General features: G+C 39.3%; 1 protein-coding gene across 1 annotated transcript; it reads right to left on the bottom strand.

The window, feature by feature from the left end:
- Positions 1 to 3,098: 3,098 nt before the first annotated feature.
- Positions 3,099 to 93,713, bottom strand: dock3 (dedicator of cytokinesis 3). The gene is made up of 54 exons (XM_007890579.2): positions 93,633 to 93,713; positions 82,099 to 82,182; positions 79,535 to 79,575; positions 76,143 to 76,198; positions 71,012 to 71,108; positions 63,224 to 63,372; positions 59,337 to 59,421; positions 57,820 to 57,861; positions 57,018 to 57,172; positions 52,902 to 52,983; positions 52,164 to 52,224; positions 51,058 to 51,205; positions 49,403 to 49,491; positions 48,803 to 48,928; positions 40,401 to 40,525; positions 38,696 to 38,858; positions 38,189 to 38,295; positions 37,379 to 37,550; positions 36,562 to 36,659; positions 35,725 to 35,808; positions 34,824 to 34,924; positions 33,364 to 33,445; positions 32,855 to 33,025; positions 31,442 to 31,634; positions 30,963 to 31,090; positions 29,853 to 29,999; positions 27,791 to 27,889; positions 27,231 to 27,325; positions 26,151 to 26,226; positions 25,513 to 25,613; positions 25,345 to 25,403; positions 24,094 to 24,242; positions 23,024 to 23,109; positions 22,383 to 22,409; positions 22,180 to 22,275; positions 20,725 to 20,785; positions 20,098 to 20,191; positions 19,294 to 19,442; positions 15,655 to 15,741; positions 15,341 to 15,445; positions 14,210 to 14,351; positions 13,918 to 14,084; positions 13,174 to 13,260; positions 12,058 to 12,237; positions 11,257 to 11,340; positions 10,625 to 10,741; positions 9,989 to 10,110; positions 9,321 to 9,456; positions 8,113 to 8,194; positions 7,479 to 7,594; positions 7,095 to 7,182; positions 6,247 to 6,369; positions 5,791 to 5,873; positions 3,099 to 5,679 (listed from the first exon to the last, which is right to left on the bottom strand). The coding sequence occupies exons 1-54, from the start codon at positions 93,667 to 93,669 to the stop codon at positions 5,182 to 5,184; spliced, it is 6,132 nt and encodes a 2,043-aa protein (XP_007888770.2). The 5' UTR covers positions 93,670 to 93,713; the 3' UTR covers positions 3,099 to 5,181.
- Between the last annotated feature and the right edge of the window lie 26,167 nt (positions 93,714 to 119,880).

The following is a 119,880-nucleotide window of genomic DNA, read 5'->3' as shown; positions in this document are numbered from 1 at the left end:
CACCCCACCCGCCCCCCACAGGACTTGAGCAATAGTCAGTGACCTTTCAGCCCAAGCCAAATGTAGTTTGGGTATAATTAAGCCATCAAATGCCATTGAATGGGAGTTCGATTAAAAACCCTTTACAAAATATCCTCGGCAGATAAGACGTCTCATCAGCAGTTTCTCTTTTTGCCCATTGTTAAAAATTCATAAATACATAGCATTCAAAAGGAAGATTTATACAAAAGCAACATGAATGGGCACTGACAAGGTCAACGAGAGACAGACACAATTCAAAAGGGGACAGCTTTACGTCACTGTGCAGATAATACGTTGTACTCACCATTCATCAGAAACAGGGCTCAAATCAGGAGTAACCCATGATCACAAAAGTGCGGCTTATACTGTGTCATTTCAAACACTTGCTGCTGTACAGTAAACTGGACTGTAAATTACAATGTTCACAAAAATACATCTCACATGCTTTTGTTACAGCACACACTCCAGTGCAGTGTACTGTGAAGAAAGCACTGTAATAGCTTAGATATTAAATAAGAACAATGCCTATTAAGAGATACGTTACCGTTATACATTTAAATTGCAGGTTTTTTTTATACAGTTTTTTTTAAAACCCCAAATTCTTCACATTTCATTTTCTTTCACTTAAATCCAGGCAAAACTCTTGACGTTTCGCTGGCTGGTAATAGAACATCAGGTTGAAAAAGCAGCATTTCTTTTTTTTTAAAAAAATGTTTTAAACAAATAAAATTATTTTTTCCCGTCTTATCGAACAAGTGTTCCGATAGAAACATCCAGTAAAAAGATGAGAATGGGAGTGTATGCACAGACTATAGTATATGTAATGCACTTAAGACCAGTAGATCACTATGTACCACCTTAGCAGCATCAGGAATCAAAATGAAAAGGAACAACAACTGGTTTTCTACCCCAATAGCCCTTTCACATTTTTCCTGGGAATATTTCAACAGCAGCTGTCTTAAACTCAAATTCTGATGATAGATAACCGAGTGATTGATTGTATGTTGTAGTTGAAGGCTTCACTCATTCCCTCCCCCTCCTTCCCCCAGGAAAAAAAATAGCATAGTGCTCTACTCTGCTATACTTCATTATCAGGACACAAAATACGGTTTCTATACAAGAGTGCTTCATTAAAGTAATTTATCCCAGAGATATTTCCTACAAAATATACTTTTCGCCAAACGGGTTTATTCAGTACTTCTCGGGCTACAGTAGCATTCAACCCCATAACAATATCCCCATAATTATCACTTTGAGAGGAAGTTGGATCATACAATATTTATAAGATATTATAAGGAAGAATCACAATCGCTTTTAAATGAGCTCTACTTTTAATTCCAAATGTTAGTTCTTCGGAATTATAATTTTGTTGCTTTATACACATCCTCTGTCCTCTTTATTACAATTCTGATATTTTTACAATTCTAGCTACCACTGAATCCTGTAGATCAGTATGTATCATACTCACACCACAGTGTAACACGTTTCATTTCCATATCCCTACTTTCACATGCACAAAGTAGAGAAATCCTGCAAAACGTGACCTTTACAACTTTGTCCTTGGATTCTCTGAAGTACCACATAATACTGTATTGTTTATTGTTCCTTCAGTTATAGAGATGCTATAAAATACTTCCTTTAGCACACAGCCACCTTTATGAATACACTTTCCGTATATCTTGCCAATGTAGTCATGAAAAGAATGAAACTTTTACTCCAATACAGCATCTTGTATTTGCTTTGACACTATTCCTCACACACACAGTAAAAACTGATGTGATTCACCTAGATTGGGAAGTGTGTCTCGAGGCGTAAAAGGACAGGACAACACAAAACCATGTCAGTGAGGTGTGGTGATAAACTGAGGAGAGGAATCGATCGTAAAAGGTTTCAAAGTAGCGAAAAACTTTTTAATTACAAAAGTGATTCTTTCGAAGCTTCAGTAATTAATTGTACAAAAAGTCACTAAAATACCCCCAAACTGTAGTGTTAATTTAACGTTTGCCTACCCCTATCCCATGTACATGAAAGTATGACGATAGTTGAATGAGGTCATGAAGTAAGGAAGGAACTTTGACTTTTCTAAGTCAAAACCTCTTTATCTGTAATCGTTACCAATGTCTGACATTTTTTAATTAATTTACACTTAAGTCCTAAGAATTTAAATCCAGTTTCTCAAACTAACCTCAAATGTTGTGGGAACAGAAGGAACAACCAGCCAAACTGCATGTCTGATAGTCAATGGAAAGTTCTTTTGAATGGAATCCTGATCTAAGAAAGACTAGATGTTATACTACTTATTTTAAGACTTAATAAATCTGATTTTTTTTAATCTTCTTCAGACTGTCCCTAAATTATTTCCATTTGGCCTTTCTCTCCACTGTCTTAGCTCCCCAAAATCTTCAAAGTACAGCATTGTGCTCAGCTAGCACAGTACAAGATGAACTAGTTGGTTGAATCAATGTCCATATTCTACCTTCATGGTATCTCTCTTACTTAACTGTCTGACTCAGGACTGAAAAAACCTTATCAATATCTTGCGAGACCACTGATACTTGAGTTTAACTTTGAGATTTGCGAGTTATAAACTGCACATACAGTCATGTTGAATTGCTGGTTCATTGTGTTGTGGAAATGACTAATAATAATCCACTAACCATCCACGAACATTTAATAATAACAATATATTGTGCATAAATTCATTGAAACCGTCACGTATGACTTGGTAAAGAAGATGACCTCAGGTACCTGTGCTGCAAACACATTCCTGAAGTCAGGATTGATAGTGACCATGTATAACAGCTGTGAACATGAATAAAGTGGGCAGGAAATATCTTAACGGTCATTTCTATAATAATAATAATAATAATCCTTGTATTGGGTATAGCGCCTTATCAAGTCTTTGAGACGTCTCAAAGCGCTTCACAGAATATACTATAAAGTGAATTGACTGTATATTTTGTGGGTGAAACTCAGCAGCCAATTACGCACAGCAGTGTCCCACAAACAGTCATGGGCTGACACAACATATAATAAACACAGACAAGGAGTTGACAATTGCTATTCATTCAACAGTAAATTTTCTTTTCTAATGTTTGTTTAAGTGGGTTTAAAAATATATTTTTTTCCTTGGTAGGATTCTATAGTAATTATTAAGAGCACTTCATTTACTAATTTCACACATCGATGATGCTACATGGGTAGTTTTGCATGGAAGCATAAAATAAATATAGCTAAACAAACTGAACCGCTACATCTTCAGATCAGTTGCTCATTAGCACAGACTACTTACTGCTTCCAACCATCATCACACTCTGCCCCTCTTTACACGATAATACTGATGTTACTTTAACGGATTGCAATAAGCAAAATTTTAGGACACCCTGTGTTGAAGAGGTGTGCGTATATCTGACAAATCAAGAATCATTCTAAACCATCTTTGAGAAAAATACTTTAAAGGCATTATTCAATTTAAAATGATGTCACATATTCTGGGGCATTATGTTAAGACTTATATGTGCTTATGATTCATGAAAAGCTTCCATTCTGCCTGGTGATGCATCTGTCTGTGTACTTGTGATTGGATCAAATGCACACCAGCTAGGCAGAGGATAAGTGCAATGAGTATTTTTCCCTAATACCTGTCCTACAGACATATATGCTTCTCACTGATGATTTCTCACACTAAGTCACGTATTAACCTAACACAATTTAACTGTGACGTGATTCATTATGTTAAAATAAGATTGTAAATTTTTTTTAATAGATTAATCTACACAGGCAGAGCAAGCCTCGCAAATGTACATTATCCAAGTAGATGGGAGCAAATACTCTCACATTTTGGAGGGGTTTTGCCAGGTTATTTGGCATATATACCAGACAAGGTAGCGTGTGATAGTGTGCGCCACTTGTTGTTTAAAACATTTGATAAATGTCAGCTTTCTTCTACAGCACAATGGAAAGTTGCTAAACACGACAACAAAATGAATGAGTGGGTTATACCGCACCATACTTGCCCTTTACTTTCCCAACTACACAAACTGCTGACCATACTAACACTTATGTTTTCTCCTGCCCACCACCCCCCCTCCCCTCAACATTTTGATCTGAGATATTCTATTATAAGAAGCTGGTACTGGAAGTCAAAGCTGACTCCAAATAAATCTAGACTTGAAAAGAGCAATCTTCATCGAACACTATTTACATGATAATCTCAGATTTAAATACTGGATATTGTAAATATCATTACAACTAAGATATCTGCTATCCCCTTTGATTATCCAGAATTGTTCGGTAGATTCCAATTGGAAAAATTCCTTTAATAATAGTGGCTTCCAAAATTCTTCACGTAATGGTGTTGAGATGTTGATTCCAAAGGTGATTCTAAACCGATGAATTTAAAAGTTAATCTTCTAACAATGAGACCTACTCTATCTGAACCCACAATAGCCTATAATACCACGTTGCTTTGCACAGTATTTAACTTTTGGGGTTAACTAAATCAAAGTAGATTTCAGGATATTACTTTTGCACTCCTCTGCAGGGTTCCAATGATCTTTCTTTCTTGCTTTCCAGAAAAGAGTATTGATAGTTTTGTCATGGTTTAAATAAAGGTGTTCTGTGACATCTTAACCTATATTATTAGCAAGACTGCACTGCCCTAGGCAACAGAGTAGACTGACGTGAGTTGATGTCAAATTCCTAGATCTAAGATCCAGAAAAACATTCAGGGAAAGAAAATTGAGAGAGGATTTGGTAAAATGGAATGAAATGACTATGTAATGAAATCACTACCACTTGGTGAACATTTAATGTTCCCTTTCGTGTTCCCAATCCTTGTAAATCATAATTAGACTCCCAAACTTTATTTTTCAAACAATTTAAATGAAGTGCATGATTACGTCAGGAATTTTCCCCAAATGTAACTGGAAGGGTTGAGGATTCTTCAAAACACTCTCCTATTCCTACAGGTACCTTCCAACTGTGAATGTATTCAAAGAACAGCCAGACCACAAACTGAGAGGCCTTACTTCCCAGAGAAATAAAATATTAGTCTACAGCAAGTCCCTTCTCAAAGACACAGTCTGTTTGCAAGAAATGAAGATGGTTAGGTAGCCGAGAGAGAACCAGAGAGGACTTTGTTTTTCAGAGCCAACTTGCCTATTCTTGACTAATACCATGTTCCCACGGTACCTTGGCCTGCTCCTCTTTACCACCAAGGACAGCCTGAGAGAGTTTGCGTGGAAAAGGCTTTGGCCTACTTTCTTCATTAAGGGTCTCTTCAGTGTCTGTGTACGCAAGCCTGGAATTGTAGGGTTTTGGAGGCAAGGCTGGGGGTTCTTTTGTCTCCAGAGGAATAACCCCACTGGGAGCAGAGTGGCTGCGACATGGCTGAGACTTCACCGATTCAATCACGTCTGGTTCAGACAGGCTGTACCGCACTGGCATATAAGGAGTTTCTCCATTTTCATCCGGAATCCAGGTCTGACTGGGAACAGAGTCAATGGTGTCGATGCGTGGCGGCTCTGTTGAGTGGGCAAAATTGCTTTCACTCAACGAGGACACGCCGCTGCTAGCACTGCCAGACAGGGTTGAATTACTCCCGTCAAGCCCAGACTGGGGGCTGGTCGGTGATGCAGGGATAGGATGCAGTGAAGACTGTAAATAACAATGGGAAAAACAATTATCAACTTTTAAATTAATCAAAGACTATTTGTCCATGTGCCCCGTTACCCAACCAAAACTGCTATCCTATCGAAGGACATTTACCTTGCGCAGGGTTCGTGCAGGCAGTGCGGGCGGTATGTCACTCATCTGATGATGGAATGCATCAAAATTCATAGAAAAGTGACCTGAGCAATATAGAGAAATAAGATCACAATCCAGTAATCACTGATTGTAGTAACGGTTGATTATTATTATTATAAATTAACACCACATCATTTGTCTGATTTAAATCCAAAGTTTTCATGCAGAGAGGGAAACAGCATGTGAGCAGTGGCAATGGCCAGATAAGCAATGGCCAGGTAAGCCAAAAAGTCTTTTTTTGACCCTGCCAAAATTCCCACAAAAATGGTGCAAGACCTAATTAATATTTGTCCAGTGGTAGATTACCCAGAATGTACAGGAGAAAGACGATATAATTATGTCTCTGTTCTCCTTCCACACACCTCTCCCCCCAATTTTCAGGCTAATGCATGAACTTTACTTCAATGGTTCACTTACCAGGTGGCAGTGACCGAGGTGGTACAGGTGGTGCTATGATAGTGCCCACATGTGCTGAAAGAAACGGCATAGTATCTCTGGTTCCACTGTCTAGGCTCCAACTACTGGGAGTGGCTGGGACCGCTGAAATGCAATGAAGCAAGTTAGCCAAAAGGTATCAGAGACTAACTGTGGGTTCCAGCCCCATATTAGGATGAGTTGGTAACTTAGGTTGAAACTTCATATGTAGTGATGAGGTGATGACCTTAAAAGGAGACGTTAAAGTGAGACCCCATTTGCCTGTTCTGCTGGTCAAGTGAATGTTGAGGATCCTGTGACACTTTAAGAACACCGATGACATGAAAACATAGCAACACAATTTGAGATCACGTTCTCCTTAGGCTTCCCGTTTTTCTCCTATTTGCAGATCCTTTTCAGATTACAACAAAGGTGTGGTGATGGGAAGGTTGAGTGTTTGTGTAGCCTGTTTGCACATGACCATTAGTTTCTCCCTTTAGTTATCCCCCTGAAAGGGACACAGCACTAATCCAGTGAGAAAATCAGGTCTGATTTCCCCATCCTTTGCACGGAGGCACTTGAGCTCTGTATGAGTTTAAGGTGTAGTGTAGGACCCAAACGAAGGAATTGAATAGAGTAGGAGATTCAAGTGGTCTTTCATTCCATGCTAATGTGCCAATGCTTAATGCCACTCCACTTAAGTATAATAGCTCCACTATATTCCTAGCTATCAAATTCAAATGAAACCACACCGACTCTGTTGTTAACACGTGATGAGATTCAAGTACCAGTGTAGCTTGATGCAAGAAATATCCAACAGGCTGAAACTTAAAAATCAAATGTGCTCTTACCCTTTTCAGCAACAGAGAGATTAGGATCGCTGCAAGGTTTGCACGGTCCAACCACCTGCTGGATCAGGGCTCGCTGGAAACTAGGAGGCTGAAACACAAACCAATGGTTGACATGCCCGGCACAACATGGTTTAATGAAAGATGTACAATATGCAGAAATATTACTTGGGGTGTGTACAATAACAAGAGATTATATTACTCTAAAACCACTCACAGTAACTGGTATAAATTATAAAAGATAATACTGAGTGCGTTATTTATCGCTATGTTCTTGTAGGCTACAATTAGATCTATTACATACCAAGTAACAAATAGCAACGGTATGACTATGTCATATAGTGTGTGCATATAGTCAGTCTGAAACGTACTGTATCAGCAGCTCACCTGTCCATTTTCCATCATGGTCGGGTACATGGCACTACTTGGCCTGTCCCTGTGAGGAGGCAGCAACATGACAATCTCCCGTGAGTGGCGATACTTATCAGATAGTGACGGGGAACCTAAATACAGCAAGGAGGAACAGTCAATTAGCATTGCACCTCTATAATAATTCTTGACATAGCAGCTCATCATGTCACTGAGACATCTCAAAGCGTTTCACAGAATATTCTGTAAAGTGGAGTGACTGTGTATTTTGTGGCCGTACCGCGGTAGCCAACTGGATTGAGTGACCACATTATTATTTTTTTTGGTGGGATTATTACTCCCGGAGAAATGATCGATCCGTCAATCGACTAACAACCGGATTCCTACTTACTGCTAGGAAATATAGGTGCAAATAGAGGAAAAAAAACGAAGTAATTAGAATGTCTAGAAATCAAAATAAATGCTTTCCATTCTTTTAGGTAGATATTATTTGACAATTCAGACTGAATCCTCTGCTGTAAAAAAAACCTGATGTTCATCTAGGTCTCTTTATGACACCTGAAATCTCTTTATGACAGAAACACACAGGAATGAAGTAGCTCAATTTGGAGTCCTTTCAAGGCTCGTTAAAAATAATCATTAAAGATCTTACCGCGTGCACTGGACGGGGCAGAGTTGATCAGCTGTGAAGGTGCGGAATGTGTGGAGCTCAGGCTGGAGGTGGAGGGACTCGCCTGGCACGACGACAAAACAGATACGTTGGTCATGGAACCCTGGAACTTGTTGTTAGAATAAGCAAGCTGTAGAAAGCAGAGAAGAAAAGTGCTGGAAACCCGATGAGGAAATGAATAGTGACAGATGAATGGATGGGAAACCAAAGACAATGGATACCTCTGAAAATTCGTCAAAGATAGATGTTTACCAACCACATGACACAATGCCCCCAGCTTGTCATTTCCATGTGAGATCATCATTCTAAAGATAATGATGTACGTCTCTTCTCCCTTGTCCTTTGACTCAGTCATTTAATGAATGGTTAAAATAGAAATTAATTTCTATTAGAATAGAGATAACATGGTCACTGTTCATTGCCACTTTTATGAATCAAACAATACCAGCTTCTGTGATGGGTTAGTGCATATACATTGTCTTTATGCACAATTACAGTTGAGTTTTATTACTGAAACAGGCAGTTGGAAGTGTTCCCAGCTCCTTGTGAATCAAATTTGCCTTTCATACATTAGTCTCATTTATCAGTCATAAAATCCTTCTACACTGAAACTCAGCCGGTGTTACTGTCCAAACAAATAACAATTTAGGACCCTTTACACAGGTTAGTTAGTGGCTTGGGAGTGCTGGTAATAAATCCCTTGTTAATATTACACATTAAACTCTGTTAACAGGAACACAGGCAATTTATTTTCATAGTTGCCCAATTTACATCAGAGTCAATGTAAAGATGATCACTTTCGAACTACCTGCCAGCTTTGCTGGTTGTGCAAAAGGCCTCCATTATTCCAACTGATCCGAACTCCCAGTTCGGGTCCGAATTCCCTGACTGTCCAGTGCCTTGGGACATCTTCCTGACATGAAAGGCGCCTGTGTAAATGCCATTTGTTTGTTTTGTTTATGGTTGGACAGGCACAGAGAGGCATCAACTGCAGAGAGGAGATTCCCCAAAGGAAGGGAATTCATAGGTGAATCTATATACTCTCTAGTTGGCTAGGTTCAGAGCAGCATAATTAGTGAGAAGTGGACATTCAGCAGGACGGACACTGGCTCAAAAAGCCTAGGAATTGTGTATGACAGACAGACGGGGAGGGGAAACCTACGAGTGGGAATTGAAACAGAAATATTTACCTGCATGCGGTAAATATCATCAGGAGTTTCTCCACCGAGACCATCGGTGAGGATGATGAGGTTCCCCACTTCACTCGAGGTTTGTGAAGACAGGGAGGATGAAGAGTGCCTATTGGAGCCAATCAGGTTCAGTGGGCTGGAGACAGAGAAATGTTTCATAGTCATTTAAAAATGTTAAAATACTCGTACAACCAGTTTACTGCAAATCCGAAAAGAGATTATAAAGTTTGTGAATGCTTTTAATCAAGTGAAACTAACACCAGATTTTCTTTCTAGCCATACTCAGATTTCTCCCTTGACAGCAGGCAACCATCTATAGATGACCCTTCCCTTGCTCCCTACCCACCCAACACTAAGAGCATAGGGTTTTGGACACTCAGGAGCACTTTGGGGACCAGATATGCCACCTTTTAATGACTTAACACTTTCAAGCAAGGTTGTGTGGCAATCCAGCAGTATTGGAGAACATTGCAATGCTGCAGCTGCCGGTACATGTCTTCAGACGGACATTAATGATCCTTTAATACTACTTGAAAATAGAATGTTACTTCTCCCAATGTCCCGGCAATCCCCCAGACACAATTGGTCATTCACATCATGGCTGTTTGCGGGACACTGCTGCATATACAAATTGGCTGCTGCGTGTATCAGATCCTCATCTTGCTTACCTGTGCCTGTGGACGAGCTTGATGCTTTCTGGACTCATAGAATTGTGAGTGGACAGGATGCTGCCTCGTGGTGTGCTGGCACCAGAGCAGGCTGGGCTGATCCTCTCTACACCAGGGAGATCCTGTAGAGGCAAAGCAAAGAACATTATAGGGTTTGTAGTTCTAAATTAGAACTGTTTTTAAATAATTGTTTTCTGATTAGAAACAAATGAAACGCATTCCTGTTGCCACATCATGTCATTTATCTATTTGTATGTCGGGTAATGACAGGTCAATTAATTTGAATTCTTCTTCGACCGTGCCGGCAGTCACCTCCCCCTCTCTCCGGCTCAACATCATGCTCCATCACTGTCAAGCAATCTGGGATGCTACCCTGTGTGAGGGGCGCTGTGTAAATGCAAGTTGTTATTGTTTGTTGTTGTTGATCAGTTATTGATAGTACTACTGTTTTAAGCGCAAATATGCGATTTTCTGCATTTGTTGTACTTGTGATTAAATGATTAAATGAATATATTCCTGTGGTTCAATCAATTACTTGTTTAACCACTAGAACAGATGACATGCTTATAATGTATATAAATCTCGATGCTTGTATTAACCACTAATTAATTCATCCATTGCTCGGAAGATACTCACATGACAAAGGCTGGATCTCATCACTTGGAATTGATCGATTAGCTTTTTGTGCAGGGGACGCATTTCTGGGTGCACTAACTTCTCATGCATTGCCAATCCCACTCCAAGGATATGAACCTAAGAACAAGAGTAACACAGATGTAATTTCTGACACGTTTGTTTTATTTGAATCTACCCTGACTCAGGCAAAGCTTTTTGTGCAGGGGACGCATTTCTGGATGCACTACCCGCTGGCCTCGTAGCTGGTCAGCAAGGTTCCGCTGTTTTGATCGTGTTTCGGCCACAAAATATACAGTTAATTCATTTTACACTATATTCTGTGAAGCGCTTTGAGACATCTCAAAGACGTGATAAGGCACCATATCAAATGCAAGTATTATTATTATCAGCAAGGATGAGATCGCAGAACCTATTCCAACCGCCAGGGACTTTGCTATCACAGGTGTCGCGAGAAACCATCCGGGGGGAATGATTTGAATGGGATAAATTGTAGATTCTGAAGATTGGTTATGCCTGAAACATTAATTTTGAATGACCTGTTGTGGATTTATCGCATTTCTGTAGTTCAATTAGGTCTGTATCAGATGATCGAAAGGAAAACCCAAAGCTGGAATTTTTTATGACTTCAGTACCTGTTCTTGCATCAACTCCTTAAGCTGGGTTATCTTCTCAGTATCCTCGGGATGGCTCATGATATACTCCTTTTGGAAGAATGCCTACGAACAGGAGAGAAAATCCATCACACAAAAAAACCTAACACACAAAGAGGTATAATTCAATGATTCCAGCATTAAATGGATAGAAAAACCTAACATGTTTTCACTACTTTAAATATCTGACAGCCCACAAATAAAAGAAATAGTAATGAAATTCCTAAAAATACAACCAAGTCTATTTTCCCTCTCAGACATTCTTTGGATTCAAGCAATGGCTGCTCACCCTCTTCTGGGTCATTTGCTTGTCACTGTCGTCACTTACAGCTAGAAATGCTTGTGTGAGCAGTCACTACTGTAAGTGTCTGGCTGGCTTCCAGTGTGCTGCACACATACAAGCTATACACATACATACAGCTCGTAGCAAAGTCACAGTGACTCAATGACTCACAAGAATGTCCAGCAGCCCTTGTTTAAGGGCCCATGTTTATTTATGGGTCAGTCAGTACTTACTTGGGAGTTTTGTAGCATTACAAAGGGTAAGAGCCATTTAATAGGGAGTTCCACAAAGGTTACAGCTAAACCACACCAAGTTTATTTATAATAGTGGTAAGATGATGTAAACAAAACATATAAAATCAATTGTTATATTGAACATGAAAGTAATTAATAAAATGTAATACCCAAATCTTGCTCTAATAAGAAGAATCCGTTCTGCAATGTGTTCCTCGTGAGCTTTAAGCTCTAGAGTCAGACTCACTGCCCAGAGCAGATCATTACCTCTTGGTACCTGGCTATTCCTCCGTTGACCGCTGCATCAATCACCCCGTTCAGACACATGCTGAGAAGGTTGATGTTGGCATGCAGTTGCTTGTGCTGATATTGGCTGATGAGAGTACGTAACTCCTGATTTTTATTCTCCACGACTTGGATGGCATTCTCCAGTGGGCTGACCTCCACCTGTCACACACCAACACAAACACGCATGTTCATATTGAGTTGAGGTGGCATAATCCGGCAAAAGACATTGTTTTAGCCAGAGTTGGAATGCACTGCCTGAAAAGCTGGTGGAAGCAGATTTGATAGTAGCATTCACAAGGGAATTGGATGTTTACTTGAAAAGGAAAAATGTGCAGGGCTATGGGGTAAGAGTGTGCGATTGGATCTAGTTGGCAGCTCTTTCAAAGAGCCGGCACAGGCACGATCGGCTGAATGGCCTCCTTCAGTGCTGTAAGATTCTATGAAATTGTGAGCTGCTATTCCATTATAAAATAAATATAATAATAATCCTTGCATTTGATATAGCAATTTTCACATTTTCTGGACATCTCAAAGCATTCACAGAATACACTGTAAAGTGAATTGACTATGTTTTGTGGGCAGCCAATTGCGCACAGCAGCGTCCCCACAAACTGTCGTGGTTTGATTGACCAAATTATTATTGGTTTTTTTTCTTGAGGTATTATTATTTGGTGTGTGGAGTAATGAAACTTGCCCAAGGTTTCGCCCTATCAGGAATCGAATCCAGGTCTCTCGCTTGCGAGGCAAGTGCTCTAACCACTGCAATGGAATATCAAGAGCTTTCCCTAAATATTATTAGAGAAAAAAAATTGAGTGAGTCAGTCCTCCTAACAGCTGGCTAAAGAATGGCACTGGCACTTGGAGAGGGTTGGGAGCAGGGTGTGTGATTAACACAGTGCTTGGCAGGAGGTACTACAAATCATGGTAGTGCAGTGGCTTACAGCAAACATACCAACTTCCTTTATTCAGGGAGGACCTTTGAAAATGACGCTGATTGAAGAGGAGGAATGAATCCAGAATCCATTATGTCACAAAGCAAGCTCACTGAATGAATAACAACAAAGTTGAGAAGGGTAAAAATGGTGTCTCACTTACCACTTCCCTCCTCTCCACTTCAAACCAACGAGAAATTCCAGGCAAACTATGTGTTAGAATCAGTGTGGTTCGCTCAATCCAGAGGCTCTGAAAAAGGTCACAGAGCTTCAGTAATTAGCATTCCTAGACAATCTCAGATCCCAGCACCCAGTTCAATTGCTAATTTATATTCTTAAAGCTGCTGTGCTATATAGAAATCATGTTTTCTACATATCGATTATGAATGATTCAATTTATTTTGACGTTGATATACTATTGTCAACAAAACTAACCAAAGCATGTATTAATATTAACCAAAGCATATATTCTATGCACAAAACACAGGAAAGTCAGTTTTATGGTAAAATGCAAGAAAATTGTGGATAGAGACATCATTCCCACTCCTCCCTACCCACATTTTATCTTTATTGGTCCCTGCTTCAAAACACAACATTTATAATAATAATCCTTGCATTTCATATAGTACTTTCTTACTTTTTTTTAAAAGGGATTATTACGTCCAGGAAAAGCGATCCGCCAATCGACTAACAACAGGGATCGTACTTACTGCTAGTAAACTGCTAGGCATGAGGAGTAAGGTAACTTGCCCCAAATTTCGACCTGCCTGGGAATCGAACCCAGGACCTGGCACTTGTGAGGCGAGTGCTCTAACCACTAAACTACAGGAATCCTGGTCAAATTTGTGGTCAAATTTCTGAGGGGAATGTTTCCACCACACAATACTTATCACGTCCCGAAACTCACCTTGAACTCATTTTCTTTGTCCTTTAAGCCTTTGTGAAAGGGCCTGTCATATCTAAACCGGCTGACATTATTTACGCGATAGAAGCTCTTGATGCGATCAGGGACCCTGTCCATCTGCAGCACCTCCACATTCTCAGGAATTGGTGACACGGCATAAATCTGAAGGTCTATGACCAGAGTTAAAGAAAATGATGGAGCAAAAGGCACAATGGCGACCCAACAAGCCGAAAGCTTTGGGAATATGAATCTAATGGGGTGTCTCTAGGACTCAGTCCTGTGAGTGAAAGGATACACTGTGCATCTGACTGCAGGATAGATTCATCGGGCTGGTTGAGATGCTGCATAGCAATGGCTTGTGGGAATTCAGTCAGCATTCTCTGTTGAAAGGCTTCGAGCCTCTCGTAATCGTGCCCTCGACACACAAACTCTTTGTTCTGGCAGGAGAGAGAGGAGGTAAAAGTCAGAGCACACGTATGTATGCATGTCAGAGCTGTGGAACTGCAGGTATAACTGACACTTACATCTGTACAGTACATAAAACAGGATGGTGAGTAATGATACAAAGATCGACTACAGACCCGCTGAATACAAATTGAAGGTAGCCTGATAGAAAATAAAATCTGCTGAATTTTTGAAATACTGTACATCAGCTGGATGTTCTCTCTGAATTTAAATAAGTTCCACTGTATCTGTAAATGTCACTCTAATTAAACAGACGACACACAAGTGTAAAACACAAGTCAGAATATAAATTGGTACAAATCTTGCACCCATGTGTGTAAGATCTACGTCTTAGAAACAAATAAAATCATGAACAGGGTGAGGCAGTAGATGTTACTTATGGCTAAGACAGACACATACACAGAGCACTGTCCAGCGCCTTGGGATGTCCTCCCAAAGTGAAAGCGCTGTATAAATGTAATTTGTTGTTGTTGTAACTCAGTTGCAGTTGTAACTCTGTTGCACACCACGAGAGGGCGTCCCAACTACACACATGCACAAGAAAACATTTCACAAATAAACAGAAATTGCAGATGATGGAAATCAGTAACAAGAACAGAAATGCTGGAAATTCACAACAGGCCATTCAGCATCCAAGCAAGCAAAGAAATCACCCAATTCTGCTTGACATTTCAGGCAGGTTGATATTTCAGATGCAGCAATCCTATTGTAACCCCTTCAGTTAAAGAAATCTCCACTGCAAAGGATGTTATATTCTCTCTGATAATGGCCCAAAGGGGATCAATGATTATTCCCCTATGTAGCCCAGGGTCACTGAAGGCAAATGTAGTGGCTTCCAATGCTGCCCCCATGTGAGATGAAGTAACTAAAAGAGCACGGACTGTACAGTACATCACATGTATTTATTGTGTACCCTGAGCTTTCCCCAAGGTTTCTCAAATATATATAGTTATCTACTTACTCGAAGATAGAATGGAAATTTCCTGCCATAAAACCCAACTCTGAAGAATTCTGGTTCCAGTCGCTGCTGTTCCATAATGTTGTCATAATACGCTGCTTCCATTTTCTGTTGCATTGGAAAAGGGAACAGTTAACAGCTGTAGATTATTGACAGATGGTAAATCTTCACACACTGTCAACACGATAAGAGATATATGTTAGAATCATAACCCTTGTATTGACAGTGGGACTTCTTTTTCAGCAGACATCTTAGCTCTCTCTTTGTTGTAAAAATAGCCCACAACCCGAAGTGCATGGTTTGTGTTACATACATACCCGAATCCAGCTGAGACTCTGGTAGTCATAGAACACTTCATACTGATTCGCCAGTTCTCGACAAAGAGGGATTCCATATTCCCAGCACTGAGAAAAAAATGAAGATTCAGTTAAGATAATAATATTTCTTGTATTTGATATAGCACCTTATCATGTCTTCGAGACGTCTCAAAGCGCTTCGTCGAATATACTGTAAAGTGATTTCTGTAAAGTATATTCCGAGTCACTGCGCACAGCAGTTTTTAAATAATGTTGAAGGGATTGTTATCCCCGGAAAAGCAATCTGTCAATTGACTAACAACCAGATTCCTACTTACTGCTAGGTAAACAGAGGTGTGTGGAGTAAGGAAACTTGCCCAATGTTTTGCTCTAACCACTTAGCTGCAGGACTCCACAATTACATACAGAACTGTTTCAGAGCTGTGTGGTATAGTTTTAGAGTTGTGTGCTTTAGCAACACTGACATTTAGCTTTTTATTTAAAATGTGAAATTCCTCTATTCCAGTAAAAAGTGACTTGTATACACACAGGAAAGGAAATCCAGTAAAACAGAGGTAAAAGAGAGATGTGTGCGTATCCTACTGGTTACAATGATTTTAAAACTTGGACTTTGCAAGATATATGAAACAGAAGTGGTAAAGATCTGCGCATTTCTCTGGGAAATGCAATCAGGCATGACTAAACCAGCAATTTTCAATGCATATGGTGATTGTAGAGTACCACTTTGAAGTTAATGAAGCGTGACAGTCTGAACCAGGTGTAAATGTTGTGCATATTTACTACTCAGCAAAATATTAGTGGAATTTTCTGGCGTCTATATTCAGTGCCTTTTCACTCTTGTGGCCGCAAAGAAAAACGTGTGCAAAATGCTATGTATAGAGAAATTTTGTTGTTATCTGGGTAAAGCAGCTGGAACAGTCGTCCCCTTTGGCACTAGGGTTTAGCTGTCATATGTGCAATTGACACCAGTGTCGGGCCCTATCATAAAGATTCAGATTTAATGCTCATTTTGTCTGCAATTCTTCCAAATGTTTTATCTATAATCATCCACATAACCTGAAGTAACAAATTACACTTGCAACACATATGCTTTCTTAGTACAGCATTTTCAAAAGTTTTTCTTTTCCTTCTTTGCATAACATAATTTCAGCTTCAAAAATAGGCCAATGGGGGGGGGAGGGGGAAGAAGTGGCAAAGAAGGTTGCTTTATGCAATGTAATTTTGTTGGGTTTTTTTAATGTTTAAAATCAACCATTTTATAATCATTTGATTCTAGTTTATTAATATCTCTTTGGAAATTAAATACAAACAATAGAACACCTGGAAAGGGCAAAAGGAGTCACTACACAAAAGGCATAAATCTGATAATAATCCCTCAAAAAAAATAATAAATGGTCATTTCAAACCACAACTGTGTGTGGGACCCTGCTGTGCGCAATTGGCTGCCGCATTTTGCCCACAAAAACATAGTCAATTCACTTTACAGTCTATTCTGTAGAATAGTTTTTGGAGTCCCGTAGCTCAGTTGTTAGAGAACTCGCTTTGCAAGCGAGACACCTGGGTTCAATTCCAGGCAGAGGGTGAAACCTTGGGCAAGTTTCCTTTCTCCACACAGAGCCTAATAATAATCCCTCAAAACAAAACATAATAAACTGGTCATCTTCAATCCACGGCTGTTTGTGGGGACGCTGCTGTGCCGTGTTTCGTCCACAAATATACGGTCAATTCACTTTAGTCTATTCTGTGAAGCGCTTTCAGACATCTAGAAGACGTGAAAAGCGCTATATCAAATGCAAGGATTATTATGAATCAATTTATTCATCTCATCATATTAGTAATATTCCATAAATTAGCTCTCGATATTTTTGGTATTGGAATAAACACAAAACTAAAGGCTCAATGAAACATGAATTAATAATAATAAATTGGTCATTTTCAATCTACGACTGTTTGTGGGACATTGCTGTGCGCAATTGGCTGCCGCGTTCGCCCACAAATATACAGTCAATTCACTTTACAGTGTGTTCTGTGAAGCGCTTTGGGACGTCCTCCCGACGTGAAAAGCGCTATATCAAATGCAAGGATTATTATTATTAATTACACAAGGGTATTAATACTGCTGCCACATCAGAGCCACTGCAGTCTGAATAATACTGGGATTGGTGGGAGAGTGTGTATTAATCAAACACTAATTGAGTGAATGGAGGTCTTATTAAGATGCAGCAGCCAATTGTGCGCAGCAATGTCCCACACAGTCGTGGATTGAGTAACCAAATTATTATCAGTAATTTTTTTTAAAATTCATCCCTTTCTCCACTACTTTTTGCACTCCAAAAATGTGTGCAATATCTGCATCAACCAGAATATCTGCCCTCTCTCAATCCACTGCAATGACAAGGACACAAGCTGTTGATCATAGTTGTAGAATGGAAAAAGTCCCAATCAATAGCATTATCTCTTGTATGGTCATTCTTTGTGATCAGTCTCTTGTTATGTGCACAAATCACATTGATCGTAATACAAAATATATTCAGCTGCCTGATATAACTGGCTACCTAGAAATTGTAGGCTTTGCCCAATGAAAACGGACAGCTCACTGAGCAACAGCAATATCAGGAATCTTTGTGTATATTGACTTTGTGCTCCCACCCAGAAAAGCTCTCACCATTAACTCAAGCTAAACCACTCACACACAATGCTTGCCATTTCCAATAGCACTGCATCCATAAACACGGAAAGCTTGTGATTTCTAGAAGCTGCCCTTTTCTGACAGGCCAACCTACTCAATATGACGGTAATTGCAGTCTTTGCTCTACACAGCCAGGGTCTGTAGGTCACAGAACTTCAGCTAGTCCCATTTTCTTAATCAGCTATGATCAAGAAGCAAGTGAAGACCTACAACAGCAAATACTCCTGACTCATGTCACTTCATCTAGTACATTTCCCCCAGTGCTTCCCCAGGGCACTCAATGAAGGTGGATCATAGTCCATCCATGTGTATCTGAATCAATATATAGTAACAATACAGTGATTTATATGCACATATTATGAAACACAAGGGAAAAGAGAATGCATGTTTGAGGGAGGAGGGAATAGAGAGGTATGGAAGTGGGTTAAGGCAAAGGAATTAGGCTGGGTGGCGGCCCATGTGGAGTATAAACACCTGAGGCGGAAGAATTAATGTCCCTCTAATAGGAAACTCCTGTAGAGATCAGCAGAGAAGGAAAAAGTGCAGATGCATGAAGGTAGGTCCGCAAAGGAGGCAAGCTTGAAGAAATGATTCCAGTAATTTATTTATGAAATGTGTCATAAGCCTTGCATTATAAGAATTAAATAAATACTTAATCTTCAGTGTGTGCGTTATGCAATGCTACATTTCTGAATCTCCGCCAACTTCTTCACCTGGCCTCTTCAAACACAAAACCATCAGCAACAGCAGCAGTGTAGCGGAGGTGGAGGATGTCTCCAGTGCCCTTCACCAGGTAGAGGACAGTGAGGAGGAGATAAGAGGAACATCATTATGAAAGGGGGAAGCCCTTGATAAAGGCGTGTAACATTATCCTCCTCGGGAGTCCCGTAGCTTAGGCCCTCGATTGTCTAAAACTGTTAACAGCAACATGCTGAGGGTCGGGCGCTCACCTTCCCCTTGTTAAAGTAGTGGATAACCTTGCGGCAAAGGCCTTCCTTACGATGCCACTCTGTCTGTGCTGGGTAGTGCAGGAACTCCCGCAAAGGTCTGTCTTCCCACTGAAGCAGCTCCCAGTACAGTAATAACGTAAACGCTGCCTCTGGAGAGAAAACAAATAATTTCACACTGGGAAACTTTGCAAGAATTTAGCATTCATCTTTTAACTAGCTTCTATTCTGACACGTTAATTGGGCCCCATCAATGCTTTATAACAATAATAATAATCCTTGTATTTGATATAGCTCCTTATCATGTCTTCAAAACGTCTCAAAGCGTTATACAGAATGTGCTGTAAAGTGAATTGACTATTTTGTGAGCGAAACGCGGCAGTCAATTGCGCGCAGTGTCCCACAAACAGCCGTGGATTGAGTGAGCAAGTTATTTTTCTTTGTGCTTCTGGAAGAGTTTAATCATTTAACGGCAAATACAGTGAATGTAAAGTAAATTAACAACAAGGTTTTTCCAATTTATTGTTCACTACCCCCACCAAAACCTCACTCTATCAGTTCTACTAGGCAAGAGGATAAGAGAGAGAAGCTGCAGAAATGTCTTGCCATTGCATACAGCAGGCATTCATTTCCCCTATCTGTATGCATATACATCAGTTATGCCATCAACACTAACAGCTTGCTGAATGGATGAATGAAAACAGCACTTAAGGCTGGGACTCGTGTCAGAGGTTAGTGGCAATTTGCAGGAGTTAATTTATGCACGTTCAGAATTCTGCCTATTTACCAGCTTTTTGCAGTGCTTACCCGTGTAATTCTCAGCTTGGAGATGCATGTCACACAGTTTGTGGATGTAACGGATATACATCTCCTCTTTGTTTATCTCCGATTTGTAAAAGTTCTGAGATAAAGAAAACATCTGTGAACAATTCAGGCAATTCTGAGGAGCCGCAGTTGGAATGAAACACAAGCATCTAAATGCAGATACTTAAACTACTGTTGTAATGGTTATTTAGTGCCTACTGCCCTTCGGTCTCCCATTCCGTGACCTAACAACAGTACAGGGTGTACAGGTCCCAACATCATTTTCCATTCAATCACTAATAAAGCTGGCAAAATAACAGTGGATTTTACTTCCATGTTAGAAGACCTTTTTGTGTATCAATCATTAAAAAAAATCAACAGGGTGAAAATCAAACAGGTCAAAATTAATAATAATAATCCTTGCATTTGATATAGTGGCTTATCACTACAAGTGTTTCACAGGATATACTGTAAAGTGAATTGACTGTAGATTTTGTGGGTGAAAATTAATTGTAAATCTGCAGATGTGCAGTTCTGTATATTTAATATTAACATTGGATGCTAAAATTGCAGTAACATTTCACCCCAGCATGAAGACCCTCACTTCGATGAACATAAAAGCTTACCTACCAACAAATTTACAGTACAACCAATCTTCTTATTTTCTGTTTCATCCCCTTTCATGCATTCTCTGGAAAACAAAATGGGAACTTCAGGCAAATGACACATCCTTCCCCATAAATTTACCACATCACGGTAAATTATTAATAATGAGATTAGATTTATGCAAAGTGTAATTTCAGTTGCTTGCCGTGAGGAGTTTCTGTCCAGTGTAAATAAAGTATTTCTTTAAAAATAAATCCATGACTTCCAGCAGGATATCTGAGAATGTTCATAGTTTTCATAATTTACTCAGAATTTGGTCTCCGTGCAAACTGAGAATCTGAGGGAAAATCCCTCATTTCCTTGACATTCGCTCTTATCTGCTGTGAAAATTTAGGCCAGTGAGCTACGAACCCCTAGTGAGGACACCAAATTTGATACAAAATTCTAATTCTCAAAACATACATCCTGAAATTTGCTGCAGCTTGGCATTGGTAGCAAGTCTATGGTCAAAGCTATCACACACTACTGTGATTGAAATTTGGTGAGCTGTACATATTGGGAAACAGAGAAGGGAATAATAGAAGAGAACAGCAATAAAAAGAACCTTGCCTCAAACAATACAAAAAGGATAGGATTGCAGATGAGCAATTAGACCCTTCTATTTTCCTACAATGACTAAAGGAGGTAGGGACGGAGAGAAATTCCTTGCTTTGAAAGTACTGCATCCATTTTTTGGACAGATAGGTAAAAATCAGATGATTCTCCATGTCATGTCAAATCCATACTGCTGTCATTCCGATGACTTTCAAACTCACACTGGGTAGAACGAGGAAGGCTCCACTTCAAAACATTCATTAGACATGACAAAAAGGAACTGTAAGGTATCCAGAAGGTTCTGACAGCTTCATCAGATCAAATCTCTAGGAGCTGAAGAAGCCTTTGGGGCAATGGCAAACATTATGACCCATGTCCGTACTAATAACAAGTTTAGGTCTGTAATTCCTTACGCATCATCTGACAAAATACAACTAACTCCAGAGGCCAATGTCAAATAAAATCTTTTTATTGATAAATACACTCAATTCACCTTTTATCTGTCAACTTTTAAATATTTGCCAATGTAAAGTTCACACAATCTGATTACAAAGTTGCAACAACTACCTTTGCAGATGAGAAGAAGTCTCCATAAAACACACAGACTCATCACTAAATCACCAGTTTTAGCCCTTTGAGTATCCTAGTCCTAATAGGCTATTTCCAATTTATACTGAGACAGTCTAAGCATGGTGATAGGGTTCCGCATGTGTCAAGGCACCCGGCTGACCTCCCCCCAAAAAATTATTCACAAGTTGTTTAGTCTCCAAATGCTGAAATTCCTCGCCATCATATTCTTAGGACCATTGTCTTCACTGCAACTTCCAAATTAAGATTCAATTTAAGAATTTTCCAAAATAATAACAATGATCTTGAAGTATTTACCTGTAATCAAGCAGCCGCTCCATTAAACGGGTCACTGACAAGACAAAGGAAACACCAGTCTCTCTCCAAGTTTCTTGCTCAATCTTCTCCAATAAGCTGCGACCACAATGAAAGACAACACAGTGAGCAACAAAGCTCACAAGTAAACTATCAACAAGTGCACCATTATTATAGTAACATATTCTGTAAATGCATTGCCTTACCTAGGATATGGCCCAAAGAGCTGGGTGCTATTTCCAAGCAGCAGTAATTAAGCAAACACAATTAGCATAAAAACGCTAATATTAACAACAACAAACAATATTACATTTGTATAGCGCCTTTCACATCGGGAAGACATTATTATTACATTATTATTACATTATTATTACATTCATCAAGAAATATCTGCAGTCACTTATAGGACTACCAATCCCTAAAATGATTAGTGTTCATAGACCGGAGAGGTCACTTATCACCACCACCATTTTACACAAAGCAAAGCGGCTGCACCAGAAATTAAACTATGCTCCTGAGTTTTGTTAATTGCTCTTTTTCTTAAATGAGTCCATTGCTCTATCCTCCAGCACTGTTTATGGAAACTCATTATTTATCATTTTTCAAAGAACCATGGAGTATTTCTCCAGCTCTGCTGCTTTCTATACTTAGAGAAAGGTTGCCGGTGACATAACCAGATATATAAAGCACACAGACAGTTATTTATTGAAACTCGGCATGAGAAAAGGAGGGAAAACTGAAGGACTCTTAAACTCTTAAAATAAACAGTTGCCGCTGATTCTCTATAATTAAACATTATGCCATGGCTCTTTGATAATTACATTCATCTGATCTTAGTATTGCTTACAGGAGACTGAAGAGCTCTCGGTAGTTTTCATCTCCCTTTCCTTCTGACACCAGACTGTCAAGTTTATCGATCAGCTCAGCTTCCACCTGCAAATGAAAAACAGTCACCAGTAAACCCAGTGAATGGGTTTAAAAATATCAGTTAAGTTACCAGGCTGTCTCTGTCTGACAATCTTTGCAGCCTTGAAATTTACGGTAGAAATAGGACCCTTATGTCTATCAATAGTTTTGCTTGCCTTTGAACTGCCAAACTGAAATAGAAAGCTTGAGTGGCTTCAACTAGTGAAGAATTATTTGCCAAATGGAGAAGCTCATCAGTAAGCAGTCATTAAGAGGCTGACTAGAATAGCTCTTCCTGCAGCTTGATTTGCCTTCAGTCAATTTGCCAACAGAATGCAGATGCACTACATCAGATTCTTTCAGCAAACTCCAGCCAGTAAATTGGACAGCAGCAGAATTAAGAAAATTTAAATGCCCTAAATATTCATTGCTACTGTAATATACGACAGAGGTCAAGTGAGTGTGATTCATTTTACCAGCACTCTGAAACAAAAATATGGTTATTAATACAGAATATCTTAAATCAAGTGCTAAAGTCAAGCATTCAGAATGTTTCAGCGTAGTAATATCAAAATAAGTTAAATCAATCAACTGCCCATAGGCTGCTTTTATGTTGACACACACACATCCTGCTGTGGACATACTAAGTACTGAACCAATATGAAATTAAAAAATAACTGTGGTTATTAAATCAGTTTTTTAAATGTTTGTATTTTTGTACTTTGGCACTTGTATCCTCTTAAAGAGCAACCGGAAAAACTAGCAAATAAGATGGAAGATCAGCAGTGGGAAATAGCTGTTTTTTTCCCAATTCAACTGAGAAGGTGAGGTCTCTATGAATAAGGAAACTAAGCTGAAAAAGAATGAGCAACAAAGGCATATGGCAGGTAACAACAACAACAAATTGAAAAGTGAAAGGACAGTTTTTGTTAAGAATATTATTAATAATATTATTATTGTTGTTAAGGGGTCAAATGACAGGCCATCTGCTTCCCCAATATCCATCCTCACCTGTTTGAAGTTGCCATTCTTTCTCTGCTCCCAGTCCATCATGTCATGGAAGATTGGGATCATTACGTTTCTCACCTCGATCTGTGGCACTAGAGTGACTCCCAGGAATGGCCCAATCATCCCAGGAATAAAATGTATTTTATTTTCACCTGAAAACAAGCAAAAATGTCAGGAATCCGCAGAAAGACAAAATAGACGTTTGTTATTTATGTAATTCACATGCTGTACCTGATCTGAAAAGGATTTTGGTGTAGAGAAGAGAGCTCAATTTCATGTGGGGGTATTAAAACAATCAAGCTAATTTGATTAGCCACTGCTTCACACCCCAGGCCACTGAGACCCTCATACACGCATGCATAACACCCAAGCTCGACTATGCAAACTTCCTGCTTGTCGACCTCCCCAACTACTCCCCCCATAGGCTGCAGATCATCCAGAACTCTGCAGCCCGTGATCTCTCCAACACCAGGCTCCAAGACCCCATCACCCCCATCCTCACCTTCAAAGCCCTCCATGGCTTTGCTCCCCCCTACCTCAGCAATCTCCCTAACCCCCTATCAACCTCACTGCTCCCTCTGCTAAGTGGGCTCCGGCCTGCTTCACGTCCCCTGCCCCACCATTGGTGGACGGGCCTTCTGCCACTCTGCTATCACCTTATGGAACTCCATCCCGCAGTCCCTCCGCCTCACCCCTCCCTTACCTCCTTCAAATCCCATCTCAAGACCATCCTTTTCGACCATGCCTTTGGTCATCCTCCTTCCCTTCTTGCCCTCCACTCTCCCCGATAAATGAACACTGTGGGTGATTCTCCAATATCCACATATTTACTGGCCATGGTAAAAGAATGTGTTTAATTCCCTACTGGGGTGTGAATTTACCGAACTGTGAGTAAGACCGGTTTGTCCGCCAAAGTACAAATGGCAATAGCATCTGAATATCCCATACTGGACACTCTGTGCCATGTTTCACATCTATCCACTTAATAATAATCCTTGCCTTTGATAGTGTCTTATCACGTCTTTGAGACGTCTCAAATCACTTCACAGAATATACTGTAAAGTGAACTGACTATAACCTTCATTCTGGGTAGCCCAAATATTAAATGAGTAATATTTACTGAAATTCCAGGAATTAATTATCTGAGAAATGATGATCTGATATGTGAAGACTGCGAAATTCAACAACTTGATTCATTAAAATCTTCAGTTTATGTTTGTAACATCCAATTGTTTCTCTCCTTAAGCAACTTACCCAGATTTTGCCACATAGTGAACAGCTCATAGGCCATCATCACCCTCATGTCACCATATCTAGGAGAAACACAAAATGGAAGAAATATGTATCACAACGATGCAGAGAGTTTCCACTTACTACCAACAACACTCAATGTGTACATCTTCACAAGGTGGAAGTACGCACTTGTCTAGAATCTTCTTTCTTTTGGTTGGTGTTACAGACTCCAGTTGAAGGCTTGGCTGGTTTATAAACAGTACAGTCAGGCTAAAGTATGAGTTCCATACCTAAAGATGAATACAAATAAGAAATATATACTAAGTACTTTAAATGGAAGATTTGTAATGCAGGGCTACATATTCCAACTGTAAACAAGGTACCAATGGTAACCACAAATCAATCTCCTTCTGTTGTTAAGAACTCTTGATATAGATTCTCACTCCACCTCTTATTTATAAATGTATCCCTGTAATACAGTGTCATTAGCTCATTTAACTGTATATCCACTGTGTGCATTCAAGGCAGCAGTTAAGTTGCTGATAAACTGTTATAAAGTGATGCCAGAAATATTTAATAATTGAACGTAAGAGTGTTATATTTACATAATTATGATTATTCAATGGTTAAAACAATAGATACTGTAAAATTGGTGGCATTATGTGCCCAATCAAGAGTTAATTTAAATATTGGTGAGTACATAGTTTAAAATAAATTAGAATTGTATTTAACATGTGCTGAATATTTGTGTAAACTGCTGGTGGTAAAAAAAAGGTCATGTGTGCAATTTGTGCACCTTTTGTTTCTGTTAAGAAACACAAACCCACCTTGAAATCAAAATCTGCTTCTGTGAAATTCTTATGCAATGCAGGAGACAGGTACTGGACTGTTGTGACAATAATGCTGCAAAACAAAAATAAAATAAATGAATTGCCAATCATATCACATCACCACATGTATCGGCCATAGTACACAAATTATTTTAACGCAATCTTCAGAAACAATCTTTGGAAAGGAAGTGTGTTTAATGTCAACAAACTCTTTAGATTAAGTTAATAACTGTATAACAAAAAATAACTCCTAATTTCACTCCTAAATGGCCTGACTCTAATTTTAAGATGATGCCACCTTGTTCTGGATTCCCCACCAAAGGAAATAGTTTCTCTGTGTCTACCCTATCATTATACGGCCTTCATTTGCTGCTATTTCAGCCACTAGGTCCATCGCACTGTGTAGTTAGTTCAGTCACTGGCTGCTTCAAATCAATATTGAGAAGATTGCATCACATTTGCATCATTTTGCTGAAATAGTTTTATGTCACTGTTCTATAAGAATTAGCACATCTGCCTCCCTGTCTGCAGTAACTGATCTACTAATCATGTCTGCTGCAAGGCATTCACCTTCTTTTGTATCTTGACTTAGTTACTGCTTATCAACATCCATGTGACATCTTTGTTCACTGTCATACTGTAGAGCATGAGAAAATCATTATTGTTCCAAATACCTATACCTTGGGGCGAAATGTAAAGAGCCCTTGAACTGTCTAAACATTGGAAATACATGTACATGACAAGATGCTTTGAGGAAGAGTGTATCCTTTATTTTCTTATTTATTGGAACACAGAAAATGTTCCAACTCTTACGATGTCAATGGAGTTATGTGGTGGCTCTGGCAAAAGAATTAAGGCAAAGGCAAACTTGACAGCCACTGGTGTCTCAGTAATAATTGTGGATTATGCCTTACAGATCTTTGTGGACAGATTATTGAACCCTACTTTTTAGGAATCAATAAATTTACAAACTCAGCTGATATATTCTAATTCAGTCTAAAGGGATGCATTTGGGCCAAAAGCTTGTACCTTGATGTAAAATAGTCATCCTATATATAGCAGTGTGGTCACACTTACTTGCTTGTCAGTAGTCTCATCACCATCCAATCCCGTGGATAGACGCTGAGCTTCATTAAATTACGGAATACACAGAATATTTTTAACAGGAACTCCTGAAAGAAAAAGGAAGTCATCTTGAAGTTAGCAATGAAAGGCTATATTAAATTTTTGCTCTTAAAGTTTTTCTTTGTATGACCCTTTAAGTATTCAAATGAACAATGTACTAGAACGTTCTTTATATTTGAATCATGTAAACTTCGGGCTAACAATGGAACTCACTCAACCTTGGTTCAGATTGCAAAAGTGCATTTTGCAGCACCCACAAAATATACAATCAATTCACTTTACAATATATTCTGTGAAGCGCTTTGAGACGTCTCGAAAATATGATAAAGCGCGATATCAAGTACATGGACTATGAATATTATTGGATTATTATGGTTAAAAGTGGAGATATTCATCCAATCAATCAGTTTGTTTGATTCAAACCCAGGTCCCAAACATTAAAAAAAAGTGTGCTCAGTAAGTATGTTCCTTTTCCAATACTTTACAAAAACCATCAAAGTCAAGTCATTTACCTTTAGCTCTTCCTTGCTCTGGAAGTTATCCAATAACTGTTGGTAGTGGTTATCTGACATTTGCCGAAGCAGAGAAAGTAAGCAAGTGACATATTCCCCCTACAGAATGAGACCGAAACAAAACTATCAGTAAATCTATGTACAATGAACACCATATGTAATCACAGGTTAAAATACCAGAAGTAGGATCTTTCAGAGTTTTACACATGAACATACAGTAGATATCGATTTATTAAATACCCATACATAAAACATAATTAAAACTGTGACTTAACAATGTTGTTTAATAAATGGGTCTAAGGGACCATATTATAATGTGATAGGATGCAATTCTATTCAAATAATAGCAAAGGTGGTTCAGTGAAGGTTAGCAGATATGAAGCATTTCCTTCTTAAAGACAAAAGGAAAAAACAGGAGAAAGGGAGTATGCAGCAAGAAATCGGAAATGTTAGCAATTTCCCAGACAGCAATCAATCTCGATAGGAGTCTATTAAAGGGGAACTAAACCCAGTGGTTAATCTATTTAACTTCTGTGAATGTTTCTAAGCCACTTCTTGTTCTTAAGGGCATTGCACTTGCTTCTCAATAAATACACCGACATTGGGAAAGGACATTATTCTCCACTTCTATGGTAAATTCACCAAACCTTGACAGGACGCACTTAGAATGGGATTTACATAACAAGTCCATGTTACTAAAGATAAGTAATCTATCAAGTGGAGAATAACCGATGTGGTCACTTATTTGCCAGTTACTGATACAAATTTAACTTAATCCCTCAAAAAAAATACTATCTCCTCTAATTATCAATGTTCTAGCAATAAAAAAAAATGGATTTACATGGTGCCTCATCACATTGAAATGTCTCAATAAGCTTCCCAAGTAATTACTTTGAAGTGCTCTGACTGCGTGTGAAAGCAAACTCAGCAGCTATTTCTGCCAGCAAAGGTGGCACAAAGCCATGAAATGATGAAAAAATAATTTGGTCACTCAATCCATGACTGTTTGTGGGACACTGTTGTGCACAATTGGCTGCCACGTTTCACCCACAAAATATAGTCACTACACTTTACGGTATATTCTGTGAAGGGCTTTGAGACGTGTCGAGGACATGATGAGGCAACTGTATCGAATGCAAGACTTATTATTTATTATTATGAGGTGAATGTCCAATTAATTGCCAAGATCCCAGGAAAAATTCGCTTCTTTTTGAATAGTATCGTGGGATCTTTAACTTTCACCTGAAGAAACATTCACAGAACTTAAATGAGTCAAGTAGAATGTAATATTACAAAATAAATGACCACTGGGGTACAGTTTACCTTTAAACGGGTTCCTGCTACTACGTTCTACAATCCTACATTTGTGTTTAAACATCGGGCTTGGGAAGAACTGAAAAACAATTTTCAATTAACTGTTAAATTGAATTTTAAACTCTTAAGTAAAGTGAATTAATAGACTATTTGTTAGGGAAGCTGCAGATAACTGTCATTTCCTGAATGATGAAATTAAAGGAGTGTTTTTCTCAAGTAAAAGTCAAATCACCGTATGAGATATTAGGCAACGTTCACTAATTATTCGATTACAAGATAAATACAAGGGCCAGGTTGTTAAATGATATATTCCTGCTAAAATTACTTACTAAAATATCAATTTAAAATAGTTTCTATATTAACAAACTACTGCTTGCCATATCTTCACTTCAAGTTACTGGTTACTGATTAGATAGATTGGGATATGACATGTCAAGCGACTGCCAGGATGGTGGAAGACGAACTAGATGGACCTTGGTCTTCTGACACCTAGAAAATTCTTATGTTCTTACTACCCTGCTAGGTTCTCTTTTACCCATTAATATCTTCTCAGACAACAATACTCCTTTGAAGGTACAAAAAGCTACAAACACAATCTACCTAAACATAGTAGTGAGTTCACCTTAAGCAGTGATATGGGATTTTGAACTCACACATGATGTTGCACCATGAAGCAGGTGGAAAGACTAGGGAAGGGTGAATCCATGCAATGGGTGAGGGTTGTTAAAAAGGATTGTTAGTTACTAACAGTGATTTCTGCCGTGCACTGTGGGCAGCGCTGTCCTCTTACCGCCTCCGCCATCTGGGACTTATTCATAATAGATAGCAAGGTCTGGAGCAGAACATCGAGAAGGCTCTCAACCATCATCTCCACTTCTTCTGATACTGAGCACTCCTAAACCACAGGACAACACTAGTACATCAATAATGTAGACAAGTACAGAAGATAAGTAACTCGCAAATTGGCTATTATGTCAACCTTTTTGTCTTCTGTGGCGGTACGTTGTCTAGAAATGGAATACAGTATTTTTGTTCTGTAAGCAAAGAGCTTTACCAAGTAGCAGAATGTAACTCTGATAAGAACAAATTCTCATTCAATTTGAGATTGCAGATTTATTTCTTCTCTCTCAGGTTCCATCATATGATGAACAATTCTACACAAAAGGCTGGACAGACAAACCTGTTTCACAGCCTTTGTCAATAATTCTTCAAACACACTGGGAGATGTGCAAGGACAAGCTAGTTCATCTTGCCATTGTTTCTCTTTGGCTATGCCTGGCAATTCCCCAGATAGGTTGACTGAAGGACCACAAACAATCAAATTACTGATCTGGCGTATCAGTGGGCTGATATCTCTTACACTGGCCCAACAGTTCGAGTTTATTAAATTATCGCTGAAAATCATTTTAAGACTAAGGTTTTCATTGGCAAAATGAAACTGTCTTTAACAGGAGTCACACAGCAGCAGTCACTTACCACCATACTAGTGTGTTAACAAGTATCTAATTGAACTGATCAACCCTCCACCCCCCCAGCATCCGACCCCATCTTTGTAAGGCACTCCAAAACGTTAACGTATATGGAGGCACTACACAAATACAAGTTGTTGTTGATCTAATGCTATATTGCAGTTAATTCCAGCCCACTGTAATGTAGTATGGAGAACTTGGACAAATTTGTAATTCCATCATTACCCACGAAATTAAATTCTAATCGCAGGCATGTTTTTAAAGAGAAAGGGAGTAGACATCATGAGAGAACATGGGATGTCAGCCGGAGCTCTGTTAGAAAGCCTTTCAGAGGGACAGAGAATAAAGTAAATCCCACCAGCATTTTAACAGGTAGAGGAACAGCGTACCAGGGAGCTTGTCTTCATGATGGAAAAGATGCTGCTGAGAATCCCTGAGCAGATGAGCAGCTCCTTCTGTTGTCGCAGGTGCAAGTGGATGTGATGGAGAACTACAGGCAGCAGGATCCGCCGGGAGTCTAGAGAGAAATATGGCACCGAGCTACATTTCCACAGTGCAGTACTTTAACATTAGCACGTACAGCTATCAAAAGGGTATTATACCAGAAACAGATAGCGTTCATTACTTTTGTGTAAAACCGTGTGATAAGGATGTTACAGGGATGAATTAATGTCTGAATAACTGAAACTATCTTGAATTTTATCTACCACTGGCTAGCTTACGTCCTCTAGTTCTGGGCTCACCAGCAAGTGGAAACAGACTATGAAAATCCATCCTAACAAATTCTTTCACATTCAGTCTGGACTGTGAGGGGAAGGAGGGGTTTATTGCTTTAGCTGGGTAACATAGAGAGGATGGCTTCGCTTACCTGTGTAGGAAAAGAGTCGGCTGTCTACAGTCCGTGCGATGGACTGCAGCTTGACGACGTCCATCGACTGGCCAATATGCACTGTGCTGGGCATGCTGCCCAGTGTCCCTCTCACAAACTCTGCCACCTCTTGAACTGTAAACATTTGCAGCAGCTCATCAAAGATCGCTGGGAAAGAGTTGAGTAGAGCTGCCTGCGTCAACAATGGGAATATTAAAAGGTAGTTTGCTGTAAATACTGTACATAATGCATGTACAACAGTTCCATAGTCACTATAATGCCAGATTCACATTTATCCATACAACACGCAAATGTCCCAAAGTTCATAACATGATCACATGCATTACAAATCACACAGAAATAGACTTTGGACTCTCCATAATTAAATTTAAGTGAGCACTTTGACATAAAGGAATAGTCTCAACCTGAATTTATCTTAAAAGGCTTACGTCAGGCTGTGGAATTATTCTAAAATGAAAGTATCTTAAAAGCATGTACACAAGTGCTTTGTTTGACATATTGAACACTCGAGGAGACGTGCCACAGTGGGACGATTCAGGTTTACGGACATAATTCCATACATATTGAATTGCTTACCTCAACTATATTCTGGTGAGGCACTAATTGGCATTTAGTGTTGTGTAATACATTCACATAGAGGTTAACCAACAAGATGTATATATAGTACACGTACAGCCATATAGTACAGCCATTCCTCATCTACAGATGTATAGGCTGTTCTCGTTCAAGCTGTACAGTACCAGCAGGGTGCCCCAAGCAGTTATGAGGAACCTTGTTGTCAAATATACAGAACAGGTGGTACTTAATGATACAGTGGGAGCTCTGTTATAACACCATGGATTTGATCCATAAAATTCCAACTCACCCACCTGACAAGGCTGCAATAACTTGTTTCACTATACATACGGCTCGGTTTCTGTACTCAAGACAAAGGCCAACCTCTGAGTCATTAGGTTGTCACTGTCACTCGCTATGCACTGTACAGAATATTCCACTAAAGAATATAATATAGCTTTATTTTCATCAAAACGAAGACAGGAGCCGTGTTTTAGTGTGCTCATAATGGTGTAGAAAGGCGGGCATCAAAAAACATTCACAACCTGCTGTTCATTGGCCTGCATCAACAATACAAGACAATAATTGACAACAGCTGCAGGATTTCAAACATCTCTGTTTAGTACTGTCGAGCTAACTGTTTTGACTGATCTGTTGTCACCTTACTGCAACCAGAAAGAGCTCAGAACATTACCAGTCAGTCATGTCGCTGCAGAGCTATTGTTATGGTTTAATTCAATGGCATAACTATTTCATTATATACTGCTTTGTACAATGCTGTGATGTGACTTTATCAGGCTGGTCACATAGGCATGCGATGGGAGATATGTGATTGACCTGTGTGAAGATGAGAGTTTCAGAACTTCTGCTGTCCAGGCTCAGCACAAAGCGGATGGACTGAAAGAGCTCCTGAATACTGGCACGAAAATGCTCCTCTTCTACCCCACCTGTCGCTCTTGAATACAAAATCCGCGACTGTACGATAAACTTGAACAAATATTCCAAGGCCTGCGGAGGAAAAGAAAATGACGGTTTAAAGACTTCGCTAAACATGGGTGCAGTCATCATTTAACCAGCACTGGGATAGTTCCTCCAAGAGGATCTATATCCTGTGCATTCGCCTGATTAAGACTAGATCCTGTAATAGTGGACCTTTGTAATGGGGGTGAAGAGTCAGGCAGAAAAACATTGAAGTGGGAATTGCATTATATTTTAGTGTGAAAGCCATATAGGAGAAGGCATTTTCATATTTGCCCAGTAGGAGCATTTTAAAGTGCAAACGCCAGTATTTGCGTATGTTTAATCCCTAACTTTGCTAATGTTAATGTAGAATGGAAGCTTCATACCCTCATTGCATCTTGAATGTGATCCTGTCTCACCACTTCAGCAGATCGGTCCATATACCACTTTAGACATCTGATTAACTCCCTTTAAAAGATCACAGGATTTAAAACAACATGGCACATAATATCAGATGGAGGAACTTAACACACGTATACTGGGATAGATAGACACGTAAGAACATAAAATAATAATAATAATAATCCTTGCATTTGATATAGCGCTTTTCACGTCGGGAGGACGTCCCAAAGCGCTTCGCAGAACACACTGTAAAGTGAATTGACTGTATATATTTGTGGGCGAACGCGGCAGCCAATTGCGCACAGCAATGTCCCACAAACAGTCGTAGATTGAAAATGACCAATTTATTATTGTTTTAGGTTTTGGAGGGATTATTATTAGGCTCTGTGTGGAGTAAGGAAACTTGCCCAAGGTTTCGCCCTCTGCCTGGGAATGAACTCAGGTCTCTCGCTTGCAAAGCGAGTGCTCTAACCACTGAGCTACAGGACTCCACATATATATATATATATAAAATGTATTATATATATAAAATGTATTATACATGATAACAGATGTTACCCTAGATTAGCACACATATATCAAACTGGCACAGACGTACATAAATGAAGTGGCACACGCATAAACATACAAAAACAAGCACAGACAGACGTACAACTGCTGAAATTTCACGAGTTTGCAAGTCAGTATAATTACAACAAAAGCTGTCTTTAGAAAGGCTAGACTACATTAGAGTATTTTATTCTGACTTCTCATTATCTTTGTAAGGGCTATGTGGATTTGAGCGATTATGTGTTGTGCATCTGTATGTTGTTTCTCATAAACGAAAGTAAAGCAAACATGACAGTTCACCAATGGAAAGATTAATAGAACAGTCAGGGAAGCTAAGCTGGTCCTGCCAGCTTGAGGGAATAATCCGACACTGTCAGATACTTCCTGACATTGGGCTCCCCTGAAGTTACTGCTGGTAAGGCTCATTATAACTGCATGATTTAAGAACATAAAAATAGAACTTACACAGTGTATTACAAAATATGTTACAATTGTATTGACACGTCTGATAAAACAGATTCAACTCAACCTCTACTTGGCCTCAGTTTATTCCCTGACATAAACTCAATGGGTCCCTGAAAGAGTATAATTACTAAACTGCAGCAGTCTGAATGGCACAGCTGTAGAACAAGGGAAGGGGGTACACAATCATGAATAGTTGGTAGATAATGGAGCTTCCCTGATTCATCATTTTACTCTGTAAATTGAATGATTTATAAAGATAAACTAATCCCAGTAGATCTCTTCCGGACTGTAACATTGGCAATGTTGTGTGCAATAGTACAGCTTTGTAGACTTGACCTCCAGTGGCAAACAGTGTTAAAAGCATCTCTGGATGATTCTGTAAGTAATTGTTAGAATAATCCACACAGAACCATGAGGTAAATGAACTCACTTGTATGCCAGCGCCCCAGAGAAGTGCTTCTGAATGTAGGTATCCATCACAGGGCGGAAATGAAAATACTTGCTGTCTCTCAGCAAATTTATTATGAATACCTGGGAAGCAGAGTGAGAGCCATTATAAGAACTAAATAAAGTGTGTTATGGCAGGCCGAGCAACAGGGATTACATTAAACCAAAAAACATCTGGCCTTTCCTGTTTATACTCAGGAAATTGATAGTGGAAAGGGAATTACAGAGGTTTCCAGGACAGTGTGGTCAGTGTTTCTATGTGTACAACAAACTCTATAATCGCTGCTTTAGGAAAAGACTCGTCTCTACTTTCCCTCCTCCCACCCTCCATGTCACATTGTCCACTTGTGTGATGTTCACTTCAGTGTCCTGACTCACACAGTTCCTTCAATTAAATTCAGCTCAGCCAATGGAGAAACATGTCAGAGTGAACTCATAACCAGTAGAATACTGTTTTGCATTCAGGCTATGCAAGATGCTGTCGGAGATATCAAATAGGGGTAAAGTATAAGTAGTTTGACAGAATTCATGAATAAAAGAACATTTTAGCCAGCTCATTTTAAAAATGGCACCTGCTGGAAATTACAACCAGACTGCTCTGTGTTTTGTTATAAACAGAAACTAAAATAAACTCTTAATTTGGCAAATTCTCAGCCTATTCAATGAAGTGAAACAGGCAGCTTGATAGGTGACTGAATAAGCTTCCATTGGAACTGAAATATGATTTTATTTTTGCTAAGGACCAGAATGTGATGAGTGTTCTCTCATGTAGTTGTGTGTCTCAAACAATCTTGCCGGAAACCACTAGTTTTTTAGTGATTTATAAATGAATAATGTTTTGTGGAATGAGCTGGATATAAAATGATTTGGTTTGTTGCACTTACCAAAGATTGAAATACCAGAAGTCCATATTTCTCTGTATTGTCATCTAAAATTGAAAACAGTGTGTCTAAAATATCCTGCAAAAACTGTAAAGGAAAAGGGAGATTAGCTGAAGAAAGCCATCACTGGGGTCACAGTTCCATGCAAACAATAAGTAACCAGAGAGCCCTCACACACAACTAAAAATCAGATCGCTTTAACACAAAATACACACTTCATTAATTTAACAAATGAATACGTCATTAATTTGCTTATTAAAATCATATTCTTATCTAAATCTAATCAGCCTAAATAATCACTAGCCAGTCACCTGTCCATATTAGCACTTCACATACTAGATAAAGTTCCATGCTTGGTTTCGAGATAGCTAAGATTGCAGCGGAAACACTAAAAATGGCTTCTGTACCTTCAAATAAGGGAAGCAAAAAAAGTGCTGGTTTCAGTCATCACCTGGTGATTCCTGCTTAGAAATGTGTTCGTGAGAATGTTAAATGAGAACAGGATTGGGCCACAAACAACAAGATGAAAATTTGGACCAATTTATCCACAGTATGGTCTTTACTGATCACTAATGATCATTTCATTTCAGACATCTCATCTTTTTTTCTTATTCTCGCTCTAATCATTTACCTATTTTGAAATGATCTACAATCATTTGAATTAAAGCAGGCTGGCAAAAGACGTGAATAGTTCTCAATCTGATTGTTATTTCAGCGCTCCGGGATGTTACCCCGTGTGAAAGGCGCTATATAAATGCAAGTTGTAGTTGTCTAACGTCAATTTGTTCCTGAAGACATGTGTCCTACACATTGACACCATGAATCTGAAAGTCAACTTACTTTAACTATTTCTTCTCCGCTGACATGGCGCAACCTCCCCAGTATGTCCATCACCCTGTCTGGATGCACCTTCCACTTCAAAAGGGCTAGGAGATCAACTGCAGACAATCAAAACACAAGTATTAAGTACCCTGGGTGGTGTTTAAGAAAAGATTATATGTATTAATTCATGGGCAAGGAACAGAGGGTAAATGACATTAAATGTGCATCACCAAAATATCTTCAGAGCAACATTCCAACTACATAACCATTTGAGGAATGAGGAAATAATGCGTGGAGGCCAAATAGAGGGAGAAAAGTAAGATACCAAAATATTTGTTATAAAAAGGCGGTTAAATGGCAAACAGTTATGCAGCAATAGGAAACTGCAACTACCGTAGTGATCTGTCTGAAGGAAATTATTTGATATTTTTCTCAGTTTTCCCACCAGAAACGTGGATGATACATTGTGTGGCTAAATAAACATTCAATTGAAATACTTTCTTCAGGATGTCTGACACATTACAACTGCTTTCTTACAATACAATCTCATGCAATTTCTCATCCTGTGCCAAAGTGCTGCGCATTCATAAACAAGATACTTTCTACAATCAGCATCTATGGAGAGAAGAAAGTGAGTTAACGTTGCAGGTCGATGACCTTTCGTCACAACCGGACAAGTGTTCCCAGTGACTTCTGTGTTTATTTCAGATTTCCAGCATCTGCAATGCTTTGCCTTCTATACCAGAAATGCTGTTCACAGATAAAGTAATGCAGAGAGTGCATTTTATTTTTAAAAGACAACCGTTAAGTTCCTTTAAGTAAAATAAAACATTACCATTCTGGGTGAGTTTGGTAGAGGAGAGCAGAGTTGAAATCCAAAAGAACTCCTTTGTACTTCGCTGAAATATGAGACTGGATGGGATGTTAGGACAGCCATTGAAGTCCTCTTTACAGCAGGGAAGGCCCAGGTACAGTGCATGGTTACTGAAAGTGCTATTCTCATCGCACTGTGAAACAGAATCGTCAAATTATTTAATTCTCCTTCATTTCCTGCCTTTCTTAGCTTTGCTAAAATAGTTGCATCATTGCCTCCGAGTCAGAAGATTGTGGGTTCAAACCCCACGTTAGGACTTTCAGCCCATCTTTTAGGTTGACACACAGTTCAGTGCTGGGGGAACGTTGCATTGTTGGAAGTACCATAGCATCCTCCAGACGTGAAAGGCGCTATACAAATGTGATTTGTTGTTTTTAATCAAGTTTTAAAACTGCATAGTTTGCCATGACAAGCACTGTAGGCAGGTGTTCCACTGCTCTCCAGCTAGGACCAATCCAATGATGATTTGGCTTGAAAGGTTAACAGGAGCCGAATGGAAAAATCCCCATCCCCAGTAACTGACCTGTACCTCCAAATGCTGCCAACTAGCCAGGATGGCTGGCCTGGCGTATGCAGTGTCTTGGAGTACTGTTGACCTGCCTGGCTTAGGAACCAGATCACGAATGCCATACAGGCAAATGAATTAATTCTGACATCCTTTAATAAGCACATCACTTAGGAGCCAGTTTAGTGCCAAGGAGACCCCACCTTTCTACCTCCAAGGAGGTTAAACTCTCTTATAACCTTGTAAAGACAAAACACTCTTATTACCTTGTATACATATAGTTCGTGGACATCATCTGAAAGAGTTGTGCCATCATCTCGCATCAGTGGGGTAAATGCAAAGCCAAAAAGCTTCCTCTCTGCTTTGTCTTTTGCTAAATGAAAATTATACATTGGAATCAGAGATATAGAAAGTAAGTAGGTCAACAGCACTTGGCATCATCTGTATAGAGATAGATAATCAGAGACTGGCTTCAGGTTATGCTTTATATTCTCAGGTAGATAAGATTGCTCATGTTAGAACAGATACTTACACCCTAACCACCTAGGTGCAGTTTCCTGCTGAGCAGGTGACAAATCTGCTCCAATTCCTAATCTTCCCTTCAGAGGGGAATTTAAAATATTTATTATAATGTGCATTGAGCAAAAGTATGACCACCTAGACTGACATTTGGTTGCAATTTTAAACAGCAACCGATAAATACTGTATAATGTTACCGCTGTAAAGTACCACACACAGCACTTACTGGGATTCAGTATTGGTAAAGCACTTACTGGAACAGTGTCGGAACTCAAATCGAAGGTGTGAGCCTCTAAACTTGTCAACAGGGATGGGCAGTTTGACAATCTCTCCCCACCGTGGACTGTTGTTGTGGTACAGCACGAATGAACAATGGTCAGTCATGGGGGGTTCTCCAGACCCAAGACTGATACATTCCTGCCAATCACAAAACAATAATGTGAACAAACCACCCGAGTATTTCCTGATTTACTTTCTACAAAAAGATCACGATTAAAGATCAGAATCACAAAGTGAGCTTAGGCCAATGGCAAACATTGGCAGTTTGGTTCCATGTTTTTCATGTACAACAACAGTCATAGTACTCAATGTTCTCCTTTGTACCTCAGGCGATACCGACATCAAATGTATTGTCCTTCAACTATGCAAGCTGAATTTGGCTCACTCATCACAGACCAGAATTAGAAACTCAGATATTCCTTCTGTCTCATTCACGACCATAACACTTGGAACGTTGACTCACTCAGCCTCCAAGCCAATTATAAAGTAACTGCATCAGAAAAGGACTGATATTTCTGCTTTTCTCAATAGAAGTTAACATTTCATTAAGAAAGTTATCTTGTGCCCTGCATCTCCCTACCCAGCTCCAGCCTCATCTCCCTCCTCTTGGAAGGTTTTCCTATGGAATATTTTGGAGGTAGAGAGCAAACAGAAACCTGAGGTTTTGGGTTTTACACGCATACTTTGATATTTTATTACTGATATCAGTGGAGCAGCACATCACATTGGAGGCACTTTAGTACCCAGAATATGATGGGAAAAACAATGTTCAAAAGTTTTAACAGTCTTATTAGCAGAGCTCCTGTTTAGTAAAAATTTTATTAACATAATATTGTTTATTGTAGTTTGTAGTTGAACATGTTGCTTATACACTCAATATTATATAATCAGGCAACTGGATGAGCAGTCCCTGGATCTGACAGCAGAAGGAATACAAGTCATTAACCCGGGGGTGTTTCAACTCCACTCGCGTATGTTAATTTGCTCTCACACTGCCAAGCTCAAATCTCTAATAATCTCCATAACACTCATTGAATAAACAAAATTATTGCAATGAAATCAATAGAAATAGACTCAAGAAAAATAAAAGCAAATTAAAATTAACAAGGATTTTTGTAACTGTTTGATTTTTAGAAGGCTCTTGATGAACATATTCATCCAGCCAAACTGATAGCTCTCTTGCTCTAGTTGTACATATCAGTTGAGGAATCTTAGACCCAGTTCCAAGCCAGCCATTGTCTAAGACTCAAAACTAACATGAAGAGAGTCAACAGAGGTCAAGATTGGCTGATATGGGAAATGTACATGTTTATAGTCATACCATATGTTATTTCAGATGTTTCTCCTCTTTTAGCTTAAAATATTGTGCTCAAAATACCAATGGAAGATTTGGCTAAAGATTGACTTCAATCAATGTCGTTTAGATACTCAACCAGAGTCAACTGGTTTTAATCCTTAATTTAAAAAAAAATGATGAAAGCTTTGGCCACTACCGTTAGTTCGTAAGAACAAAAGGACCATTTGTGCTTTATTTTAAAACATTTCAAATGTGTTCCCACATGAAGCATTGTAACTTAAAATATTACAATGCTATCTGCCATATTACTGCCAGCTTATAATGCTATTGCGCTTCCAGTAAGCATGCTGATTTAACTTTAGATTGATAAAGAAAAGCCTTACCTTTAGAATTTCTCCATCTGCATAGAGAACATATACAGTTATTTCAATGTTCTTCTGCACGCTCTTTCCTCCCCGCTCAAAATCCCCTCGCTCCAAGGTGAGATAAAGATCGTTCCTGATGTCACCTAGATTATATTTATACAACATGCCCAAACAATTCCTATTAATAAAATCAAACCTGAATAACAGATACATGAAAATGACATTGAACATGCAGCCATCTTCATTCATTCAGCAAGTTATTTTTGAGATGTTAGTAACGGTGTATACTCGATTGCAGAGGTGAGGTCAATCAAAAAGTGCAGTGAAGATTCAGGGTTAAAGTGAACACAAATACATTCTTAGTGATACACAGCTCATTCTTAGGGCTGCAATGAACATTCTTCTCAATAATTTACATTATCACTATGAGGTGCCACAATTGTACTCCGAAGAGCATGTGACAATATGATTTGTAATGCACTAACATTAACTCATTACCTAATAGCATTAATAAGAATTTACATTCTGTAAATTTAATAAGTTTGAGAAAGACAAAAATGCTTAAGTGCTGCCACAGCACATGCAATATCTGTTATAGCATAAAGCTGCGCTGCTAAAAACTATTCCATATATCAACACCACCTCTAAGTAGATATCATTTTCAGTATATATGCCATTTCAGAATCCCAAATCAGTGCTTAAAAAATTGGTACGCAAATGGTTCCTGCTATGTGACTGACAAGTGGTTCTCAGAAGCAAAGCTCTTGTTAGGTGATTAGCAGGTGCTTGTCATATAGTTTTATACAAATGTGTGGGAAAGTGCTAAGCCTCTGCTCTGCAGCTTTACACCAGGATTGTGTGATTGGCAATTCACCAGATAAGGAATCATGATCTTCATGATTCTTCATGTTGAATTATGTTAAATACTTTAGAGTTATCTCAAATCTTCGAATTGTAATTGGTATTCATCACTTTGCATTTGCATTTTTTTTACCGAGGAGAGTTTCCAAAGTTTCCAAAGACAGCTTTAATACATGTTTATTTTGAGACTGATAGTGATCTCACCATTATCTATGTAGGGATATGCAGAAGTGTATCACAATCTGAAAGAGTAAGGTTGTAAGGGTAAGGTTGTAGCACAGCAATTTGGAGGAATGCTTATGCAATGAAATATCATTCACAACTTAAAAAGAACTCATACTGCGGTGCCCATTTGCATTAGTGTCCTGAAATAACACACCAAAATAAAGCTTTAAAATAGCACTCAGGGCTACAACAAACCAGTTGATATAACACATTATTACAAAATAATGGATCAACAGGTAATTGCTGTCAAGTGTAGTAACTGTATATTTGTAGGCAAACATAGCTGTCAATTTGAGAATAGCAAGGTTTCACAGGCATGAAGTTAATGACCAATCTATCTGTTGGAATAATCAGCACTGGGAGAAACACTCTTCTCTTTTCAAACAGCAACCAGCTGAATAGGCAGATGGAACCTTGATTTCAGTGGTCAACACAGAAAGTCAGCAGCTCTGAGAACTGAGTCCTGCACTGAGTGTCAGTTAGTGTTCATCCATAAATATTACATAAGTCAAGTGTTATGCTATTACTCATAAACACTGTGAAGCAAACATGAAAAATAGCCTGGAATTTACACACTTGAATTTCCTTTTTTGTATATAATGTTAAAGTGATCAATTGCTGGTGTGGATGTTTGCATGGGGGGGAGGGAGAGAGAGAGGTGGCAGTGCACTGCTGCATGTGACAATATATGTGTATACATGTGGGCATGCTATGCGCGGTATTGTTTCTAGCTATATTTAAGCGTATACTGCTATTTCTAAGCCTAGGTGCTACCGTTTCTTCTTGTGAAGGTGGTTACATGCTCTTGTTTTTAGTGGTTCCAAATAGGAAAGGATGAACAAAGCCTTTTTCTTTTATTCATAAGATTGGTTCAGATAGTTTATTGCTGCCTTACACTAATTGGACATGGCGAGTGATGATGAGTCATCTAACATAAGATCTCATCAGCTTCCCCCTTGGCAAAATCTATCTCATCCATGGAGTACATGCATATCCTATTCTTTCTTGCTGCCACGTTTTACCCACAAAAGACAGTCAATTCACTTTAAGTATATTTTGTGAAGCACTTTGAGACGTCTCGAAGACGTGATAAGGTGATATATCAAATTTAAGGATTATTATTACTTTATATAAGTAATGCCTTGCTGTTGAACCAGAGAATGTCAGGAAAGATTCTCGAAGCCAGGACACTGGACCCAGAACACACCCCCAAGGCACCCCACTTTAATACCTCTCCTATTTTCACCGCTCTCCCCAAACAATGACCCTCTGGATCCTTCCTTCCCTTCAGCCAATTTTGTATCCATCCATTATGCAAAACACAGCCAGTGGCATCTGCTTAGCTCAAAGAATTTATTTGCTGTACACATCCCTTGACAATGCTGGGAATGGGATACTTTTTATTAACATACTTGTCAAGGTGACGGATACCATTTTAACAAAGTAGAATATTCTTTCCACTTTGCAATCAGTGCAGTGACTGATCCGATTTGTTCAACTCAATTATGCAACAATGGACATGTATTTTTAATGACTTATTTTCTTTCCCCTGCAGTGCATTTTAATAAGGTTACATCACTGGTTCAGCTTGCATTCTGTAAGTGATACAATTTTGACTCAAAACAAATTCGTAATTTGGTCTTTTAAATTACCCCAAAATATAAAAAGTTGTAGCGCATGATTATAGAGCACCATTATCATAGTTTACAACTTTTAGAGCTGGCTTTGGTAATGCCATCTTACTCAAAATGCACTGGGGAAAGCAGCAATTCCATCCATTGGTAGTTTGAAATATGGTACAGAACATTCTTTATACAAACTTCTACTTGGTTGTGGAAATCTTCCATTCCCTGACATTTTACAAATAGAGATATTGTACTTAGGACTATAAATGTTCATGCTGGCTATAAGGCTCTTTTACATAGGAGGTATATTAACACTTAGAGAGAATATGAATAAGAACAAGTGTTTCTAGACAGAATAAGAATTTCCTTAATGTTTATTGGAATTGAGGCATCACATAACCCTGTCCACTGAAGCATAAAGTACATTTTTTTTAAACAGCTCACAACATTGTCAAAGTCATTTAAATAAGATACTGCTTCACTTAGTGACTACATGCTGAAAAATGGTTTTAGAGTCATAGTAAATTAAGTACAACATATATTCTCCCAGTTTGAGTATTCTGAAACAGCAAACGGCTATTTTAACCCAATTTCCCAGTGAATCTACCATCGGTGGTCGGGCCTTCAGCCTCTCAGCCCCGAGGCTCTGGAACTCTATCCCCCAGTGCCATCGCCACTTCCTCCCTTTCCTCCTTCAAGGCCGGTCTCAAGACCTTTCTCTTTGACCTTCAGCCTTCAGCTCCCCTCTCGACTCTCTACCCCCTCCTCGCCCCCTCCCTCCCCTCCCCTCACCCTGACCATTCCCCCACTGCTCGGGTCCTGACCCAACTGTACAGCACCTTGGGACATCCTCCTGACATGAAAGGCGCTCTATAAATGGAATCTTGTTGTTGTTGTTGTTGAATGAATATCTTATACACATTCTCTAATTGGTGTAATAATAATAATCCTGGCATTTGATACAACGCCTCATCATGTCTTCGAGATGTCTCAAAGCGCTTCACGGGATATACTTTGAAGTGAATTGACTATTTTGTGGATGAAATGCGGCAGCCAATTGCGCACAGCAGTGTCCCACAAACAGTCGTGGATTGAGTAACAATTTTTTTTAAAAAAGGAATTATTACCCCAGGAAAAGCGATCCGCCAATCGACTAACAACTGGGTTCCTACTTACTGCTAGATAAACAGACGCGTGTGTGTGGAGTAAGAAAACTTGCCCAACGTTTCGCCCTGCCCGGGAATCGAACCCAAGTCTCTCACTTGTGAGGCAAGTGCTCTAACCACTGAGCTATAGGACTCTGGCTTCAAGACATCTCAAAGCACTTCAGAAAGCGTTCCATTTCCAAGCTTTGACATTCTTCACCTTGATTAAAGAAATCAAATAATCTTCCGAAAATGTAAATCATTTTCACCAACCAAATATCCCTGCTGACTCCCAACACTGGGAAATCAGATTGTAGTTTTCGATACACTAATTATTATGTATATCCTTGGCTGATTTTAACCTCCATATTATCAATCAGGGATCTTATCAATCAGAATTCCTGTCCTCATGTCTCTTCACCCTCTCCTGATATGAGTGAGTGTGTATGTGTGTGCGCGCGCGTGTGTGTGAGAGAGAGCTGGGTGAGGAGTTAGGCTCAGCTGTGACATGCTCTATAGTCGTGAGGCCTGCTGACACTTATTGCCATGGTTCACTTCACACTAGAACAATGATCGCTTGGGTGGGAGACCATAAGGCAGCCAGTGCCATCTAACTGAACCTCAGCAAGAGGAGGCTGGGGACCAAGAACAGAGGTAAATGCGAATTGGGGCAAAATTAGAATACTGTAATTAGACACTTTTTTTTCTTCATTCTGATCCCAGTGTTGGCATCTGCAGTACTTGAATGGTGAAAATTACATGCATTTGTTTAAAAAGACTTAAGTGAATCTTGTGCCGATTAAGGTGAGGAAAGTCAGTGCTGCTAAAATGGAACACTTTCCTACTTTTGCTGCTCATTTATCAGCATTGAGCCTGGGCCAGATACAGAATTAATTTGTGCACCTCTGCTTCATCGAGGTTTCTTAAATCTCTTGATACAGCAACCTGACATTGCTTTTCCCTCACTAGCCAACATAGTGGTCTCTCCTAACTGAGTTTGACATCTTGAGTGTGAATTGGTGGCACAATGGGCCGAATGGCCTTCTTCTGTGCTGTACATTTCTGTGTGCCTAATTTCTATCTGGGCAGTTTTGCTATCAACTGCTGCCACAAGAAACTGGGTTGAGATGGTTCCAAACTCTCTTCATTCACGATTTTTACAATCAACAAAAGAAAAGTTAAATTAATTCTATGCTATCTTTGAACCCACGTCCCAGAGACGAAGGATAAATGTACCACACAAGCTCCACTTAATAATCCACAAAAGACTTTATAACTGTGGGCAAAGGAGCATTTAGCAAAATTACAGAATGAGCTGCTTCTTCATAATACTCCCACTTTTGTTTTGTTGCTTTAGCTGTGAAGACCAGCAGACACTAACGCAGTAAAATGATGTGTGACCCGTCTTAGCTGTAATTCTGTAATTCGAGCTGTCTTAACTCGAATTCAAGATCCTCATCTACAAGGCCATTCACAGCCTCGCTCCCTCCTACCTCTCTGATCTACTATCCCCCTACTTACCTGCCCGTACCCTCCGTTCCTCTGGCTCCGGTCTGCTCCACATCCCCCGCCCCAACCGCCCTACCATCGGTGGCCGGGCCTTCAGCCTCTCAGCCCCGAGGCTCTGGAACTCTATCCCCCAGTGCCTTCGCCGCTTCCTCCCTTTCCTCCTTCAAGGCGGTCTCAAGACCTTTCTCTTTGACCTTCAGCCTTCAGCTCCCCTCTCGACTCTCTACCCCCTCCTCGCTCCTTCCCTTCCCTCACCCTGACCATTTCCCCCCAATGCTCGGGTCCTGACCCAACTGTACAGCGCCTTGGGACATCCTCCCGCCGTGAAAGGCGCTCTATAAATGGAATTTTGTTGTTGTTGTTGTTGTTGTAAGGAATAGCGCAGACCAATAGCAAGGCAAATGTGTTCTGGAGTGAATAGCATACAGTAAGTCTTATTGTTCCAAGCAGTGAAGAAGTATTAATTATTCTGACCCCACCATGTTTGGCCAACTCACTTAACTTTTACGTACAAATCAGCAGATTCAACTTGAAAGTGGCAGGATTGACAATTAAACTGGATACTTCCTATTTGCTTAATGGAAAGACTTTTTTTTTTTTTGCAAGGGGTCAATTGACCAAATGCTCGAGTCTTGAGGAACGGTGACTGCTGCAATGTCTATGCTAGGTACACACAGTCATTGGCAAAGTTGCCCTCAACATATAGATTTTCTCAATGTTGGTGCATAAAAATAAACAAACAATTTAATGCATTTTGGTTCAACAAAGCTTTGGTGCAAGAGTGTCTCAGGTGAAACTATTCACCCGGGACACTCTTTTTCGTCTTAAAAATAAACTTTTTTTTAAAAAAACCTATATAATAGAGCCAGTGTAGTTCAGCCTCAAGTACTGAGATGGTTTGTTGAGGAAAGCAGAGCAGCCCAATTAAAGTATTGATTTACTGCATGTGTGTGCCTCTGGTGCTTCTCTGCTGCAGCGCAATGGACGTTCATGAAAAAAGCAAGCAGCAGACACTGCAAAGGCAGGCATTGGGACTTACAGCCCATTATATTCATCTCTGCAGCAGAGAGAGAAAGAAAGAGGGACCAGGACATTAGTTAACAAAATAACATTTACATGTCAGCATTGGGGCATGCAATGTTAGAAAATAACAGGAATCAGGAAAGTTCATTGAACACCAGTGTATCAAAAAAGGTAAACAGACAAATAAAGGAAAAAAGAATAACAATTGTGTTAGCTTCCTATGATCAGAAAATATCAAGTTCTTCTGATTATTGTTACTTGATGTTTTTGTGGAACAATATTCCTTGCATTTGATACTCAATCCACAATTGTTTGTGGGACATCGCTGTGCGCAATTGGCTGTTGCGTTTCACCCACAACACACATTCACTTCACAGTATATTCTGTGAAGCGCTTTGAGACGGCTCAACAGTGTGATAAGTTGCTATATCAAATGCAAGGATTATTATAAATCAATGATGGGGCCAATTAATGTGTCAGAATATAAACTAGTTAAAAGATGAATGCTAAATTCTTGCAAAGCTTGACGCTTATGTTCACACAGTGAAAAAAAATCTATTTATAATAATAATCCTTGCATTTGATATAGCACCTTATCACGTCTTCTAGACGTCTCAAAGCCCTCACAGAACAGACTGTAAAGTGAATTGCCTATATTTTGTGGGCTAAACGTATCAGGGAGAAATACTGGAATACAGGAGTGCAACTATATGTTACACATATACACACATACATACACAATTTATATGCACACACTCACAAACACACGTCAAAAACTTGCATTTATATAGCGCCCTCCACGCCGGGCGGCGTCTCAGAGCGCTTAACAATGGCGGAGCCCGAGGCCGAGCCAGGGGGATGGGGAAGGTGATCGTAGGTGCAGTCAAAAAGTAAAGTCCTCAGGCGTGACCTGAAGAGGCGGAAGGAGGGGGCGAGGTGAAGAGGTTGAGGGAGGGTGTTGTGGCTGAAGGCACAGTCGCCGATGGTGGAGAGGAGGATTCGGGGGACACGGAGGAGGTCAGATGCAGTAGAGGCAGCAGGTGCTGCTGTGGGGAGAGAGGAGGTAGAGAGATGGAGGGGTGCCAAGGAATGGAAGAATTTAAACACTAGAGTGAGGATCTTGAAGTCGATCCGCTCTGTGACAGGAGCCAGTGGAGATTGGCAAGGACTGGAGTAATCGGGGTACGGGGTTTGGTGCAGGTGAGAATGCAGGGGGCAGAGTTTTGAATGAGCTGAATCTTGTGAATAGTGGAGGAAGGGAAACCAGCGAGGAAGGCATTAGAGTGGTCCAGCCGAGAGGTGACAAGGGCACGGACAAGGGTTTCGGCAGCTTTTAGGGTGAGGTATTGTCGGAGACGGCAATGTGGTGGAGGTGGAAGAAAGCAGTGCTGGTCAGGGACCGATGTGGGGGAGGAAGGATAACTGGGGATCGAACTTGACGCCTAAGTTGCACACAGGTTCAGAGAGTTTTAAGGACAGGTCAGGTAGGTTGAGGAGGTCGGAATCATGGGACAGAAGACATCGACGGGGGCCAAAGTGTATGGCTTCCATCTTGTTGATGTTTTTAACTGCAGGAAATTTGCACTCATCCAGCTCTTGATGTCCGACAGACAACCTGACAGAACATCAGGGTCGCAGCTGGAGGTGGAAAAGTAGAGTTGAGTGTCATCCGCATACATGTGGACGTTAACCCCGTGTCTGCGGATGACATCACCAAGAGGGAGCATATAGATGAAGAGAAGGGGGCCAAAGTTGAATCCCTGGGGTACCCCGCAGGTGACCGGGTGGTATACGTATCATATATATATATGGACAAGAAACTGCACTCAAGAATGAAAAAGACTATCTAAGACTATGTAGCTGAAAAGTCTATCCAGGTTATCTTACAATGTACGCTTCAGATCAATGTTTAATCTTGCAGTCCTTATTTGACTTCTTTGTAAAGATTCAGAACCACATACAGTATTTGAATAACTAACAACAACAAACAATAAACAAACTAAACCACTCAATGGCCCTGGTCAAAGCCTACCTGGCATGATAACATCAGGGAATCCCAGTTTCCGAGTAACTGCCACTCCCCTATTGAAGATCATGGGATTCTCTCTACGGATATGATCCATGTCACCTCTCAGCAGTTGCAGGGAGATGATCATACCTGAAGCAAGATTAAGTTCAAACTTCAGTTAAACTGAGGGTCTTTTTCCAGGTATTTCAATACTAATTTTTATTTATTTTAATGAGACTTATGGTTTGAATATTTTTTCCGTGACACTGGAACAACAAATATAATTTTTTTCTAAATATTTAAATGTTAAGAGGTTTTCATGCACTTAAGATCTATCCCCTTTGGTCCAAATGACCATTTCTTGTATGAAAATATCGTCATTTAATGCAATTTTACTGAAAGGTCTCTCCCACCAAAGGGAAATTAAGCTGGTCATCAAAAGGTATAATATAATAGTTATTATTATAATAGTAATAATCCTTATTTTTGGGATCAATTTCAGCCGAAAATACATTTAGTACTTTTATCATTTAGATCCAGGACTTGATATAACGTACGTTACAAAGGGATGAGATAGCTTCCGCAGATGTGTTAATAGTATAACTGAACTTGTAGAAGAGTTACCATAATTTGTGCTGGCTGGAGTATACTTGGTGCTGGATTTCCGGATGATACTTTCATGGATTTGATACCATTCGTTTTCATTGTTGCACCTAATCAAAAAATAAAATTGATTTTTTTTCTCTACAGAAAAAGTGAAAGACATGTATAAGACAGTGATACACCTATACCAAACCATGGGGGAAGGGTATTCATACCAGTCTCATATCACTTTTCCAAGAGCATATAAATAGTTTCAATGGCTACTGAAGCCAAAGCTAAGGTCACTATTGCATACTCAAATGTCATTTTACAACCTTAAAAAAGAATGGTAGTATGAGCTGTGAAAAAAAAACTGATAGTTCAACATATGTATGGAAATGTTCATTCATCTGGTATGGAGCACATTCTCTTTCCATGAATGGATGCATTTTGCTTATCTAATAACAGTGAATTAAGTACAGGTTGGCAAGAGCCAAAGCTTTGGGATCATTGAGTGTGCATTGGGGGTAATGCTAGGGTTTAAACAACTCAATCTGCTTATGAACATTGGCAAACCTCACTAATTGTCCAGCTCAATCCACCCTACCTGTTAGGGCTTTAGCTTGCAAGGTTAACACATGCCAAGCCCCCAGCAACTGATCTGACTAGAAGAATTTACTTCCTTGAGAGCAAAGCACTTTCTAATGGCCGAAGAGTATATCTTGGAGAAAAGATTGATAGGCTATAGCACACCAGCAGTCTTCAGAGAACCCAGTGTTGTTTAATCATGGACTGGAACTTACAGATGTTGCAAATAGCTTCCCCAACCCTGACATAGACCATTATCTGCCAAACGAACGGTGAAAGGGGCCATTAAGAGGAAGCAGCCAGGACTTATAAAGCAGGAGAAAAACAGTAACGTCACAGAGCTCAAACTCTATTCTGTCTTGAGTTTTTCTGAGTGAGTCTGGAACAAATAATAGATTGACATAGGAGAGAGCCCCTGCCTACAACGATCAACCATGTCCCAGATTAGGCAGCGACACTGACAGCATCTGCTGCTGTATCTGCAGCTGCTGATTAAACAGCTGTTGTCTGGGTAAATCTACCTTTCTTTCCAAAGAAGGGGACAGAGTGAATATAGAGATTGAAGTGAAAATGAGATAAAAATAAATGGAAAGTTAATTAGAAATCATTTGCGCTTCACAATGAATGCTTTTGTACTACTATAGGAAATGTCCAATTGCAGGTAGTTTCTATCTTAAGGTTGCAATTTGTCACTGAACTGTCTCCACATTTTAACTAAACCCGCCTGGCAGCTTGAATGACAGATTACATTGCTCATCCTCCTCAATACACCATTGTGTCAAAGACAGATTCATAAGCAGCTTTTACAAAGGCGTTTAGACACAGGAGATCTGATAATGCATGAGTAAAAATTATAACAGAAATCTTGATTTGAACTATTGTTGCTTTGGGAATTGAAGCCATTTTCAGCACTTTTCTTAATGCAACTAATGAACAACAGTTTTTGGTAGCTTTTTTAAGCAAGCATAAATCACCATTAAACATAAATACCAATTGGCTACAGCATTAACGGTCACTACACTTCAAAATAACTTGACTATGTTGTTTGAGTGGAGCTCAAGTATAGTAGTAATATTAACTGTCCCACTCATTGAACACATTTGACTTACGTATAAACTTTCAGAACAAAATCCTTCTCTTCCTTGAGTTCAGAAATAGATGGCAGAACATCCACCATACTCAACACTGCACAGCCATATGGGCGCCGATACTGCACATGAGGAGGGCCTTTTTTAGAATCATTTGTTAACATTCGACCTTGAAAGAACACAGAGATAAGATTTTAGCATCTCTTCCACTGTAATTTAGTGGCTGCTTGTGAACAAATTATGGAATAAGTAAAATAGATTATTAAAACAATCTTTCTGCACTTTATAACCTTTCCCAACTAAGTGACCTGCGCTTCCTGCCTCTGCCAAAGTCACTAAAACATATTGCGAGTATACAAGAGTAGTTCAAGTGAATTTATTTTTCATGTTTAGAAAAGCCCGTCCTCAAAGAATTCTATTTAGTGTTTCCCCACAGTAGCACATCTGATCTGATCAAAGCATGTAGAGGATTACATGCAAGAATTTCCACTGTAGCACACCGTGGTACGGTACTGTAAACTCCCATGTTACATTCAGATTTTCAAAATGAATGGTGACCAGACTATATATTATTTCACTCCTTCCTGTTGTTCTTCCCTTTCATTCAGTCATGAACAATGTTAAGGCCTCAACAGGCTCACTCTGACATTTGTAATGCCCAGTTTTTGTTTTAAGAGAAGAACAAGCAAGGTTAATCAGGAAACTATTGTAAAACAATCTGAATAACTCTAAATTATACTCACATTAAAACATTTAAAAAAGGGGGTAATTGCTCCTTTCATATTTAAATCTATTATAAACGAGTACAAGGAAAGAAAAAGGAATTGTGATTAGAAATGTTAGAGAGCTGAATGATGTCCTTCTTTGCTGTAATTTCTAACAATCATAAAATAAGTTTGCTAGTTTCAGAGTATAAAATGAGAAGATAATTTGTCCTGTAGATTAAGTGATCATTCATTTCAAGGCTCCTAGGTTAAAAAAGTATCTTCACAGGACTATAGTATATCATAAAATATGATCATCAATGTTCAGAATACAGTATTGTCATATTACCTTGACATTATCTTTCAAATGATGTTCATTTAATCTTTAAAACAAATCTAAACATAAATAACGAAAACACACACCTATTCGTATGACATGAGCGACTATGTAGAGATCCCTTTTCAGATCTTTGTTACTGAGATCCTGAAAATGTAAACATATAAAATGCAAAGTTACATTAATTCAACTGTAATGAAAATTCACATATATGATACATCCTGCTACAAGTCTAGGATAATGAGTGTATATAAGATTAGGTACAAAAACTAAACCTGAAAGAATACTTTCAGACACATCAAGCCAGAAAAACAACAAGAACATATTACATTTACACAGCCACTTTGACATTGGGAGGACGTCCCAAGGATTTGGACCCGAGCAGGGGGCTGGGATCAGGATAGGTGGAGGACAGGGAGGTGGGGGTTGCCAAAGGCACGATCGAAGAGAAGGGTCTTGAGACATGCCTTGAAGCAGGCAAGGGAGGGAGTAAGGCTAAAGGATCAAACAGACCAAAGGGGTTTCTGTCATTATCAGTACTATATATTGGCCATCACAGCCCAGTGCTATCCACCCCTAAACCTCTACACTCCAGAAACATTAACACCAATTAATTATTACTGCCCTGACTACTTCCATTAACTCAACATGGAACCAGGGATCCAATCCAGAGCCCTCCAGGCGTGTATGATTCATTTGATATTTGAGCAGAAATAAATGTCTACCATCTTAAAGGACCCCGAAGGTACATAATATTATTTCCAATTAAAAATATTGAATTGTCTTTTTAAAGTAAACAGACAAACAAACAGTCTCAGAGTTACCGTAAATAATGCACACATGCGGTCGTTTTTTTCCGGGTTCCTTGGCATACCATTCTTGTTCAGTCTCACCATAAACCTCTCACTGTAGAAAGAAATAACTTTTAATAACTCTTAAAGGGACCTATGGTAGTGGTCCTTAATGTATACTGGTTCATGTGTAACAACTGTACAGCTTTTGAGCCTCCTGTAGGTAAACATTGCACACACAGCATCCAAAATCAACAGAATGTGAGGAGTCCAGGCCTTCTGTATTCAATAAGTACCACTAATCAGGTACAATTAAGAATTTGAGCCTTGGCATCATAGAAGTAGTTTTCTGCTACAAATAAGCACATCCAATTTATTGAGCAAATTTGTAGTGTTTGCAAATTTACTTAAGCAAAATGCACTGCCAGTCTCAAATGTCCTTCCACACCAGAGCTTCATCATGAGTTGCTATTTCAAAAGCATCCAACCAGGATACTGCTGAAATATGCATAGCATAATTTGAGCAAATTGATTCTCATTTATTCACTGACCTTAAAACAATATTAATGCTTTGTTTTACACTGACTTGCCTCATTATAATTGGCCCAAGTTTAAGTAATATTAAAGCATATTGTTCCTGTGAGATTCCAGTCCAAAGATAATCAATCTGGACTGAAATCTCACAGGCACAATGTGCAATCACTCACAGAAGACACATCTCTGTGCAATAACATTTTTGTCCTCTATTTATATTCTAATTTAAACAAAACAGTTAAATCCCAAAACGTGATGCTAACATAACAGAAAACATAACATAAAACAGGATACATCAGTGATCAATGCACTCAAGAGTTGAGTATTCCAAATTCCACCAAAATTCTGATCTTGGTATAAACTTTGTTGGAAAACAGAGGTAAACATTAAACAGTCTTAAGACAATTGTGTCAATGTTGGGATACATAAAGTAGTTGAGAAAACCTGAAGGGGAAAAAGAAATCTCAACAGAAGCATCTTAATGTCATAACAGCTAATATTATGCCTTGTAGAAAACTACAGTAAAATCCTCTTAAAATTCAATTTTAATTCGTAAGTGGTTCTTTTTAAGAACTGCAAAATCAAATATCTTCCAAAAGTAAGACTGAGTGAAAAAATATCACATTTCTGCTGCATCTTAAATTCTAGGACAAAACAGTGGTTCAGGCTAAGACTTAGTAGATTTTCAGATCTTCTGCATATGTATGAATGTAAAATTTCATATATGCGTGTACACACACTATCACTATTGCACGTGACTGCCTAGATCTTTAGCAAAGTGCCACTGCAATTTTTTAATATTCAATGGTTGTCTGCCATCTCCTTTACAGATTTCATAACTGTTAATGACTGATAAAGATCATAATCACAACAATATTAGTCAACTGATAGTGGCCATAGAATGATGTTATTTTCTTTCCACTCCAAACCAGCTTTTCTAAACCTCTAGTGGCCCTGAATGGCGTACACAGTTAGAATAACAATCATTATTGGCTTACTCTCTCAATCCCATCTTTGTTCCACGACACCAGCTGCTATGTTGGAATGTCTGTTTATGATACACATTATGTTTCTGGTATTTGAACTAATATTCATGCAAAATAAAAGTCCTACGTAAAATATTTATTCCACAGTACACATCGGTGAGTAATCTTATCACACTTCATACACTGACTTGTTTTTATATTGATTTCTCTGGTGCTGCATAGCTAGCTATTTGTATTTTTATATTTCTTGATTTCAATGGTTATAAATTCATTCAAATCAGTTCATTTATCAAAACCAGTCTCTATTTAAGTACGTTTACTGGAAAAAAGGACAGTGAAACATTGCAGTTTGGTTTAATTTTTAAAAAAAGACAAGCATGTTGAGAATTGAGCCTAGACAGTTACGCTGTTGCTATTAATCTAAAATTAAATCATTGGTTATTGTACAAACCAAGCTACAGCTACGACATTAAGCTCTTCACTAAGCTTTACCACCAATATAATGCCTCTGCTGCTGTGCACAACACGAGTACAATAGAAAATCCAGTGTTTGAATCAGTTGCACCAGGCAGCAGTTGCATAGAAAAAGTAACCATTTGTGGGAACATACTTTTGCTTTTTGTTCCAGCCTTTTAAGAATTCAGTTTCTGGATGCCAAATTGAGGCAAAGTATGACAGCAAAAATTAAGTCTACAAAAAGCAATTCATCAGAATCGCAGTTACACATACAACTATTTCCCTATTATTTTACAGCATTTACCCATCCTTTTGACAATAATTGACATCACCATTTCAGAGTTACTTTGTCAAAGTCAGAACAAATATTATCGTCATGGGATCACATCGATGGCAGAGATAAGATTTGATGATGTGATGGAACAAGTTTAAAGTTACTCCTATCTCAGGAATATAAAATAGTATCGCTAACTCAAATTTAATTCAACTAAACAGCAATACACTGATTCATAGAATCAGAGATAGATTCCGATTATTTTATAGTTTTATTTTTTGCTCTTCTCTATATTGGAGGTAACTGGCAAAGGGTAGGGCTAAATATAGTACAGCCATGTTATAACTCACTTCTTGAATGCTCAAGTTTACACATACTGTTACACATCATTTATCATCCTTCCTTTCACTAAGATCTTCCACCCATATCTGGAAAACAACCTTTCTCATTGTTATCAATACATTCTATGGTTATCAGCCTGAACTCTGTACCTCAGCTTCGGGTCTCACCTAGCACACAAACTCAAATGTGCCATTCAGCAAATTAAACAGGCAGGGACACACTAGACTAAAACCCTTTAGTTATTATACAAAGGAGCCGAATTCCCAGCAGCATGGCTGGGTGACAAGCAAAGTGTAAGCTCCATCCAGTCAGAGGATTGTGATATGCTGAGCGTCTCATAAGCTGATTCATCACAAACAAAACACACAGGCTGCATACAGATTCCCACAAACGTCCAGCTTTATTCTCAATTCAAGAGTTCAATTTAATTTTCAACTTGTTCTCAATACTTAAACAGTTCTCAGTAAATTGAGTAGACTGATGAGTACATTTCAAATACCCTCCAGAAAAATGTTCTTCTCCGAGGCAATTAGATAAAACTTTTAAAACAGGGACATTTTAATTATGTCACTTATTGGACACTAAAATCTTACTTCCATTAACCTAATATAACACAGTTAAATCACTAGGCCATTCCCTCACATCTTGAGAAAAATAGACAACAAAGATAAAAATGTATAATTTCAGTTAAAAATATGCCATGAAATAAATAGAACAAGTGATGTTCAGCAGTAAGATATGAGAAGTGTGCAATTAAAAAGTGGAAAATAAGATTGCCGAAAAAGACTTGAATTTCTCTGCACTTGCCAGGAGTCTGGGGGTGAAGGGAGGAAAATAAATCAAACCGAAGTGAATAAGGACTTTTTTATCTGGGGATTGCTGGCCAAGACATCCTTCTCTATTTGAATTATGCAATGGGTTAACGCTCATCTGAACATGTGGATGGTCTTCAGTATAACATCTCATTCGAAGGCAGCACCTCTAACAAGGTGGGGCTTGAACGCACAACTTTCCTAACCCACTGAACTCAATCAACAACTCCAATTGATTGAGCAGGACAAGAGTTCACGTGGCCCAAGGTGTGAAGGGCAAGTGTACGGCAGGTAGATTTTATTTCAGAGAGTATTTAACAGCTTGAATGCACTAAATTTAGGGGTTTTTGAGGGCAAAACACAGAACTCATTTAAGTAACAGCTTGATGTTCCCCTGGGATGTTGGTAGGAATGGGAGTCTCGATAGATGAGATCAAACAGGCCAAAGGTCTTTCTTTATCTGAAACTCTCTTATGATGGTGTTTATTGCACAGAGGCAAACGAGAATATGCAAAGTGATATCCATAATTAGAAAATAATGATGTCCATATAAGTTCTGAGATAGGTTCCTGCGTTTCATCCTCACAAGCCAGAGATTTAATTATCAGGCATGGCCAACTGCCCAGATTTTCATTTGCACAAAAACAGGAGATGTGCCAAGTCTCAACAGCTTGAACTGATATTTGGGGAGTGTTTGAATCACCCAGAACTGTCAACTGAAGTCATTAACTTTGAGGGCTCCTACCTGATTGGTTTCCCTTCTCGCATATCATAAAGAGAGAAGAAAATATCTGTGTCTTCTCCAATGGTATGGTACGTAAAGCTCTTCAGATTGAGGAAGAGATGGTGAGGAACAGGCATGCGACACATGTCACCATGTCGATGCCTCATGGTGTCTATCTGTGTAGCACAAACAGAAAGAGGTCAAATTTCTCAAACAAATGTTAATGCAATTTTTTATCTTCGGTAGTGGTTTGAAGTCAGGACAATTCACACCCACAGAGTAAAGACTTGATGGCATGAATCACACTGAGCTCACTCCCCTATAGTCATTCAAAGCTCTGGGACCATCCATTCAACTGTTTTAAAGTGTTATTAAGGAACCGACTCTATGACTCAGTTTGTTTGCGTTCCTGTTTCAATTCAAAATGATGAGGCATAGAAAGAACAAGCAGGGTTCCAGCTGCACATTGTTATACTGTTAAAAGCAAAGCAGCCTTGTTGCCAGTAGTTTAAACGTGGTAATATGGCACCTTCAACAGGGTGAGTTCCGACATTTAGGATTGAATGTGCCAAAAGCGGACCGCATATGCTACTCTTAACTGAGATGTCCAATTTGCCAAACCTATGACATCAGACATGCAAATGGTAGCTTTGATTGACAATTAGCAGGGTATCATCTTGTCTGAGATCTGCCACCTTACACTATAGATCTGGCTTCACAGCTGAGAATGGTGGGGTTGGGGGGAGTGTCCAGCCATTGGTACATTTGATGTGATAAATATAACAAATATAGTAACTATTTTGATCTGCTTCATGCAACATACCTGTGATGTACTTTGCTGTATGCTGTGTCTGCTGGACAAATGCTATTAAATGAAAAACACAATTAGTAAAATGTAAAATGTTGTAGTTTCAAAGTAGATGTTTTGAATCAGACTTGCTTTATTGAGTTTGATCAAATAAAGTCCATACCGACTTCTCTTCACAGAGGAGCTCAATGCTGCTCTTACAAGGTAGCCACATGCAAACTCTCCAATAAAGCTCACTGAAGAAAGATAAGAAGCAGGAGCTCTGAAAGATTTGTATTTTTTTCTTTCCCCATCCCTCTCCCCAGATACTCCCAGTGAAGGGATGCTAATTGTTCTAATTATTGGCCAGGTGAAGATCACCAGGAAATACCTGTTTATGCAGAGGGTAATTCATGACTGTAAAAGGTCACAGAAAGAGTGATTGAGGCCAGGCTACTGGACTCATTTAGAAAACAGTTTGATGGAGTGATGGAAAGACAGTGGGGTGAGAATCATGGAATGATGAGACTAAATGGGCCAAAGGGCCATTATTACCCTCCACCCTCTTGTGATTTTATGAATATCAGAGGAGACATTGACTGTGCAATGATTTTGGATCTGTGTTTTAATCTGAGCAGTTTTTACTGCATTTCTTCATTGAATGGAAACAAACCAGTTAATAAAACAAATCAGTTTACGACCAAATCTTAGAAGTTCGGTACCATGAAGAACATAAGCCTTAGAATTACTCATTTCCTGCAATCTTATACCAAACAGCTGTTAGCTAATGAAGCCAATGGTCCCGCAGCCAAATCTAATAAACTCACTCCTTACTTACAGGAACTGATTTTGGAGTATTGTCAAAAAAATAGAAGTTTTATGGTTTCAAAAAAACACACGTCACCTCTTCTGAAGACTAATAAAGTAAAAACACTGCCCAATTGTAGCACCAGCCCAAACAGACCAGAATCAAATGTATGTACTGGTTAGCATATCTCAGGACAGCATTTGAGGGCATTACTACTAAACTCAAGATGCATTAGGGTGGAGGAGATATCAATCTTGTTTTTATTTCTGACCCACTGTAAATAAGCCATTCACAAAAAGGAAGGGTGAAGTGCTGTCCTCTGATAAAATGTTCTGCTGAGCCTTATATAGCAATATAAATGTCACCTCTCCACCTACATCAGTTATAGTGGATCACTGTCACCTCTCTACCTGCAACATAATCTATGTATTCCATAAACATTATTTATGGAATACATCTCTCTCTACTACCTACATCAAGAGTTGTAGTAAAATAGCACCCAGCACCCTTCCAACTGCAACATCAGCATGGTGGAAAAAAATTCACCCTCACTACCTACTACGACAGCTACAACCATACATTTTAAGATACCGTTTAAAAAATGTATACATTAGTTGAATCCACACAAATAAAATAATCTTACTGCAGAGACAGAGCTAGTATGTTGTAGTTGCCTTTTTTCCACTACGTATACTAATTCTGTGCATTTGCACGCGCGCACACACACACACACGTCAGTACTTACTAGTTTGTAGAGATCTGCCACGCTTATCTGGTCAGGATCAACTGTTTCAAATTCCTTTCTCGGAACCAGGTCCAAGCCCATCTGTCTAGTAAACCAGAGAGATTACATTTGTGCAGAACAAGAGAACAGAACAATATGCATTTAACACTAGCCTTCAAAAATAAGATAATTTTCTCTAAAACTATTTCTTGCAAAAGCATCCCAAACATTGTGTAACACAAAGGGAAAGAGGTAATAATACTTGCATTTCAAATAATTTGCAAAATTTGACATATATCACATGAATTGTCAAACTATATTCAAAAAGAAAATTCACAACTTATTTTCGTTTGATGACACTGCAGTCAAAGGGTTTCATTAATGTAATAAATCCAATGACACTATAAAGACAATTTTTCTGGCAAATATCCACGCACTTCAAAAGTTATGTAGGAATGTGCAGCGGTGGCTCAGCAATACAAAACATTAATCAAGTGACAAAATGATTTTCTTTTATAATCTGAACCTGTCATAGGCTTCAATATGATACAACCTTGCAGCAAAGCCTGGTATGGAATGATTCCTCCAGTAGTTTAACCAACTAAAATCACATAGTTTGTCATTGAGAGCACTGTCTGACAAGCTTCCCATTACTTGTCCAGCAAGGACCACCCTACCCATTAGGCTATTGGCCTGCAAGGTTAATATAAGTTGTGTAGGCAGAATCTCTGCTCCTAGTAGTGTCTAGTCTGCATCTCCAAATCTTGCTGATGAGCCAAGCTGGTTGGTCTGTTAGCAGCAGTGCCCTGGAGTACTGCATTCCCACAGAGTGTTGACCTGATTCTGATATTCTATTGCCAAATGTGTCATCTTGGAGCCAGCTCAGTTCCAAATGGAGCTTACCTCACCTCTAAGAAGGAATGACTGATGTCACGCCTGAAAACTGAGGAGGGAAACTGATATTGAAGAAAACTTAACAATTTCTTCCTTTCATTTTTTTCCTTTATTGGGTACACAATGTAAGTTTTCAAAAAAAAGTTGTACAATGGTATTCATCGCAAGCTGATAGAATTTGAAAACTGCATAGGGATGCTATCAGAAAAACTGGAAAGGAAACTGCTATCAGAAAAACTGGAAACTACTTTGCTAATTGAAGATTGAAGCCAAGCTGTTGCCTACAAGTTGACTGGTACCAAAGTGGATGTCCTTAACATTCTACTGAAAGTGTCCTAGGCACTGAAATCCAGGTAGAGGATCTGTACCGTGCTGACTACATTAGCTGGCCTGTTGTGGCACTATTCCCAGTTCTCTGCAGTGGTTGTTGTGCGTATCTGCAGTGCTCAGAGCTGATTGTCACCAGCTTGAAGCCAAATGGAGAGGTGCCAGAAGCAAGTGAATCTGGACTCTTGGGAGACAGCAAGCTGCAGCCATAACACATCCAATGCCATTGCCTGAGACTGTATCCGACCCTATATAAGGAATTAGAGCAGGTGGACATCTCCTAAAACCCCTTGAACCAGCTTTGATTCCCTATCCAGACACAGGCTGGCAGAAGACCACTTTGTGGCAGGATGTGCTTCTCACTGTACTCTGGCATTGCTGGCTGAGGTCTCCACTTTCAGTAGGAAAACACCTCAGATGTGAAGCAGCATCACTGTCATTATATCCCAGTGTCTTTTCAATACTTATGTACCTGCTTGCTGATCCTCACCTAGTTTGGAAGATATTTTTCTGAGAGTGCAGATTCTAAGAGGTTTATACAATTTTGCAGACCTTTCGCTAGGTTTTGGCTTCATTCATAAATAAAAGTTAAGCTGGCTGATAACTGACAGTCCTAATGAACTGAATCCTTATCAAGCCCTGAGCTACAACTACTTTGTCAATAATTAACAATAGTAACATCCTGTACTACAGAATTAATGCCTACTTGTACAACAGAATTAAATAAAGTAAGATAGACAGCTTGCCACTTTGTGAACAAATGTATCCTTTACAATGCAAAATAGGCGAAACAAACATAATTTCAAGTTTTAATAACCTTTTGCAATGGAAAATTATTTTACTGAAAAAATATATTAGGTGGCAAATAGGTTCATTTTTGTTTAGACAATTACTCTGAACACCTCTACAATTATCAAGGAATTGGTTCCGTCATGAATATTAACTACTGTATAGGAAAGAGGCCATTCAACCCACTGAACTTGCTCCCTCCACCAGCTTGTTAGATGTGTTCTACATAGAATTACACAGCACAGAAGGAGGCCATTTGACCCATCATCTCTGTGCTGGCTCTTTGAAAAGAGCTCTCTTTTAGAAGAGAACATCTCTCTTTTCTACATCCCTATTGATTCTCTCTCTGCAGCTTTCTGGGCAGATCAGTTCATATCTTCACAATCCTCTGTGTGACGAAATGTTTCTTGACCTCAGTTCCATCTGGTTGTAGTAGCAGGAATGTTTAAAATATTTAAGAATAAAGAAAATGTACAATTGGCATTGCAACGTATCTTAGTCAGAAGAGCAGAGAAGAACAATGAGACACAAAGAGACCAAGAAGCCAAAAAGCAGATAGAGAAAACATACACCGAAAATGGATGAATGATAACCAAATTGATATTACTTGCAAGCTGCTTGAGTTATTTTTTTCCAGCTCATCAAAGCCAGATAGTAACTCGCCCCTGGCTAGTCAGCAAGTATAATTTTCCAGATTTGGAACATGTGAACCATTTATGTACTTGCTGCCAAATAAGTAACCATTTGGGATTGAAGCCTTTAATTAGTTTTATTTATTGGGTGTGGTTGGTAGTTGATATAGTATATCACGTTTTGTTACTCTTAACACTTAACTGAATAAACCAATGCACCATTCATAAGAATTTGATAGGCTTTGACATACTGGCTGAAATCTGTTTTAGTGTGTAAGTTGGTTCAATTGCAAATCTGCTCATTTGCAGAGATAGTTTTCTTTTCAGGCTATACCAAAACATGACTGTTCTAGTTCATTTCTGTGGGTGTTTTTTAAAAATATTGGTATGTTTCTGCAGTTAAGAGTAAACCAAAGTACATCCACCTAAGAAAAACTGAGAAAGCCCTCGTTTTTCAGTGACATTTTATATGCTGTAAATCTTGCCTATATAATTTGAGGAGAAACAGGTTTCAAGATAAATCTCTTATCAAAGAAAAAAAATCATTATTGAGAACATAAATCATAATGCTAACAGCTACAACTGAGTATACTAATGGTTACCCAGCCTTTAATATATATTTATCAGCTATCTTTAGATCTGATCCAAAAACATTTATTGCAAGAAGCTTTCCCTTCCCTTTGAGCCATCAAATCTTCTGCACTTAGAACTAACATACATTTACAACAAGAAGAATTTACCTTTATACAGCATCTTTCACTTTAGAAGGTCATTTCATTTCAAATTGTTTTACCCAGCTGACTGGGAGCCTGAGCTGGGGGTTGGGGGAGGGAAAAGAAAGGTAGGTGGATTCGGACAGCAGACATGAAGCAAGTTGGTGTTCGCTGAGTTGAGGGGGAGACCAGGGCTGTAAGGTTGGAGGAGGTAGCAGAGGTAGGGTGGCGTAAGGCCATGGAGGAATATAAACGTGAAGGGAAAGATCCTGAATTTGATCTGGTAGGAGATGTAATTCAAACACTTTAATGTCTACCTGTAATTAAAATGAAAAAAATCCTACTATATAAAGTATAAACCTAAATAAATCTTCACTGAGATTCTGATATGATTCCTGGTGAAATATATAGTTTACTGCATATCCAATGTGAAGGGTTTTTCTCTAGGAAGTACTATATTGCTGGAAGGAAATTCTACATGAGAAGATTCAGGCATACAGTCAGCATTCCATGAAATAATTCAGAATAAACCAAATGTTCAATATCAACTTACTCATTGCCCCAGTCCAGGCGGATCGTGATGTGCCGCTTGACATCACGGATTTGGTCCTGGGTCAGGTGCCCAGATAGAAGCTGTCTCCGCAAATCAATCAGTTCGTTCATTACATGGCGCAATTTATAAAATAGATCCACCTTGTGTTTCTGCAGGAGAGAGGACAAAGGTATAATCTATTAAGAAAAATGTTATGACAAAATTGATCAATGTTATTTGCTTTTCTCCCTTCTCTCACACTGAACTTGACATCCCTGAATCAATGAAGGTTCAACCACACTGTCTATGCCAATGGAGAGTGCCACAAGGTCTGTTTTTATGAGGGTGGAGGAATGCATTCTTGGTGAAGGATCTCAGGACTGAAGAATGGAACACTGAGAATTTGGGTATCAGGAATCAACATCACATAATCATGGGCAGATACAATGCATAATAGAAATCCTTCTAATCGGCCTCAACAATATGCTTCAGAATACTGGAAAACGTACGCTGCTGCCTTACCTATCCACGGATGCTATTTTACCATTTACAAACTGAATCATGAAAATATAAAGCTCTTCAGACCACCAAAAGCCAGATGAAACAACAACAACAAAATTACATTTATAGAGCATCTTTCACGTCGGGAGGACGTCCCAAAGCGCTGAACAGTCAGGTGTCGGGGCCCAAGCATGGGAGAGGGGGGGTGGTGTAGGGGTGAGGGAAGGCAGAGAGGTGGGAGGGGGACCAAAGGCACGGTCGAAGAGAAAGGTCTTGAGACCGACCTTGAGGGAGGCGAGGGAGGAAACAATGCAAAGGGACCGTGGGATGAAGTTCCAGAGTGTGAAAGATGAAAGGGAGCATACCAAAAGGATTTACCAGAGTGGAAAATGTATAACGCTCAGTACAATTGTTGCTATTTTGCTGAAACTGAGATTAACATAACACTACTCAAAATAAAGGGAACTATACCGGATCCAACTCAAAGTCAAGTTGGCAGGGTTTGATCCTGAGACTTTGTGCCAAATTAGAAGTGTTCTAAACACCAGCAGTAACATCCTTCACTGATGCAAGAAAGACAGAAGCAATCAATTAAGTAGATGTATTGAGAACAACTGAAGGCCTTTAAGCAGTCTCTAATTGTCCCATTATCATAAATTGTGGTTTATACTACAGTATATTTGGCTCTATTTTTAACTACTGTACAGTAATATAAATTGCATGTTGTTATTCTGATACTAGCCTTCATGTTGGGCTTATTAGAGCACCAATTGGAATCTTTTGTGCTACGACTTGGTATTGATTATCCATATCGCACATTTCTAGAGTATATTTCAGGATATTTTCTTGGGGGCATATTGGGGTTCAATGTGGTAAAAACTAATGATTTGCTAACATGGGAAATACACCCAGAAAACCAACTTCATACATACCATTAAATATTTAGTCTGTCACTTTAGGTTTGTGGAAAGCATTTGACAAGTTTAAACAAGGAGAGTTTTGAATGTAGTGGTACTACTTGGCACTTCACCTCAGTTGTCGAAATAAGTGTTACCAAAGCTCATGTCGATATATCGACAGACACTTCAGCTTACTTATATTGAAAAATGTTTCAAGTCTCTAACTGTACTACCTGCATTTTGTTGTTATCATTATCGACAGGCCCTTATCACTTATGATCTGTGTGATCTGAGTGGGTGAGTGAGTGTGGTTTGTGAGTGCAGGAGTGATTGCATGTGAGTGCATGTGACATATGAGTGAGTGTGACATGTGTTAGGCTTGTCAGACCTATAAATTAGTCGTGTTGGGAGTACCTAACTAAGTGCTTCAACTCAGATGAAGTGCGAGTAAGTAGAATCACTGCATTCATACTCTCCTTGTTTAAACTTGTCAAATGCTTCGCACAAACCTAAAATGACAAGACAAATTATTTAATTGTATATATGACTGTGTGTCGATAGGCAGAGAAAGGACTTCAGCGCCTTGGGACGTCCTCACCACGTGAAAGGCGCTATACAAATGTAATTTGTTGTGGTTGACATAAGTGGGATGTCCATATAAACGGTTTCGAAAACAGTGGATAGGACTGTAATCACAATTCTGAATGCGCCAAGTTACCAATATTACCCACTATTGTTTTGTGTGATGTATGAAAAGAAATTACAGATTGCATAAACACTAAAATAGTTTCTGTTTTCCCTTCATAGATTTTTGAGACTAGTTAAAAATACTGCTTGTCCTGCCCTGGCTGTTTATGTGCTTAAAGCTGCCAAAAGAACGTTATCCACTTTCAAGGCAATAGATGGAGCCCTGGGGTATAATTACAAAGAAGAAGCTGCAATTTTCTAGCAATAACACTAAAATATTTGCCCTGAAGGTTACAAAGTTTTGTGCACCACTCTAATTTCTCAGGAATTACTCTACGAGACCTCTGAAAGACTGTGTAATCTATCATGGCACATTTTCGAAGGAGAAAATTGGAGATCTCTGGGTCAACCCTAACAATATCACAACAAGGAAGAACATGCCATTAGTATAATAGAATAGTAAATCAATATCACGGCAGTCATTATAAAAATGACCACTCTAAGCCATACTGCATTCAACTAACCATCCCTGCATCTTGTATGGGTTTACTCATCCAGTGACTGTCTGGCAGAGGCATTTGTCATTGAATACACTTATTCTGGTGCCCTCTTCCTGTTTGTATACTTTACATTACCATACATTGACTCATCTATGTTGAAACCCAAGTTATTTATCCGTGTGTAGGTTTCTCATAGGATTAAAAAAATCGATTCCTGGTTATATTGAAAGCTGTTCCTGGATGGGAGTTAATGTACCTAAAGCTGCCAACAGAAAATTTTATCATTTGAGCCCAGGAATCTATGTGAGCATATTGCAAAAAAAATCCTGAAACTAAAAAAGTTTGTTGATATTATTTTTATTACTAAAATGAAGGAATAACAAAGAAAATGTGACACCTCCTTTTCATTAGACTATTTCGCCATTGGTTTGCATTGTTAGAAAAGATAGTATTTAAAGTGTATTTAAAAGGTTTAGCCCAATGTTGCAGTGAAGTGCTTTGAGATGACCTCCAGACATGAAAGTCGTGAATGCAAAGATTATTATTATAAATAGTTCCTCCACCATAGAGCAATAGTGGAGTCATGAGTACAGTGTCTCGAACATTAGAAACAAAACATTTTAAAACTATATTTTCCCTTGTATTTTCACCTATATCAATAATAAAATAATCCTTGCATTTGATATAGCACCTTATCAAGTCGTTGAGGCGTCTCAAAGTGATTCACAGATGATATTGTAAAGTGAATTTACACTGTATCTTATGGCCAAAACACAACAGCCATCTGCATCCACAGTATCCCACAAATATATTTAACTTGCCAACAGGGCTTATTTCAATAGCGTGTCGAAAGATGCAGAAGATGAACAAACTGCTTTACAAGTCACTGAAGTATCAACAGTATAGACATTACCATGAAGATTAAAACAGAGTTTACAATTGGTTATATTTTGTTACTAAAGAAATCTCACACTTTACATTGTAAAATTAAGACTGGATTGTTTCGAACATGAAGATTACTCCAAACAGAACTACATCATTGGATGTCATCTACTTTTTCTTGGGTGAACCATAACTTGCTTGATGACACTTAAACACAGCACATTCTATTTAATATATTTTGCTTGAAAAATAGAGAGAGAATGTTGTTTTATATTGGGCTGGGAAGTGTTAATGACATTTGGATTAACTGAAGAAAAAGGAGGATTAAGAGTTTGAAAACAACACCACATTTCCCCATATAGCAATCATGCATAAGGAGAATACGCAATACGATTAAAAATACATTCTGTAGCAATACTTAAGAGACTCTTAACCCAATTCTGAATTCAACTCTGTACCTGTATTAAAAGGTAGAAGTCAGAGTAAAAGTATTACAGGACAAATGTACACCGTCAGGTCAGTGTAGTGAATGTTCTTTACATACATTATAATCAGCAAGATTAATAGATGTCTGCTGAAGAGCATACTGAATAATCCCTGCTCAGATCTTGTGGCTATGCCTGAAAGGCTTAGTGAGACTTAAGTATCAACAATTTTAACACAACTTTACAGTTTCCTTTCATAATGGTGATCCATCATGCCTGAATGATCTGTTTGCCATGAAAACGTGTATTAATTTACCCACAATTCAAACTGAAATATTCATATAACATGTCCTGCTGTACACTGCAGGTTTTTAAAACATTATATTGAATCTATTTATGAGTTAGAAATTTCCAGTGCTCTTTTTCTTATGAAACACCATCTTAACATTAACAGTTCATCAGTAATGAATGATGCAGGGCATCATACAGACTAAAATGTATGTGGTTAGCATACAACTTAACAATTCACGATAGGAAGAGTTCCTAAAATTACTGCTGTGCGCAATTGGCTGCCGCATTCGCTCATAAACTATACAGTCAATTCACTTTACAGTATATTCTATGAAGCGCTTTGAGATGTCTTGAAGACCTATTATTCCTTTTCCGACCCACTTTTTTTCAAGTGACTGGTGACAAACCAGGATGTTGAGAGCTAGATACTTGCAAAGTATTACAAGCTTGAAACTAGGGCAAAAAAACATGGATGCTAATGTAGAAATGCTTTAAATTCTAAAGGTATGTATTATTTATAATAATTGCAAACTTAGCTTCTAACTAGATCCAAAAATAGTTTTGTAATACGTCATTTATTCATCATATCTACTGACATTCTGACATTAGAATTGCATTTATTGCATGTGCTCGATGTGTGGTTGCGGGTAGGAATGATAGCATTGATGGCTTTTCTTTCCTGACATAATGATTCTAACCAGCACAATCCAAAAATAACATGGGAGGAAACAGTGGGATTTGTTGTTCCAAGTTTATTCTTTCTTGGAAATCTAGGACAATCTGTTTTTGCAATAGAGCAAATACAATTATGTTTGTTCAACAATTTAAATAAATAAAAATTCCCCCCAAAAGGTAACATCATCAACAACAAATGTTAACTATAACATTTAGTTAGGCTCACATGATATTGGATGTATATAGTGCAGCTCACACAGAGTAGAGTCTCAGAGTGCTTTTGACAACTATGAATATGAGGGATGGAGAAAGGATGTACTTTTCAGCCTCAGTTTATTCAACTGATATATTAACTTTGGCGTTATTTTAAGTTGTATTATCCCCAGAGATGAAGTGAGTTTTTTTTTGAAAAAAGCAACTAAAAACAGCAAGGTGACCATTAATCAGTGTTTTTTTTTAATGTGCCCTGGGTGCTGTAAATATCCATCAACATTGCTTTCTTAGAGCCTTTCTGAGGAAAATAATAATAATCCTTGCATTTGACATAGCGCCTTACCACATCTTTGAGATGTCTCAAAGCGCTCCAAAGAATATACTGTAAAGTGAATCGACTATATTTTCTGGGCAAAACTCAGCAGCCAATTGTGCACTGCAGTATCCCACAAACAGTCGTGGATTGAGTGACCAAATTATTATTATTATTTAACTTGGATCCACTTTAGATATTTCTTGTAAAATAACAATTCAATTGATGATATCACTGCATATTTTAATCAAGATTCTATGCCACATAAAATAAGTGACGGTGAAGACTCCTTTTATATCATTCTCTTAAGAACTGAACTTGAAAAGCAAAGCATGATATCATGTCAATCAATATTAATTCTAGCGTACAAATTGACATTCAGGCCTGCTCTTTTATTATACAATTTGAAATAGTAAAATGGAAGAGGGAAATTAGAGCAACTCCACCCAGTATTTCTCCCAGTTGCCACCAAGATCACTTCTCAAATAGACGTCATATTTCATGCTGAGACGTATTTAATTAACCCCATTAGAGCCAATCCAAAAATAATAGTTTAAAAGACCCCTTTCAGGTATCTCTGCTCTAAAATGATTGACCCATTATCAGGTTTGCAAGCAGATACAATGGTGTCAGTTCGCTGCTTTGAATAATTTGAATTAAATCAGAGCTAACATTCGGTTAGGCTCACATAATATTACGTAGCGAAATATTCATTTGGTTCCTGGATCAGCTAGCATTGAAACCACTATTGTACCATAAACCTCCGCAATTCATTTGTTGTATATTTTTATGTTAAATTTCTAGTAATTACATAATGGCACAAATGCACTGTTTAGAAATTTGATAATGGTTCTCTGCAAGATATATTACAAGGCAATAATCTTTCTTTACTTGGAAATGTTAAGTCCTGAACACTGACCAGTTTTATTTTACATATAGCAGATATGAAAAAAAATCACACAATTTTTCTAATACAATTCTTTCTGAATCATGTACAATTTAGTTACCAAAGGTTTTTTTAAAAATGAAAAGATTGTAGTGATCACACATCTAACTCCTTTTGATAATTTATTAGTACATTTGAACCCAGCTAATTTGGGGATATATATATGTATATTATATATACACACGCGTGTGTGTGTTTGCACGTGGACATACAAATTTAGGTAAATTCCTTCTCACATTGGCAGGATGTGACTACTGGAGTGCCACAAGGTTCAGTGCTGGGCCTCAATTATTTAGTCTATATCAATGATTTAGATGAGGAAATAGAACTTAACATATCTAAAGTCACGGATGATACGAAGCTAGGTGGGAGAGTAAGCTGTGAAGATGACACAAGAAGAATGCAAAGGGAAATAGACAGGCTAGGTGAGTGGGCAAGAAGGTGGCAGATGGAGTATAACATGGGGAAGTATGACTTTATTCACCTAGGCAGTAAAAATAGAAAAGTGGATTATTTTCTAGAGGGGGAGAGACTAGGTAGTGTTAAGCGGGATGTGGGTTCCTTGTACACCAGTCACAAAAAGTTAGTATGCAGGTCCAGCAAACAACTAGGAAGGCTAATGCCATGTTGGTGTATGTTGCAAAAGGGTTGAAATACAAGAATAGGGAAGTCTTGCTGCAGTTGTATAAGGCATTGGTGAGACTGCACCTAGAATATTGTGTGCAGTTTTGGTCTCCTTATTTAAGAAAGGACATACTCGCCTTAGAGAGGGTATAGCGTAGATTCACTAGGTTGTTCCTGGGATGAGGGGGTTGACCTATGAGGATAGTTTGAGTAAACTAGGCCTATATTCTCTAGAATATAGAGGAATTAGAGGTGATCTTATGGAAACCTATAAGATTCCTAAGGGTCTTGACAGTGTAGATGCCGTGAGACTGTTTCCCCTGGTTGGAGAATCTAAAACTAGGGATCATAGTCTCAAGATTAAGGGTCAGCCTTTTCAAACTGAGTAGAGAAAACATTTCTTCACTCAGACGATAGTGAATTTGTGGAATTCTCTACCATGGAAGGCTGTGGATGCTCAGTCCTTGAACATATTGAAGACTGAGGTTGATAGATTTCTAAAGGATAGAGGGACTAAGGGATATAAGGATAGGGCAGGTAAATGGAATTAGGTGAGAAGATCAGCCATGATCTTATTAAATGGCGGGGCAGGCTCGAGGGGCCAAATGGCCTACCCCTGCTCCTACGTCTATTGTGACATCTATTGCATTGTGTCCTGCCCATTTTTTGACATTTCTCCTGCGTGTGTGCTCACAATTTAGGTTTAAATTCTATGCCTACTGGTACATGATAGACGTGTTGAAGTATTACCATGATTTCCCAGCCAATGTGATGTGAATAATCCGAGCAGCACCAATTAGGCATAATTTCTACATACCCATATATGGAATTGTATTAACAATTTTGCACTTACCACATATAGTTGTTTCCAGAGGATTGACCATTCTTGTAATGTGACTGTGACCTCAGTAATAATGGAATCTTCCAAGGGAACTACAGTCTCAAACTGACTGCAAAATAAAATAACAGATTGTTACAATGGCTTCCTAACATTTATAAAACAGAACATCACAAACATCTAATATCATTACTGAGATTTGTAATTGTGAAGAATTGGGAAGGAATGCATTAACAATTAAAATAATTTTCAACTTTGGCCCTGATATCATTTCATTGACATTTATTCTTCTCAGATCATCACTGCGTGCACAGACTATCTGGCTGAATAAACAGTATTTTTGCACCCACTAGTCTTAGTTCATTATAGACCAGGTTGAAATCGCCCCAAACTGATTTCAGTTAGTAACCTTACCAGCTAAATATGGTTTCATAGAGTGACATAGCACGGAAACAGCATACTCAGATCAACAAGTGTGCTACATGAGATCCCAACACTCCTATACCCGCTATTTATTTTTCTCTCAAGAATGCATCAAATTTTTTGTTAACTACTTTGATCCTAATCATTCATCTAAATCTAACAATGGGATTAAGAAGGGGTGAGGGATAGAATTCAGACTGGATTTTAGGAGGTAATGTTTTTCAGTTTTGGGTCCAACTTTGCTGCCATAAATTTTCAATGAGAATACCAATGGCACTGCATTCTCCATCCCTCTTCCTCAATTGTACACAAATTAAATAAACAATTGAGATACAGCTGCTGCAAAATTAATAAATAATGTAATCAGAAACTGATTACTGTGAAATCAGATGGTTAGGACACCTTATGTTAAATGCAGTGCTGTTTATCTGTAAATCCATATGGAATACATTGTTTTTCCTCAACAATGATCATCAGTGGGGAGCTTTAATAGGCCTGATTGATTCTTTCGATCTTGTTACATTAAATAGGGTATCCTCGATTATCTTATTTAAATGCCATTTTGTAACTGTAACATGAAAGGCCATATTTTCAGCAACTGAATGCACACAACCACACAAGCCTATCTACAATTTATTCTGTCAGAAATTCACGAGGATAAATTCTTTGATCCACCAAAGTTTAACCTAGCAAAAAGATATTTCCTAGAAAATATAGACTTTTAAGTGATATTATTTTAAACATTTTTCTGAATTTGAAATGTAATAAACCAAATTATTTGCCAAAACGAATCAAATTAAAAATTGTCAATCAAGTTTTGTAGCACAGGAGAAAAATAGCAACAACTCTGCTTTGTATTTTTAATAATCGTTTTAAATTTGTCTCCATTTACTTCATCAAGCCTCTTGAGATGTCCTGAAGACATGATAAGGCTCTATATCAAATGCAAGGATTATTATTATTATATAAGAGAATAGACGATAAAGCCCTAAGATACACAATCAGGAACTGTACAGAAGCAGGAGAAGAAGCTGTTGAAGGAAACGAAGTGGGCAGGATAGGTAAGACTGCAACTAGAAGCATGTGTTTCCACAAAGATGGTTAAAAGAGGTGAGGTAATCCAGGACTTCAGAGTGGTTGAAAATGACTAGAAGTTACAATGGGTTTTTAGAAGTGCAAGTGCTCGGAAAAATTCTAATGTGAAATCCTACTATAGTTCTTCATGGATCTCCAGGTCGAGAGTTAGTATCTAGCTATTCTGAGATAAATATTGTGTTTTTTCTTCAGTGAAAAAACAGGAATACATTAAGCATGATGGAATGTTTGTTTGATTGGCCCCGTGTCCAAAAATCCACTGTACTTTATAATAGACTCCATTATAAATTTGTTTCCAGTGTTAAGCTCTAAGAACAAATGACATTCAGAAAAAAAAAATTGGTATTGGATTAGTCTTAATCTCCTGAAAATGAGCAGTAAGCAGGTCTAAGATAAATGTGCAATGATAATATTAGCTGTGGAGCCATTAACTTAATGGATGGAAATCAATTTCTCAGGTTGCAGCCCAGGCTCACATTCCAAAGCAATGCTGGTGAGTACTGCATTAGAAGTGCAATCCTTCAGATTAAATGTTAAACTAAAATCCTGTCTGGCTGTTTCAGGTGAACCTTAAACATCTTGGCACTAAGAGAAGGGTTTTCTCCCAGTCTTGGCCAACAGTTTCCCAGATAAAATTTGTCATTAACTTTTGCTGTTTGTGTGGCAATGCTGTGCACAAATTTGCTGCAGTTTCCATTCAATTAAAAACATGCAGAATCATATCTTATGGTTAATTATTTCTCAGCATGACAATGTTTAATTAATTACTTTATTTCCCCTACTGTTATTTTTCTACTTCTTGCAATATGTTCCCAGAGGAAACATTTCCCTACCAAAGAATAGTATCTGACACATCTAGTAGCTATTGATTACATTTCTACCCAATTTGTGGTGTTTTTTTGCTGGATAAGCTAGTTTAATCACTATATAAAAGAGCATTCTTTGTGGAGTAATATTTTCTTTCGGAAAGATATGTAGCAGTCCATGAAGCTAACAGCAGACTTTTGACAACGGCAAATCTGAGGAACATTTCAGCAAGTTTTTGTTTGCAAGTGTGAAAAAATCCACGTTTGTAATGTATGGATGCTTCCCAAACCCAAACTTCTTGCTTTCTTTGTTGATAATTCCTGATTTGCCTACAAATAAATAGTCACTGAGGTTTAAAGTAAATCCTAGGAAGTGCATTGAGATGTTCAATACCATGATAATTATTGTTATTATAAAAAGGACAATGCTAAATGTTTGGATCTGGGTGAACTTGTTGAAGGACTGGAGTGTCATCATAGTCAGCGAATTAAAATAAATGTAAGGATACAAGAAACAGCAAAAAATAGGGAGCTGTTGATCAGTTAACTTGCAAAGGAGAAAGATATTTGGGTGTTTTTAGCCGTGTTTTAGACATGTAAAACATTAGAGAAATCTTACAGGGCTTAAAATTGTCATTTTTCAACCTTCCTTTCAAATACATTGTGTATACCCAACAAGAAAGCCCCAAGAGCGAAACAAATTCAGCTTAAAAAAAAAGTTCTTATTCAATACGTAGGCCAACTGAAGCAATGTGAAAATACCATTTGCATGTCACACTGCCTTTTAGTCAAAAAGAAAACAGCAGAATCTAAATACTCCATTATATGTATCAATGAATACAACAATTAAAGTGAAAGATTCCAACTAATTAATGTTTCTTTCTGAAGTACCGATATGTCTGAAGAAACACAATCTGTAAACGTGGAGAGAAACTTATGTAAGTGTTGAATATAGTAGTTTCACTATTGCAGTTAAAATTATAACAAAAATCCAACCCTTAACCCTAATGCTAGCACAATTGTCTCAATATTTACTTATTAATTTCTCAAACTTAATTGATGACTTTTACCTAAGAGCATAATTGCTCATAAACATTGCTTATTTTTAAAAAGAGGTGTTTGTACGTGTCTGTTCTGACTCATATATAGTAAGTCAACAAAGTAGGTTAACTACTTGCCTAAAGCAATTGAAGGAGGGTCCAAGGCAATAAAAACTTTACAAAAGCTGTCCAACTGAGCATGTAACATTTTTAAAGGTCATGATCTGAATCAAACTACCTCAACAACCTCATGGAACACTAATCATTTACCTCCAACTGACTTGGAGACAAAGTGTTGAAATCAAACCCCACAAAGAGTAGGTGAAGATTACCTTTTTGGGGGTTAAGGATTCACAAAAGATTAAAGGGCTCTGAGACTCCCCTGCGTAAGGGGCGCTAAATAAATTTAAGTAGTTGTTGTTTAAGGCATCAAATCAAATTTAGTTTGGCAAGTATTATTTGCCTACAGTCTTCAACTACGGATGCAAACACAAGAGAGCAACCAAACAGGATACAATGAGTACTAATTTAGTAACTAAATTTTACAGAGGTTTCTGAGAACAAATACTGTGACAAGAAAATTAAAAAGCCAAATTTGTAAAATAGACATCCTATGCTAAATATGAAATTTAGAAAATGTCAGGGTAATAACATTGGTGAGAAATCTACTGGCTCTATGTAACAAGTCAACGTACAGTATCAAAATAAGCATTTTAACAAGTCTGTGCAATGAAATGGGTCCCCAGTACTATAAACCAACCCCACTTAACCAGGTTGCCCTATCCTTCTTAAAACAATACATAGTAAATACTTGAAGCAAACTGGAATAAATAGTTATACTGAAGGCTGTACTGAAGGCAGATGGCGGAGATGTTTGCTCAATTTACTTTAGGCAATAGGAGGAGGAAGGTTTTTATGTTGAGAATCCCAAGTATCCTACATCTTATTGCAGGCACATCGTTTAGGAATGTGTATTAGTATAAGGAAAGAAAATAACAACAGCTTCTACTACATTCTGTTGCTTTCTGCTTAATTTAATGAGTTTAATGCTGAAAACGTAATAAGAATCTGATGCTCTGAAACCAGGTCAAAAACAATCCAGTTTTGTGGGTTATTTTATAAATACCAAAGATTACTACATCCCCCTCTCAAGAGAATTAAAAGGCAGATGTTCACGCATGTGGGATATGTATTTGGACAAAACAGATTTCAGATGGGGATCAAGTTATTTGTACTACATCATTTTCAGTTTCAATACTAGTGAAATATTCACCATTTTATAATGTTAATGCTATTTTACTATAAATCTCTACTTTTACCCCCTTTAAATCATCCTCATATCACACCTTTTCCTTGCCCTTTGTGACTGAATAAATAGCTGAAGTCCAACACATATCCCCTTTAAACCAGCCACTAGGAATCATGCAAGTGGAATAATCAACTCATTAGTATTGGATTTTAGACACACAACTAGCCTGTATGTGAACATATATATCATATACATTAATATACATTTTTAATAAAAGGAAAGGACTTATTCAGGGTAAAACTCACTAATTGCTATCTAAATCAGTTTATTCAGGGAGGGTGTACCGTAATACTGCAAATTACATGTGAAAGAGGATTTATTTTCAGTCATAAGCCTACAACATTTGAACAACGCATACAGATAATCAAACAGAAGACCTACTTTCTCCTCTGTTTCTGGCCTGTGGCTGTTGTGCTTTTCCTGCGATTTCCATCTAAATATAACCTTTCATGTAATTAATCATTAGTACTCACCCTCTGTTGGCAACAGCAGCTTTCTTCAGGTGGATGTAGTTTGCAGGAAATAGACCCTTTAAATACAAGAAAGAAATTTTATTAACTGGTTGTACAACAAGTTTCCAATATTTATATGTGTGCTTCATCTCTTGCTCACCATCAGGCATTAAACAGAAAAAATCAGTTACCAGATAGAGTTCATTATCAAGATTTAAAAATTTGTTTTGAAATAATTACAGTGCAGCCCTTTTATAATGTACTTCATTACAACACTAGTTGATTTACAATGAGGATGGTATGGACTCTACTAAGTACACATGTGTGCAGCTTGCTGGCACAACTCCCATAGCCAGCTAACTGCACGTGAGTGAAGTGAAACAGACAATTGCTGCGTCATTATACAGTGGTTGGGATTTTATGGAGTCCAATACTGCCTCATGATGAGGATCCTCTTATTTTCACATCTTTTAAAAAGAATGACTTAAATAGGAAGTCCTGACAAATTATAGGCTTCACAGCATTTATGGTAGGATTTACTGATTTGGACAGTGTAACGAAGCAGAAGATAATTTGAACACTCATCAGTGAGACAGAGTGTTTCAGCTGTGTGCATGTTAATGCAGTGACTTCATACCACTTGGCTTTAACAAACTGTCAAACTACTCGCCCTCCCTCCCCACAAGGAGTTTTTTTTAAAAGTAAAAAAAAACTCAGGAATGAAAAAATACTGAAGGAATAGAAAAACTGACCCAAATCCTTTAACTGCTTAATATTAGAATTACAATACTGAGTGCAAAGTGACTGAAGCTGGTAAGAGGTATTAACCAGTTTGCAGAATGGCCTTCATACCAAAATTGCTGCATTTATATCAGTCATCCTGTCTAAGATGAATACTGTAGCAACAGAGTAAACAATTAGCTTTTTCTTTCAAATTTCCATAAAATTGTAGGTGTCCAATTTATTTCTAATTTTCTTCCATGTTGGTGCCACCTAGGCTGCAAGGGAAGATTAAAGTGTCCAGCTTTGCAAGAGTTAAGGAGGATAAAACCAGCCACATTTTGCTCCTGCTTTCTTTGCAGCGTGTGTGTGTGTGGCAGCGTTCTCATCCTGGGGTGTGGTTCCAGCAGCACTGGCTGCCCTCCAGTAGTCTCACCCAAGTGGCCACTCTTCATGTGAGCATCTTGGCAGTGAATGTCCACAAGCCACTCAACTGTTGAGGGAGTCACAGCTTTCTTCACCCAGTGATCACGCAAGCCCACTTAGGGATTCTGAAGAGGGAGATCAGGAGTAGCTGGTTTTATCCTCCCTAACCCTGGGAATGCTGTGGCAAATTAACCTCACAATTAATAATAATAATAATCCTTGCATTAGATATAACGCTTTTCACGTCTTCTCGACGTCTCAAAGCGCTTCACAGAATATGCTGTAAAGTGAATTGACTGTATATTTGTGGGCGAAATGCGGCATTTCAATTGAAATTGTGAGGGTGGCTGAGACTAATCAATTCAACACGAACAGGGATTCGAACCAGCAAGCTCCCGTTTCTGTAAAGCTGTAGCTCTATCCACTAAACCAGGGATGGCCAACTTGTGACCTGGGGGCCACATTACGCACATGTAAAATAGTCAAGCGGGCTGCAAGTTGTCCATCTCTGCACTAAACCATTGGCTATCCAGAAATTATTTTTTTGAGTTCTCTTGAATATTATTGAGAAAACAACCCAAAGCAATTGCAACATGATGCCGAATAGAAACTAACTTTTTCTTCTAACCTGAAACACTGATTATATGGTATAAATCTGAAAATGCTTCCCTTGAATAATATGCAGGATATTAGGTCAGAAATTCAGCACAGAAGGAGGCCATTCAGCTCAACGTGCCTATGCTGGCTCTTTGAAAGAGCTACCAACTAGTCCTGCTCTTACCCCATAACCATGCAATTTTTTTCTTTTTAAGTACCAATCTAATTCCCTTCTGAAAGCTATTATCAAATCTGCTACCACCACCCTTTCAGGCAGTGCATTCTAGACCATAGCAATTAGTATTGAAAGTTAGACTGTGGATCTCTGAATTCAAATTCAAACCGTATTTGTATCTGGATTTTAGCCATGCAAGCTTTCACTTCAATAAAAATATGGGAAAATAGTAATTCTTTTACAGTACTTGTATTTCAATTGATGGAGACTTGATTGGGAATGAAAATAGTTGGCATCGCTAAGCAATATGATGAATTGTCAGAATGTTATACATGTAGGGCAAAACATGCAATTCAAATTACTTTTTTATGTCTCAGGGCCTGCAGTGCTCTGCTGTCAAATTGCTACATGAAACCCTGCAACTGTTTTTAAAATTGGATTTGAATTGATATACTTGCTCAGGAAATAGCTCTTGTACCCTTTTAATTCTGCCCAAAGGGTGGTACAAACTATTGAATGTTCAGTCATGATAGTTTGGTAAGATTGCAATATATATCACCAAGGAACAGAGAATATCTTAAGAATAGGAAAAGACCATAAAATTATCCCTAACTAATATCAACCCTGGCTGATCTCTGATCAGACTAGAGAGCAATGTTGTTTTAAGAGCTCCGAGATGCTAACCCCTTTGAAGGGCGATATACAGTGTAAATGCAAGTTGTTGTTTCCTTTTGAACAAGTTTGCTTCAAAGGCCTTCCAAGCAATATTTCCCAAAAAGACCAAAGTAAACTTTCCTTTGCCTTCAACTTCAATTCCCAGGACCAGAGAAAATGTGCTACTCAATGTTAGAGACTTAATCATGAGATCACAGAGAGATTCAGATGAAGGTCATCCAGCCCATCTGATCTTATCCCTCTGGAATATTAGACCTTACTGTCCTCCCATTACAGCAGTAAGTTGCTTCTTGATTTGAGTCCAGAGTCTGGGCCTCAAAGGAGTCAGTATATCTGAATGTTCCTGTTTTTCTTTCTCAATCCCATTTAAAATCTTTTATACCTCTATAAGATACCTTCTGAGTTGTCTCCTTTCAGGATTGAAGAGCCTTTTTTGTGCCACTGTGTCTACGGCCTGGGCAATTGCCTTATGTGTGGGAACCAGAACTGTATACAGTACTCCAGCTTTGGCCTGGCCAAAGCACTGTATAGCTTTAGCAAGGGATCTAAACTCCACTGATTTGGCAATATAGCCAGCAACCTGTTTGTCATGTTTATTCCTGCTTCTGGTAGCTTGGACAAGATGAGCAATGTAATGAACTGAAGTAAAACCTCGGATCCTCCTAGCAGGAAACAGACACTAATTACTGCCCCAAATGGAAGAATTAATGTAAATCGATGCAACTCGTGCACCCAGCAGTGATTCAACAGCAGGTTTTAATTTGGTTCATACGATAGTTAGCCCATTCCTAAAGTGCAAAGAAGCTATGTTAGCACTTACCTTTACAGTAGGTTTCTTTGTTACAAACCCCCTGAACCATCCTGCAAAAACAAATGAATAACATGTCAGTTGAGAAAAATACGAGACTATGTACCTTCAGTGGAATCTCCAATCAGCTGCATGTGAGACAGAAAAGGAATCTTTGCTGCTCAAATTATAATAATGATCCTTGCATTGGATATAACGCCTTATCACATCTTCGACACGTCTCAAAGCGCCTCACAGAATATACCGCAGTGTCGTAACTGTATTTTGTGAACGAAACACTTTTATTAAGAAATAGGCAGGAAGATTATTTATAAATAAAACAAACACCTAGCAATGACTTCCAAAACAAAAATGTTGGAATTTGGGGAGAGGGGACAAAATTAGCCCAATTTAGCAATGAATATTCTATTGGAAATCCAGATGTTTCAAATACTATCATTTCCATCTCCTGCCCACACCTGCTTTTTTTTCCTTCCCCATTTTGTGTTCAAGTCCCTGGCACCTCCCTATCGCTCCGACCTCCTCACTCCCCAATCCACCACCTGGCGCCTCCGCTAGACTGGCATTGGCCTTCTGCTCATCCCTCACACTCTCCGCCCCACCACTGGAAGTCGTGCTTTCAGCCACTACGCCCCAAAACTCTGAACACTCTACCTCAATCCCTCCACCTTGCCCCCGCACTCCCCTTTTTCAAGTCCCGCCTGAAAGCTTTCCTGTTCAACCGTGCTTATGGCCGCCTTCCCCTACCCCCGGATCGGAGTCAGTCTCCTCCACTGTTAAGTGCTTTGAGACACTACCCTGCGTGGAGAGCGCTATATAAGTGCAAGTTGTTGTTGGTGTTCCACCATACAGATTATTACAGTGAACTGAAAAAGTTTCAGTTCACTGTAATAATCTGGTAGTAGACAGAAGGGCAGAGCCTGCTGAGGGGATCCCCTCAACTTTTATTTTGAGTAAGTCCAGCATCGCCTCGCAGTTGGCGTTGGAGCCGAGGATGGGCAGAAGAGCCTGTTGGTAATGAAGGAGCTTGGGCCTCCAAGATTGTCTCAGAGTAGAAGGATGATTTAGCAGAGGCGGGGGCGGAGCGGTAGGATTTGATAAGGTCCAGCCAGATCTGCCGATGGACCTTTAAATTGGATTTGAGCCAGGTGCGTTCAGTGGCACGCACCTGTGCCTTGAGGGAGCGGAGGTGGTTGGTGGACCAAGGTGACTTTCTTGAGTAGGAGACGGTTCAGGTAGTTAGGGGAGCAAGGGCATCAAGAGCGGTGGAGAGTGACCGAGGAGGATAGGTCACTGTGGGAGGAAGCCTAGATGGGGAGGAGTTTAGATGATGCCAAGGCACCAGAAAGGGGGAAGAGACTCTTTTCCAGGGGGGGTATTATGGTCCAACAGTTTGTTAGTAGAAACTACTAAATTTACAGTTTACTATAATAATTATCAAGTAAAAACGACACATTTATACTTGATAATGATTCTATTAAACTGTAAATTTAGTAGTTTCATTGTAACAATCTTTCAGAGTTAAATTCTAAATCTGAAATGAAGTATTCTAACAGTTTATTTTCTATTATGACGAGATTCTATTTGGTAGAGGGCACAAAACAGATGTGAAGTTATAACAACCTACATTTTATAATATTAAGCCTCATTGAATACCTAAAGCTGGTAACATTTTAAAAGTCTCCAGTGCAAATGATCTGGATTAAAATACTCCTATCCTAGTATACATAAATGACCTAGATTTGCGAACACGTTGCAAGGTACATAAATTGAATTCAAACCATGTACCATTAGGTGGAATGAAATTTGCCACCAGTCACAGAATCATAGTTTAGCTTGACACAACAAAACCTGACTATAATATTAAGTAACATTTAAGAATGATTTACAGGTCATTGCAGTTCACGGAAAAAAAAGCTGGATGGCTAATGTTGCCAGATGAAGTCAGGAAATTAAAGCTGCCTTCTACAAGTATGTAGTTTTCAGAAAAAGTAGATTCATAAATCAATATCTACTGAGTTCCAAATTGATTGACTGCATATTGAGTCCTAATAGCATTAGGAATTTACTAAGGGGCCGAGGCGAAGGGACTGCAGGATGGAGTTTCCTAGGGTGGGGACAGAGAGGCTGAAGGCCCGACTGCTGATGGCGGAGCAGGCTGGGCGGGAGACATGAAGCAAAGTGGAGGGAGCGGACATACTGATATGGCAATAACAGGTCACAGAGGTAGGAGGGAGCAGGTGTACAGGAGTTGAGTACAGTTTCAAAGTATAACAAGCCATTTAAATTCTTTCCCATGGTTTATTGTTGATCATGTTACAGGATTCGGTCATGCAGTTGTCTATCTTGTGTTTGGTCATGTCCACAATTTTAACAAAATTGGTGAAGTGACAATCAACTGCACATGCAAATAGGTGATAGTCGAAAGAAAGATAGAGAGAGCTACAAAATAATTTCAGTGGCAACCACCTTGCTCCCTCTCTCTAAACCTTGTACTTCAAAGAACAGGCATATTCTAGTTTTTAAACCTATGGGATAGCGCAGGCTTAAGATGCATTATTAAAATTCAATCCTACCTTCACATTTTTCCAAAATCTGAACTGTTTCCCCAATTTCTAGGACAAGGCCTTGAGGTACAGACCCACGGAAACTGCATATCACTGCAAAACAAAAGAATCAACATTTAAGAATCTTCCAATGTATAAATATGAAATTATTTTTATCCTTTGCACAACATCACAAGAGAAGTCCAGGTGAACATGCCTTTAGGTCCATTTTTGTCACCCTCCTGCCCTCCCATGACAACAAATGGGCCTAAGGGCATGTTCCTTAAACATTCATTCTAGTGATCTCGTGCTTGATTATCCTCTTGTGTAAAGAAATATTTCCCGGTGTACAGTCTAAACTTATCCTTCACAACCTTGAATCTTTGTCTTTTTCTCTTGCTGACTTGGAACATCAAACGAATAGTTCGGCTCGGATTTGTTCATCTTATCTACTTCTAAATTGTCCCTTTTGAGAGTTTTCTTTTCAAAGCTAAATAATGCTATCTTATCTACTCATTTGAGCTTCACAGATTATCCTCTATTGCTGGGGATCAGCCCTCGATTTTCCTTTGCACCGTCTCTAATGGGTAGGCAGCCCTGTTATCCCTCCTCTTCGATGCCTTTGGTCACCCTCCTTCTCCCACTGCCTCCACCCTCCCCGATCCTGACCCCCAGCTCGGGTCCTAAGCACTGATTGTCCAGCGCTTTCGGACACCCTCCTGACGTGGAAGGCGCGATGCGAATGTAATTTTTTGTTGTTGTTGTTGCAGCAACCAGAATTATTCCTTGTACTCCAGATTTGGCCTAACCAGAATACTGTATGGCTTCTACAGATCTCCTTTGACAATATACCATGATTATTTACATTTATATAGCACCTTTCATTTTGGGAGAACATCTCAAAGCATTTCTCACATCTGAGTGCGAGTCCAAGCTGTGGGTGCTTTTCCTTGATAGGCTCTAACATATCCCTGAATTATTCGTGCCACATATTTTTACATTCTATATATAAAGCACCTTGCATTTATCTGGATTGAACTTCATTTTCCATGATCAGCCCAGGTGCATACTCTGTTGTATTGTGTTTATAAGATCTGTGTTGCCTCAGATTCCACAGTTTACCCCTCATGTTGTGTTGCCCCCGCCCCACCCCCTCCCTACTTTCAAATCCGGCCTAAAGACCTTTCTTTTCGATCGTGCTTAGGGTCAACTCCCCCCTTCTTCTGGCTCAAGGTAGGACTCCACCACTGTCAAGTACACCGGCACACTATCCCGGGTGAGCGGCGCTATTTAAATGCAAGTTGTTGTGTTATGTGAAAATTTAACTACAGAAGAATCTGGCCTGACATCTGCAACATATCCCTCCTGTGGGTATTAAGATCACGCAGACTGTTCCACTCCAGAACCTCACAGAACCATTAATTGCAAAGTCATTCCAATGCAATTGCATTGAAGATCCCTTATGCCTCATTTACTGATTTTCTGTAAAACTTTTGGAATTACAAGGGAGAAATATCCATTTCCCTGAAAAGGAGGGACCATCCAGATTCCAATACAATTAGCTCATGGTCCTTGAAAACACCAGGGATAAGATCAGCGTAATAAAGACAGGGAGAAACGTTTTTCTCTGGCGGGTGGGATGGTAACCAGCGGACACAGATTTAAGATAATTGGTGAAAGAACCAGAGGGAAGACGAGGAGAATTTTTTTTACTCAGAGAGATTACGGTCTGGAATTCACTGCCTGAAAGGGTGGGAGAAGCAGATTCGATAATAGCTTTCAACAGGGAATAAGATATGTACTTAAAAAAGAAGAATTTGCATGGCTATGGGGTAAGAGCGGGGAAGTAGGACTAGTTGGTAGCTCTTTCAAAGAGCCGGCACAGGCACGATGGGCTGAATGGCCTCCTTCTGCGCTGTATGTTTCTGATTTCTCTACTTTTGCACCAAAAAAACACTTCCATGATTCAAGTTGTGAATATGATGGCTGGGAGTTGTATAGCAGCTTAGAGATTGACATACTATACCTTTTGATCATTCACTAGTCTATCATAGCTTGATTGTGAAAAGAGTTACTTCACAACTGAAAAATTTCTCAGTAAGATTAGCCAAATCGTAAACCTTAACAAGCCACTCAATACAGATGGTGTTATATCACGTTCCAATCCTGAGAATTGCCACCGAAATTGAAAGAGCACACATTAAAGGGTAGATATTTTGTCAGGATCCTGGTACAGAACATTATAATTTTATAACATTAAACCTTCCTACCTGTGTGACGTGCTAACCCTATATCAACCTGTCCACTCCCTCCGCTCAGCAGGCTCCCCACCATCGGCGGTCGAGGTTTCAGCCTCTCAGCCCCCACCCTTTGAAAAGCCATCACACAGTCCCTTCACCTTGCCTCCTTCAAGGCACGTCTCAAGCCCCTCCTCTTTAACCACACCTTCAGCCACCCTCTTACCCCTACCCTACCTGCCCTCCACCCCTCCTGATCTCAACCTCTTGCTCAGGTCCAAATCCCTATACAAATGTAATTTGTTGTTGTTATAACAACAGTAATCATTCTTGCATTTGATTTAATACTGAATCAGCTCACTTCACAGATAATTGGTGTCAAATGTAGTACTGTGGTTTTACAGGTACACGCAGCAACCAATTTATGCACGTTCCAAGAATAAGTCATGAAGTGAACAACAATTTTTATTGGAGGATAGTTGGTCAGGACACTGGGAGAAACTCCTTTTTCTTGTCAAATAGTGTTGTGACATATTTAATGTCCACCTGATTTGGCAGATGTGACTCAGTTTAATGTCTGAACTGAAATACAGCACCATCGACAATATAGTGCTCCCCAAGAAGTTCATTGGCTGAGACATTAATCCGAGGTCCTATTCCCTTGTTTCTGTAGACATTAAACAGTCCATTGCACTATCGTTTCTCCTGGTTTCCTGGTCAACAACTCTCCAACTAAATTGATTATTCATATCATGGCTGTTTGTGGAACACTGCTGTGTGCAAATTTGCTGTTAAAGTCACCTACAAGTACAGTCACTACATTCCACTGAAATGTTAGCGCTATATCAAATTCAAGGATTATTATTTATGATTACCTAGGATTTCCAAAGAGGCTGAGAAAAACAATTTAAAATAATGGAGATAAATGAGAATCATTTAAAAAGTTTGAACATTCATCAGTTCAGAAAAGANTTTTTTTAAATCATTTTATTTGGTGAAATTTACACGAAAATGAAGCGGAAATGATGTGCCATTATTTCAAACACTTTTTATTCAATTCTTTCCATACTGTAGTATAATTCATTTGTGGTAAATTGCACTGTATTTTTTTTTGTTGACCATTTTGTTAATATTTAATGATTTGGTATGTATTTCTTTTCATTTTACTCTTAATATACATGAAATTAAGATGTTAATTCTGCTACTACAAAGGAAAATAAATTCATGTAAGTTTGAACATGCATAAAAAGGTTTGAATTAAAGGGAATCATAGTAAAATAATCTAAAATGCAGATTATTAAAGCTTCACGTGTAATCTTCTGCCATCTGGAACGTAAAATGAAAGCCGAAAATAATTACTCTATGAAAATATCTTTATCTTTCCAAATAGAACATTAGGGCAGGATCACTAAGGCAGGAACTGGGAGTCAACCGTACCTACTTTTACAGGCTGTATTTCCAGCGCCTTGGGACGTCCTCCCGATGTGAAAGGTGCTATACAATGTAATTTTGTTGTTGCTGACCTAAATGATAATATGGCATCTTAGACAGTCCTTTTTTTTGACATCAATGAACCACAAAACATCTTGCACAAAACTCCAGGTATATTATGCTTGGGGGACAGATAACAGAGGCATAGATTGTAGCCTTCTGAATCCAAAATTGCTTCAGCTATTTTTGTGAAACCAATGAAATGTCTGCTGTGTTCTTCCAAAAACTATTTCAAACAAAAAAAGGGAGGCAAGAAAATTCTAAAAAGAACTTTCAACAAATGAAGTTACATCTTCCAAATGTGTGAAATATGTATTAACCTGTGAAATAGAATTTCAAAGGTCAAAGAATTCAAGCTGCTGGCTACATTTGCATTAATCATACTGCAGAAATTCTTGGCCAGAATCTCAGTACTTCAAAGACTTTAAGAATTTTGATAAAAAGAGAATTATTAAATATGTTTCTATTCGATTTTATGTGCTTAATTCCCAAAAGCAGATAAATAAGAACCTGTCGCCCAGTTATTTTCTAAAAATGTTGGAAACCTGAATAGCTATGCATCCCACTAACAGTGCACGTTGATGCTGTATCATACACAATATTTCATTACAACATTCTACTATACAATACTTACATTTCATGCATGTTTCAAAAAACTGCTATGCAATATATTCTATAAATATTAAAAGCCAGCAATGCTTAAGTTTTGTTTAAACAGATGATACCCTATGTAACAGCACAAAATATACATTAAAAATGCTTTATAGATTGACAAATTAAAAGCTTTCCCTGAACAAGTGAAAATGTTTACATTACATATTCAGTTTTTTTTCTACTGGAAATGATTAAAATACTGTACTTGTATTTCATCCTATCAATTGACAACAGCAAGAGCTAATTTAGAATTCCTTTTTGAAATAGTTTGGATTCCGTGACCCTGGAAGCACAGGAAATTGAAGTGAGGAGATCAAAGAGAATTAATTTTATGGCATTGTACCAGTGGAATTCCAACAAGAACTAAACTCATAAATTGTCATTTATAAAGTAATTTTCAAAATTTATTTTAAATGCAGCTTTACATTGGCAAAAATCAGTCAGCCATTACGAGCTTTCAGTTTACAAATTTGTAATTTTTTACAATTCATGGAGATACAATGCCAGCCCCGTCTGCCTGTTCAGGCGGACATTAAAGATCCCATGGCACTATTTGAAAAAAGAAGGGAGTTTCTCACGGTGTCCTGACCACGAATCATCCAGATAAAATTGGCCATTGCTTCATTATTGTTTGTGGTTCATAGCTGTCTACAAATTGGCTGCCACATTTACCTACAAATACAGTAATTCCTGTAAAGTGCTTCGAGATGTTTCAATGATAATAATCCTTGCATTTGATACAACGTCTTATCACGTCTTTGTGGAGACGTCTCAAAGCGCTTCACAGAATATACTGCATATTTTGTGGGGGAAATGTGGTAAGCCACTATAAGAAATGAAAGGGTCATAATTAGACCATTGCATATTTTATTTTAAAATATAATAATATGCTAAAATGTTTAGTTTACTCATGTACTAAATGCAGAATTTGAAAGTTATTTCGGAACTCTAAATCAAGAGATCATCTTGTTAAAATTGCAGATTATATCAATTCAGTATTTCCTATACTAGCAAGTAACAGTAGCAACAGTAATAATGGCTATTTTAAAGTATTGTCTGATAAACATTTTAGACTCTGAATTATCACCAAAAATGTATCTGTCAGAAATATTTTTAGTATCCTAACTAACAACATTTTTGTGCAAATTTAATCTAGCAAGTTCAACCCTTCTCGCCTGACATGCTTTGTGTACCTGTGTAACGTATCTGCTAAGCAGTACTCATTCAGAAAAATCTACATTTTTTAAGAACTGTGTTTAATATTTCGTTTCGAACAATTGTTGCATTATTAATTCTGCACTTAGCCCCTAGATGGGTAGTGTGAATATATCAAACTCAAATTTATCACACAAATAATTTAATTTATCCTGACCCAGGTGCCCACCCGGCTCAGGACAAATTTAATTATTTTTGTGATAAATTTTCTGAGATGCTAAACCAAGGTCCTGTCTACCTGTTTCAAGTGGATGTTAAAGATCGCATAGTACTGTTCAAAAAGAAAAGGGAATTTCTCCCAATGGCCTGACCCACCATCTTCCACTTCATGGCTGTGGGACACACCTGTGCGCAAACTATCTGCTGCATTCACCTACAAATATGCAGTCACTACAGTGAATATCCTGCATTTCAATGACATGATAATTTGCTATATCAAAGGCAATATTACTATTCCATTCGCAATCACCTACTGGGCATTAACATAAAAGGAACTCTCATTGTGCCCTTATAAAATTACCCTAGCCCTTAAACTAACTCAGTCTGGACACCCAGTAATTAGAATCAAGATAATAAAATATAATTACCAAAACTAGATTAACACACCTCCGCTGCAACTGCAGCTCATGAATTGTTGGTAAATTTGCTTTCAAAGAATAATCAACTAGACAATTACTTATACAGAACACATACACTACAAGACTTTTATCCATGTAGACTCCCCATCTCCTCATCACTAGGATTGGCAAGTAGGATTGCCTGCATTGCGGAAAAAAACTGCCTTTATGCATCTAAGTTAACTGGTTCCATTTTACCTAATTGTGGCAGCACTCAATTTCAATTTTGTAATAAAACAAACACAAAATTACATTTTTATAAAACATCTTTCACCTTGGAAGACATTCCAAGGCTCTGGATGGTTAAGGGTTTGCACCCAAGCTGGGGGTTGGAATCAAGAGGGGTGGAGGGAAGGGGGGAAATAGAAGGGTTGCCAATAGCACAGTCAAAGAGGAAGGTCTTGGGACAGGCCTTGAAGGAGGTGAGGCCGAGGGATTCCAGAATGGAGTAAAAAATAAATTAATGGAGATGAAAAATTTGAATATTAAAACTTATTTTTTAATATTAGAATATTTTTAAAAAAGTAAACCATTTAAAGTTGAGCTCCAGGCTGCAAAGATACCGATTATAATTTTGTACTTTGTACAAATAGTTTACTATCCCAAATACAAATTATTCTAAGCTACCAGTACAAGAATAACAAACCTCACAATTACACCATTGAAGATTTTCACAGATTACTCGCAGATATCAGTTTTAGAAGTATAAAACACATAACCAATTGAAAAACACCAAAAAAATGCAGATTGTGTCATTTAGTACTATGTGGAAATCTAGATGCAATAAATATATATCTTTGAAAAAACGTTGTAGATCAATGGTTACCAAAGCATCTCTCCACTTTGTTTCCTTTTCCCAATGCAAAAAATACTTGAGCCAGATAGAGCAAAATGTGTTGATTAAGCGATTTGAGGTCCCACAACTAACTGATCATTTAAAAAATTGTTCAGTTAATACTAAATCCCATAAAACCATTTCCATGTGGCTCCACCATAATTTTTCCCCATTTATTTTTTTGATTGATCTATCAAATGCAAGTTTTTTTAAATTGTTCATGCTAACATTACAATTTTCCAGTTTATTCTGTAGAGTAACAACTTAGTAACAGTTTACTATCAGTTGCTAGCATTTTTAATTAAAGCAAGATTTGATAGTGTAGCCAACTGATAAATCAAGAGGTCACCTCCTAATTGCCACCTTAATAAATGATAAGGTTTTGTGACAGACCAGATCATATATATACCTGTTTTGCTTTTTGTTATTGGATTGTTGAGTGTCTATGTATATGCAGCATTATTATGTTTGAATGGCCAGTAGTAATGCTAAAATATTTATTACACATTAAATCATAGAGGAGTTAGCAAAGAGCAACATTATAAACACAACACACTATTCAAACGCATCTCCAAATATACTTTCTAAATCCTTAGTGTTATGCCCTTGATTCAGCTAATTAATGCATAAAATGTTTGTACAGTTAATTAGTCAAGAATAAAGCTATTAAAGAAAATTCATTTAAATGAAACGGGGAAGCAGAACACAATAGCAACAATAGCAATTGCTCAACAATACCACCAATAGTGTGTACCTGTTAAATTTAAGTTAACATCAACAAAAATAAGAGTGACATTAGACAATGTTACATATATATATATAAAAAAGAACAGGTTAATAGAATTCAGAGCTATAAAAGTAGTAAGATAAATCATGAAATGTTAATTACAGTAATTTTCATTATCCCAAATGTGGAGAGAAACCAGTGACAAGTTGAAGGATGGAAACATCTTTTCTCATTCCAATGCTTTTATGCTGTGTTTCATTCATATAAGGTTTCCCAGTCAGTTGGCGGAAGCAAGACTTTGAGATTTGTTTCTATTCAGCCTCAATAAATACAGGATTCGTTTCAACTAGGCTATTTTCCATAAGATATCAACTTGCTGGATGGATGCACTGTAGAGCAGTTAGGAGGAATCCCATACTGCCATGAGAATTTATAGATTCCCTTCCTGATGGCTATCTAGTAACTGCTGCTGGAAAGTGCAGACTTATGCATGTTGCATGTAACCAGAATATAGTTCAACAATAATGCCCTCCAAAATCAAATAACATGCTGACACCACTTTCTAGAATGAATCATGAACAACAGACATTTGGACAAAGTAACCAATAGCACTGTGGACTACATCCCATCAATATCCTCAGGAGAGGTTAAGAGAAAATAGGAATAATAGAAAATGCCTACTTCAAACTAACCATAACTAATTTGACAAATTAATATCCTGACCCAACTGTCCAGCACCTTGGGACGTCTTCCCGACGTGAAAGGTGCTCTATAAATGAAATCTTGTTGTTGTTGTACCTCTTTATATGCAGAACTTTATGGTTTAAATGTGTATACAATGTTCTTGAAGTTGATAATGTGCACTACCCATTTTTTTCTGTTTACACATTCATTTCTGCTTTACTATTACAAACACAGCCTTTCAGTATCACTATTCATAAAAACATTTCTTACTGTTGAAAAATGCAACCTTTCAAAACTGGAGGGGAGTCATTGAGTCCTCATTTTGAGCTTCTGTCAGTGAAAGCCAGAAACGTCAAATAAAATGCGAAAGCTTAAATTTACAATGAATAGTGCTTCCAGGTGCTATATTCATCATAATTTTCTGGATCAAAAATGCATTATACTACATTTTACTTAGATTATATATAACCTCTACAGATGCTATGAGCAAAAATCTTCAAAAAGTCTAATTAATCATTTTTCTCCTCTCAGGAGACCACCCTCATCTGCAAACTATTTAAAAATATCTAGACGCCAGATAGTACAATAAACTCACAATGTACAATTATACAGACTGCAAATGTACATTAAGAACAGTTAAATTCACACGTGACCTATTCTTGATCCTCCATCGAAATGTGAATTGGAATGTGAAAATATATACATTTTAATAAACTTTGGCAACATAGCTTTTCGACATGTTAACGTGTTAAAAGAAACACATCTAAGAAGGACAATTAAAACCAGTCTGTGTTAATGACAAACAATACCCTACAGTAATGCGTCATACTGGCTTTTACTGTGAGGACAAGACCATCTATTTTCTCCATGCATCATTTTCAGCCAAGAGGATTAGGGAGCCAGTTGCTTCAAAGCCACTACCACCCTATTAACCCTGAACCAGTAGCAGCAACAACAGAATTGTATAGCACCTTTGACAGCAGCTAGAAGATAGCAATAATGACATTTGCATTTGATATAGTGTCTCTTAACACTGATATCACAAAACCTTTCACATGGAATTTTTGATTTCAGCAGATGAGGATTTAGAGAAGAGTGTTTGATTGCCCAGACTATAGCAATATAGAAACAATAGCACGAACAATCCAACAAATAAAAAATAATTCATTGTCTGGATAAGAACCCTTTGATTTCAACATACAAAGTAAACATATCAATCTCAAATCAGAGGCTCAACATAGATATATGCATTGATAGATGAACACCAAAGAGAGAGAAAAGATGCAGAGGCCAATCCTTACATAGTCACTTGCTAACGTGTTGAAATTAACAGGACCCAAAAGAGTCAAGTACTTTCTCTCTATCCCTCTTCTTCATCTACACTAAATTTACATAGAAAAATCATTTCACTCTACATTTCCCAACCTAACTAATCAGCCTTTTAATTCACTGGCTATTAGATATATTGTTTTAAATATTGTTTATCAATGAGTCATTAATTAACAATGGCACAAATTCTATCCACATAGTTGAGTAACGGCTTTAGATTGTAAATACAACAAACTTGAACTTACTAACTGAGTAGAAGTAGTTTTAGTTCTTTCCAAATCCTAATTCTAACTGTGGGATATTGAAGCTTCAATCTGATGTTTGCTCCATATTTTAAAGCCTTCACCCACAACCAATTGACAATATAAAATCCTATATTGCTTCGCTGAGAACATGTTTACTCATTATAAACCGATCCAATAAGCCAAGGCTTTTATTGATCACTTTGTGGAGACAGCCGCAAAGCACGTCCGTCGGATTAACGTGATTTTACGACGGTCCCGTCATTTCGATTGATCGGAAATAATGTTATCACGTTTTTTTTTAAAACCCCACCACCCAAATAAAAATAGTACGTAAAAGCACTGGATCCGAGATCGACAGAATACGACTCTTAGGATTCGGTTCCTCAGCAATCTCTGCTGCTCGGTGTGTGTGGTTCCTGCGCCGCTATTTCGTGCCCCGACCGAGATATTGCCATTTTAAAATCCAACGGCATCCACACGCGCGCGCGTCTGCCGGTTGCGAGTGTGTCGGGGGGGGGACACACACGTCATGACAGCGCCCTCCCCGCCATGGAGGTATGACACTTCCCCCCTCTGACTGGTCCCGCACGTCTCTCGCTAAATCAACAACAACAACAACACAACAGGGGGAGGGAGGGAGAGGAGAGAGGAGAGGAGGGACAGAGCAAATCACAGGCTGTGTGTATCGGGGGGTGGGGGGTGGGGGGCGGTTTACATCGGATCACATTGTAAATACGATCGCAACGCGCCTCCCGAAAAACATTCCAACATTTACAAAACGCAGCCCCCCCCCTCCCTCCCCCCCACTCCCCCATCATCCGAACATATGCAACAGTTCCCCACATCGTGTAACGGATTTCAAACCCCGATTACAGTTCAACGTATACATTATATACGTATATATATATTTTAAAAATCCCATATTCGGGATTTAAGCTGCGATCGACTTCCAAACACTTTATGTATATATATATATATAGAGAGAGAGAGAGAGATGTGTGATATATTAATATACAATGCACAAACGCGAATCGTTGTTATTAAAATCTCTCGCTTTCGATGCAGATTGTTACGAGACAGAGGGACTTAAAACATCCCTCATTCTCTGGTCTAAAGCGATCGTGTTTTATTCTTTAAATAAAAGCCACACACACACACAGAGAGAGAGACAGAGAGAAGGGGTGGTGGTGGGGGGGGGGATATATAATAGGAGAATAAACAAGAGATTTAACGAAAAAAACCGTCATCCTCATTCACAGCCCCCGCAATATACAATACAGTCCGCCCCCACTCCACACAGCTCTGCCGCTTGTTTGTTGTCGTGTTTATTTTTCGTGAGGGAAGGGGGAGGGCGACAGCACCGAATCTGCATTCACATTAATAATAATAATAATAATATAATGACAATAATCGCTCTTATCACGATCTCCCTCGTTATCAATTTCACACGCGCACTCACACACACACACCACACAGGGGGAAGAGAGAGAGAGAAACAAAAACACCATCAAAAGCACCGAATGGACTCACCGACACCGAATTTCTCCTCCTCGGTCGGTGCCCACATCTCGTACCACCGCGCGGTTGGTCAAACCCAACCAAACCCAAGCCAAGCCCGAGCGGCGGCCGCCGGCAGCCACGGTTTACATGGAATATCCTCTCCCGCTCCTCTCTCACGGACGCTGTTCAGCCGCCGCGGAGGAAGAGGAGGATCGGAGGAAGAGGCGGCGAGCGGTGCGTATCATTGACCGACCCCGGCGGTGCGATGCGATGCGGTGCGGCGGTGGCGGCGGCGTCCCCCCTCCTCGTCTTATCCTTGTGTTCTTGAGACGTAATTCACTCCCACTTTCCACTTCACTAACGGGTTGAGCTCAGCACCGGACTGACTCACTAACTGACTTGACTGACTGACTGACTGACCCGCTTCGAGCCCCTGTCCGCTCGGTTCCCGCTCCGCTCCGCTCTGGCCGGCGTGTCGCTCACTTCACTTCACCTCAGCAACAGCAGTAACAGCAGCAGCGCCAACAGTCGGTTTGCTGAGGCGCCATCGACAGCCACCGGTCACGTGGCGTGTCCCCCCCCCCCCCCCCAAACACTGACGGACGGACGGCGTCGCGGGTGGGCGGGCGTGAGGTGCGCGGGGTGGGCTGCGCGTGAGGCCGAGTGGCAGAGAGCGCATGCGCCCAGCCGAGTCACGCGCTGCCTGGCCCAAACGGACAGCTCTCGCGCCGGTTGGGGGGGGCGACCGACCGACCGACCGTTGGCGTTACCGTGACGACCGACCCCACTCCGACCGACCCCGGTCCGGCGAGGCGCGGCGGCTCCGCAGGACATCGGAAATGAATTGGATCGATGACCACCCTCGGCCCCTCGGTGCGGCGCGCCTCGTCGCGTCGTCGAGACGCTTCACACCCCCCCCACACTGCCCCGAGTGTAGTGACTGTGCTTTTGGTGGGCGAAAGGCGGACGGCCTCACACACCTTCCGTGGGGTGAGTGAGTGACCCCTCCTCCCCGCATCCCCCCCCCCACCACCATCATCATCACCACCATCATCATCATCATTATTATTTTATTTTGTTGACATAGGAACAGGAGGAGGCCATTCAGCCCCTCGAGCCTGTTCGGTTCACGGGCTGACCTGCAGCTCGACGTCCTTATCACCCGCCCTCGCAGCTGACACCTGCCATTGCAACTGATTTACAACCGACTTAAGACGCGAAGAATAACCCAACGCACGGTCAGCGGACAAGACCGCGCGACCGTTGGGGGGTCACTCGTGGAAAAGCCGCGACTGAACTGGTGGACGTTAAAACCTATGGTCGTGAAGGGTTTGGCTTTGGCTGAATCGGTCAGGATAAGAAAAAAAAACCCCGGAGGCGGTCGGCACGTTCGCCCACCGAGCTGGCAATCCTTACGTACATGACCGCTCGCCTCAGGAAAAAATAATCTCCACAGGAAATGTTCATAGGGCGCCCAAGATACACATGTCCATATGTATGCATCACACAGGGTATTCACCAGACGTGTAAGATGTGAAGAGGCTCGGAAGGGTCCACGTGTACATTCTACTAATAACGCAATCCTATCATCTTTGCATTTGATACAGGGCCTCATCGGGTCTTCGGGACGTCTCAAAGCGCTTCGCAGAACAGACTGTCAACTGAATTGACTGTAATATTTTGTGGGCAAAATGCAAAACATTCTAAAAATAGTCGGGTTAAGATCAGGAGGCAGTGACTGTAGCTGATGCTGAAGAAAGTGAAGATAAATCATACAGAATTTAGTGTATATACTTATATACTTATATACGTGTAAGCGGATGATTGGTTGAAGTTAGGGCAGCAATTTAAAGCAATCGGATTCATTTGATGCCATGTTTTATCTAAGATGCAACCAATTCAATCTTTCCACCCTCACATACACAGTAAAGGTGTCACAATATTTTACATGAGTTTTAACCAACCAAATCCTTTATTTTTACCAATGGCCTGAAGGAAACCAATAGTTGGCTGACATTCACTTTTAGACTAACACTATTTCCGCTTAAATTATTTTCCCAAATTAGTTCCGGATTAATGCTGGACATAATTTTAAAGACTATACAAAAATCAAAAGTCAATACCTGAACTTGGCCTGCATTTTATTAACAAATAAAGGTTTTTAAGTGCAAACACATTGGAAAAAGATCATTCTCTCTAAAACCTGAAGCTAGTCTCCTTTGTAGTCTACTCAACTATAAAACTGTAAAATAAAGAGATTTAATCACAGAAAATCACATGCATTACGGTACATGTGGTTAAAATTCCCTCAAAGAACTTCATGATTCAGTTGGTAAGTGCTGTGACACGCAGTTTGCTGTGGCTGTTATGTCATTATTGTTACAGTACACTTTTCACCATCCGGACATTGAGTTTATTTCTATTGATAAACCTATTGAAGCCAATACCATAGTACAAATGTCACATTTGCAGAGTATTAAATGTTATGGCTTTTTCCTGAGTATTATAATTTTTCTTGTGCAGGGTGACCCCGTTAGAACGCACCCCAGATTCATAAATAATTTATAAAAATTCTTCAAGTTGTTTGAGGTTCATACATCTATTTTAAGAGTGTATTCTCTTGGTTATTTTCTGGAGAACTGACATAGATTTAGTATGCAACGGGCAGGCTCTTGAACATGCCTTCCCCAAACTAAGTCCTGTTCCTCTAATCAAGATTATGAATGTTCAGTTATCTCACATAAAGAAATAAATACTCGGTGATCAATTACCAACTGAAAATTACATAATGAAAATGCCCCAGATGGAGTCACAAAGAAGTATATAATATGTAGGTATGTTTTCCCACTTTTACGACCAACGTGTTGTGACGGAAAAAATGATTACTCCTTTTGATCTGGACCATTAATATATCTGTTCTCATCTCAGAACTAAGGATATTAAAGCATGAAATGAGAACTGCAAGAGCAATGAAAGGTCAGTGGGTTACTGACTTACATTTTCCCTCAATTGTCCATCATTTTCTCCAGAATTAGATGACTTTCACTGAGTATAGGGCACTAGAAGCCCCCATTATGTCTCTCAATGCCATTCTTCGCGTGTAGGACCAGACAGAGACAAAGGCAGCCTATTTGACAACTCCACAAATATAAAATCTAACAATACATGAATCACATCCACCAGATGTTCATTCAGTTCCGAAACTTGATGCTGTGGTGGGTAGACAGTTGTGTGGGTATTCTGGAAAGATGAGATCAAATGGGCCAAAAGCAGTCTATTTGACAATTCCAAAAATATTCATTCAAACTAACATTGTGATATTGTAATATATGGTCTGCCCTATCATAATGTTAGTGGCAAATTATTGCTGTCTTTCTTTATGATTACTAATTTCTTCCAAATTGCCTCTGTTTTTGAAAATGTTATCTTTTATCAAGAATGATATTCCTCACCTACCTTTAATTGGTCTCCCTTTATGAAACATTCCCTACTGTCTTTGTGCCATCTGGAGTCCCCTAACCTGCTTGCAAGTTAAATATTCCACCAGGTTCCCATCTGGTGTCTATCTCTTATTTATACTTTACTTACTCAATCTGCCAAAGTAGAGGTCAATTTGTGTTCAGAGAAATTAAACATAGTAAATAGTATAGACTACAAAAACGGCACTTGATAATAAACATTTCAGGTGAAGGCAATGCAGTGTTTTATTTGTCATTTAATTTTCTTTCACTTTTCTTTGCCAAATTACTCAACATATACCAAACGGTCAGTGCGTGGCATACACTGTTGCAATTCATTTGATGTAATTAACCTCTAAGCTTGATTGTTGGCAAAAACAAATTGTAAAATTCATTGGAAAATTAATGGGTTGAATTGAAAAACAGTCTTGCCAATTTCAACAATAACGACGACTTGCATTTATATATCACTCTTCGCTCGGATTGCGTCTCAGAGCACTTNAAAAATCACATACAAGGCTAGCTGAGTATAGTATTAAGTTCATTCTTTGTTTTTTATTCCATCTTTTACTGTATCTAGTTGGAAATTTAAAAATAATATTCTGCTGGCAGAAGTCACTTTTTTTCTCTTTCCATGGCCTCACTATGACCCTACACTGGCTGAACTGAAGAGAGCTGACAATCTGCTCCCATCTTCCACCAATACCAATACCAACTGCAGACAGTTACAAGAGATGAGTCTGGGGATGATCTCCTTTCTGATAGCTTATTGGGTATATGCACCATATGTTACAACATTGAGCATATAATAAGGTCCTCCAGTTTAGTCCCTGGTGAGTGGCATGTTAGCAGTTGGACAGATAATGTGAGAGCCACAGAGTAACAAAGTCACTACAACTACCTCAGTTCTGATGAAGGGTCATGGACCCGAATCGTTGACCCACTTTCCTTTCTCCGTGGATGCTGCCTGAGGTGCTGAACGTTCCCAGTGATCTCTGTTTTTGTTTGACAACTGCCTCAGTGTCCATTTAATTTCTTGAGTTCACAAATACTATATTTTTTCATGATTCTGAACATTCCAAGTTCATTCATGTTATTGTTATATATCTTGATTTTATCATTTGTTAGTGCTGCGAGATGCTGATCAGATTTTGAAAGTCCCCAACATTATATTGCAATGTCAGCCTATGACTACACCATGAGCTCAAAATCCCTGATAAGGAACTTGAACCCACAACCTTCTGACTAGACGCAAGAGTCCTAAATGAGATGCTAAATGAGAGAAAATAACTCAGAGAAAATTAAACTCCAAAAAAGTTGGCTTCATTATAAAAATAGATTTGAGATAAAGCTTTAATATATGTTTAAATTAGTAATTTAAATATGGCGCTGAGTGACTGGCAATATTTCAGTAATACCTGAAGTGCAATAAGCAAGCAGAAAAAAAACCATTTGGATTTTAATGAGATTGGACACTTCGTAAAGTTGAGTCTCAAAAGATATCCAAGCCAAGCTTGAACGAGATTTGAAGTCCAAGTATGAGAGTCAAGAGTATAAATAATTCAGACTAAAAGAACACCATGGTAACATATGTGATAGTTGTTAGTAAGTAAAACATATTGCACTCTCATTACAAACCTTGGAAATATTTATTTCCTGGATCTTAAATTGTATACGCATACAATTTGCTGTATCACTGTAAAAAAATTTAGTGCCACCGCACACATTGATGCACGCGTCCAATAGTACTCCAAAATTCAGAAAACAAATGGTTCGCAAAGTATAATAGCGGTTACAGAAAGATTGTACAACAGTTAGAAGTTGGAAAATTTGGAACATTTTGTGTAGAACGAGGATACCGTCATCATTCAACATTTCTGTAATAAGGGCATACAGAATCATGAAAGATAATGTACACTCTCTTTCCCTTCCACTCTACATTTTTCTTCTGATTCCATCTGGTCACCCAACTAACCATAAGAAAGTATACAATAGCAGCCTGCTACAAATCATAATAATTTCTTTATTTCTGTACTTTATGCCTCTGAATAAAACTCAACAATTGGCCTGGCCAACATCCCCCAAAATAAAATTGGTCATTCGCTGTTTGTGGGAGTCACTTTCTATACACTATTGCACATTGTGATTCTGTGTAATGTAACTCTGGTCTTATTATTAGATATTGTATAGGACATATTAATAGTTTACTTTTGCAAATATAACATTGTACCTATTTTCAGAGTGAGAGTTGCACGTCTGTTATAAAACGTTTTGTTAAAAAATAATCGGCTTTTGTTGTGGAAAAATACCAGTAGATTTATCAATAATTTCAGATACGCTACTATCCATACTGGAATTAACAATAATAATCAAAATCTTTGTATTTGGTATATCGTTGCGACGTCTCAAAAGCGTTTCACAGAATATACTGTAAAGTGGATTGACTGGATTTTCTTGGCGAAACACAGCAGCCAATTGCGCACAGCGGTGTTCCACAAACAGTCATGGATTGTGTGACCAGATTACCNTTTTTTTGAGGATTCCCCCCGCAAAGTGAACTGCCAATTGACTAAGAACCAGGTTCCTACTCACTGATAGGAATAGATCTCAGAAGTACACTCAATGAAGCGTCACACCTGAATGTTGACCCCTTTTTTTCAAAAGTGGATTTGCTGGGTATATCCAGGATTTCTTTCAGGTTTCCAACACTCACAGTGTTTTTCTTTTTAACCTTTCCACATAATTAGATTGACCAAACTAATTTGAATTACAGTTTATACTTCTATTTTCATTCACAGTGACATCTTAAATTACTGGCAGACAAAATACAGATTATATCAAGGTTCACATCACTCAAGCTTGTCTCAGTACATTGCTCTTCATATCCGGTAAGAGTATACCTGGAGTAATAGAGACAGAGCTTTCTCTGATCCCGATTTAGTTATACAAGGTGGTATGGTTTGGAATTTGTCCTTCCTCCCAAAATCCATCACCATAGCAATGGACAGCAGGTCAGAAGCAGAACAGCCTAAAGCTTTGACATCATAATGTCACCAGCAATAGATTTCTAATTGGTGTCTAAGCTCCCATTGTTAGCTGCAGGACTTCTGCCTGATCTGTGCACCCTGCCAATTGGGCTATTTAACATCTTATTTCCTGGCATTTTCTCAGGTTGAAATGGCAGAATAGAAACATTAATATCTTTTTTTTCCAGAGATTAAGTTTGAATATTTCTCCCTCAGTTTGGATAATGAATTTCCATAATGATTCCTGCTTCACTCCATGCCTGACTTTAACAAACTCTTGATTACCACCTTCTAATATGGAGTAATATCTGGGGATTATTGCAGTGTTGTACCAGCTTCAAATAAAATAGATTTGACAGTAGAATCCATTCTGCACTACAGGAAATGTATTGTTGATTGGCGATTTAAACTCACAGAGAGCACGCATCAGAAATTGAAACTTCTCTTCTTACAAAAATGTTGTATGAACAAGGCTCAGTAGAGAAATCAGATTTTAAACTTTGTAATTAATAATCTGGACTAATACCAGTCAATAAGATTCATTTTCATTTACACAATTTCTCTCTAATAAACAAATTGGACTAGAGCCATTCCATAGTAAGGCTTTGACCTCATTTACTGTCTCCCTTTCTCTAATGAACAAGCTGGATTGGTGCCTGGTTGTACTGAAGCTTAAATGAAACATAATCTTGCTGGTAGTTAAGGGAACACTTGAGTATCGGCTATTATAGAAACATTAATTTAATAGTGTAAGCTAGAGTCATTGAATATAAAAAGAAGTCCAAATTTAATAAGGGCTGGTTTTAAAGTTGTGATGAAAGTGCCTGTACATGGGAGAATTAATTTGCTGAAAATGTTAGTAGGATCTCACCATTTATCCTAAGCCATAATTTCAGATATCACATCAAGGTTGGTTTGGATGAAGAAGCCTCATTTGATCTCATCCTTACCATCCTCCCATCCCAATATCAAGTTGTTTCTTAAATGAGTTCAAAGCTTTGGCTTCAACAATCCTTTATGGTAACCTACTCCATCCCAAATTACTCTGGCTAAATGGATATTTTCCGTATCTGTCCTTGTTCCACTTTTCATATTACCTGAACTGTCCTACAAATCTTCTGAAACTCCTTTTTCTTGATCTAAATTATTATGATCCTTGCACAAAAATGTCCCAATTTAGAGCAATGAGGGAAGTAGCAAGAATAAATAATGAGCTTTCATTTATTTACATAACATTGAATCTTAGAAGGTTGCTTTTGGGAAAAGCAAGTGTCAATAAGAAACAGCTACAACAATTGAAAGTCACTATTCATGTATGGAACACTGAAACCAATAATATTTGTGTTTCGAATTCTACATTGGTAAGAAATGTTTTACACAATAAATCCAAATTTGCAGCCAGAAAATGTTCTTTCAAAGGGATGTTGAAAATGTCCATCTTGATAACCCTCATTATAACACAGTGGGAAGATACATTGTTCAAGGTTCCTTGATTAATTAAACGTGGGCACATAAAACTGATAGGCCTGTAGCATATTATAATATCAACCAGGCACTCCTAATTTAATATAATGTTGTAATATGTAGCACCAAAAGAAGTGATATATTAGAATAATAATGAAGGGTGTGCTTTTATGAATTCCAACAGGATGTTAAGTGGAATATCTGAGTGTGATACTTTGAAATGTTCCAGTCAACAGTATATCCGTGAACCATTCTTGTAACACTGAGTGTACAGCTCAGGACCATAATGAGTCATGTTCTCAGATCATATGCACAATGGAATTCAATGGCTTCCTATTCCATCTTTGACCAGTAATCTATTGAAAGAAGGTATTTGGTTTCATCAATAATTTAAGGTTAATGTTCTCCTGTGTCAATTAGCTATTACATTACTGGCTCCAGAAATAACATTCTCAAAAATGATCACCTTCACCTTATACAAATAGCATTGATCATTGTTGAGGCAAATTACAGAGTTAAATCATTTTCCAGTTTACTTTCATGAAAAACACAAGTGAGATTTAGATGAAGAATTGACCTTTTATCCATCCTTCCAGAAATGTGGTAGACCGAGATAAGACAAGCAGGCAAAAACACAGATGTGCTTGATCAGAACTTGTTTTTTTTAAAAAAATCAGTGCTACGTATCTCGTTCTTCAGTGAATTAGTGAAAATTAGTGAAGTAGCGGAGCTAAATCTACAGGAATTCAGTATATCTCTTATTTTAAAAGTAATTTATTTTACAGTTACTGTTCCCATAAATACCTGTCAATTTCATACTGAAATATTAATTGCCTAGAGTCACAGACTCATCAGCCACTGTGCTTGTGGTGAATATCCTGTGGTTCTACAAGCTCTGGAGGAGCCCTGGTGTGAGACTCTTGAAGTGCGACTGTGAGAGAGGCAATTGCAATATTAAACATCAAAATATTTTGTACTCTACTGAGGGAGTCACACAGCATCATTTATCCAATAATAATCTTTATGTTAAGGGTATATATTTTTGTGTCACTCTTTTAGATCCTCTCATCATTCTTGTCCCATGTCCTAACAGAGAATAAGCTGCGATGGTTCCAGACAACAGCTACTTTTTGTACAACAACAACAACAAATTATTTATACAACGCTTTTCACATCGGGAGGACGTCCCAAGTTACCATTTCTATGGCTGTCGATCACATCTGAAATACCACTGGCGGAGCATCTTGTCCAAGTTCCAAATGTTGGCTGTACTGGGCATACAATTTAGCCAGTTAACAGTGCAAATACAGAACAATAAGAAATACACAGTACCTGGCATGAGTGAAGTGTCAGCTTTTATTTGGTTTGGAATATGTGCGTGGCTGAAGAGTCTGACAACAATGCCATAAAGCATGCACTCACTGCTGTTTCAATATATCCTTAGGCCACAGTGAATTCCTTGTTCCACATACAGAATGTTAGCACTGTGGTCCACGGCCTCACTTGCATGTTATATTCAAGTAGTTCGTTAATCACAACAATTGCGTTCTGAAACAATTTATTTCTCCCCCTGCCACGGGGTAAGGTTTTGAGGCCCGTAATAATGTTTCATTTCAAAGTCTTCACAGGAACCGTTTGGAACGTTTTGAGTTTTCTCTGCAACAGCCCACACTCTTGTCTGATGTCTTTTACTTTAAAATTCGAACACATTTTTCAAATATTTTTTCTGCTCATTAAAGTGAAAATATCGGAACATCAACTTCACGTATCAGGATACGCTGGTCTAGCAAGGATCATTACAGGGCACCTGGCTAGTCTCATTTTGAGACTCCCTACCTCATTTCACATCTAGAAGACGTGAAAAGCGCTATATCAAATGCAAGGATTATTATTATTTTCAAATATTATCCCTCCCTCCCTCGGTTCCTATCTCCTTCCCACCCTCCTAGAGAAAGTCTATCTTGCACACCTCAATCCTCTCACTATCAACCTTTTTGGGGACAGTGGTCCCTATATTTACTCACTGTAAAGTAGTTAAATCAAAACTTTTTTCCACTTTGCTCTTCTGGGTTTGAGCCTTTGACCCCTTGAACATATTAAATAACAACAACTTGCATTTATATAGCGGCCTTCACGCAGGGTGCTTCAGGTACGTGGCTTGTCTACATCCTTCAGTAAACCTTCTCAGCTTCTGCAATCTCTAGTTCAGATGCCTCAAACCATGTATTACTTATGTTACTGTTTGTGGTACCCTATCCAATATAATATGGAGCCCCTACTCTGTTCCAGAAATGTCTTATTCATAATCAGGAGTGCTCCCTGCTACACCAGTGTTAATTTCCCGCATTAGTTATTATGGACTGCCAGTGAGATTGTGGATTTAGTACCAAATTATATGTGCTATTGCTCTATACCTGTTCAGAGCTGTGTTGAGATTGTCTAAAATCATTTAATGTATGACCAGTTTGATCTGGATTTAAACAGTAATTGTTTAGCTGGGAATGAATGCAAGGTGGATTGATTGGAATGAGTGAGAACGATATGGATTGAAAATAATACTCCTTGCATTTGATACAGTGCCTTATTACGTCTTCGAGCTGTCTCAAAGCGCTTCACAGAATATACTGTAAAGTGAAATTGACTGCATATCTTTTGGGGTGAAAAACTCAAGAGGCGATGAAATAGAGAAGAGGTAGTGAAAGGAACGCAAGTGAACAGTCTCGATAGATGGGTTGAGTTAGTCCAGGTTGAAATAACAAAAGAGTATAGAATGAAAGAAATAGAATGAGAGAAAAGAAACACAAATTAATATATTCCCTTCCTCATCTTTTCAGACTTCATCACAGGCTGTTGCTGTTCCAAAATGTCATTGTATCTGACCACTGGTAATTACTCCAAGAACTAGTCGCAAGGTGAGCTGCTAAGTAGGTCAACCGTCTGCTCAATATTCTGCGCATTGTCACGTTCTGTAGATAGTTTTGAGACACATTTTTATAGAATGTTATTCCTCTCTTTTCTCCCTCCCCCTCCACCCAAACTACAATGCTATGGATCAATGGCCATGGATTATTTTTTCGAATGCAGTTGAATCCACACAGGAAAAAATCTGGTATAGAGAGAGAAATTCACAAAATACATAGATGTGGTGTCAAATCTTAAAACTCCCCCTTCCTCCAATGGTCACTGTCTAAATGCATTGATTAGTCAGCACTACAGCATACAGGCGAGGGGTGAGAAGGGGGTGAAGGCTGAAATAAACTACATTGCTGGCCAAATCTCTCACCAGGCCAACAGACGCTTCCCTGTGTGAGGGGCGCTGTATACATGCAAGTTGTTATTGTTGATTTGGGCTACAGATCCCTCAGTTGTTAATCAGGATTACTGGCCAGGATTTCATTACATTTTCTCGAGTGCACTCTGACATGCTAAAGTGTCTCCTGGATTGTTTCCTCCTGCCAATCTAGCCAAGGAGTTTGTTTGTGTAAGTTTGATGGATGGTTTGTTATACACATATGCTAAGTAAGGCGGGAGGGGTGGGGGGGAAGTCCAACTGGCCCCATGTGGACCGATTCCACCCCCCACCCCGGCCCCTGCATTTCATCTGGCCCACCCGCCCCCTCCATAATCTGTAAATGTTATGTTAGGTTATGCTTCTGGAAGGAAAACACAAAAATAGTGCTTATGAGGCCTGCGGACGTTTCTCAAATAGGGCACCGTCCCTCAGCAGCCAAAAGGTTGGTTCTGCTCTGCGCTAAGGTGTTTATTTCTGATCAGTTTTGCTTTGTTGCCCCCGACTGTCTTATTTATTGCTCAGCATCAGATTAACTGGGTTGAGGAGGCATCGAGACAGCAGTATCAATGGCCAGGCTATGTGTGGGTTTAACTGGTTAGACTCTAGCAGTTACCCCAACGCACACTCTGGGCTCTCCCCCCTTCCCGCCCCCAAGCCTTGGCTCTTGCCCAATCTAATACTTTCTGGAATTATGTAAACGTGATGTGTTCCTCCAGGAAGAGAGAGAGCGCGCGCCTTCCATTCTGACAATCTATCACTGGGATTTCCCTGTGTAGGTGGGATGCGTGGAAATCTCAGTTTGGTTTGGAGACTCTTATCCACGGTGATGGGTTTCCGCATGTGTCAAACACCCGGTTGGGCAAAACAAAATCTGGGATGTCTGTGCTTAGTAGCTGTCTGCTTGACTGCCCCATGTTGATGAATGTTTCAAACCTATCTCTTTGGAAATACCTCTTCTGAACAATCTGCTCAAATGCTAACACGAGCACAGCAAAATAACTTGTTCCTCTATTTACAGTGTTTCTTGGCTGCTGCTCTGTCCAAACTCGTCTCGATCCACGTACCGAGATGTGGCACTGTGTTCATTCTGCACTTTCCTTGGCCTCGCTCGGTCTGTTGCTAATACTCCTCCTCCACTTCTGCGAGCTAACCTCTTTCAGTCTGCATTGTTCTGGTCTCTCACACGGTCGGCTGCTGCTTCTCGGCTGCTCATTGGCTTCTGCCTGGGGTGCTTTGTCCTGTTGGTCTCCGCATTTTTTTTCTGCTGTTGAAACAGATGCATATCCTACAGTTCAGCATGCTTGAGGGGCCTTGTACTGGAGGGGACTAAACTCAAATACAATGCTACAAGAAATCAAATATAATCATACCGATTCAATTCTCAGTAAAGTTTTCAAGTGCATTCCTTGGAATATATTTTGTCATTGTCAGCCATGTGTGATCATGTTATTATAAACTGGAGTCCTGTAGCCCGGTTGTTAGTCGATTGGGGGATCGCTTTTCCGGGGGTAATAATTCCTTCAAAAAAAATAAGTTGGTCGCTCAATCCACGACTATTTGTGGGGACGCTGCTGATTGCAATTAGCTGCTGCATTTCGCCCACAAAATATGCAGTCAATTCACTTCACAGTATATTCTGGGAAGCGCTTTGAGACGTCTCCAAGATGTGATAAGGCGCTGTGACAAATGCAAAGATTATTATTATTATATTGAAAAGGAATAAACCATCGTATTGGGGATCTGAGACTCAGCTGCAAACACCTCTGGGTTGTCTAAAGGGGCAAATTTGTTTTCCGCCTTCATGTTAGCATTTTAGCAGAAGAGACTGTTTCAGGCAGCCCTGAAGCTGCCTGAAAGCTTCCCAATGGCCCCGTTTTAGAACAATAAAACGCAGAGAGCTCCAGGACCGGAACCCACGAGCACAGCATTTGGACTGGACTGGGTTTGCAGTTACGGCTAAATTGCGCAGCCAATTATTTATTTTCTCACATTCACTTTTAAATCTCATCCCTGTGTTGTTGTTATAATTATCTGCCATGTCATGGGAATTCACCCTCATTTAAACTCCCGCGAATGGTGGGTGTCAGACTGACCGTCTCATGAGCCTCTGCACAGTATTTATATAATGGCAGATTGTTGGTGGGAGACTCAATGTTAATGGTTCTATTGTTAGCAACACTAAATATGAATACCACTGCTTAATTAGCATCTGCACAAAACCCTTGTCAGTGGGGAGTGACAGACAAAGAGGGACGTTTTGTAGCACAATGTAAACTATAAAATCAGCCTTTACCTCTCAACGTGTTTCACAGCGGTGTATACATAATAATAATAATATCACGTCGTTGAAACGTCTCAAAGCGATTCACAGAATATCCTGTAAAGTGAATCGACTGTGTATTTTGTGGGCGAAACGCATCCACAAAATAAGATACTATAATCAGGGATAGATACACCCTTGGTCACTGTATGCTCCATTAAGAACAATTTTGCAGATTGGCAGCAACTCACCATCCTGTTTACATGAAAGGATTTCCCCAAACGGAATCAATAAGGGGTATTAGGGCATCAGTGGACTCCAGCAAAGGAAATTGTGGACATAATCATTCTCTTGTTCAATTACGGCTGAAAAGATTTGTGTGACTTTGAAAAGGAAGAGTTTTAAATAGACATGGCTTCTCGAGGGCAAGTGTACTTCAGCAAAGACATATCAGCTCACAAAGCACCACCCCAGGGAATTAATGGGTAAAACACAGCCAGAATCAAGGTTGTGCAAACTACAAGGTAACCTCTTTGTTTAACATACACATATTTATATTACTTCTACATTCAAACAAAGACATAGAATTCAAGAAAATGCCATTTCTTCTATCTATACATTGACAAAAGTAAAATAATATATTTTTAGAAGGTATTATTCAGGTTGGGAGTTTGCAAATGAGCCACAAAGATCCAGGAGGTCCCAAGATTTATCCTAACTCTGTGCTTCGTTAAGTGATCTCAGTCTAAGCGCTAGGTTCTTCAGTTGGCCATGGCTCGCTTGGCTTAGGAAGGGCTCCTCACCCATGGGATAGTAAGGATGGGGTTCCAACTCTTGATTGACATCCAATGCTGCTACAAAAAGCACATATGAATTTCAATTAAGTCCCAATGGGGCTCTCACTCTGTGATCACTCTGTGTTGCAATAGCTTGCTGACAATCACCCCCTGGGTATACATAATAATCCTTGCATCTCATATAGTGCCTTATCACGTCTTCAAGACGTCTCAAAGTGCTTCACAGAATATACTGTAAAGTCAATCGACTGTATATTTTGTGGGCGAAACGTGGCAACCAATTGCGCACAGCAGCGTCCCCACAAACAGCCGTGGAATGAGTCATACATCATTGCAATGCATAAGCAATGCATTCGTCCACACATCCACACATCCTTGATCCTGTGCCAACTTTTCCCTTCAGCACACTGAGCTCCTCACAGTGGCAGATGCAATTCCAAGAAGCACCTTGGATAATTCAGTTAAGAAAATGCGGCCACCTTTAATTACTGGTTACCTACAGAGCTGGCCTGCCTCTTGAGGCAAACATGTAATATAAAAGCAGTTTAAGGGCTAAGATACAGGACATGCCAGATGGCTATGTTGCCTTGCATTGCTTTTCCTTCTCTTTTTCTAGGGAAGGACATCAATTTAGCCGATGCATGTATTTAACAACAACAAATGACATTTACACAGCGCATTTCATGTCGGAAGGACGTCCCAATGTGCTGGATAGTCAGGGATTTGGACCCGAGCTGGGGGTTGGGATCAGGAGGGGTTGGGGACAGGGAGGGTAGGGGTAGGTGGGCAGTCGGAGAGGAGGGGCTTTAGATGTAGAATTTACATTTTGGTGAGATTGTGGAGGAAAATCCACTTTTCATGTTCATGATAGTTGTGTTTCATTACATGCTTCTGTTTCAATACATCTTGAAATATAAATACAAGTGCAGCACCAAAGATATTCCAGCTGTGAATCACCCTGTGGGGTATTTTATGTACTGAGCTAAAAGAGACACTGCATTGTGCTGAATATCACAAGACTCCAGCCTCTTGTGAATTTATACAAATCACTAGCAGCATGAAATATACACAACGGCATTGCCAAAGCCTTGAAAAGTGGTACCTAATTTCAGACAGTGGATAGAAATCAAAAGACTTGTAGATAAAAAGAACTCCCGCCGAGACTGCTGATAGATCTCCTAGCCTCGCTCCATCCTCAGGTGCGATTTCACGTCCACTTCGAGGATGTAATAGGAAGCAAAATAGAGCTTCCAGTCACCCATTTCAAACTGGTCATGTTTTCTGAAATGGCCTGTGACATATTGAAAATCACAGGCACAGTGGGAACTGTGTGCTGTCACTCATGTGCACGCTATCTGTTGGCACAAATACCTGCTACACTACCTGACCACTTCTAGTTCCCTCAGTAAATCCAAGACCAACAACAAATGGCATTTACATAGCGCCCTTCAAGTCAGGAGGACGTCCCAAGGCACTGGACAGTCAGGGATTCGGACCCGAGCAGGGGGTTGGGATAAGGAGGGGTGGAGAGCGGGGAGGGTACGGGGAGGAGGATCTTGAGACGTGCCCTAAAGGAGGCGAGGGAGGTAGAGAGGTGAACAGACCGTGGGATGGAGTTCCAAAGGATGGGGCCAGATCAAACTTAAAAGCCACAGAAGTTCCCCAAGAATATTTCTCCATCGTGTGATAATACAGTTGAGTTGATTGTCTTTTATACAGCATACGCAAACAAGAAAACAGAGCATCCTAGTTAGCAAAATCTTACACAGCTTTTGGCAAGCTTTGATCACTGCGTCCTTCCGCACTCTGAGAAAGTCTATGTGTTTAATTATACACCGTGGGGTGTCGTATAGTGGATACAGTGCAGTTCCTAATTGGAACGGTCAGCTTTCTAAATGCAAAACTAATTCTGCTTTCTCCGATTTTAGGTTCATTTAAATCATTTCCCGAAATCATTCTACCAAATCTCCAAATTCACGACTTTTTTGGGACGCTGCTGTGCACGATTGGCTGCCGCGTTTCACCCGCAAAATATCCAGTCAATTCACTGTACAGTATATTCTGTGAAGCGCTTTGAGACGTCTCGAAGATGTGATAAGGCGCTATATCAAATGCAAGGATTATTATTATTAACATTCAGAGGATCTGCCAATGCTTGGGGTGCAATTAGGTCAGCATTCAGTTGGCTGAGTGAGTTATGTATGTGGTACAGCTGGACAGTATTCTCGTTGTACAATTTAGAGCATCCTCTGAATGGTACAACAATCCTTCAACTGAGCAGTTGGTTTGGGTCAAATCAGTTATCCTTGCGTCTTATCACGTCTTCGAGATGTCTCAAAGCGCTTCACAGAATATACTGTAAAGTGAATTGCCTGGATATTTGTGGGCGAAATGCAGCAATCAATTTCCCACAGCAGCGTTCCACAAACAGTCGTGGACTGAGTGTCCAAATTATTATTTTTTAAATCTTGCTTTGAAAGGATTGTTACCCCTGGAAAAGTGATCTGCCATTCGACTAACAACCAGGCTCCTACTTACTGCTAGGTAAACGGAGGAGTGTGGAGTAAGGAAACTTGCCCAACATTTCCCCCTGCTAGGAAATCAAATCCAGGTCCTCTCGCTTGCGAGACGAGTGCCCTAAGCACTGAGCTACAGGACTCCACAAAGTACTCAGAGTATCACTGAATAAAGAGTAAACTCTATTATAATTAGTTGAGTATGTATGACCAGCTTTTTCCGATCATTGATTTTTGAAACTATTGATTAATTTTTTTTTACCAACTGAGCTTTCAAAGTTGTGTTTGAGATATGATTATAACAGTTATTGATTTTGCGTTGGAAACGCTTCAATTTTCTTTGACAAATCTAAACGTAACAATGTTGTAAATTGTTCCTGTTACAATAGAGCCATTTTCCCCAAGTCCCTAATGAAATATAAAGTATGGAGTACATCATAGACTATTATGTACACAATTTTGCAGATATTGGAAATTCTCCATGCATACTTTCAAGTGAAACGGTGTCATGGGAAAAATTGCCTTATTCCACCACTGTAATTGGCTTCAATGTGTATTAATAGAAACAGATTGGCATATCATTCACATAAATACAGTAAATAAGAGACCAAATTATTATTATTATTTTTTTTAAGGGATTATTATCCCCAGAAAGGTGATCTGCCAATTGACAACCGGTTCCTGCTCACTGCAAGGTCCTCTCGCTTGCAAGGCGAGTGCTCTAAGAGCTGAGCTACAGGACTCCACCATATTAACAATTACATTGTGTAGTGTATTACCTCAGACCTCTCTAAGTTCTTTTTATTGTAATGTGCATTATCCACCGAAGATTGATGGTAATGTTGGTCGTTGGGGGCAACAGAACATAACCCCTTGTTTTGTGACTGACTCACTGCCTGGCAATCAAGCATTGTAATAACATTACTGCAGTAGTAGCCTTCCACTCAGCCGATGAGTGTTCCTCAATGCAGTTCCTCTGCAGAATGAGCTGCGTGCATAAATGTGCTGTACAGACAGAAAGGAATTTACTGAAGGCACTCCTCATGTTACAAGATTCACTAAATGTACATCTTTGGAAAGATTCACTCCGCTTTTCAAAGGTGCTCCGTATTTTTTTCGTCTTTATTTGACCTCACCTCCACTTCCTGCTGAAATTATAGGCAGCCCGACCACATCACTCACACAGCAATCGGCTGCCGCGTTTCGCCCACAATATACACAGTCAATTAACTTTACAGTGTATTCTGTGAAGCGCTTTGAAACGTCTCGAAGACGTGATAAGGCACTGTATCAAATGCAAGGATTATTATTATTATTATTATTATATTTGAACAGAAAAACATTGCTTTTGGAGACTTTAAGAAATTCATACGGACATTCAATTGAATCTAATGGCCATTTTTTTTTTGCAAACTAGCGCTGGTGAACTCCATCATATCTCTCTCTCTCTCTCTCTCTCTCTCTTATTTTAAATTATTGAGTTTGATTCAATTCTCCACTGCAGGGATTTTCATTTGTGGTTCATTAAAAACTGTCCTGATAGCTGTATTGGCTGTAATTGTCAGCATCACTGTGATAAGCCTTTTAAATTGTAGTTAATTACCATTATGACCTCTCTCTATAGCTACTGCTATTACACTTTGCTAAGTCTTACAAAATAATTCCATATTGGGCCTGAAACATGCAGTGTACTGGGTGGTTCACAATGCCTTATTTCAGGAGCAATATTTGGACATTTTGTGTTTCTAATTCCAACTTTATTCTAAATATAGATCCACACTATCATAGCGGCTTCTAAAATGAGTTGATCTTTCTACGTACAGACTGCTGAGTCTGGAAGACTAAAAGTCTCACACAGCTAGATATCAGAGTTGAACGTAGTGCCAGATCGATACGCTAAAAGATTTACAAACAGGTTTCAAATTTCAATCTAATTTTAGGCGATATTATCACCTTGTTAAATGATATTGAACACGAAACTCGCCTTCTGCTAAACATTTTCAAACTTAAACAATCCTTGGATTTGTTATAGCGCCTTATCATGTCTTCGAGGTGTCGCAAAGCGCTTCACAGAATATACTGTCAGGTGAAGTGACTGTTTATTTTGTGGGCAAAACGCGGCAACCAATTGCCCACCGCAGTGTACCACAAACAGCTGCGGATTGAGTGACCAAATTATTATTAAATCAACTATTTAAAGGCATACAAAGGAAGGAAAAAAGTAACAAAAATGCATGAGTATCAGGTCAGTGAGACAAAGTAACTGATAACTAGAAAGATGAACTTACCCTAAATATATTGATATATATATCCTTGCCTTAGAGTTCATTACAACGATCAGAATAATCTTTCCTTTGGCTATATAAATTGCGTTTAAAAATTAAGACGCCATTGAATCACGTCGGCAACAGGGAAAAAAAAGGTGCAGAGAGATCAACTGGAATTTAAAATGAATGTTCAGAGTGGGAATACAAGGTGTTTATGTCAGCAACATAGCAAATTGCTATGAGCTGCTGTTGTTTCAGCCCTGAAGTAATATCCATCAGAATGGACCAGGGAGATACTCCAGAGGAAGCAGAAGTGGGAAGAACCTTAAATCTATGTCCTATTTGTCTGCTTTCTCTTTTAAATTTATACTATTTGGTCTCCCTATTTCCTTGGCTGTCCATATCAGTGTACCACAAACAGTTGTGGTTTGAGTGACCAAATTATTATCATTTGTTAAATTTTTCTTTAAGGGATTATTAACCCCAGAAAAGCAATCCGCCAATTGACTAAAAATCGGGTTCCTACTCACTGCCGGTAAACAGAGGCGTGTGTATGGGGTAAGGAAACTTGCCCAACGTTTCGTCCTGACTGGGAATCACACCCGGGTCCGCTCGCTTGCGAGGCGAGTGCTCTGACCACTGAGCTACAGGACTCCGTTCTGCAATCTGAAAGAAGCAATAGCAAGTTGCTCTTGTGAAGTCTGCAACGCAACTTGAAAACATCAAGCATTTTGAATGCTGCCTGCAGCCATTTATTTCAATGCAGAGTGGAACAAAATCAAAGAATTCAAAACCAGCTCTGGCAGATAGATGTTGTGTGCCAAGCCATATCTCTTGCACGTACTATGATCGGTGTTGATTAACCAACATGCTAACAGGCATTTTGAGTAGCTCCAGAAATCTGTTTCCGTCTCCCACAGCTTTATCCTCTCAGTGTCACACAGTTGTGTCTGTTTCATTGTGTCGGAACAATCCAATCCCATTCGTACTACATTTCTGTCAATAGTTCTCCCTATTTCCAGTGTTCTGACTCTACCAATCCTGTGCTGATCGAGACTTTGTTATTATAGAGCAGGAAGCAATATATCCAAAAAGTGGTGTCTGAAAGTCTGTTATATCTTAATAATGTTGTAATTCCTTCCAATATTCACACATTTACTGCACCAATTATCCCCAATTATTACACTATTTCTAATGTAATGCTCCCGCTTTTAAACCAGCTTCTCGACCCAGATGTTTGGGGTGAGAGGGCAAGGTTGCAGGGTTTTTTGGAATGTCAGCCCAGAGTTTTCGGTGTCCAACACAAACGGAAACTGATCATCATATTCATGAGTATCCAAACCAAACTGGGGATGCTCTTTAGCATGATGATGGGTTTCCATGTGTGTTAAAGACATCTTTTTTTGCCAAGGTTGTGACAGGATCCTGGGACAAAGCTCTGAGACAAATGCCTTGCGTTCAGTGTACAGCTGGCATGACATATGTCTGAACGCCCCAAACACCAAACCACAGAGATTTAGAACCTGTCTAGGAACCTGGGGACGCTGCTGTGTGCAATTGGCTGCCGCGTTTTACCCACAAAGTATATTCCGTGAAGCCCTTTGAGGCGTCTCGAAGACGTGATGAGGTGCTGTATCAAATGCAAGGATTAGTGTTATATTATTATAATAATGTGAGAGCCTTCAGCATTATTAAGCTCACATTGGATTTACTGTCTGGTCAGACAGTCACTCCAAAGATTTCAGAGATTTTGATCTGATAATTTAATACCGTATGTCCTGTATAGGAGGTCACAAGAGTACTAGGAGTACCAAATCATACCATGTATATCCTGTTATATCAATGAAGGTGCCCTCTGCATTCATATGCTTTCCACTGGCACTTTTCAAACCCTGGCTGGGTGAACCACGGATAGCAGCAGGCAGTGCTACAGATTTCTCAGGTTGCTGTTGCTGTTCCTCTGCCCAGCCAGTTATTGTATCTCTCAACCTTTCTAGTCTGCCTGCAGCAGCAACACAGAACAAGAAAGGTATTTTGGCCATTTCCCAAATATATCTCATTTCATTGAATGACTCACACAGTCATTTCTGTACCTGAACCAAGAACGCATATGTCTGTTATAACAGGAGAAGCTTTTATTCCATCAAGTAAAGATGGAATTTGTGGGAACGCTGCTGTGCGCAATTGGCTGCCGCGTTTCACCCACAAAATACACAGTCGGTACACTTTACAGTATATTCAATGAAGCGCTTTGAGACGTCTCGGAGACGTGATAAGGCGCTGTGTCAAATGCAAGGATTATTAATATTATGGAGCCACTGTGTATTTTCCGGGTGAAATATCAGTAATATCCAGTAAAATCCTCAAGGATGTGCGTGCTGATTTCCCTGTTGAGTTCCTGTGACTCACTTATCGTTGTCAGTTGTGGCCAAAGCAAGAGGTTAATGGTTGGGATTAATGGTGGGCTACCTGCCAGGTAAACCATTAACCTCCTCATCTCAGTCTTCTGTACCTTGTGTCATTGCTTGGAAGAGATGCTCAAGTGTTTTAGTGAGCGATGCCAAGTTCACCCAGGTGGGTAAAATTCAAACTTCAGAGATTTCAGGTGCAGAGCTTGTGCCTTGTGCTAACAGAACTGGCATAAATCCTGGAGTCCTGTAGTTCAGTGGTTACAGCACTCGCCTCGCAAGCGAGATGAGCTGGGTTCGATTCCCAGGCAGGGAGAAACGTTGGGTGAGTTTTCTTACTCAGAAGGCAAACTGCCAATCTACTACCAACCGGGTTCCTATTTACTGTTAGGTAAACAGAGGCGCGTGCGTGGACTAAGAAAACTTACCTAAGGTTTCGTCCTGTCCGGGAATCGAACCTGGGTTCTCTCGCTTGCGAGGCAAGCCCACTAACCACTGAGCTACAGCACTCCAAATGATTCCAAACGGTCTGTCTGATCCTTTAAATGGGCTTGAATTCTGTATTCAGCACAAGTTTCCAAACATCTTAAGGATTTAATGGTTCTGTTGCATGATGACTTCTGCCGGTTAAACGAAAGGCCCAGAGAATACAGCCAGACTGAGAAGACGAATGTTCCTTTTAGGCAGTTTTTTAGGACAGGAACCTTCAAGCAAGTGACGGAAGACACAATCTGCCCCAGTTTATCGATCTCTCACCCACTCTCTTTCATTGTCCAGCACCTCTGTCCAATGTTTCAATCCACTCCCGCTGCAGTTTAGACAGTTTACATACTGACAGTTCCATCCGCCCTCATTTCAAGACTTTGATGTTATTTATGCTTCGGTCAGAACATTCTAGAAATTCCAGAAATACTCTTGTGGTTCTGGATTTCTTCACATCGGCTTTCTAAAATTTAAATCTAAGCTGTTATTGAATGAAACGGAGGAGAAAGTATATGTTTTGGAAGCTTAGGTGTAAAAAGACATCTTGAAATGGATGGGCCACGGTGACGACTTGAAGGTGACCTGAACAATGGACGAGTGTAGATGTTTACTTTGCTGTAGGGAATCTTGATACATATGACACGTATGTTCTACTCCACAAATAACAACAATAACTTGCATTTACCCAGCGCCCCTCACGCAGGGTTAGTGTCCCAGAGCGTTTGACAGCGGAGGAGCACGACACCGCAGGCACGGTCGAAGAGGAAGGTCTTCAGGCGCGACCTCAAAAATGGGGAAGGAAGGGGCAAGGCGGAGAGATTGAGGAAGAGTGTTCCAGCGTTTCGGGGTGCAGTGGCTGAAACCGCGGCCACCGAGGGCACGAGGGACAAGCTGGACCAGTCTCTATTGAGTGTGGCAACAACTGAATCTGCAGGAACCCACACGAGCTGGAGAATGAGATTTTTTTTTGAGGAAATTTTAGGTTGGATTGGCAGTCAATAAAGCATGGGCCAATCGACAGATGGTACTGTGTGGGGGAGCGGGTGGGGGGGGTGGGGGGTGGATGTAGCAACTGGAGAGAAGAGGAACACTGAATGGGGGAGGAAAGGTTATGAACATGAGTCATTCACCAATCAAGGTCTGTTCATGCCTTTCCTGATTCATACACACATTTTATAGCATTACAGGGATGAGATTTCAAGATTAATAAAAAACATATTGATCTACAATGACTAATCCAGGTATACGGGATAGAAAAGGCGAAATGTTGGGCAAGTTTCCTTACCCCACGCACACGCCTCTTGTTTACCCAGTAGTAAGTAGGAACACGGTTGTTAGTTGATTGGCGGATCGCTTCTCCGGGGGTAATGATCCCTTCAGAAAATAAATGAATAAAAAATAATAATTTGGTCACTCAACACACGGCTGTTTGTGGGGACGCTGCTGTGCGCAATTGGCTGCTGTGTTTCGCCCACAAAACATACAGTCAATTCACTTTACAGTGTATCCCGTGAAGCGCTTTGAGACGTCACGAAGTCGTGATAAAGCGCTGTATCAAATGCAAGGATTATTATTATCAAAAGAAAACTTCTGCCGGTGAGATGTGATGCAAAACATCTCACTCCAAGGACAGATAGCACAATTCTTCAAAAAGGAAAAGATCACAAGTGATAATCAAAGATAGTTTTTTGTTACAAGTACAAGATTTATTCACTCAAATATCATTCATTTTCCGGCTCTTGTGCTAATCAATTTTGTATGGTTATTACTGCCCTCTGCTGTGCCATATTAGCTATAGAAAACAAATATACAGTGTTAATCCACCAAAGGCGAGAGCATGCAGGGGGCGTATAGACCTGTGGTCATTTGGGTGTTTGAGTACTCCCCTCTCCCCCATTTATTTTCCCCCAGAAAAGCAATCCGCCAATCGACTAACAACTCCTACTTACTGCTGGTAAACAGAGGTGTGTGTGTGGAGTAAGGAAACCTGCCCAATGTTTTGCGCTGCCCAGGAATCAAACCCGGGTCCTCTCGCTTGCGAGGCGAGTGCTCTAACCACTCCAACAGAGTCCTTCTCTAGAGACAGTTCTTCATCCATATTATAATGTTACTCCTGAAGGCACAGCTATCGATGGCTGCAAAACAATTTACAGATTGTTACCAACCACAATCCAGCGACTTTGTCCAACTGAGTGAGTGTAAATTCGGGCTGGAGTAAAGTGGAGTCTGTCACTGTTCACATTGAAACTTCCACAAGTACAGTCTACGCACAATCTATTTCGGCTGACATAAACATAATGGTTAAGACAACCACGTGGTCGGTCATTAGTAAGAAGCTTCATTTCCTAAATAATTACCTTGAATCCAATGTTGGAGGCTGTTGTCTTAGAGACTGAGCTGAGCTGCTTACTAAAGGCAGCTTTGCTGTCAGGTGCAGGTGATAAACACAAGAATGGTGTGTTCTAATCACAAGCACAAAGGTAATTTTCAATGGTGTTTAGTGCATTCGGGGATATTGTCAGCTGTGTTTTTTGGCAGGAGATGGTGATGCAGTGGTGATGACTGGCTGCTGAGACACTATAGAAATGTCAGGGAGGAAGGGTTTTTTTCGGGGGGGAAATCGGGTCGTTGAAAATAAGTATTGAGGGATTGAACAAAAGAGGAGTTTTTTTCATGGTCATCTATGGTCAGCAAAACAATATCAATTTAAGATTGACATTACTCTTCTGCCACATTAGTTTTTCAGCCATTTCCTTCAGAAGTAACACAAGGCAAAATCCTGCAGAGGCTGGAAATCTGAAATAAAACCGGAAGTCGCTGGGAAACACTCAGCAGGTCAGCTCAGGCAGTATCTATGGAGAGAGGAAAGTGGGTTAACGTTTTAGGTCAATGACCTTTCGTCAAAACTGGGGAATGTTGGAAGGGAACGGTTTATAAGGACAAAGAGAGAAGGTGGTGGGGAAAGGAAGACAAAGGAAATAAATTTCGGTGATGTACAGAAGATGTTAAACCACTTTCCTTTCTCTACAGATGCTGCCTGACCTACTGAGTGTTTCCAGCGACTTCTGTTTTTATTATTTATTCCTTCAGAAGTAACACTGTAAGGTGGACGGGGCACTGCCCCTGAAGCCGTATCTGTCCAGACTTAGGTATTCCCCCTGCTCTGTAGGCAGCAGTAATGTGGCTAAATGGAGACAGGCACCAGGAACCAGGAGACAGAGCCTCCGTTTAATGTCTCATTCAATAGATGGCATCTCCAACAGCGCAATCCTCCCACCCACATCACTGCATTTGACTGTCAGACTAGACTAGGAGCTCAAAGTCCCAGCGTGAGGCATGAACCTCACTATCTAACAGTGAAAGAAAAAGGTGAGACTCCCTTTCCTGCATTGTACAGACAGGCATTACTGACAACATCAGTGGGGCTGTGCAGGGATTTGACTGCTCCATTGTCAGACTGTGAAAAATATTAAGCGGAGAAGATGCCAGGAGATAATAATAATAATAATAATACAGTGATACAGTGCTTCACAGGATATACTGTAAAGTACAATGACTGTGTATTTTGTGGAATATATGTATATAAGAAAATAAACAGCTGGTTGTTTGCTCAAAACGATCAATCAGAAGGGCAATTCCACCCTCCATGTTCATTTCCTGACCCAATTCCAGCAAGTTCTGCCTCTCAGTTCCTAAGCCAATGTCAGGGTTTTCCTGTGAGGATTCCCTGGGAGCTCAGACCCAATACTAGTCCTCAGTGTAGACAAACAGACAAACCAGCTCAAAGCTCAGCTGTTTATCCGTCAATTCTGATTCTGGATAAATCAGGATTAAATCCTCCCAACACAGAAAACACATCAATCAGCACATTAACCCTTTCAATAAGCAGGTTGGCCCCAACATGGAGGATTATCCCTCACAAGATGTTCTTGATTAATCTCCAGACGAGCTCAGCCTCTCCCTTGTCCCTCTCCATCCTTATCATCAACATGATACCTATCACTTTCTCCCCCACCCCCGGCAATCTCCCCTCCTCTACCCCATGCTGGTGAATATACACCAACAACTTGCATGTATATAGCGCTCTCCACGCAGGGTAGTGTCTTAGTGCGCTTATAGTTATGCAGTCAATATAGTAATAATAATCCTTTCATTTGATACAGCGCCATACCACGTCTTCGAGAAGTCTCAAAGCGCTTCACAGGATACACTGTAAAGTGAATTGACTGTCTATTTTGTGGGCGAAATGCGGCAGCCAATTACGCACAGCAGCGTCCCCACAAACAGCCGTGGGTTGAAGTGACCAA

The sequence above is a fragment of the Callorhinchus milii genome, unplaced genomic scaffold (genome assembly GCF_018977255.1).
Source record: "Callorhinchus milii isolate IMCB2004 unplaced genomic scaffold, IMCB_Cmil_1.0 Scaffold12, whole genome shotgun sequence".
NCBI classification, from domain to species: Eukaryota; Metazoa; Chordata; class Chondrichthyes; order Chimaeriformes; family Callorhinchidae; genus Callorhinchus; species Callorhinchus milii.
Note: the sequence above shows the minus strand (reverse complement) of the source record. Positions and strands in the feature narration are given on the sequence as shown.

Bases quoted from the DNA above. Each gene is read 5' to 3' on its own strand.
- dock3 (XM_007890579.2), bottom strand. From the start codon at position 93,669: ATGTGGGCACCGACCGAGGAGGAGAAATTCGGTGTCG. The intron at 38,296-38,695 runs GTAAGTGCTTTA...ATTTTCATTTAG, and splicing joins TGAGTTCCGACACTGTTCCA to CAAAAGACAAAGCAGAGAGG. The intron at 37,551-38,188 runs GTAATAAGAGTG...TCTGTTTCACAG, and splicing joins ACGAACTATATGTATACAAG to TGCGATGAGAATAGCACTTT.